Source organism: Poeciliopsis prolifica, unplaced genomic scaffold, assembly GCF_027474105.1.
Source record: "Poeciliopsis prolifica strain line A6 unplaced genomic scaffold, Auburn_PproV2 SCAFFOLD013, whole genome shotgun sequence".
Taxonomy (NCBI): Eukaryota; Metazoa; Chordata; class Actinopteri; order Cyprinodontiformes; family Poeciliidae; genus Poeciliopsis; species Poeciliopsis prolifica.
Window position 1 is genome coordinate 12127379 of NW_026562388.1, and position 114924 is coordinate 12242302.

General features: G+C 41.3%; 2 protein-coding genes across 6 annotated transcripts; both read right to left on the reverse strand.

Annotated features, from left to right (window-relative positions):
* Positions 1-13643: 13643 nt before the first annotated feature.
* tmem260 (transmembrane protein 260) lies at positions 13644-83973 on the reverse strand. 5 transcript variants are annotated; one of them, XM_055038506.1, is made up of 16 exons: positions 83879-83973; positions 76965-76996; positions 75424-75575; positions 64018-64195; positions 63802-63915; positions 63538-63717; positions 63381-63421; positions 62115-62201; positions 20810-20918; positions 20498-20670; positions 18833-19004; positions 18308-18447; positions 17583-17759; positions 15073-15126; positions 14737-14821; positions 13644-14023 (listed from the first exon to the last, which is right to left on the reverse strand). In XM_055038506.1, exons 3-16 carry the CDS (start codon positions 75477-75479, stop codon positions 13763-13765), a joined length of 1827 nt encoding a protein of 608 aa, XP_054894481.1. In that variant the 5' UTR covers positions 75480-75575; positions 76965-76996; positions 83879-83973; the 3' UTR covers positions 13644-13762. The 5 variants fall into 5 exon arrangements, with proteins under 5 accessions (XP_054894481.1, XP_054894479.1, XP_054894478.1 ...); XM_055038504.1 differs by lacking the exon at positions 83879-83973 and adding an exon at positions 81795-82164 and having other exon boundaries at positions 20810-20849; XM_055038503.1 differs by lacking the exon at positions 83879-83973 and adding an exon at positions 81795-82164.
* A 6311-nt stretch (positions 83974-90284) lies between these two features.
* peli2 (pellino E3 ubiquitin protein ligase family member 2) lies at positions 90285-109894 on the reverse strand. Its single transcript, XM_055038413.1, has 6 exons — positions 109518-109894; positions 101378-101507; positions 97563-97664; positions 94655-94852; positions 94366-94554; positions 90285-93890 (listed from the first exon to the last, which is right to left on the reverse strand). The coding sequence occupies exons 1-6, from the start codon at positions 109592-109594 to the stop codon at positions 93312-93314; spliced, it is 1275 nt and encodes a 424-aa protein (XP_054894388.1). The 5' UTR covers positions 109595-109894; the 3' UTR covers positions 90285-93311.
* Between the last annotated feature and the right edge of the window lie 5030 nt (positions 109895-114924).

Here is a 114924-nt window from a genome sequence, read left to right on the forward strand (position 1 = left end):
TTCAATAATTTCCAAAATGGATAATTTGAGTCTTCAGGATCTTCCTCATATAGAGGAGATTTGAGGTTTCTTATTCTAACACATAAACATCAGCCCTCCTCCAATTCTGATCAGCTTTTCTGTCTTTACTGAATAATTATTGTCACAGCATCATGCTTCACTGGAGATAATACTGCACATTCAGGGTGATGTGCAGTATAAGATTTCCTCAACACTTAAGAGTTTTTGCATGTAGGTAACAAGAGACCACCATAAACCACATGTTCAATTAGGCTTGAGCCAAACTTCAAATGGTAACCTCCAGTTACCACTGGTAAGGGCTTCAGAGAAAATCTGCATTTATTCTTAAATTGACTTTGGATTTATAAACAAGGTGACCTGTGAAGGCAGTTGGCTACACTGGACTTTATTTAGGGGCAACAATATCCATATTTGTAAGCTTGTTTTCTTTTCCTTTCACAGTTATGCCCTGCTTTTTGTTGGTTTGTCACCTTAAATTTCAATAAAATACATCAATATTTGTTGTCGCAAGATAACAAAATATGAAAAATTTCAACGTTTTTACCACATCAGTGATGCACTGTATCTGACCTACTTAATTTTCAGGTCAAAACTGTATCAGAGTCTTTGCTTAAAGACTTTTTCACTTTGAGAAATATCCATGTGTGTTTTTGTTTAGTCTAGACAGCGTTACGTCATGGTGGCAGGAGTGTCTGCATGTTATTGTGTGTATTGTGGCTTACTACAGCGTGACATGCTCTCCCAACAGGCACGGTTACACATGGCTTGTGGCACCCTGACCTACAACTCCCCCTCTTGTTTGTCAGCGGTTGTTTGGCCTACTTTCACAAAGACAAATATGGTCATTTTCTTTGTTTTTGTTTTTTGCATTTCCATGAAAATGGAATAAACAAGTGGCAGGGAGGGGACACCTGGCACTTCCTTGTTGGCCGTGGTGTTATTGTCTTAATGTAAATGAATAAATACATGAACACAGGCAAAAAATGAGCCACTGATTTTTTTTTCAAGTTAAAACACTCCTAATAATATATTATTACAAGTAATATGTTACTTGTTTTTAATATAAGTTAAATATTCATGTCCTCTTTAGTTTTATTTCAATAAAAAGATGATATGAATGTCATGTTTCTGTTTAACTGAACTGGCAGACACCCAAACTGAATCAGCCCTCCCGTTTTTAATCAGTCAATGGACAGTAAGGAAGCTACAGTTCATTAATGAGTATGCTCCATAGCCCTTTAAGAGTCCTTAATTAGTGGCACATGACACTAGTCCGCCCACAACTTGAAGCAGCCTGCTGGGAGACAGGGGGAGGTCGACTGGGGGAGGGGAGCAAGGTCCTACTTTTACAAAAGTCCATCTTTATAATATCAATAAGAACCTCTAACCCCTTGCGAATTATCAGTTCAACCACTTCATTCATGAAAAAAGAAATAATTGTCCTGGACACGAAGAACTCGATCAAATAAAATTGATTGGGTCTTTGAACAAGTGTGACAAGGACGGCCTGTAGCAAACACACGTGTGATTGAAACACTTTAAACGGGTGTCAAACAAGCAGGGACATCGTGTTTGACTTAAATTACCAGCAGTCCCAAAGGAGGCATGCAGAAGCGCTCCCCGGGGCCCGGCGTGCGTGCAGAATACAAACAGGGGGATTCACCACTGACCACTGGGTCACTGGGAAGAGAGACGGGTGTTGGTTGCTCCAGTGGGATTTGGCCACATTCCTACAGCAGCTTTTTTAATTTGCGGGACATGATTCCTCCCTCCCTTCCTCCAAGCAAGCGCAAACAGGACGGAAAACCCTGACAGCCACAGTTGCTTTGACTGTGTGAGTGTGTGTGTGGTGTGTGGGCGTGTGTGTGTGTGTGTGTGGTGGAGGGGGTGGGCTGTTGTTGGGTCCCAGATGGAGTAATGAGGAGTTTAGCATCAGGATTACAAAGCAATAGTGTGGCTGTGGATGGAATAGTGATTACCCCACGCTATTTCTGGTCACCTAACAACGTCGTTCCTCAAGATCACCATTGATTGAATAATGGAAATCCACATCATTATTCTGTTCTTTTCCGGTTAAAATCAAGACAATCAACAGGTGCATCTCAGTAAATTTACCAAAAAGTGCATTTATCTCAGTAACTCGTTTTTAAAAATCTATCAATTTAATTGACTGCAGATAGAAAAATTCAAAGATTCAGTCCCTCAAAATATAGACAATTACACAAGACTAATAAAAATTATTTCAATAAAGAAAACAAGGGTGTTTTTTATTGTGGAAATAACCATAATGAAGTTCCTCACTACATTCACAGTGCTAATGCAGTGATTCATTAACCAAATATTGAGTGCATGACTGTATAATACTTGGAGATATTTTTCAGAAGACACACATTTCTGTATTGAAAATACTTGTGTTTAAAATGTGGATTCTTACTGAAGACTGTTGTTTCTTATCAACCGTAGGTAATAATCATCAAAATAAGGAGAAATAAACACTTAAAATGCATCAGTTTTAGTAGTGTGTTAGTATTACTGTAACGTATAAGGTGTGTTTTTCAAGTAGGCTCCCTTCCATCTTTCCTCTACCAGGATTCTGGACTCCAGTCTTGCCTCTGAACTCTACTACCTCGGCTCCCTTCTTCCTCCCCATGCAGACAGCTTCCACAGGTCCAGCTCCAGCACCGCTAGCCAGCTGACCAGCTCGAGCTGATTGAAATGTCAGAGACGACAGCTCCTCTAATTAAATTCTCCAGGTTAATCCCCGCGGATCGCCACACCGCACTCCCCAGCCAGGGCCCTCCAAGGAGACAGGCTGCAGAAGCAACAAGCAAACATTCAAGGCTAAATATGATCACAAGAAGTAAACAAATGGGAAAAATGTTTGTGAAAAGAACCCAACAACTAAACAGATAAATTTCAGTAGGTATGTTGAGAAATTAAAACTGAAACAAACTGTTGAGTGGGCCGGGTTTCAGCAAGATGTTTGGGCAAACATGTCAGAAGAGGCGGTATGCATAATATCTGACCACGTATGTTCAATTTCAGCCCCGTTAGATATTTGACTGCAATAAAAATGTCTGAATAGGAAATGTATTGTTGATGAAGCATTAAGCTACAAGTTAAATAAACCTCAGTTGGAGTATTCATGCAACCATATGCGTTAAAGCTGTAAAAGAATATTTTACAGACAGACTGAAAAAATCATCATTAAAAGAGTGAATCTCATCGACAGCAGAGGTAAATGGATGATGAAGCTGCATGAAAAGCAAGAATGGAGCTATGTTGTTTTTTTTTTGCACATGGTGGGTGTGGTGCTGGAGATGTGAGCGTATTACACACTGTAGGCGTGCTGCGTCACAGACACCACGCGCCTGCGTTGTGGCTTCGCTCAGAGGTGTAATGCCTGATTAGGGGATTACAGGAAAGTGCTTCTTTGCAGTTCTGTGAGAAACAATTATTAACATGTTGGTGTCTCTAATCCAGGATAAACACAGCTTTTCAAGAACAACAGAGAGTCTTTCTTTCCCCCCTCCTTAAAAAAAATTCAGTCTTTAAACCCTGTAGTCACTTGAACCCCAAAGCCTAACTAATACAGCTGAGGAGACGGGCCGTTCGCGTGGAACGCCATCATTACAGAGGTTCTGCTCGTGGCAAAGACACGGCTGGCCAGCAGATCCTTCAAAAAATACGAGGGGAATTCAAATTTAGCTTGGGGAGAGTGAAGCATTGTGCTGAGCACTGCATGTTGAAAGGGCATTAGACTGAAACATGTTCACAGCCTGTAATCTTTTATTTGTCTGTACACTTGTCTCGTGTAATCTGCTTTCTAGTAACACAGAGATGATTTTCTGGGTTTTGACGGTGAACCAGTGGATGATGGAGCCAGGTGGGCTGCCATCCCACTGGGTCAGGCCGGTGCTGTGCTGAATTTTAACATCTACGTTTGTCATACATATTTATTTAAGCCTGCTAACCTGACTGCAAGGCCATAAAACAGAAATGCAGATTTCAGTCATGCATGTATTTCTTTAATCTATTAAACCAGGGTTTGAAATTTGGATCAATAATAATAAATGAGCAAAAAGATATAAATTATGTCAGTATCAAAACTACTACTTAGTGCAAATTATGTGTGATAAAAGTCAAGCAGGAAGCAATCTACCCACTGCTGATGCCTGAGCCGTTCCTGCACATATGCACTTTATCATTTCAGTGTTGCCTGTGGCTCTGAACTACAGCACATCAAAACAACCTGGAAGTTTCATTTCTGATATCCCTGCTGAAGCTGCTGACTGTCCACAACTGTCCACATCCCCACACTTTGAAGAGGCAACCGCCTTTCCGTGAGCTCCTCCAAAAACATGATGGATCCACCCATGAAATGACTGAATTAATCAAACTTTTATGCAATCTGCTCTGAACCGTGGATTAATTGACAGGTCTGAATGATTGCAATACTTTTACCCACTGAATGCTAAATCCTGATCAACATCAGCTGCACTCGTGGAAACAAAGAGCAGAGAGAGTTCACATTACTTAAGTGTCTTCATTGGACTTTTAAAATGATTTAAAAGTATATTTTCAGACATTTGTCAGATTTAATTTCATTGTACAACCATGCTTAGATCTCCTGATAAAACCAAAAGTAAGAAAAAGCAACAATGAGGCATCATTTTATTATCACAGCTCGGATCTGTGGAGTTTCCTAGAAACCTGAAAGCAGCCGAGAGCACAGAAAACAAACCTGAGATGTTCTTTTAGTTTTGATTTTAGCTGATGTTTAATTTAGTCTTAGTTTAAATCTTATTTTGACAAACTGATTTTCCCAATCTATCTAAAAAAATTTATTGCTTTTACTGCAACAATTTATTAAAATGTATGTGAAAAAGACCGGAATAGGTCATTAATTCCCTAATTAATTAAATTAATTTGTTCATTCATCCATTTTCCTTATTTTTGATCTTAGGTTTACCACAACTTGTATATATGTATTTTTTTTTCTGATTTCTTTATGATTTGTGGTCGCAAGAAAGTCAAGTTAATTTATATTTTTAAACATATTTATTTATTCATTTTTGTGATGTTGATTTTAGTACGATGAACATCAGCTGCACACATGGAGTTGTATTAATAAAAACCGATTTATCGGTTGTTTGATTATTGATTGATTGATGTGAGAAAGCTCCAGCTCATCTTTCCATGTGTTTCAAAGAAGAAAGAGGGAGACAGCGAGGTGTCCTAAAGGTGCTGATGTTGGGGATGTGTTGTGCCCATCTGGCAGGGCTGGGTTTAGTCCTAATCCCAGACTCCAAGCAGGGAAGCCCAGACTGTTGATCACCGGCCCCCCTGCTGCTTCCTCCACACGCCTGACCTCCTCATAGGGTCCCTGGTGCGAGAAAACAAAACATCTGCAGATAAATGCCACAGCACTCTTCAAGATGACTTTCTTCCTAATTGCTAAAGCGATATTAGATGAAGAGTTTCGGTTCAAAATGTGTGTCTCAATAAGAGACACAAAACCGTAGAGAAAGCCAGGAGAGGGCCGTGACCCTGAAACCAAAATGAAAATACATAACCACACACATGCAAAGCCATATGAAATAACTCATTTATCGCACACATAAACTAGAAATAGAGTCAATATATACACACATAATTACAAAAACATAGACAGATAGGCAAACACACAAAGACACCCAGAAGCAGTCACCCAGCCATACACACCACACACCTAATCACTGATAATCCCCCAGACACACACACTCACACAGAGCATCATTATGTTTATCACTGTGAACCAGCCCACCGACACCCATCACTCTAATTCCATTTGTCTGTTTAGATTTGTTTTGCTTTAATCCTCCCTTGTTTGTGCACATCTGCAAGCGCCGCAGCGGCGAAGACCCAACCACGGCGGCGACGGCGACAGGAGCTCGCAGGGAGCGCTCTCCCGCCTGACATCCTGGTCCCCTGTAGCTCCAGCCGCAGAAGGGGCAGACAGGCATATCTCCATGCCCAGGGAGGAAGCTCCCTGTCCCAGCCACGGAGTCGCCGCCAGGCCCGCAGGCCTCCATAATCGCTGCAAACAGTCAGACATCCAGTCACACAGGCTCTTACACCAACACAACATTACAGGCTTTTTACACAGTATTACACCACATCTTATTATCCCATTCAAGTCCCTCTATTAGCTCAATTGGATGGTGGGATTTTCATTTGTAAATTGAGGGGATTTTAGATTAGCTTGTCTGTCAGCGAAGGAATGCCCCCTGAGACTGAATTATGTGACCAATCATGAATCGACGCAGAAGCAAGTAGAGCATGAATGGACAGTGTCATGCAACATCTCTGCCCAGACATAGGTAGAGTAGAAAACATCTTAATCTGGTGGAACAATGTGACAGCACTGAACATAACTATCAACCATGAAAAAAATATATATATAAGTAAATACATTTCTAGTGGGGCAATTGGAGTGGCATTTAAAACCAAAGTAATCAACCCACACAAATACATTAATAAAGTTATGCGTTATAAAGTAGAAAGAAATGAGGAATAAGTATTGAAAGGAAGAAGAAAATTAGAAGGGAAAATGAAAGCCAAGAAAACTGACACTTTTCAGAAAAAACCTGCCCCCTTTTAATATCAGCTACGTTTTCATGATTTAACTATTGTACTATTGGATCTGAATTTAAGGAATCAAAAAGCTCTATGAATATCTTATTGTTGCAAAACACCTGAATGGTGTTGGTTACCGATATTTTTCTTAATGTTTCAGATGTTGCGACTATGACCCCAAAGTGGAAAGAACACCTATTTCAAAATAATGTGCTGAGTCACAGTTATCTCCACACCCACTCGCTGCGTAAGTCTCCACCAGTGAAGGAAAATCAGAGTACATTTTGTTTCACTCTAATTCAGCCGACGTGCCTCTTGATGCAAAATCCACACATATGAGAAGCACTCTGCCACCATGTCAAGGTCAGAATATGAAGGTGATACAAGCTATAATTTTAAGATTTATTTTTTCGTTTCTTTTGTATTTACAGCCATGTACAGTTTGCATTGTATAAATAAAAATATATTTTTATGTTATATTCAAGGGAACATAATCTACTTGAACTTAGCATCATGCTACTAGCTTCTCCACATGGAAGAGATCTTGTAGTTTCCTTTAAAAAGTCTGTAATAAATTTCAATAGGTATGGTCAAATATTTCTACACTATTGTGTTACATTTTACATAAATTGAATAATGCATTCGTTTGTTTGGATTCATTCATTTATACAGATCAATTTAGTTGCTAAAGTTGATGTGTTAAATATTTTACTCCCTCTGCAAAAACACAAGTAACTGCTAATTATTGATAATCGAATTAACCCTAATGGTTCAACAACACTTGGCTTCTAGTAGCTCTGCAAATGACAATACACAGTGTTGGTTTCACATAGCATATAATTTTCAGGTCTAATGGGGAGCTAATAAAGGGATAAATATTTGCTTGTGCACACACCTAGCAGCAACATTATGCAGAACTGATGCTGGTTGGTTGAAAGGAGACGAATGAATTTCCCCTTCTTGCTCCTCAGGCCCTCCATTCAGATACAGAGTGAGAAAAGGAGGGAAGAGGCACCTCGAGCTAGCCGAGACACCCGGCAAATTATGAAAATGTCTCTCTGTGTCCTAAATGGAGGCCGAGCTCTTTAATGTGGCACAAAATTAGAACCTGGGGGAGGAAGTGTGGCCCGCTTGATTGGCGAAACCCCTCTTGGCCCAGTGGAGTACATCACCCCTCCCTTCCCAAAGCACACAAGATATTATCCCATGCCTAGTGGTGCTCTCTTGTACTGGGAAAAGTGGAAGACCCTGGAGAGACCCCAAGGGTTTCCATAAAGGTGTCTAATTTGTCAGTTTACTCCTCAATTATTTAAATAGATCTAAGAAGGGAGCGGAGAATGAGTTTTTTTCCACCTCTTCTCAGTCAAAGCAGAGAGAGACCTTTCTCCACGGTAGCCATTTTCAATTACGCTCCGCACCGCTGTCTTTGATATACAAAAGTGCTGTAGCGGAGAGGGGCTGTATCAAATAAACAAATGTGTGTACACAAGATAACAGCGGGAACTTGCGGATAATATTCGGTTTGCCATGAAGAAGTCAAAGTTATTTCACATTTCAAATATGACAGATTAAACAAACTTTATGCATGCACGCTGAAAGTACACAAGTCAGTACAAATGCTGGGAGGAACTCCAGACTAAAATGTTGTGGTTGACATGCATTTGCACACATCTGGTTGAGGATAAAGAATATATTGTACTCCTCTCTTAGCTCCCTCAAATCAGCTCCTCTTTCTCAGCAGGAGAACCCACTTGGCAATGCCATCTCCCAGTGAGGAAGACCACTGGAGGTAAGCGAGGCCAGCAGCCAGAGATTACCGAGCGCTTGAAGATTGATCCTGGAAAAAAAACTGGACGTGGCATTCCCCAAACCCCTGACCTCTAATCCTTTAGACATCAGCCTCTGTTTGTTTTGATTTACTGTAGGGGAGAGGCTGTGTGGGCTGAGGAGGATGAGGAGGCTGTGAAGGAAGAAGGGGTCTTAAGGTGACCTTATCACTTACAAGCGTCTGGTGCAGGTAAGCAACAGACTGTGCTCATGTCTGAAAGGTTTTCCACAGAGCAGAACTTGGATGAGACATCTCCTCCACATAAAGACACACCAATAGTGCTGTTATTTTCCTATTTAGCATATTTTAAGTAATTTTGTATAATAAAACAACATAAAGCAGGAAACAGTTGTAAAGTTGAATGAAAGGATACAGCAGACAAGTTGTAGACTTGTCTAAGGTTGTAGAGAAAGAAAACACAAGGAAATGGATGATAGTCTCTGGAGTTTGTCTAGTGGGACGATAGTTAAGGGGACCAAGCTTTTCTTAAGATTATTTTTTTTTTTCCAGGCTAGAGCTCTGTATCGGTAACCAGATTGGAGTAGAGTGAAGAACCAGGAAGATGTGGGGATAGAGGGAGTAAAAGGCAGGATCATTCTGGGAGAAGACATGCTAAAAGCTGCAAAAGAGTCTGAACCAAAGATTCACTTGCAGCCAAATGCTGTAAAGCCCGGTATGAGTTCAGAATGATCCAAATCTAAATTCAATTGGGAATGTGTGGCAAAACAAACAAACAAAAACTGGTATTAACAGAGGTTCTCCATCCAATCTTATGGAGCAAGAGGTACTTTGGGAAAGAGGATGCACAGCATGTAGAACGGGGCTCCTCGATTCCCTTTAACTACCTCTACAAGGAGCTATGCAAACATTAGCATAGCCACTTAAATACGGAAAGAACACTTGACAGGTCCAAAGTAACCCAAACACAAGCAAGATACACAATGGAGAGATGTCCAAACACCTGTTCAAATAAACCTGAACACATACCAGGTCTGGTATACAAAGACCAGCCACAACACAAACAAGAACATGTAACTGGAGAGTGACGGCAAACTGAAACTTGAGACAAGTCAATCAGGACAACACAGGCTGATGTTAATAAGCCTAGTTCCAGCCAATACACGTTGATAAGTTGAGAAAGAAAACATTCCATTCAACCAAAGAACCAATATGACACTGAGGTTTTGGAAAATCCTGCAATTTTGTGAGAAAGAGTAGAATGCCAGCGAGCAACCTTTAGCTAAAAATATGTAAAGTTCAGCAGAAGTAATTTGCAACCTTCACAAAGATGGGTGGAACCTGGTAAACATCCTTGAAACAAGTTTCTCATGCTTAGAAAAGGGATCTTGAGGCAAAGTTTTTCAGAGTGTAAGATTCTGTGAAATCTGTTGCCAGCTTAGTATATCATGCCTCTCACACCCTCTATTCTTTTCCCAAACACTAACCAACACACCCGGCCCTCCGCCTCTCTCCACTCCGAGCTTCGATCCAGCCCAGCCAGGGAGAGGAGTGGAGATAGGCCCAGTCGCTAAAGCTGTCTTTTCAGCCCCTGCTCCCGCTCGGTCTATCTGAGATACACAGCAAGCGGAGGTGTCGCTTTTCTGCTGGCATTTCGGACAGTATCTACTTATAGACGAGAGAAAAGGAGAAAAGAAAAACAGAAGGGGTATTATCAGGGAGGGATGAGAGCAGCAAAGGCATTTTGTCTTTTTATTCCCCTTCTAAGCCCTGGGCTTTGCTCCCAATCCGATTGGTCGATATGGCCAAGGATGTAAATGAAATGCAAAGAGGAATAAGGCTGGCTTCCCATCTCCAGTGTGCCCCCTCCACCCTCCCCACTCCCCTCTTTCTTCGTTTCACTCCGTCTTGCACTCTGGTTGTTTACGGTGTTGTGTTTCTGCCTCCCCATTCACAGACATGCAGCCGTCCCTGTTTCCGTCTCACCCTCCTCACTCTGCCATGCCAACCCCCCACCACTGCCACCTCTCTCCACCCTGCCTGCTGCATCCCTGTTCACTCCTTGGCTCAGGCTCGCAGCTCTTATCTCTTCAGACGCTCCACATTCCAGCATTGCTGTGGCTCCCTGCCTGCATCCCTGGTCACGGCGATTCCACGGGTTCCCACAATCCTCGGCAGCTTGCTGATTTAGGGTGGGCAACTGACTCTCGGAAACAGGGGAGAAGGGAGGAACGGACGGGTGAGAGGAGAAGAGGGGCAGAGAAGGTGGACAGGAACACAGCAAAGCAGAAAATTATCATTTCACAATTTCATTTTCTTCTAGTGTCAAATCTGCTCCTTTTTAAAGACAAAGAGTACATAAAAAGTGAATCTTTATTCAAATATTTTCATCTTTGCAGCTTTTTGAGGAGCGAAACTGTTCATGCAACAGCACGTCAAATGTCATCACCCAATCACTGCCAGGCACTAAACTTTATTATATCTCGAACTACTGGAGAAAAAATGCAGCTCTGACCAAGGACACAAACATTAAACATAAACTGAGGAGATGGATTTGTAGATCACATAAGTAGTCATGCAGTGATACTTCTATATTCTCTCAATATGATCAAGATTTAGTGTTAGAATGCTTAAAAGTAAAAAAAAATAAAGTAAAATGTAATTATTTTCACCAAAGCATTTGTTGGGCTTGAGTGATGTCAGGCTGGTCTGAGCCTACCATCTTGGTTTACAACCATGTTTTACAGCTTGTCTTTAGTGGGGCTTTGAATTCAAGTCAACTCCCAGAATGCATGATTTAAGTAGAAGACAGTTTTTTGTAAATATTTTTTGTGATTTGTAATTCTTCCTAAGAAAGGAAATGGAAAAAATATTAAATCTGAAAATCAGATTTAGTTTGAAAACACTCAAGATTTTCTTTTGGATTATTTGTCATATTTATGGGAATAATAGTACATGCAAATACCTTTTTATTAAATGACTGACAACTAGAACCCAAGATTAGAGAGTTTCCACACCATGTTAGTGTTTTAAACAAAAATATATTAATTAAATGCAGTTGGACTGCATTGTGCTGCAGCTGCTGCCTTGCAGCAAGATGGTTGCGGGTTCTCACCAGTCCAGGAAGTTTTTTTGCGATTCTCCTATTTCCGCAGCCTCCTCTTGAGACTGCCCTAATGCAAATGAATGGGTGGCTAACTTGTTTCTGCAGCAGTTGGCATGCTTAGTATGAAATGTTATATGAATCAATGTGCTCAAGCAGAATCCTATGTACAACATGAAGGTCAGCAGACTACATTAATGAAGCCTATACAAAAGTAAGTCATCAAAACTAGCTGATTGTTCATTTTTATTTCTATTAAAAAAACAGTTTTCAACCATACTTGTACTGACATGGCAGATAAACTGATGTTTCTTTTGTGGTGTTTACTTTTATATGTGTATGTTTTAAAATGTGAAGCCTGTAATCGTTTGTCTTTATTTTCAAGTAATAGCAAAACCCCTGCTGTACAGCAACTGCTTTCACACTGTGACGTGACGTCGCCTCTGGTCCCAAGATAAACAATTAGTGACTCATGGGAGGAAAGCAAATGTTGTGCTTCTTACATTGCAGTTCTTCTTCAGATCAGTCTTGTAAATCCTGTACCAGAAGGTCAAAACTTTATAAAAACTAGGCTTTGGAAACAGACTCGTTATTCAGCATATCTCTACAAAGGGTCTTGAAAAATTGACAAATTTAGTTTCAGTCTTGTCTCTCTGTCTGTGTGTTGGCTTTAATAAAAGTGGAGAGCAGCCCATCACACTGTTGATAAATGTCCCTGGAGTTAGCATGAGTGCACCTCTCTAATGATCAAAACATACTGCTTTTCATTGTACCAATCTGTTTATCAAATTTGTTTACGTGCCTCCCTGGCAGCTAAAACAGCTTGAGTGCAGATTTAAGCGTGTGTACACGCAAATATCAACACACATGCACATGCAAACACACCTCTAAAAGGGTCTTTGGCATTGTGACATTTCATATTTCATTTAAATCCAGAAGGGATTAAACCCCCCTGTTAGGAAGGAAAAGAGGAAAAAAACACTTATTGAATCCATTAGTTTTAAACATTTAAAGGACCATCAAAGACAAACCGATGGGAGGGATAGAGAGGGTGTGTGTATGGCTTGTAATGTGTACTGAACACTGCATGGCATGGCACGGTGTAAGTCTGCCCTAGATTAAACAACCGTTTTAATCCTCCATTTCTGCCCTTTAAATTGGGTTTCCCTCAATCTCGGCCTTGGCATTTTAATGTGAGAAAAAGAAAACTAGAGCAGAAGCCGAGGCAATGTAATCTGCACGTTAAAAGCTCTGAGAGCAGAACAGCAGAGAGGGGGAAAAAAAGACAACAGAATGGGTTCAGGCATTGATTGAGGTCAGAAAGGCTCAATCAATGCCTAAAAGGCAAGTCCAGCTCCTTTTCTCTTTTGGACAGATGATATATTGTAGGAAATGTGGCTGTAAGTTGTTATGCACGAGTTATGTTTTAAAAGGCAAGAAATTATCTATCAGGATTTCTCTAGAGTACACTTTTTGACTCAAGTGGTAGCATGGAGGATAAATTTAGCCACTTGATCTGCATCACATTAACACACCTTACAAAGGTCTTGAGCTACCCTGCTCTTCTTCATAATTTGCTTTAAAAGGTTGACTAATCTTGATCCAGCTTTTTAGAATTTCTGGGGAATTTTTGGCACCTATAAATTCCTGTTTAAAATTAATCTGTTCCAATTTTTAGATACCCATCGATCTGTGTTTATGTGTATGAATGTATGTGAAATATGGTTGCAATTTCTAAAACTAACAATGCATGTGACCCTGAAGCTTCTATATTTGTGGTGAAACACGGTAGTGGCAGTGTCATGCTTCGATGATACTTTTCTTCAGCAAGGACAAGGAATTGTCAGACTACATGGAGGTAACTGAGTACAAATACACAACACATTTTCAGATAAGAGATTTTGAAAACCACGTTATTGTTTATCTTATAATTCACCATTTTGTAACACTTTGTTTATCTGCCACATCTCAATAAAATATCTAGTTTGTAGTTGCAATCTGAAAACCATATGAATGTTTTTGCAAGGCTTGCATCAACTTTGATAATGATGTGAATAACACAAAAGTTTGTTTTTTTCTTCTTTTTTTGCAAAGAACACATTTGAAAAACTCATAATAAGTCACAAAATGAAACCTTTAATGTAAAAATACATGATAATTCCCACAGCAGTGCACTTTTGTCAAGTTTGGAGCAAGCTCTTGGCGTCTCAGCTCCAGGGCTTTCCAGGACTCCATCATAGAGTTTGTTTCCGGCTCCTGCGCAGTCGGTCTCTCTCCTTGAGCAGGTGGGAAACAGCTGAGCTTATGGCCGCCGCCTGGGGATCGGTGGGCTCTTTCTCCAGATAGAGACTAAAGTGTTGAACGCTGCAGGTCAGCAGGTGGTCTGGACTGTAGCCCCGTTGGGCTGAGCGGAGCAGCCTCTCACATGCCAGAGCCAGGTTCTTGTCCCAGTTTGGAGGGTAATCTGATTGGGCCTCAACAATTTCTTTATACAGCTGCAAACAACAGAGAGGTGTGTGAAACTAATGCAAACACTATATGTGTTGGTCTTCTTTCTGATGCATGTTTAATAAACAGGGTTTGTACAGCCTTCCCACAGTAAAATTCAAGCACTTTCAAGGTAAGTTCTTAAACATTTCCAGCACTTTCAAGGTAAGTTCTCAAACATTTCCAGCACCACACATAACACAAATGAACTAAAAGAAAGACTACTATATTTCATTTACTACGGTGACAAATTATTCTACATACTGCAGCAAGAATAAGGTAAATTAAAATTGAACTAAATTTGATGTTTACATTGATACATCTGACTGGTCCAGGAACAAAACACAAGTTTCAATAATTGTCTTTAAGGTATCAAATATAAGTTGACCTTTATTTCAATTACACAGATCTATAACTCTATTAAATATTCAAAACTAAAGTTTTGTTTTTGTTGTTTGGTAAACAGAAATAATTTTGGTAACTCTAAATAAGCTAAAACAAGAAAAGTTTAGTCTGAACTAACTTCAAACAGTGAGAAAAATTTATATTTTTATTGGGTCTATGAAAGTATTTGGTTTCAATTGTAATTTTTTCTAAATTTAGGGCTTTAATCAAACATTAGGCTGCACTTCATTACAAAACTGTCCAAACCTTGAAAGCACCTAAATGAAATTCAAGCATTTTTAAGGATCTCAGGCACCCTGGATATGGTCAGACTCACAGTGTAAGACAGCTCAAAGAGACGCGCTTTCCCCTCTCCCTGTGTCCTCTCTGCCAGGTCAAACAGAAAGAAAGCTGTCTTCATCCTGAAACAAAGCACGCCGGCTCAGGGCTAAGTGCTGGATGGATGAGTCATGCAGATCCACGCTCTCAAACGTACAACTACGATGGAGTGATTTATGTAGATGCAGCCACCGAACAGAATGTACACGAAGACGCTCTACCGCACAAGACTGGTTTATGGAGATATCGTCGGGACCCAGCATGCATCGTGACGCAGCTTTTTATTTGCACTATACTGAGACGTCCATATATTGCGTGAAATGTTTAAACATACCTCGCTTGCCACATCTCCTCGTTAGCAACGCGCTCCCAGGACGCAGGGGGAAAACTGTTCAAAGTCAAGCAGATGTAGTTTATTTAAAACAGCTTCAGGCAAAAGTTTATGCACAATTCCTGCAGCGATAAATGATAACGTTGCAGGTTTTAAGAATGCATCAACATGAAATGACTGAACAACAATACCAGCTAACACATTAGACATGCGGTTAAACCACGTCTTTCTTCGCTTTCCCGAGTGCAGACGCTTGACCTCTTTTTCAAAAGAATAATTTAGCAGTAAGGTCTCTCGGCTAATATTTGGCTCGTGGGCATCTGCGGACACGCTTGTCGTGAGGGCGCGGGAAATAATGTCACAGTATTCAGCCGTGGATATGTGAGTGAAAGAAGAGCTGCTGGCAACAGCAACAGAATATGGAGCTTTGACTAATTCCAGTTTTGACACAGTTATTGACAAAATGCAATAAGGAACTCATTATTTTTCATCTTCAGTTTCATTTCAAATGGCTGAGGGCCTAATGTCTTGCACTGGTTGCATTCACAAGGAGGAGGATCGCAGCATGGAGAGCAACCAACAAAGTCAATGTGAGGAAACCCTGCATGAGTCTGAAGAAGGGAGACCACAGAGAGAAAAAGTAGCAAGCGAATTTATTTCTAAAGAATTGTCTTTTTTTGTCAGCAGCAGATCTGCAAAAAAACTACACTTCCCCAATATTTAAGCCCCTAAGAATCTCTGACTGACTTTATGGCATAAAAAGGTTTCAAAACTTAATTTTTCCGTTTTCAAACACATGCCTCGTTTCCACTGAGTAGTACGGCAGAGGTCGGTGATGTTAGGGAAGTATTTTGTCTGTTTCTATTGTAAAACTGACCTGTAATGCACCATTCCTGGGTTTGTGGGACAATGGTGCGGTGCGGTTCGGGTGAAGGTGTTTGGGTTAAACACCGCCTGCCCAGTCCACCACCAGCTGGACTCGCTCTTCTAAATAAAAATGAATCAAGCCACACCAACCCGTGCCGTACCGCTTAGTGGAAACGAGGAATTGAGTGATTCGGTGTTACCCCGCCCCCACCTGTTGCTGTGCACTGTTGATCAGATGGCTGAAGGAGGGTTTCATTATTTTTTTTACCAAATTCAACATGTTATAGATTCATCATACAGATTGGCATATTTTAAGCTGTCAATTATGTTTATTTATAATATTATGCCTTACAAATAATGGAAACCTAAAATTAAATGTCTCAGAAAATAACCAATAAAAAATATTTTAATACAGAAATGTTGGGTTATTGAAAACTATACAGCCAATATGTTTAGAATGTGGGTGGAGCTTCTTTTACATGAATTACTAAATCTGTGCTGCGTGCCATGAAGGAAGTCAGCCTGTGGCTCTGCTCAGGTGACCTATGACCTTCAGCTCCTCTCCATTGTTGGCTCTGGTGTCTCTCATCTTGGAGCAGATTCCCTGCCTGGTTGGGTCAGGTCAGTTTGCTGTCCTATTCTATGTGATGGTCACTAAAACATGTATTGGTACTTTTAGTAGCTTTAGCTGCCAGGTCCTGCTGGAAATCAACATTTACATAAAGTTTGTCAGCAAAGGGAGAAATAGTGTGTTCTGAAATTTAGTGACTTTGGACTACCAGTGTCAGATGACATCAATCATGAAAATCCACCGACTTTTGGAAACTTCATATTCGACCTCTGGCAACTTGCATTCTGTGATGTAGCTTTAGTCTCCGATACGTCTGTGTGATGGTCTTAGACTTTGTGAAACTTCCCCAACACTTATATTGGGTTTCTTTCACAATTCTCTCATGGGTGCAGATATCCTTTTATTAAAGCACACTTTTTCCTTCCACTCAACTTTCCATTAATTGCTTCCACTCACTTTGTGAACAGATTGCTTCCTTAGCAATGACTTTTAGAGGCTTACCCTCCTTCTGGAGGTGGTGGCGAATGCTTGACAATGGCCAGCAGTATTTCCAATTATGGAGTAAGACATGCTATGACATTTATGTCATAAAATAGATGTTTTTCATTGGCTTTATAATATTACAAGCTTCTGAGAAATGTTGGTTTCTGATAATTTGGGATTTACAAAAGCTGTAAGCCACCAAATTTTATAGAGATAAACACTGAAAATATATGACTCTTTGTGTAATGTTTCTATACTTGGGCTTATTTTTTTTTCAACATATTTACTGAATAAATAATAAAAAAGTAATATCATTTGTTGATGATCAGATTTATTGAGATGGAATCAGGAAGGCATTTTTGCTTTAGTCCGAGAGTAACAGACAACATTGCTGTAACTGACGTTCAACATGTTTAATTAATTTAGCAGCAGTGGAGATAGTTATTGCTTTTTGTTTCAAATAAAAGCAAATAGATCATGTCATACAAGTATGTCTGACTTTTTTTGTGTAAATACAGTGATCCAGTGAAACTGTGGTACTATTAGAACAAACTCTGTGATCATCAACACGTTTTCTATTTTTAGTGGTCACCTGTTGTGTGGCTCACTCCAGTTATAGAGGCTGCGGGTGCGCTCGGCCCAGCGCTCTGGGTGAAACTGCCTCTGAAGCGGAACCAGGTAGTCACACACACCCAAAGGCCAACGAGAGAAGCTACGTTCCCAGCTGGGATCTCCATCAGTCAGGCCGATGCAGGCAAACACATCCCTCCTAAGACGGTGAGGAGGGATTGAGGAAAAACAAATGACTTATATTGAGAAACAATATAATACATACAAGCATTTCTTCACATCCCAACACCTTGTGGCCCAACTTTATCCCTGTGCTGCTCATCAACCATGGGGGTTAATCCCAGAGGTCAGTATTACCCCACAGAGGGAGAATATTGTTGGCCTGGCAAACACTGCCCCCTGGTGGGCTTGGTATTAACCAGGCACAAAGCAGTTTTAGGGTTTTAGATCCTCCTGGGGGAGGAGACATAAGAACAGGGAGCAGCACTGAGTCCAGCAGAGATTCTGTAACCAAACCAGTTGATTAGTTGACTTTTGTAATTCATCAAACTCTTTTCCAGCCTTAACAGTTCTGTGGGCTTATCTTCTCCCTGCACTCATGGCTGAGTGGACCGTCCCCACTGATCTCTCCCTTGTTAGATAACCCATTTGTTCATTCGGACCATTATTACCCTCCCAGTTCAGTCGCTCAATTTAACATCTCACTATTTAGCTGTTCATCCCTTCCCTATTCTCTCAGAGACTCACTGTGTGTTGTGGGACAGGAAACGCTCGAGACTAAAGGTGTCCTTTTCTTCAAATTGGACTGGGTCCCACCTTCGGCCAGGAAAACGAACCCCAGGAAGATGCTGCCCCAGCTTGGTCACATACCAAGAATAGGTCATCATCTAGCAACAAGAAAAATCAACAAATCTTTGTGAAAACCTTTGAATAAGTGGCAAAAAAAAAAAAAGATTACCAATTAGAAAATTGAATTATCAGAACAATTGATTTTAATGTAATGATTTCTCAAAGTAAAAAAAAAATACAATTACATTTTTAAATTTTTGTGCTATACATTCATCATACAAGATTTCTTAAAATCCTATCTTCCATATATACTATTCTATAAGAAACAGTCCTTATTTACATACTTCAGAGAAAACTTAAAACCTATTTGGTTTGTGCATAAATAATTAAAAATGATCTGTACTGAATTTTTGATCCTGTCATCAGAACTGTAAGGAGAACAGTTGGATAGTTAATAGAGGCAGCAGACATGGAGGTCCTGACCTCCTGGTCGACCAGGCGGATATCAGGCCGGATGTCCTGGCAGTATTGCAGGTAGCGCAGAGAGTTTCCTGGCAGGTCTCCTCTGGTCAGGATGAGTGAGTCTTTTGGGAAGGAGGCCAGCAGCTCCCTGCCGAACCGCTCCACCACATTGTTCCTGCTCTGGTCACACTCCCTGAAATAATTATCATGCATTCAATTCACAAACAAGTGCAGCTTCAGAGATCTGTGTTATATATACAGATGTGTACATGTTAGCATGTATACTTTCTGGGTGCTCTAAGGGGAAGTCGTTGGTTTTTCCCCTCCACTCCTTCCCTTCAAACAGCACTCTGACTGCCTATCTAATCGTAGAGAGACAGGTGTGATCGGTCTGACAGCACAGGCCATGCTCTCCTGCTTGATCAAAGCTGCTCAGTGATGGCTGTCTGGCACGCCACGGCGTTGTGCTGGTGTAATCTGCCTTCTCGGACAGCTAACATCTCAGACTGAGCCCTGCGAGTGGAATCTGCATGCTAACCGAGTCTCTCTTTAGCCTCTACCAACAGCCACAGAGGGAAAACCTGACATGTGGAGTTCAGACCTGTGGGATGAAGTGCAGGAGAAACAAATCAGGTTGACTCAGGAAAAACATGCACCTGGATAGGGATTTTAGACAGAAGTAAAAAGAAAGTTTTTATTCTGCCCGAACTTTAAAAAGCAGGTTTAAACGTTGAAGTTTTTTACATTTTACAGATTTGTCTTCTACAAGCACTGCAGCTGTATAATTAGAGCTGCAAGTCTTTCAGGGTAAGTTTCTATCAGCTCTGCACATTGAGATTATTCTTTTTTATGATCAGCCTCAGTCCGGAATGATGGAGCATATTGATATATATCATGTTTTTTTTATTTTCTTTTTAATTTCAGCATTTACTAGATTTTACTGAGATGTACTTGATTGAAGCAGGCTGAATAAATATGTTTAACTTGCTTTTCAGGGTTTAATTCATGTGTGACTTTACCTCCACTTCTCAATGATGCTCCACTTTGTGTTGATCTAACACGTGAATTCTCAATAAAATATATTTATTTAGAAAGTTAGTTGTTGCAACTTGATTAAAACTGAAAAAATTCTGGGGAAATAAACCCTTTTTCAAGGCGATGTATTTGTTTGGTTCCAGAGTAACTTCTGCAGCAGGAGTACTGTTTAACTGACAGATAAATGCTCAAAGATTGTGCAGAATTAAAAAAGCCTGCCGCTAAAACACAATTACAGCTTGGAATTACTAATAGCCTGTGGAAGTCCAATACAATGCAGCTATAATAATTATGCCCACTGTGATCAGAATCTTTGCTGTTGTAAAATTGGTTCTGTAATTGTCTGCAAACTTGAATGTTACAAAGCTGCACTGCAGTTTGAGCCCCAACAAAATAGGAGAGTTTAACGACAAATCTACAGGACAGAAATGATGCCGAACAGCAAACTCTGAAAGGAAGCTTTGAATGCTGACTTTAGCTTTATTCTTGTCCTCTTTAACTAAAAGGCAACAAATTTAATCACTTAATGTTTTACCAGGATTGAAGTCTGTTATTTCCCATCCAATAAAATAAATTTTACCCTGCTTTAACATTAGAAGATGGCACTGGTACGTGTTTTTTTTGTCTCATAAGTCAATGGTAAATGTTCACCTGTGGTTGGTGCGTCCCATTTGTCCCAGCAGAGCTAAAGTGAAGATCCAGCCGATGATCTTCCACAGGCCCCCGTGTCCCAGCCACCTCTCCATCTTACTGTGAACGTGGCTCAATCCGAGGCCGGCCAGAACACAAACTGCAGCATCGCTCTGGAGCCAAAAACGCTCCACCTGCAGGAAGTCGAACACACACATGCAAAATATGCATCAAATGTACTCATTACATTTATTTCAAGCACTGCAGCAAAAACACTTTAGGCAGCTAATATCTTTCAAATTGGATGTTGAAGGGGGGCGTGTTGTTGCATACCACTCCAAGCAGCAGAGGTTTGTTAATATCCAGGTTAGCTCTCCATGCAAAAAATAGAGAGTAGACAATCAGCATTGCAGTCAACAGCCAGGAAACTGAGCAGCAGGTCCTAAACAAAAAACAACACCGATCATCTGTTTTTTATTTCCAATCAATCAATGTTCAGCTATAATGCAAAACTATTCCTTTTTCTGCTCATTCTGTTTTAATATGACCAGCGCATGATCGGAGCTTGACTGTATTCAGGCTCCGATTTTATCAGACAAGCCAACACAAAACATGCATCATTTTGACATGGAATAACAATGACTAATGGTTTAAAAGTATTTAAAAATTAAAATCTGGAAATATGTTTTTTTGTTACATTTCTGAATAAAATCCAATTGATTTCATAAGTAAACAGAGCTGGCCTCAGAGGTTTGCTAAAAACAATTTTGAATAAACAGCATTTTAAAAACCAAAGAACACAACAGACACATACATCAATTAAAAAACATGAAAGAAAATAAAACCTCTTAAAGGTTGCAAAAGTCTTGCAAACTGAGCCGAGGTTTGTAAAAAAAAAAACACCCAATAATAATAGGTAAAAATAATGAAAATCTTTTTACTTCCACTTCACAGTTATCCATAACTTGTTGCTCAGTGAAATCTGCTGAACTAGTGAATATACTATTTAATATTATATTGATCTATCATAATATTTCTTCATAAAAAACAAAAATATTTTTGAAAATGTGATGAATGACTATTAGTACTAACAAGCTGCTTGCATGTGTTACCAACCTGAGAGGTGGATGATTGATTTTCTAATGAGTCATAAAGAGCTGCTGCCAGCCTCTGAATCACAAACTCATTACAGCAAAGCTGTAAAATATACTTGGATTACTAAAAAAAACACACACGTTGCTCTCATGGCAAAAGCAAGTCATCGTCTGAACCTGAAAGGACTCTTCTGAGTCAGACCACGCTCCCAAACAACTAGATGTTGATGGTGTTTTATATGTACATGAAACCACTTTGAAGGGGCGGTGTTATGCAAAATTTACTTTTTTGAGCTTTACAAAAAAGCTCAAACACCATGTTACAATGCTATTCCCTCATCAAAACCATTCTTGGAAAGTTGCCTTGAATCTTTCATGCTTGTTTGAGAAATCCTTTCATTTCCTATGGCAACTATTCAGCTGTGCCAAACACCTGAGTGGACCTTGCACCGCCTTCAAGACACAACTCCTCCTCAGAGGTTCAGTTTCGAAGCTTCCTCTGCCACCACATCCCCACTCAAATCCTTCAAACTAGCCAGCAGCAATTAGCAAACACCTGCCAAGAACTGTGCATCTGCACAATATATGAGCTACTTTTCAGTGTAACGCTACTGAAAGGTGTTTTTAAGGTGTTAAATTTCAAAATCAATTTTTTTTAAGTCATATTTGATATAAATAGCATTTTATAACAACTGAAGGAAACACAGTTACTAGGCTGTGCTATAAAATGGTACTATAACCCTGGAGAATACATAATACTGCCCCTTTAATTATTAGGCCCGAGCAGCTAAGCGCTGCGAAGGCCTATTGTTTTCCTACTGTTTCTTATTAGGCCCGAGCAGCTAAGCGCTGCGAAGGCCTATTGTTTTCCTATTGTTTATTATTATTAGGCCCGAGCAGCTAAGCGCTGCGAAGGCCTATTGTTTTCCTATTTAGGCCCGAGCAGCTAAGCGCTGCGAAGGCCTATTGTATCTGTACTGTTTATTAGGCCCGAGCAGCTAAGCGCTGCGAAGGCCTATTGTTTTCCTATTGTTTATTATTATTATTATTATTATTATTATTCTTCCACCCAAATGAATTGGCTTTTTGGGGCTTTATCATATTCAAAAACTCACCAAACTTGGCGGAGGCCTTAAGCCTGTTTAAAATTTACGTATTTTAAAGTCGTAGCAAAAATTGCAACAGAAATGTCTCTACGGCGCCACCTAGAAATTGGAAAAACACCCTTTTTTACCCTCTGCTATTCACTTACTTTATCGTAGACACATGAAATTTGGTACACTTGTAGAACTCCCCAAGACGCTCAAAATTTACAATTAATGTCATAGTGCAAGTATCACAGGAAGTCAGCCATTTTTGATTGAAGTTCCCATTTTGACCCCATTTTTGCCGATTTTTGCCGTTTACAGCCTTTGTATTTGATCTATCTCCTCCTAGGGATTTTGATTGATCGACTTCAAACTCGGTCAGTCTCATAAGGCATGTCCCATCTAAAGTTATCTAAACGGTGAGTTTTTGAGTATGCTGAAGGGGGGTTAGCAGGGGTCAAAGTTCACCTACTCGCCATAAAAAAATAAACTGCTATATCTCTTACACTGAAACTCACAGAAGCATCAAAGTTTCTGTGATTGATCATCATCAGGTCTTCTACAATACCCTATGGTCGAATGATGACATCACTTAGGCCACGCCCCCTGAGAACAGGAAGTGTAATGTTTTACTGTGAACTGTCGCTATCTGACCCCTTTGACCTCATCAACATGAAACTGTGCCCAGACACAGAAAACATGTTGGTGTATTGAGGATTCTAACCCCGACCAGCTTCGATGGAGCAGGTGGGCGTGGTGGCGTGGCGAAGTCACCTGTAACGCCATCGCCATACGTTTGGCTCTCAATTCCACATTTTCGGGCCCAGCTGCTGCAAACTCATAAGGATGGACCCTCATCCACTCCCCAACAGGAATCCATCACAATATTTGGTGGGCGTAGCCTAATTTCTCTATAGCGCCCCTAGAAAACTTTAAATGATCAGCCCCAAGCCATGCTTTAACCTACAAATACGAAACTTTGTACACATGTGTACCTTGTCAGGACGTACAAAAAAGTCTCTTGGAGCCATGGTCTAAACCCCACAGGAAGTCAGCCATTTTGGATTCAAGTTCGGTTTTTGACCCCATTCTTGCCGTTTACAGCCTTCATATTTGATCTATCCTCCTAGGGATTTCGATTGATCGGCTTCAAACTCGGTCAGTCTGTTCATAAGGCATGTCTCATATAAAGTTATCTAAACGGTGAGTTTTTGAGTATGCTGAAGGGGGGTTAGCAGGGGTCAAAGTTCACCTACTCGCCATAAAAACATAAACTGCTATATCTCCTACACAGAAACTCACAGAGGCACCAAAGTTTCTGTGATTGATCATCATCGGGTCTCCTACATTACCCTATGGTCGAATGATGACATCACTTAGGCCACGCCCCCTGAGAACAGGAAGTGTAATGTTTTACTGTGAACGTTCGCTATCCGACCCCTTTGACCTCATCAACATGAAACTGTGCCCAGACACCGAAGACATGTTGGTGTATTGAGGATTCCAACCCCGACCAGCTACGATAGAGCAGGTGGGCATGGCGGCGTGGCGAAGTTACCTGTAACGCCATCGCCATACGTTTGGCTCTCAATACCACATTTTCGGGCTCAGCTGCTGCAAACTCACAAGGATGAATATTATCCACTCCCCGACTGGAATCCATCACAATATTTGTAGGGCGTGGCCTAATTTCTCTATAGCGCCCCCTAGAAAACAGCAGCCCATAGGTTATGTTGTTATTAATTATTTAAATATACATTATTATAACATTTTATATATATATAAGTTTATTTTGTGGGTTAAAGTACAAACATTCATTCATTTTTGCTAGAAATAATACAAACAAAGTCATTCAGCAAAACTTATGACACAGCGAAGTAAGAACACACTGGGGTCAGTGTTGATGGAGTACCACTGGCACCTTGTGGAGAAATACTGGTACTGCTAGTGCAATACCAGTATTGCGACAGCAGGAGGCAGTGGTACTCCATCAATGAGAAAACAGATCGACGCTACGTAATAACAGTCAGCCGGCGACAGTGGAGCTGCAAAGTTTTCCTGAACTTTTTGCTTGCTTTTTGGAGCCACAGAACTGGACTACGCTCAACATTTTGCTTGGATTTTGGAGTTGCAAATCCGAACCACGCTTTGGAGCAAGAAGGCTCTGTTGGACCGGAGTTGGAGAAGTTTAATGGGCTCTTTGCACCTCAGCTTACACGTTCGGGAAACACGGCTGAAATGTTTTTCCAAGGTAAATTAATAATGTACATCGATCCGAAACCCCAACAAGTAAGGCAAAGAAAGGTTTTAAGATGTTCGCCTCTTTATACATTCACAGATATGAAGGTGAGTTTTATTTTCTTTAAACTGCTAGCACAAGCCTGCTAGCTTTCTAGTAAAAATCTGCTATTTAATTATCTAAAGATTTCTCAGCCATTCTAACGGACACTGTTTGTGCCTTATTTTCAAGCATATTACGTGTGTTTTGTTAACGACAATAAAGCAGCGGGAGGGGGGGGGGGCAGATTACAGTTCAGAGTTTTTGCTTGAAGTATGACGAAGAAAAACGAGCACAGAGTTTACTCTGGTATCGGAGTTCTAGTTCAGCTGACTGTTCAGATTCAGGGTTATTTTTAGAAAAATATGGCCGTGTTGCTTAAGATTTCTGTGTTATTTCGTTTTATTACTTTTGCATGCTTGTTGTGAATGGCTCATTAAGACGGTGTTTAGAGCGGTGTGTACGGCGTTAGCTTCAAGTGGTAGCTTTAACTTGTAGCAACGAATATTTACAAGCTGTCTTAATTGAGGATGGCTTGGAAATCCATGAAAACTTAAACAAAGTACATAGTATTGTTTTATTTGTGTCTTAAGTAGGACTTTGTCTTTTATAGCAGTTATAGTTTCTGAAAGTGGAAAAAGAGCCGCATTCGGGTATACAGTTGTGACGTCAGCGCGGCAGGTGCAAAGAGCCCATTGCTGTTCGTTTAAACAGTCGTAACTCGCGGTGCGGTGAGTAATTTATTCCTTCCTGCTGGTTCTGGAAGCCGTCATGTTTGGAACAGTTATTCTGAGGAGGATGCTAAGCCAATGCCTGAGGCCTGCAACGTTTTTAATGCTAACGAAGCGCTTTATTAATTCAATAAACTGAATAGTGTGTGGTGATACATCCAGTTTCATACATTCAGACTTGTTTGTTATTATGTATAGAAGATGTTTAAAATGTCGTTTGAAAGAGCTCTGAGAAAATGCTAAGTATCTTTTACCGATCCATTGGGGTTGTAATATTTATTTACAGCACTTCCTGTGATTAATACCTAATTAATGGATGGGATTCAGCCTGTGCTATTGTTCTAAAGTGCTGAAAGTTAACTGTGCTCTGTTATTGTGCATTGCCCTTGGTTTATTACTGAACAGTGCGGTTTATTAAACTGATACATCTTAACCTTCACCATTTTCCTGGCTCATTTCACGATAACGTTAAAGTTGCACTGCATTTAGATCTCAGTTGTAATTAACATCAAGCATGTGGGTGTGGCTTAGTGTAAAACTTTCACTATTTACCATGAAACATCAACATTAAATGACTTCCAAATGCAAGATCACAGCTGCATCATCACACTTCCTCTGTCTTTCTAGAGAACAGCCCTGAACACATTTCCATGGTCACTTGATGACCATGGAAATGGTCATCAAGTGAGGTCACTGTAGCCCCGCCACTTTTAAGAGGCAGTCACATGTTTTTTCTGCTGTATGTTTTACTGTTATTCTATAATTTATATGGGTTTCATCATGTGAATACTGACTAAAAACGATAACATGATGAACTCTATGAATGCTGGCTGCTGACCGAACCGCATTGGGGTGTAGAAATGACGAAATGCAGTTCTTCGCCATGTGCATATGATCGGCTCTAAATGACACGTGGATCATCGGACTGGCGCCAAATTGGATACGTATGACCTTTGTTGACCTCTAAACAGCAAAACAGCATTGAAATGTATTTTGACTCCACTGCGCCTCTACATTAATCCGCCAGCTATATTTCCTCGCTAAACCAATGAATCTATACACATTTTTTGCATCTTGAAGGATAGCCGCCGAACGCATAGATGCGTACCGCCTGGTGGATGGGCGCGGAAACTGCGCAACAACTTCTGTCTTAGCACGTGCGCAGCGTTGATGAAAACTGAGCAACAGCTTCCGCGGTGCGGGGGAGGCGCTGAAAACTGCGTGAGAGCTTCTGTGGTGGCTGGCCTGAGGCGGTGGTTGCTCGTACCCAGCGGTGGCAATAGGCCGGAGCGGCGCTTGGCTGCGAGGGCCGTTCGAGGCTGCTTGCAGCTTTAATTATTATTATTAGGCCCGAGCAGCTAAGCGCTGCGAAGGCCTATTGTTTTCCTATTGTTTATTATTATTATTATTATTATTCTTCCACCCAAATGAATTGGCTTTTTGGGGGCTTTATCATATTCAAAAACTCACCAATCTTGGCGGAGGCCTTAAGCCTGTTTAAAATTTACGTATTTTAAAGTCGTCGCAAAAATTGCAACAGAAATGTCTCTACGGCGCCACCTAGAAATTGGAAAAACACCTTTTTTACCCTCTGCTATTCACTTACTTTATCGTAGAGACATGAAATTTGGTACACTTGTAGAGCTCCCCAAGACGCTCAAAATTTATAATTAATGTCATAGTGCAAGTATCACAGGAAGTCAACCATTTTTGATTGAAGTTCCCATTTTGCCCCCATTTTGCCGATTTTTGCCTTTTACAGCCTTTGTATTTGATCTATCTCCTCCTACGGATTTTGATTGATCGACGTCAAACGTGGTCAGTCTGTTCATAAGGCATGTCCCATCTAAAGTTATCTAAACGGTGAGTTTTTGAGTATGCTGAAGGGGGGTTAGCAGGGGTCAAAGTTCACCTACTCGCCGTAAAAAAAATAAACTGCTATATCTCCTACACAGAAACTCACAGAAGCATCAAAGTTGCTGTGATTGATCATCATCGGGTGTCCTACAATACCCTATGGTCGAATGATGACATCACTTAGGCCACGCCCCTGAGAACAGGAAGTGTAATGTTTTACTGTGAACTGTCGCTATCTGACCCCTTTGACCTCATCAACATGAAACTGTGCCCAGACACAGAAAACATGTTGGTGTATTGAGGATTCCAACCCCGACCAGCTACGATAGAGCAGGTGGGCATGGTGGCGTGGGGAAGTGACCTGTAACGCCATCGCCATACGTTTGGCTCTCAATTCCACATTTTCGGGCCCAGCTGCTGCAAACTCATAAGGATGTACCCTCATCCACTCCCCAACAGGAATCCATCACAATATTTGGTGGGCGTAGCCTAATTTCTCTATAGCGCCCCCTAGAAAACTTTAAATGATCAGCCCCAAGCCATGCTTTAACCTACAAATACGAAACTTTGTACACATGTGTACCTTGTCAGGACGTACAAAAAAGTCTCTTGGAGCCATGGTCTAAACCCCACAGGAAGTCGGCCATTTTGGATTCAAGTTCGGTTTTTGACCCCATTTTTGCCGTTTACAGCCTTCATATTTGATCTATCTCCTCCTAGGGATTTTGATTGATCGGCTTCAAACTCGTCAGTCTGTTCATAAGGCATGTCTCATCTAAAGTTATCTAAACGGTGAGTTTTTGAGTATGCTGAAGGGGGGTTAGCAGGGGTCAAAGTTCACCTACTCGCCGTAAAAAAATAACTGTTATATCTCCTACACAGAAACACACACAGGTACCAAAATTACTGTTGTTGATCATCATCGGGTCTACTACAATACCCTATGGTCAAATGATGACATCACTTAGGCCACGCCCCCTGAGAACAGGAAGTGTCATGTTTTACTGTCAATGGTGCTATCTGACCCCTTTGACCTCATCAACATGAAACTGTGCCCAGTCACAGAAGACATGTTGGTGTATTGAGGATTCCAACCCCGACCAGCTTCGATGGAGCAGGTGGGCGTGCGGCGTGGCGAAGTGACCTGTAACGCCATTGCCATACGTTTGGCTCTCAATTTTATTTTTAAAGTTTTATTTTTTTTAATAATTTTGTTTGTGGGTTAGATTACAAACATTCATTAATTTTGGCTAGAAATAATACAAACATCGTCATTCAGCAAACCTTTATTGTGTTACTCAGCTCTGCTGAGTAAACATTCTGGTCAGTGTTGATGGAGTACGACTGGCCCCTGGTGGCGCAATACTGGTACTGCTGGCGCAATACCATTATTGCGCCAGCAGGAGTCACTGGTACTCCATCAATGAGAAAACAAATCAAGTTCGGTTTTTTTCGACGGCCGTGAAAACGTTTCCAGCGCGTCTGCCGTGAGATTTCCAAAAGGACAGCGATTACATTTAACCTGAAATGTTATATGTAAGCCCTAAGATAATTTTTTGTTGGCTTAAAACACGGAGTAAATGTAGCGTTTTGTTAATGACTGTTATTTCCTACCGCAAGTAAATGCATCATTTCCCTCGTCTCTGCCTTAATGGCCAGTCAAGGGCAAAAACAAATTTAAGCAATTTGATTGGTTGAGAAGGACTGCACGTACTGTAGCTGTGCTAATACTTACTGTAAGTACTGGCAGTCGGCAGGAGATCGTACATGGTTTGAGGTTCGGCGCATTACGCTGTGGACTGTACATTTTTTTTGCTAAACTGTTGGAGCAGCTAAGTTTTCCTGAACATTATGCCTGGTTTATGGAGCCACAGAACCGGACCACGCTAACGTTTGCTTCGGTTTTGGAGCTGCAGACCCGAATGACGCTCATGAGCCGGAACTGTCTGTTGGAGAGGAGTTTTATTGCCGTTCGTCTTAAAAGTGGTAACTGGAGATGCGGTGAGTGAAGCTCAGTTCACACTACACGATTTTAGAAAAGTCGGCCAATTCTGAAAACGTGAGAGAACACACTCTAGCCTATTTAAAATCGTAGGTGTAACGGGTTCGTTCTAGAGTGTGAGGTTTCACTCGAACACATTCTAATACCAGCTACGAAATACCTTCAAATTAAAATTCTGCACTACCACAGCTGAATTTGGAGTAAACAAACAAACATGGACAACGACGTTGAAGTGGTAACTTTAGTTTGCGGACTTATTTTAACCCAAAAAAGACGTAACCAAAAATCAAAGCTTTGGATTAAGAACTGGAGATATCGTAAGCAAGGATTATATTTGTTGCATCGCAACATGGAGGTGAGTTTTTTTTTTTTCATAAAAATACTGTTTTCAATGTTTTTAGAAAATCAAATGGGAGTTATCCTTTCTCCCCAACTGACCGCGAAAGCTTAACGTAGCCTATTCCAGCTCCTTTAATTGAAACTTATTATATTGTTTAAAATTGTATTATGACTGCAGAATAAAATCAAATGCGCCATTTCAACCAAAGATTGGAATGTGCTTCTCAACCAGATGTACTCTGTGCAATAATTTTATAATTATCTTTCATTAAAAGATAAAAAAAAAGTCGGAGGAACACCACAGAGATTGGATGAATGAGCAAAGATGATTAAAGACAGTCAATATCCCCGATTTTAGATCAAAGCGGTCCCGATGTTCCACCGACTGGACCCAATCGGTCGTAACACACCACACACTACAGGATGATCGGTTACGATTGTTGAGAGCGACAATCTTACAACGTTCTGAGTTCTTAAGACTGATACATTGGGGTTGTAATATTTACTTGGACCACTTGCTGTGATTAATACCTAATTATTGAGAGAGATTAAACCTGTGCTTTTGTTCTAATGTACTGAAAGTTAACTGTGCTCTCTGAATGTGCATTGCCCTTGGTTTATTACTGATCAGAAGGGTTTATTAAACTGATACATCTTAACCTTTACCATTTTCCTGACTCATTTTAGGAAAATGTTAAAGTTGCACTGCATTTCAGTTGCAGTTAACATCAAAGCATGTGGGTGTGGCTTAGTGTAAAACTTTCACTATTTGCCATGAAACATAAACATTAAAAAACTTCCAAATGCAAGATCACAGCTGCATCACACTTCCTGTGTTTCTCTATAGAACAATCCTGAACACATTTCCATGGTCACTTGATGAAATCACCCTAGCCCCGCCCTTTTCAAAGGCAATCACCAGTTTTTTCTCCTGTGAGTTTTACTGTTATTCTATCATATATATGGGTTTCATCATGTGAATACTGACTTAAAACGACAAGATGATGAACTCTGTGAATGCTGGCTGCTGACCAAACCGCATTGGGGTGTAGAAATGGCGAACTGCAGTTCTTCACCATGTGCATATGATAGGCTCTAAATGATACGTTGATCATCCGACTGGCGCCAAATTGGATATGTATGACCTTTGTTGAAACAAACAACACCCAACAACATTGAAATGTATTTTGACTCCACTGCGCCAACTACATTAATACGCCAGCTATATCTCCTCGCTATATCAACGAATCTGCACCACATTTTTTGTGCGTCGTCAGGAAGTGCCGCCGAACGCATCGATGCGTACCGCCTGGTGGACGGGCGCGGAAACGCGCAACTTCTGTGTTAGAACGTGGGGAGCGTTGATGGAAACGAAGCAACAGTTTCCGCGGTGCGGGCGGAGGTGCTGAAAACTGCTGAGAGTATCTGTGGTGGCTGGCGTCGGGCGGCGGTTGCTAGTACCCTGCGGTGGCAATAGGCCGGAGCGGCGCTTGGCTGCGAGGGCCGCTCGAGGCTGCTTGCAGCTTTAATTATTATTATTATTTTTCTTCCCACCTCTTTGGGGGGCTTTTTGGGGGCCTTATCATATTGGAAAACTCACCAAACTTGGCGGAGGCCTTAAGCCTGTTTAAAAATTTTGATTTTTAAGGTCACAAAAATCCCACAAGAAATGGCTCAATAGCGCCACCTTGAAATTTTCAAAGGACCCTTTGCTATTCACTTACTTTATCCTAGAGACATGAAATTTGGTACACTTGTAGAGCTCCCCAGGACGCTCAAAATTTACAATTAATGTCATAGTGCAAGTATCACAGGAAGTCGGCCATTTTGGATTGAAGGTCCAATTTTGAGGCCATTTTTGCCGTTTACAGCCTTCGCATTTGATCGAACTCCTCCTAGGGATTTCGATTGATCGGCTTCAAATTCGGTCAGTCTGTTCATAAGGCATGTCCCATCTAAAGTTATCAAAACGGTGAGTTTTTGACTATGCTGAAGGGGGGTTAGCAGGGGTCAAAGTTCACCTACTCGCCATAAAAAAATAAACTGCTATATCTCCTACACAGAAACTCACAAAGGCACCAAAGTTTCAGTGATTGATCATCATCGGGTGTCCTACAACATACTATGGTCGAGTGATGACATCACTTAGGCCACGCCCCCTGAGAACAGGAAGTGTCATGTTTTACTGTGAACGGTCGCTATCTGACCCTTTTGACCTCATCAACATGAAACTGTGACCAGACACAGAAGACATGTTGGTGTATTGAGGATTCCAACCCCGACCAGCTTTGATGGAGCAGGTGGGCGTGGCGGCGTGGCGAAGTGACCTGTAACGCCATCGCCATACGTTTGGCTCTCAATTCCACATTTTCAGGCCCAGCTACTCCAACTCACAAGGATGGTCCCTCATCTACTCCCCTACAGGAATCAATCACAATATTTGGTGGGCGTGGCCTAATTTCTCTATAGCGCCCCCTAGAAAATTTTAAATGATCAGCCCCAAGCCATGCTTTAACCTACAATTACGAAACTTTGTACACATTTGTATCATGTCAGGACTTAAAAGAAAGTCTCTTGGAGCCATGGTCTAAACCCCACAGGAAGTCGGCCATTTTGGATTTAAGTTCAGATTTTGACCCCATTTTTGCCGTTTACAGCCTTCCTATTTGATCAAACTCCTCCTAGAGATTTCGATTGATCGGCTTCAAACTCGGTCAGTGTGCTCATAAGGCATGTCCCATCTAAAGTTATCAAAATGGTGAGTTTTTGAGTATGCTGAAGGGGGGTTAGCCGGGGTCAAACTTCACCTACTCGCCGTAAAAAAATAAACTGCTATATCTCCTACACAGAAACTCACAGAGGCACCAAAGTTTCTGGGATTGATCATCATCGGGTGTCCTACAATACCCTATGGTCGAATGATGACATCACTTAGGCCACGCCCCATGAGAAAAGGAAGTGTCATGTTTTACTCTGAATGGTCGCTATCTGACCCCTTTGACCTCATCAACATGAAACTGTGCCCAGACACAGAAGACATGTTGGTGTGTTGAGGATTCCAACCCCGACCAGCTTCGATGGAGCAGCTGGGCGTGGCGGCGTGGCGAAGTGACCTGTAACGCCATCGCCATACGTTTGGCTCTCAATTCCACATTTTTGGCCGCAGCTGCTCCAAACTCATAAGGATGGATCTTCATCCACTCCCCGACAGGAATCCATCACAATATTTGTAGGGTGTGGCCTAATTTCTCTATAGCGCCCCCTAGAAAATTTTAAATGATCAGCCCCAAGCCATGCTTTAACCTACAATTACGAAACTTTGTACACGTGTGTACCATGTCAGGACTTAAAAAAAAGTCTCTTGGAGCCATGGTCTAAACCCCAGAGGAAGTCGGCCATTTTAGATTGAAGTTCAGATTTTGATCCCATTTTTGGCGTTTATAAACCATTTCAGTAATTCGCCACTTGGGGTCAGTATTGCTCCACAAATGAAACAGCAGATAAAAAGGATGAAGAACAATATCAGTATTTCGCCAGTAGGTGTCAGTGTTCCTCCACCAATGACAAACAGATCCACGGGCGGATGGGCGTGAAAACTTTGTGAGAGCGTTGCCATGACATTTCTAAAAGGATAGAAATGTCTCAGATAATTTTTTTTAATTAAATCATGCAGTAAATGTAGCGTTTTCTTACTTCTTACAAACCATTTCAGTAATTCGCCACTCTGAGTAAGTATTACTCCAACAATGAAATAGAGTGCTTTAGAAACACAGCTGAAAAAAAATGATGAAAAATGACGAACTGCAGTACTTCGCCATGTGCATATGATCGGCTGTAAATGACACGTGGATCATCCGACTGACGCCAAATTGGATACGTATGACCTTTGTTGACCTCTAAAGAGAAAACAGCATTGAAATATATTTTGACTCCACTGCGCGTCCTACATTAATCCGCCAGCTATATTTCCTCGCTAAACCAATGAATCTGCACCACATTTTTTTAATCGTCAAGGAGCGCCTGCGAACGCATCAGTGCGTACCGCCTGGTGGACGGGCGCGGAAACTGCGCAACAACTTCTGTGTTAGCACGTGGTCAGCGTTGATGGAAACTGAGCAACAGCTTCCGCGGTGCGGGCAGAGGAGCTGAAAACTGCGTGAGAGCTTCTGTGGTGGCTGGCGTGAGGCGCTGGTTGCTCGTACCCCGCGGTGGCAATAGGCCGGAGCGGCGCTTGGCTGCGAGGGCCGTTCGAGGCTGCTTGCAGCTTTATTATTATTATTATTATTCTTCCACCCAAATGAATTGGCTTTTTGGGGGCTTTATCATATTCAAAAACTCACCAAACTTGGCGGAGGCCTTAAGCCTGTTTAAAATTTACGTATTTTAAAGTCGTAGCAAAAATTGCAACAGAAATGTCTCTACGGCGCCACCTAGAAATTGGAAAAACACCCTTTTTTACCCTCTGCTATTCACTTACTTTATCGTAGACACATGAAATTTGGTACACTTGTAGAACTCCCCAAGACGCTCAAAATTTACAATTAATGTCATAGTGCAAGTATCACAGGAAGTCAGCCATTTTTGATTGAAGTTCCCATTTTGACCCCATTTTTGCCGATTTTTGCCGTTTACAGCCTTTGTATTTGATCTATCTCCTCCTAGGGATTTTGATTGATCGACTTCAAACTCGGTCAGTCTGTTCATAAGGCATGTCCCATCTAAAGTTATCTAAACGGTGAGTTTTTGAGTATGCTGAAGGGGGGTTAGCAGGGGTCAAAGTTCACCTACTCGCCGTAAAAAAATAAACTGCTATATCTCTTACACTGAAACTCACAGAAGCATCAAAGTTTCTGTGATTGATCATCATCGGGTCTTCTACAATACCCTATGGTCGAATGATGACATCACTTAGGCCACGCCCCCTGAGAACAGGAAGTGTAATGTTTTACTGTGAACTGTCGCTATCTGACCCCTTTGACCTCATCAACATGAAACTGTGCCCAGACACAGAGAACATGTTGGTGTATTGAGGATTCCAACCCCGACCAGCTTCGATGGAGCAGGTGGGCGTGGTGGCGTGGCGAAGTCACCTGTAACGCCATCGCCATACGTTTGGCTCTCAATTCCACATTTTCGGGCCCAGCTGCTGCAAACTCATAAGGATGGACCTTCATCCAATCCCCAACAGGAATCCATCACAATATTTGGTGGGCGTAGCCTAATTTCTCTATAGCGCCCCTAGAAAACTTTAAATGATCAGCCCCAAGCCATGCTTTAACCTACAAATACGAAACTTTGTACACATGTGTACCTTGTCAGGACGTACAAAAAAGTCTCTTGGAGCCATGGTCTAAACCCCACAGGAAGTCAGCCATTTTGGATTCAAGTTCGGTTTTTGACCCCATTTTTGCAGTTTACAGCCTTCATATTTGATCTATCTCTCCTAGGGATTTCGATTGATCGGCTTCAAACTCGGTCAGTCTGTTCATAAGGCATGTCTCATCTAAAGTTATCTAAACGGTGAGTTTTTGAGTATGCTGAAGTGGGGTTAGCAGGGGTCAAAGTTCACCTACTCGCCATAAAAACATAAACTGCTATATCTCCTACACAGAAACTCACAGAGGCACCAAAGTTTCTGTGATTGATCATCATCGGGTCTCCTACATTACCCTATGGTCGAATGATGACATCACTTAGGCCACGCCCCCTGAGAACAGGAAGTGTAATGTTTTACTGTGAACGTTCGCTATCCGACCCCTTTGACCTCATCAACATGAAACTGTGCCCAGACACCGAAGACATGTTGGTGTATTGAGGATTCCAACCCCGACCAGCTACGATAGAGCAGGTGGGCATGGCGGCGTGGCGAAGTTACCTGTAACGCCATCGCCATACGTTTGGCTCTCAATACCACATTTTCGGGCTCAGCTGCTGCAAACTCACAAGGATGAATATTTATCCACTCCCCGACTGGAATCCATCACAATATTTGTAGGGCGTGGCCTAATTTCTCTATAGCGCCCCCTAGAAAACAGCAGCCCATAGGTTATGTTGTTATTAATTATTTAAATATACATTATTATAACTTTTTATATATATATAAGTTTATTTTGTGGGTTAAAGTACAAACATTCATTCATTTTTGCTAGAAATAATACAAACAAAGTCATTCAGCAAAACTTATGACACAGCGAAGTAAGAACACACTGGGGTCAGTGTTGATGGAGTACCACTGGCACCTTGTGGCGATATACTGGTACTGCTAGTGCAATACCAGTATTGGCCCAGCAGGAGGCAGTGGTACTCCATCAATGAGAAAACAGATCGACGCTACGTAATAACAGTCAGCCGGCGACAGCTGACTGAACATTTTGTTTGCTTTTTGGAGCCACAGAACTGGACTACGCTCAACATTTTGCTTGGATTTTGGAGTTGCTAATCCGAACCACGCTTTTGAGCAAGAAGGCTCTGTTGGACCGGAGTTGGAGAAGTTTAATGGGCTCTTTGCACCTCAGCTTACACGTTCGGGAATAACGGCTGAAATGTTTTTCCAAGGTAAATTAATAATGTACATCGATCCAAAGAAAGGCAAAGAAAGGTTTTAAGATGTTCGCCTCTTTATACATTCACAGATATGAAGGTGAGTTTTATTTTCTTTAAACTGCTAGCACAAGCCTGCTAGCTTTCTAGTAAAAATCTGCTATTTAATTATCTAAAGATTTCTCAGCCATTCTAACGGACACTGTTTGTGCCTTATTTTCAAGCATATTACGTGTGTTTATTGTTAACGACAATAAAGCAGCGGGGAGGGGGGGGGGGCAGATTACAGTTCAGAGTTTTTGCTTGAAGTATGACGAAGAAAAACGAGCACAGAGCTTACTCTGGTATCGGAGTTCTAGTTCAGCTGACTGTTCAGATTCAGAGTTATTACTTTTAGAAAAATATGGCCGTGTTGCTTAAGATTTCTGTGTTATTTCGTTTTATTACTTTTGCATGCTTGTTGTGAATGGCTCATTAAGACAGTGTTTAGAGCGGTGTGTACGGCGTTAGCTTCAAGTGGTAGCTTTAACTTGTAGCAACGAATATTTACAAGCTGTCTTAATTGAGGATCTCTTGGAAATCCATAAAAACTTAAACAAAGTACATAGTATTGTTTTATTTGTGTCTTAAGTAGGACTTTGTCTTTTATAGCAGTTATAGTTTCTGAAAGTGGAAAAAAGAGCCGCATTCGGGTATACAGTTGTGACGTCAGCGCGGCAGGTGCAAAGAGCCCATTGCTGTTCGTTTAAACAGTCGTAACTCGCGGTGCGGTGAGTAATTTATTCCTTCCTGCTGGTTCTGGAAGCCGTCATGTTTGGAACAGTTATTCTGAGGAGGATGCTAAGTCAATGCCTGAGGCCTCCAACGTTTTTAATGCTAACGAAGCGCTTTACTAATTCAATAAACTGAATAGTGTGTTTGATACATCCAGTTTCATACTTTGAGAGTTGTTTGTTATTATGTATAGAAGATGTTTAAAATGTCGTTTGAAAGAGCTCTGAGAAAATGCTAAGTATCTTTTTACCGATCCATTGGGGTTGTAATATTTAGTTGCAGCACTTCCTGTGATTAATACCTAATTAATGGGTGGGATTGAGCCTGTGCTATTGTTCTAAAGTGCTGAAAGTTAACTGTGCTCTCTTAATGTGCATTGCCCTTGGTTTATTACTGAACAGTGCGGTTTATTAAACTGATACATCTTAACCTTCACCATTTTCCTGACTCATTTCACGATAACGTTAAAGTTGCACTGCATTTAGATCTCAGTTGTAGTTAACATCAAGGATGTGGGTGTGGCTTAGTGTAAAACTTTCACTATTTACCATGAAACATCAACATTAAATGACTTCCAAATGCAAGATCACAGCTGCATCATCACACTTCCTCTGTCTTTCTAGAGAACAGCCCTGAACACATTTCCATGGTCACTTGATGACCTCATTGTAGCCCCGCCCACTTTGAAGAGGCAGTGACATGTTTTTTCTGCTGTATGTTTTACTGTTATTCTATAATTTATATGGGTTTCATCATGTGAATACTGACTAAAAACGATAACATGATGAACTCTATGAATGCTGGCTGCTGACCGAACCGCATTGGGGTGTAGAAATGACGAAATGCAGTTCTTCGCCATGTGCATATGATCGGCTCTAAATGACACGTGGATCATCGGACTGGCGCCAAATTGGATACGTATGACCTTTGTTGACCTCTAAACAGCAAAACAGCATTGAAATGTATTTTGACTCCACTGCGCCTCTACATTAATCCGCCAGCTATATTTCCTCGCTAAACCAATGAATCTATACCACATTTTTTTGCATCTTGAAGGATAGCCGCCGAACGCATAGATGCGTACCGCCTGGAGGACGGGCGCGGAAACTGCGCAACAACTTCTGTCTTAGCACGTGCGCAGCGTTGATGGAAACTGAGCAACAGCTTCCGCGGTGCGGGGGAGGCGCTGAAAACTGCGTGAGAGCTTCTGTGGTGGCTGGCGTGAGGCGGTGGTTGCTTGTACCCAGCGGTGGCAATAGGCCGGAGCGGCGCTTGGCTGCGAGGGCCGCTCGAGGCTGCTTGCAGCTTTAATTATTATTCTGCCCCCCTAAAGAGGGGCCTTTTTGGGGGCTTTATCATTTTCAAAAACTCACCAAACTTGGCGGACGCGTAAAGGGAGTTTCAAAATTTTGTATTTTAAGGTCATTGCAAAAATCCCATAAAAAATGGCTCAATAGCGCCACCTAGAAATTTTCAAACGACCCTTTGCTATTCACTTACTTTATCCTAGAGACATGAAATTTGGTACACTTGTAGAGCTCCCCAAGATGCTCAAAATTTACAATTAATGTCATAGTGCAAGTATCACAGGAAGTCAGCCATTTTAGATTGAAGTTCAGATTTTGACCCCATTTTTGCCGTTTACAGCCTTCGTATTTGATCGAACTCCTCCTAGGGATTTCGATTGATCGGCTTCAAACTCGGTCAGTCTGTTCATAAGGCATGTCCCATCTAAAGTTATCAAAACAGTGAGTTTTTGAGTATGCTGAAGGGGGGTTAGCAGGGGTCAAAGTTCACCTACTCGCCATAAAAAAATAAACTGCTATATCTCCTACACAGAAACTCACAGAGGCACCAAAGTTTCTGTGATTGATCATTATCGGGTCTCCTACAATACCCTATGGTCGAATGATGACATCACTTAGGCCACGCCCCCTGAGAACAGGAAGTGTTATGTTTTACTGAGAATGGTCGCTATCTGACCCCTTTGACCTCATCAACATGAAACTGTGCCAAGACACAGAGAACATGTTGGTGTGTTGAGGATTCCAACCCCGACCAGCTTTGATGGAGCAGATGGGCGTGGCGGCGTGGCGAAGTGACCTGTAACGCCATCGCCATACGTTTGGCTCTCAATTCCACATTTTCAGGCCCAGCTGCTCCAAACTCACAAGGATGGTCCCTCATCTACTCCCCTACAGGAATCCATCACAATATTTGGTGGGCGTGTCCTAATTTCTCTATAGCGCCCCCTAGAAAACTTTAAATGATCAGCCCCAAGCCATGCTTTAACCTACAATTATGAAACGTTGTACACATTTGTATCATGTCAGGACTTAAAAGAAAGTCTCTTGGAGCCATGGTCTAAACCCCACAGGAAGTCGGCCATTTTGGATTGAAGTTCAGATTTTGACCCCATTTTTGCCGTTTACAGCCTTCCTATTTGATCGAACTCCTCCTAGGGATTTCGATTGATCGGCTTCAAACTCGGTCAGTGTGCTCATAAGGCATGTCCCATCTAAAGTTATCAAAACGGTGAGTTTTTGAGTATGCTGAAGGGGGGTTAGCAGGGGTCAAAGTTCAGCTACTCGCCGTAAAAAAATAAACTGCTATATCTCCTACAGAGAAACTCACAGAGGCACCTAAGTTTCAGTGATTGATCATCATCGGGTCTCCTACAATACCCTATGGTCGAGTGATGACATAACTTAGGCCACGCCCCCTGAGAACAGGAAGTGTAATGTTTTACTGTGAACGGTCGCTATCTGACCCTTTTGACCTCATCAACATGAAACTGTGACCAGACACCGAAGACATGTTGGTGTATTGAGGATTTCAACCCCGACCAGCTACGATGGAGCAGGTGGGCATGGCAGCGTGGCGAAGTGACCTGTAACGCCATCGCCATACGTTTGGCTCTCAATTCCACATTTTTGGGCCCAGTTGCTCCAAACTCACAAGGATGGATTCCCATCAACTCCCCGACAGGAATCCATCACAATATTTGGTGGGCGTGGCCTAATTTCTCTATAGCGCCCCCTAGAAAACAGCAGCCCATAGGTTATTTTGTTATTAATTATTTAAATATACATTATTATAACTTTTTATATATATATAAGTTTATATTGTGGGTTAAAGTACAAACATTCATTCATTTTTGCTAGAAATAATACAAACAAAGTCATTCAGCAAAGCTTATGACAGCGAAGTAAGAACACACTGGGGTCAGTGTTGATGGAGTACCACTGGCACCTTGTGGCGATATACTGGTACTGCTAGTGCAATACCAGTATTGCCCCAGCAGGAGGCAGTGGTACTCCATCAATGAGAAAATAGATCGACGCTACGTAATAACAGTCAGCCGGCGACAGCTGGAGCTGCGAAGTTTTCCTGAACATTTTGCCTGCTTTTTGGAGCCACAGAACTGTACTACGCTCAACATTTTGCTTGGATTTTGGAGTTGCAAATCCGAACCACGCTTTTGAGCAAGAAGGCTCTGTTGGACCGGAGTTGGAGAAGTTTAAACTGAGCAACAGCTTCCGCGGTGCGGGCGGAGGCGGTTGCTCGTACCCCGCGGTGGCAATAGGCCGGAGCGGCGCTTGGCTGCGAGGGCCGTTCGAGGCTGCTTGCAGCTTTAATTATTATTATTCTTCCACCCAAATGAATTGGCTTTTTGGGGGCTTTATCATATTCAAAAACTCACCAAACTTGGCGGAGGCCTTAAGCCTGTTTAAAATTTACGTATTTTAAAGTCGTAGCAAAAATTGCAACAGAAATGTCTCTACGGCGCCACCTGGAAATTGGAAAAACACCCTTTTTTACCCTCTCCTATTCACTTACTTTATCGTAGACACATGAAATTTGGTACACTTGTAGAACTCCCCAAGATGCTCAAAATTTATAATTAATGTCATAGTGCAAGTATTACAGGAAGTCAGCCATTTTTGATTGAAGTTCCCATTTTGACCCCATTTTTGCCGATTTTTGCCGTTTACAGCCTTTGTATTTGATCTATCTCCTCCTAGGGATTTTGATTGATTGACTTCAAACTCGGTCAGTCTGTTCATAAGGCATGTCCCATCTAAAGTTATCTAAACGGTGAGTTTTTGAGTATGCTGAAGGGGGGTTAGCAGGGGTCAAAGTTCACCTACTCGCCATAAAAAAATAAACTGCTATATCTCTTACACAGAAACTCACAGAAGCATCAAAGTTTCTGTGATTGATCATCATCGGGTCTTCTACAATACCCTATGGTCGAATGATGACATCACTTAGGCCACGCCCCCTGAGAACAGGAAGTGTAATGTTTTACTGTGAACTGTCGCTATCTGACCCCTTTGACCTCATCAACATGAAACTGTGCCCAGACACAGAGAACATGTTGGTGTATTGAGGATTCTAACCCAGACCAGCTTCGATGGAGCAGGTGGGCGTGGTGGCGTGGCGAAGTCACCTGTAACGCCATCGCCATACGTTTGGCTCTCAATTCCACATTTTCGGGCCCAGCTGCTGCAAACTCATAAGGATGGACCCTCATCCACTCCCCAAAAGGAATCCATCACAATATTTGGTGGGCGTAGCCGAATTTCTCTATAGCGCCCCCTAGAAAACTTTAAATGATCAGCCCCAAGCCATGCTTTAACCTACAATTACGAAACTTTGTACACATGTGTACCTTGTCAGGACGTACAAAAAAGTCTCTTGGAGCCATGGTCTAAACCCACAGGAAGTCGGCCATTTTGGATTCAAGTTCGGTTTTTGACCCCATTTTTGCCGTTTACAGCCTTCGTATTTGATCTATCTCCTCCTAGGGATTTCGATTGATCGGCTTCAAACTCGGTCAGTCTGTTCATAAGGCATGTCTCATCTAAAGTTATCTAAACGGTTTGTTTTTGAGTATGCTGAAGGGGGGTTAGCCGGGGTCAAAGTTCACCTACTCGCCATAAAAACATAAACTGCTATATCTCCTACACAGAAACTCACAGAGGCACCAAAGTTTCTGTGATTTATCATCATCGGGTCTCCTACATTACCCTATGGTCGAATGATGACATCACTAAGGCCACGCCCCCTGAGAACAGGAAGTGTAATGTTTTACTGTGAACGTTCGCTATCTGACCCCTTTGACCTCATCAACATGAAACTGTGCCAAGACACAGAACACATGTTGGTGTATTGAGGATTCCAACCCCGACCAGCTACGATAGAGCAGGTGGCATGGCGGCGTGGCGAAGTTACCTGTAACGCCATCGCCATACGTTTGGCTCTCAATACCACATTTTCGGGCTCAGCTGCTGCAAACTCACAAGGATGAATATTTATCCACTCCCCGACTGGAATCCATCACAATATTTGTAGGGCGTGGCCTAATTTCTCTATAGCGCCCCCTAGAAAACAGCAGCCCATAGGTTATGTATTTATTAATTATTTAAATATACATTATTATAACTTTTTATATATATAAGTTTATTTTGTGGGTTACAGTACAAACATTCATTCATTTTTGCTAGAAATAATACAAACAAAGTCATTCAGCAAAACTTATGACACAGCGAAGTAAGAACACACTGGGGTCAGTGTTGATGGAGTACTACTGGCACCTTGTGGAGAAATACTGGTACTGCTAGTGCAATACCAGTATTGCGACAGCAGGAGGCAGTGGTACTCCATCAATGAGAAAACAGATCGACGCTACGTAATAACAGTCAGCCGGCGACAGCTGGAGCTGCAAAGTTTTCCTGAACATTTTGCTTGCTTTTTGGAGCCACAGAACTGGACTACGCTCAACATTTTGCTTGGATTTTGGAGTTGCAAATCCGAACCACGCTTTGGAGCAAGAAGGCTCTGTTGGACCGGAGTTGGAGAAGTTTAATGGGCTCTTTGCACCTCAGCTTACACGTTCGGGAAACACGGCTGAAATGTTTTTCCAAGATAACAATTAATAATGTACATCGATCCGAAACCCCAACAAGTAAGGCAAAGAAAGGTTTTAAGATGTTCGCCTCGTTATACATTCACAGATATGAAGGTGAGTTTTATTTTCTTTAAACTGCTAGCACAAGCCTGCTAGCTTTCTAGTAAAAATCTGCTATTTAATTATCTAAAGATTTCTCAGCCATTCTAACGGACACTGTGCCTTATTTTCAAGCATATTACGTGTGTTTTTGTTAACGACAATAAAGCAGCGGGGAGGGGGGGGGGCAGATTACAGTTCAGACTTTTTGCTTGAAGTATGACGAAGAAAAACGAGCACAGAGCTTACTCTGGTATCGGAGTTCTAGTTCAGCTGACTGTTCAGATTCAGAGTTATTACTTTTAGAAAAATATGGCCGTGTTGCTTAAGGTTTCTGTGTTATTTCGTTTTATTACTTTTGCATGCTTGTTGTGAATGGCTCATTAAGACAGTGTTTAGAGCGGTGTGTACGGCGTTAGCTTCAAGTGGTAGCTTTAACTTGTAGCAACGAATATTTACAAGCTGTCTTAATTGAGGATCGCTTGGAAATCCATGAAAACTTAAACAAAGTACATAGTATTGTTTTATTTGTGTCTTAAGTACGACTTTGTCTTTTATAGCAGTCATAGTTTCTGAAAGTGGAAAAAGAGCAGCATTCGGGTATACAGTTGTGACGTCAGCGCGGCAGGTGCAAAGAGCCCATTGCTGTTCGTTTAAACAGTCGTAACTCGCGGTGCGGTGAGTAATTTATTCCTTCCTGCTGGTTCTGGAAGCCGTCATGTTTGGAACAGTTATTCTGAGGAGGATGCTAACCCAATGCCTGAGGCCTGCAACGTTTTTAATGCTAACAAAGCGCTTGACTAATTCAATAAACTGAATAGTGTGTGTGATACATCCAGTTTCATAAATTCAGAGTTGTTTGTTATTATGTATAGAAGATGTTTAAAATGTCGTTTGAAAGAGCTCTGAGAAAATGCTAAGTATCTTTTTACCGATCCATTGGGGTTGTAATATTTAGTTGCAGCACTTCCTGTGATTAATACCTAATTAATGGATGGGATTCAGTCTGTGCTATTGTTCTAAAGTGCTGAAGTTAACTGTGCTCTGTTAATGTGCATTGCCATTGGTTTATTACTGAACAGTGCGGTTTATTAAACTGATACATCTTAACCTTCACCATTTTCCTGACTCATTTCACGATAACGTTAAAGTTGCACTGCATTTAGATCTCAGTTGTAGTTAACATCAAGCATGTGGGTGTGGCTTAGTGTAAAACTTTCACTATTTACCATGAAAGATCAACATTAAATGACTTCCAAATGCAAGATCACAGCTGCATCATCACACTTCCTCTGTCTTTCTAGAGAACAGCCCTGAACACATTTCCATGGTCACTTGATGACCTCACTGTAGCCCCGCCCACTTTTAAGAGGCAGTCACATGTTTTTTCTGCTGTATGTTTTACTGTTATTCTATAATTTATATGGGTTTCATCATGTGAATACTGAGTAAAAACGATAACATGATGAACTCTATGAATGCTGGCTGCTGACCGAACCGCATTGGGGTGTAGAAATGACGAAATGCATTACTTCGCCACGTGCATATGATCGGCTCTAAATGACACGTGGATCATCGGACTGGCGCCAAATTGAAAACGTATGACCTTTGTTGACCTCTAAAGAGCAAAACAGCATTGAAATGTATTTTGACTCCACTGCGCCCCTACATTGATCCGCAGCTGTATTTCCTCGCTAAACCAATGAATCTATACCACATTTTTTGCATCTTGAAGGATAGCCGCCGAACGCATAGATGCGTACCGCCTGGAGGACGGGCGCGGAAACTGCGCAACAACTTCTGTCTTAGCACGTGCGCAGCGTTGATGGAAACTGAGCAACTGCTTCGCGGTGCGGGCGGAGGCGCTGAAAACTGCGTGAGAGCTTCTGTGGTGGCTGGCGTGAGGCGGCGGTTGCTCGTACCCTGCGGTGGCAATAGGCCGGAGCGGCGCTTGGCTGCGAGGGCCGTTCGAGGCTGCTTGCAGCTTTAATTAGGCCCGAGCAGCTAAGCGCTGCGAAGGCCTATTGTTTCTGTACTGTTTCTTATTATTAGGCCCGAGCAGCTAAGCGCTGCGAAGGCCTATTGTTTCTGTACTGTTTCTTATTAGGCTCGAGCAGCTAAGCGCTGCGAAGGCCTATTGTTTTCCTACTGTTTATTATTATTATTATTATTATTATTATTATTATTATTATTATTATTATTATTATTTTTCTTCCCACCTCTTTGGGGGGATTTTTGGGGGCCTTATCATATTGGAAAACTCACCAAACTTGGCGGAGGCCTTAAGCCTGTTTAAAAATTTTGATTTTTAAGGTCATCACAAAAATCCCACAGAAATGGCTCAATAGCGCCACCTAGAAATTTTCAAAGGACCCTTTGCTATTCACTTACTTTATCCTAGAGACATGAAATTTGGTACACTTGTAGAGCTCCCCAAGATGCTCAAACTTTACAATTAATGTCATAGTGCAAGTATCACAGGAAGTCAGCCATTTTGGATTGAAGGTCCAATTTTGGGGCCAGTTTTGCCGTTTACAGCCTTCGTATTTGATCGAACTCCTCCTAGGGATTTCGATTGATCGGCTTCAAACTCGGTCAGTCTGTTCATAAGGCATGTCCCATCTAAAGTTATCAAAACGTGAGTTTTTTGAGTATGCTGAAGGGGGTTAGCAGGGGTCAAAGTTCACCTACTCGCCGTAAAAATAAACTGCTATATCTCCTACACAGAAACTCACAGAGGCACCAAAGTTACTGTGATTGATCATCATCGGGTGTCCTACAATACCCTATGGTCGAATGATGAAATCACTTAGGCCACGCCCCATGAGAACAGGAAGTGTCATGTTTTACTGTGGACAGTCGCTATCTGACCCCTTTGACCTCATCAACATGAAACTGTGCCCAGACACAGAAAACATGTTTGGTGTATTGAGGATTCCAACCCCGACCAATTCGATGGAGCAGGTGGGCGTGGCGGCGTGGCGAAGTGACCTCTAACGCCATCGCCATACGTTTGGCTCTCAATTCCACATTTCGGGCACAGCTGCTCCAAACTCACAAGGGGATCGCCATCAACTCCCCGACAGGAATCCATCACAATATTTGGTGGGCGTGGCCTAATTTCTCTATAGCGCCCCTAGAAAACTTTAAATGATCAGCCCCAAGCCATGCTTTAACCTACAATTACGAAACGTTGTACACATGTGTACCTTGTCAGGACTTACAAAAAAGTCTCTTGGAGCCATGGTCTAAACCCCACAGGAAGTCGCCATTTTAAATTGAAGTTCAGATTTTGACCCATTTTTGCCATTTACAGCCTTGGTATTTGATCGAACTCCTCCTAGGGATTTCCATTAATCGGCTTGAAACTCGGTCAGTCTGTTCATAAGGCATGTCCCATCTAAAGTTATCAAAACGGTGAGTTTTTGAGAATGCTGAAGGGGGATTAGCAGGGGTCAAAGTTCACCTACACGCCATAAAAACATAAACTGCTATATTTCCTACACACAAACTCACAGAGGCACCAAAGTTACTGTGATTGATCATCATCGGCTGCCCTACAATACCCTATGGTCAAATGATGACATCACTTAGGCCACGCCCCCTGAGAACAGGAAGTGTAATGTTTTACTGTCAATGGTCGCTATCTGACCCCTTTCACCTCATCAACATGAAACTGTGCCGAGACACAGGAGACATGTTGGTGTATTGAGGATTCCAACCCCGACCAGCTTCGAAGGAGCAGCTGGGCGTGGCGCCGTGGCGAAGTGACCTGTAACGCCATCGCCATACGTTTGGCTCTCAATTCCACATTTTTGGGCACAGCTGCTCCAAACTCACAAGGATGGATCTTCATCCACTCCCCGACAGGAATCCATCACAATATTTGTAGGGTGTGGCCTAATTTCTCTATAGCGCCCCCTAGAAAATTTTAAATGATCAGCCCCAAGCCATGCTTTAACCTACAATTACGAAACTTTGTACACATGTGTACCATGTCAGGACTTACAAAAAAGTCTCTTGGAGCCATGGTATAAACCCCACAGGAAGTCGCCCATTTTAGATTGAAGTTCAGATTTTGATCCCATTTTTGCCGTTTATAAACCATTTCAGTAATTCGCCACTTGGGGTCAGTATTGCTCCACAAATGAAACAGCAGATAAACAGGATGAAGAACAATATCAGTATTTCGCCAGTAGGTGTCAGTGTTCCTCCACCAATGACAAACAGATCCACGGGCGGATGGGCGCGAAAACTTTGTGAGAGCGTTGCCATGACATTTCTAAAAGGATAGAAATGTCTCAGATAATTTTTGTTGAATTAAATCATGCAGTAAATGTAGCGTTTTCTTACTTCTTCCAAACCATTTCAGTAATTCGCCACTCTGAGTAAGTATTACTCCAACAATGAAATAGAGTGCTTTAGAAACACAGCTGAAAATGATGAAAAATGACGAACTGTAGTACTTCGCCATGTGCATACGATCGGCTGTAAATGACACGTGGATCATCCGACTGACGCCAAAGTATGACCTTTGTTGACCTCTAAAAAGAACAACAGCATTGAAATATATTTTGACTCCACTGCGCGTCCTACATTAATCCGCCAGCTATATTTCCTCGCTAAACCAATGAATCTGCACCACATTTTTTGCATCGTCAAGGAGCGCCTCCAAACGCATCAGTGCGTACCACCTGGTGGACGGGCGCGGAAACTGCGCAACAACTTCTGTCTTAGCACGTGGCCAGCGTTTATGGAAACTGAGCAACAGCTTCTGCGGTGCGGGCGGAGGAGCTGAAAACTGCGTGAGAGCTTCTGTGGTGGCTGGCGTGAGGCGGCGGTTGCTCGTACCCCGCGGGTGGACAATAGGCCGGAGCGGCGCTTGGCTGCGAGGGCCGTTCGAGGCTGCTTGCAGCTTTAATTAGGCCCGAGCAGCTAAGCGCTGCGAAGGCCTATTGTTTCTGTACTGTTTCTTATTATTAGGCCCGAGCAGCTAAGCGCTGCGAAGGCCTATTGTTTCTGTACTGTTTCTTATTATTATTATTACGATTCTCCCTCCAAATGAATTGGCTTTTTGGGGCTTTATCATATTCAAAAACTCACCAAACTTGGCGGAGGCCTTAAGCCTGTTTCAAATTTACGTATTTCAAAGTCGTCGCAAAAATTCCACAAGAAATGGCTCAATAGCGCCACCTAGAAATTTTCAAAGGACCCTTTGCTATTCACTTACTTCATCGTAGAGACATGAAATCTGGTACACTTGTAGAGCTCCCCAAGATGCTCAAAATTTACAATTAATGTCATAGTGCAAGTATCACAGGAAGTCAGCCATTTTGGATTGAAGGTCAAATTTTCACCCCATTTTGCCGTTTACAGCCTCCGTATTTGATCGAACTCCTCCTAGGGATTTCGATTGATCGGCTTCAAACTCGGTCAGTCTGCTCATAAGGCATGTCCCATCTAAACTTATCAAAACGGTGAGTTTTTGAGAATGATGAAGGGGGGTTAGCAGGGGTCGAAGTTCACCTACTCGCCGTAAAAAATAAACTGCTATATCTCCTACACAGAAACTCACAGAGGCACCAAAGTTTCTGTGATTGATCATCATCGGGTGTCCTACAATACCCTATGGTCGAATGATGACATCACTTAGGCCACGCCCCCTGAGAAAAGGAAGTGTCATGTTTTACTTTGAATGGTCGCTATCTGACCCCTTTGACCTCATCAACATGAAACTGTGCCCAGACACAGAAGACATGTTGGTGTGTTGAGGATTCCAACCCCGACCAGCTTCGATGGAGCAGCTGGGCGTGGCGGCGTGGCGAAGTGACCTGTAACGCCATCGCCATACGTTTGGCTCTCAATTCCACATTTTTGGGCGCAGCTTCTCCAAACTCACAAGGATGGATCTTCATCCACTCCCCGACAGGAATCCATCACAATATTTGTAGGGTGTGGCCTAATTTCTCTATAGCGCCCCCTAGAAAATTTTAAATGATCAGCCCCAAGCCATGCTTTAACCTACAATTACGAAACTTTGTACACGTGTGTACCTTGTCAGGACTTACAAAAAAGTCTCTTGGAGCCATTGTCTAAACCCCACAAGAAGTCAGCCATTTTGGATTGAAGTTTGGATTTTGACCCATTTTTGCCGTTTACAGCCTTCGTATTTGATCGAACTCCTCCTAGGGATTTCGATTGATCGGCTTCAAACTCGGTCAGTCTGTTCATAAGGCATGTCCCATCTAAAGTTATCAAAACGGTGAGTTTTTGAGTATGCTGAAGGGAGGTTAGCAGGGGTCAAAGTTCACCTACTCCCCATAAAAAATAAACTGCTATATCTCCTACACAGAAACTCACAGAGGAACCAAAGTTTGAGTGATTGATCATCATCGGGTCTCCTAGAATACCCTATGGTCGAATGATGACATCACTTAGGCCACGCCCCCTGAGAACAGGAAGTGTATTGTTTTACTGTGAACGTTCGCTATCTGACCCTTTGACCTCATCAACATGAAACTGTGCCCAGACACAGAAGACATGTTGGTGTATTGAGGATTCCAACCCCGACCAGCTTCGATGGAGGAGGTGGGTGTGGCGGCGTGGCGAAGTGACCTGTAACGCCATCGCCATACGTTTGGCTCTCAATACCACATTTTCGGGCTCAGCTGCTGCAAACTCACAAGGATGAATATTTATCCACTCCCGACTAGAATCCATCACAATATTTGTAGGGCGTGGCCTAATTTCTCTATAGCGCCCCCTAGAAAACAGCAGCCCATAGGTTATGTTGTTATTAATTATTTAAATATACATTATTATAACTTTTTTTATATATATAAGTTTATTTTGTGGGTTAAAGTACAAACATTCATTCATTTTTGCTAGAAAAATAATACAAACAAAGTCATTCAGCAAAACTTATGACACAGCGAAGTAAGAACACACTGGGGTCAGTGTTGATGGAGTACCACTGGCACCTTGAGGCGATATACTGGTACTGCTAGTGCAATACCAGTATTGCCCAGCAGGAGGCAGTGGTACTCCATCAATGAGCAAACAGATCGACGCTACGTAATAACAGTCAGCCGGCGACAGCTGGAGCTGCGAAGTTTTCCTGAACATTTTGCCTGCTTTTTGGAGCCACAGAACTGGATACGCTCAACATTTTGCTTGATTTTGGAGTTGCAAATCCGAACCACGCTTTTGAGCAAGAAGGCTCTGTTGGACCGGAGTTGGAGAAGTTTAAAACTGAGCAACAGCTTCCGTGGTGCGGGCGGAGGCGCTGAAAACTGCGTGAGAGGTTCTGTGGTGGCTGGCGTGAGGCGGCGGTTGCTCGTACCCGCGGTGGCAATAGGCCGGAGCGGCGCTTGGCTGCGAGGGCCGTTCGAGGCTGCTTGCAGCTTTAATTATTATTACGATTCTCCCTCCAAATGAATTGGCTTTTTGGGGCTTTATCATATTCAAAAACTCACCAAACTTGGCGGAGGCCTTAAGCCTGTTTCAAATTTACGTATTTTAAAGTCGTCGCAAAAATTCCACAAGAAATGGCTCAATAGCGCCACCTAGAAATTTTCAAAGGACCCTTTGCTATTCACTTACTTCATCGTAGAGACATGAAATTTGGTACACTTGTAGAGCTCCCAAGATGCTCAAAATTTACAATTAATGTCATAGTGCAAGTATCACAGGAAGTCAGCCATTTTGGATTGAAGGTCAAATTTTCACCCCATTTTTGCCATTTACAGCCTTCGTTTGATCGAACTCCTCCTAGGGATTTCCATTGATCGGCTTCAAACTCGGTCAGTCTGTTCATAAGGCATGTCCCATCTAAAGTTATCAAAACTGTGAGTTTTTGAGTATGCTGAAGGGGGGTAAGCAGGGGTCAAAGTTCACCTACTCGCCATAAAAAAATAAACTGCTATATCTCCTACACAGAAACTCACAGAGGCACCAAAGTTACTGTGATTGATCATCATCGGGTCTCCTACAATATCCTATGGTCAAGTGATGACATCACTTAAGCCACGCCCCCTGAGAACAGGAAGTGTAATGTTTTACTGTGGTCGGTCGCTATCTGACCCCTTTGACCTCATCAACATGAAACTGTGCCCAGACACAGAAAACATGTTGGTGTATTGAGGATTCCAACCCCGACCACATTCGATGGAGCAGGTGGGCGTGGCGGCGTGGCGAAGTGACCTCTAACGCCATCGCCATACGTTTGGCTCTCAATTCCACATTTTCGGGCCCAGCTGCTGCAAACTCACAAGGATGGATCGACATCACCTCCCCGACAGGAATCCATCACAATATTGTGGGGCGTGGCCTAATTTCTCTATAGCGCCCCCTAGAAAAATTTAAATGATCAGCCCCAAGCCATGCTTTAACCTACAATTACGAAACGTTGTACACGTGTGTACCTTGTCAGGACTTACAAAAAAGTCTCTTGGAGCCATGGTCGAAACCCCACAGGAAGACGGCCATTTTAGATTGAAGTTCAGATTTTGACCCCATTTTTGCCGTTTACAGCCTTCCTATTTGATCGAACTCCTCCTAGGGATTTCGATTGATCGGCTTCAAACTCGGTCAGTTTGCTCATAAGGCATGTCCCATCTAAGTTATCAAAACGGTGAGTTTTTGAGAATGCTGAAGGGGGGTTAGCAGGGGTCAAAGTTCACCTACTCCCCATAAAAAATCAACTGCTATATCTCCTACACAGAAACTCACAGAGGCACCAAAGTTTCTGTGATTGATCATCATCGGGTGTCCTACAATACCCTATGGTCGAATGATGACATCACTTAGGCCACGCCCCCTGAGAAAAGGAAGTGTCATGTTTTACTCTGAACGGTCGCTATCTGACCCCTTTGACCTCATCAACATGAAACTGTGCCCAGACACAGAAGACATGTTGGTGTGTTGAGGATTCCAACCCGACCAGCTTCGATGGAGCAGCTGGGCGTGGCGGCGTGGCGAAGTGACCTGTAACGCCATCGCCATACGTTTGGCTCTCAATTCCACATTTTTGGGCACAGCTGCTCCAAACTCACAAGGATGGATCTTCATCCACTCCCCGACAGGAATCCATCACAATATTTGTAGGGTGTGGCCTAATTTATCTATAGCGCCCCCTAGAAAATTTTAAATGATCAGCCCCAAGCCATGCTTTAACCTACAATTACGAAACTTTGTACACGTGTGTACCTTGTCAGGACTTACAAAAAAGTCTCTTGGAGCCATGGTCTAAACCCTAGAGGAAGTGAGCCATTTTAGATTGAAGTTCAGATTTTGATCCCATTTTTGGCGTTTATAAACCATTTCAGTAATTCGCCACTTGGGGTCAGTATTGCTCCACAAATGAAACAGCAGATAAACAGAATGAAGAACAATATCAGTATTTCGCCAGTAGGTGTCAGTGTTCCTCCACCAATGACAAACAGATCCACGGGCCGATGGGCGTGAAAACTTTGTGAGAGCGTTGCCATGAAATTTCTAAAAGGATAGAAATGTCTCAGATAATTTTTGTTGAATTAAATCATGCAGTAAATGTAGCGTTTTTACTTCTTACAAACCATTTCAGTAATTCGCCACTCTGAGTAAGTATTACTCCAACAATGAAATAGAGTTCTTTAGAAACACAGCTGAAAATGATGAAAAATGACGAACTGTAATACTTCGTCATGTGCATATGATCGGCTGTAAATGACACGTGGATCATCCGACTGACGCCAAATTGGATACGTATGACCTTTGTTGACCTCTAAAGAGAACAACAGCATTGAAATATATTTTGACTCCACTGCGCGTCCTACATTAATCCGCCAGCTATATTTCCTCGCTAAACCAATGAATCTGCACCACATTTTTTGCATCGTCAAGGAGCGCATCCGAACGCATCAGTGCGTACCACCTGGTGGACGGGCGCGGAAACTGCGCAACAACTTCTGTGTTAGCACGTGGCCAGCGTTGATGGAATCTGAGCAACAGCTTCCGCGGTGCGGGGAGGAGCTGAAAAACTGCGTGAGAGCTTCTGTGGTGGCTGGCGTGAGGCGGCGGTTGCTCGTACCCTGCGGTGGCAATAGGCCGGAGCGGCGCTTGGCTGCGAGGCCGTTCGAGGCTGCTTGCAGCTTTAATTATTATTCTGCCCCCCTAAAGAGGGGCCTTTTTGGGGGCTTTATCATTTTCAAAAACTCACCAAACTTGGCGGACGCGTAAATGGAGTTTCAAAATTTTGTATTTTAAGGTCATTGCAAAAATCCCATAAGAAATGGCTAAATAGCGCCACCTAGAAATTTTCAAAGGACCCTTTGCTATTCACTTACTTTATCCTAGAGACATGAAATTTGGTACACTTGTAGAGCTCCCCAAGATGCTCAAAATTTACAATTAATGTCATAGTGCAAGTATCACAGGAAGTCAGCCATTTTGGATTGAAGGTCAAATTTTCACCCCATTTTTGCCGTTTACAGCCTTCGTATTTGATCGAACTCCTCCTAGGGATTTCCATTGACCGGCTTCAAACTCGGTCAGTCTGTTCATAAGGCATGTCCCATCTAAAGTTATCAAAACGGAGAGTTTTTGAGTATGCTGAAGGGGTCAGCAGGGGTCAAAGTTCACCTACTCGCCGTAAAAAAATAAACTGCTATATCTCCTACACAGAAACTCACAGAGGCACCAAAGTTACTGTGATTGATCATCATCGGGTGTCCTACAATACCCTATGGTCGAATGATGACATCACTTAGGCCACGCCCCCTGAGAACAGGAAGTGTAATGTTTTACTGTGGACGGTCGCTATCTGACCCCTTTGACCTCATCAACATGAAACTGTGCCCAGACACAGAAAACATGTTGGTGTATTGAGGATTCCAACCCCGACCAGCTTCGATGGAGCAGGTGGGCGTGGCGGCGTGGCGAAGTGACCTGTAACGCCATCGCCATACGTTTGGCTCTCAATTCCACATTTTTGGGCGCAGCTGCTCCAAACTCACAAGGATGGATCTTCATCCACTCCCCGACAGGAATCCATCACAATATTTGTAGGGTGTGGCCTAATTCTCTATAGCGCCCCCTAGAACACTTTAAATGATCAGCCCAAGCCATGCTTTAACCTACAATTACGAAACTTTGTACACGTGTGTACCTTGTCAGGACTTACAAAAAAGTCTCTTGGAGCCATGGTCTAAACCCCACAGGAAGTCAGCCATTTGGATTAAAGTTTGGATTTGACCCATTTTTGCCGTTTACAGCCTTCGTATTTGATCGAACTCCTCCTAGGGATTTCCATTGATCGGCTTCAAACTCGGTCAGTCTGTTCATAAGGCATGTCCCATCTAAAGTTATCAAAACGGTGAGTTTTGAGTATGCTGAAGGGGGTTGGCAGGGGTCAAAGTTCACCTACTCGCCATAAAAAAATAAACTGCTATATCTCCTACACAGAAACTCATAGAGGCACCAAAGTTACTGTAATTAATCATCATTAGCTGCCCTACAATACCCTATGGTCGAATGAGACATCATTAGGCCACGCCCCTGAGAACAGGAAGTGTAATGTTTTACTGTGAACTGTCGCTATCTGACCCCTTTGACCTCATCAACATGAAACTGTGCCAAGACACAGAGAACATGTTGGTGTATTGAGGATTCCAACCCCGACCAGCTTTGATGGAGCAGGTGGGCGTGGCGGCGTGGCGAAGTGACCTGTAACGCCATCGCCATACGTTTGGCTCTCAATTCCACATTTTAAGGCCCAGCTGCTCCAAACTCACAAGGATGGATCCTCATCCACTCCCCTACAGGAATCCATCACAATATTGGTGGGCGTGGCCTAATTTCTCTATAGCGCCCCCTAGAAAACTTTAAATGATCAGCCCCAAGCCATGCTTTAACCTACAATTACGAAACGTTGTACACATGTGTACCTTGTCAGGACTTACAAAAAAGTCTCTTGGAGCCATGGTCTAAACCCCACAGGAAGACGGCCATTTTAGATTGAAGTTCAGATTTTGACCCCATTTTGCCGTTTACAGCCTTCCTATTTGATCGAACTCCTCCTAGGGATTTCGATTGATCGGCTTCAAACTCGGTCAGTCTGTTCATAAGGCATGTCCCATCTAAAGTTATCAAAACGGTGAGTTTTTGAGAATGCTGAAGGGGACTTAGCAGGGGTCAAAGTTCACCTACTCGCCGTAAAAAATAAACTGCTATATCTCCTACACAGAAACTCACAGAGGCACCAAAGTCACTGTGATTGATCATCATCGGGTGTCATACAATACCCTATGGTCGAATGATGACATCACTTAGGCCACGCCCCTGAGAAAAGGAAGTGTCATGTTTTACTCTGAACTGTAGCTATCTGACCCCTTTGACCTCATCTACATGAAACTGTGCCCAGACACAGAAGACATCTTGGTGTATTGAGGATTCCAACCCCGACCAGCTACGATAGAGCAGGTGGGCATGGCGGCGTGGCGAAGTTACCTGTAACGCCATCGCCATACGTTTGGCTCTCAATACACATTTTCGGGCTCAGCTGCTGCAAACTAACAAGGATGAATATTTATCCACTCCCCGACTAGAATCCATCACAATATTTGTAGGGCGTGGCCTAATTTCTCTATAGCGCCCCCTAGAAAACAGCAGCCCATAGGTTATGTTGTTATTAATTATTTAAATATACATTATTATAACTTTTTATATATATAAGTTTATTTTGTGGGTTAAAGTACAAACATTCATTCATTTTTGCTAGAAATAATACAAACAAAGTCATTCAGCAAAACTTATGACAGCGAAGTAAGAACACACTGGGTCAGTGTTGATGGAGTACGTCTGGCACCTTGTGGCGATATACTGGTACTGCTAGTGCAATACCAGTATTGCCCAGCAGGAGGCAGTGGTACTCCATCAATGAGAAAAACAGATCGACGCTACGTAATAACAGTCAGCCGGCGACAGCTGGAGCTGCGAAGTTTTCCTGAACATTTTGTCTGCTTTTTGGAGCCACAGAACTGGACTACGCTCAACATTTTGCTTGGATTTTGGAGTTGCAAATCCGAACCACGCTTTTGAGCAAGAAGGCTCTGTTGGACCGGAGTTGGAGAAGTTTAAACTGAGGAACAGCTTCCGCGGTGCGGGCGGAGGCGCTGAAAACTGCGTGAGAGCTTCTGTGGTGGCTCGCGTGAGGCGGCGGTTGCTAGTACCCCGCGGTGGCAATAGGCCGGAGCGGCGCTTGGCTGCGAGGGCCGTTCGAGGCTGCTTGCAGCTTTAATTATTATTATTATTATTCTTCCACCCAAATGAATTGGCTTTTTGAGGGCTTTATCATATTCAAAACTCACCAAACTTGCCGGACGCGTAAGGGAGTTTCAAAATTTTGTATTTTAAGGTCATTGCAAAAATCCCATAAGAAATGGCTCAATAGCGCCACCTAGAAATTTTCAAAGGACCCTTTGCTATTCACTTACTTTATCCTAGAGACATGAAATTTGGTACACTTGTAGAGCTCCCCAAGATGCTCAAAATTTACAATTAATGTCATAGTGCAAGTATCACAGGAAGTCGGCCATTCTGGATTGAAGGTCCAATTTTGAGGCCATTTTTGCCCTTTACAGCCTCCGTATTTGATCGAACTCCTCCTAGGGATTTCGATTGATCGCCTTCAAACTCGGTCAGTCTGTTCATAAGGCATGTCCCATCTAAAGTTATCAAAACGGTGAGTTTTTGAGTATGTTGAAGGGGGGTTAGCAGGGTCAAAGTTCACCTACTCGCCATAAAAAAATAAACTGCTATATCTCCTACACAGAAACTCACAGAGGCACCAAAGTTTCTGTGATTGATCATCATCGGGTGTTCTACAATACCCTATGGTCGAATGATGACATCACTTAGGCCACGCCCCATGAGAACAGGAAGTCTAATGTTTTACTGTGGACGGTCGCTATCTGACCCTTTGACCTCATCAACATGAAACTGTGCCCAGACACAGAAGACATGTTGGTGTATTGAGGATTCCAACCCCGACCAGCTACGATGGAGTAGGTGGCGTGGCGGCGTGGCGAAGTGACCTCTAACGCCATCGCCATACGTTTGGCTCTCAATTCCACATTTTCGGGCCCAACTGCTCCAAACTCACAAGGATGGATCCTCATCTACTCCCCGACAGGAATCCATCACAATATTTGGTGGGCGTGGCCTAATTCTCTATAGCGCCCCCTAGAAAACTTTAAATGATCAGCCCCAAGCCATGCTTTAACCTACAATTACGAAACTTTGTACACATGTGTACCATGTCAGGACTTACAAAAAGTCTCTTGGAGCCATGGTCTAAACCCCACAGGAAGTCGGCCATTTTAGATGAAGTTCAAATTTTGACCCCATTTTTGCCATTACAGCCTTCGTATTTGATCGAACTCCTCCTAGGGATTTCGATTGATCGGCTTCAAACTCGGTCAGTCTGTTCATAAGGCATGTCCCATCTAAAGTTATCAAAACGGTGAGTTTTTGAGAATGCTGAAGGGGGGTTAGCAGGGGTCAAAGTTCACCTACGCCATAAAAACATAAACTGCTATATCTCCTACACAGAAGCTCACAGAGGCACCAAAGTTACTGTGGTTGATCATCATCGGCTGCCCGACAATACCCTATGGTCGAATGATGACATCACTTAGCCCACGCCCCCTGAGAACATGAAGTGTAATGTTTTACTGTCAATGGTCGCTATCTGACCCTTTGACCTCATCAACATGAAACTGTGCCCAGACACAGAAGACATGTTGGTGTGTTAGGATTCTAATCCCGACCAGCTACGATGGAGCAGGTGGGCGTGGCGGCGTGGCAAAGTGACCTGTAACGCCATCGCCATACGTTTGGCTCTGAATTCCACATTTTCGGGCCAGCTGCTCCAAACTCACAAGGATGGATCCTAATCCACTCCCTTACAGTAATCCATCACAATATTTGTAGGGCGTGGCCTAATTTCTCTATAGCGCCCCTAGAAAACAGCAGCCCATAGGTTATGTGTTATTAATTATTTAAATATACATTATTATAACTTTTTTATAATAAGTTTATTTTGTGGGTTAAAGTACAAACATTCATTCATTTTTGCTAGAAATAATACAAAAAAAGTCATTCAGCAAAACTTATGAAACAGCGAAGTAAAAACACACTGGGGTCAGTGTTGATGGAGTACTACTGGCCCCTTGTGACAAAATACTGGTATGCTGGTGCAATACCAGTATTGCACCAGCAGGAGGCAGTGGTACTCCATCAATGACAACAAACAGATTGACGCTACGTGATAACAGTCAGCCGGCGACAGCTGGAGCTGCAAAGTTTTCCTGAACATTTTGCCTGCTTTTTGGAGCCACAGAACTGGACTACGCTCAACATTTTGCTTGGATTTTGGAGTTGCAAATCCGAACCACGCTTTTGAGCAAGAAGGCTCTGTTGGACCGGAGTTGGAGAAGTTTAAACTGAGCAACAGCTTCCGCGGTGCGGGCGGAGGCGCTGAAAACTGCATGAGAGCTTCTGTGGTGGCTGGCGTGAGGCGGCGGTTGCTCGTACCCCGCGGTGGCAATAGGCCGGAGCGGCGCTTGGCTGCGAGGGCCGTTCGAGGCTGCTTGCAGCTTTAATTTCTTATTATTATTATTATTATTATTATTCTCCCTCCAAATGAATTGGCTTTTTGGGGGCTTTATCATATTCAAAAACTCACCAAACTTGGCGGAGGCCTTAAGCCTGTTTCAAATTTACGTATTTAAAGTCGACGCAACAATTGCAAAGAAATGGCTCAATAGCGCCACCTTGAAATTTTCAAAGGACCCTTTGCTATTCACTTACTTCATCGTAGAGACATGAAATTTGGTACACTTGTAGAGCTCCCCAAGATGCTCAAAATTTACAATTAATGTCATAGTGCAAGTATCACAGGAAGTCAGCCATTTTGGATTGAATGTCAAATTTTCACCCCATTTTTGCCATTTACAGCCTTCGTATTTGATCGAACTCTCCTAGGGATTTCCATTGATCGGCTTCAAACTCGGTCAGTCTGTTCATAAGGCATGTCCCATCTAAAGTTATCAAAACTGTGAGTTTTTGAGTATGCTGAAGGGGGTTAGCAGGGGTCAAAGTTCACCTACTCGCCATAAAAAAATAAAACTGCTATATCTCCTACACAGAAACTCACAGAGGCACCAAAGTTACTGTGATTGATCATCATCGGGTGTCCTACAATATCCTATGGTCGAATGATGACATCACTTAGGCCACGCCCCTGAGAACAGGAAGTGTAATGTTTTACTGTGGACGGTCGCTATCTGACCCCTTGACCTCATCAACATGAAACTGTGCCCAGACACAGAAAACATGTTGGTGTATGAGGATTCCAACCCCGACCACATTCGATGGAGCAGGTGGGCGTGGCGGCGTGGCGAAGTGACCTCTAACGCCATCGCCATAACGTTTGGCTCTCAATTCCACATTTTCGGGCCCAACTGCTCCAAACTCACAAGGATGGATCGCCATCAACTCCCCGACAGGAATCCATCACAATATTTGTGGGCGTGGCCTAATTCTCTATAGCGCCCCCTAGAAAAATTTAAATGATCAGCCCCAAGCCATGCTTTAACCTACAATTACGAAATGTTGTACACGTGTGTACCTTGTCAGGACTTACAAAAAAGTCTCTTGGAGCCATGGTCGAAACCCCACAGGAAGACGGCCATTTTAGATTGAAGTTCAGATTTGACCCCATTTTTGCCGTTTACAGCCTTCCTATTTGATCGAACCTCCTAGGGATTTCGATTGATCGGCTTCAAACTCGGTCAGTTTGCTCATAAGGCATGTCCCATCTGAAGTTATCAAAACGGTGAGTTTTTGAGTATGCTGAAGGGGGTTAGCAGGGGTCAAAGTTCACCTACTCCCCATAAAAAATCAACTGCTATATCTCCTACACAGAAACTCACAGAGGCACCAAAGTTTCTGTGATTGATCATCATCGGGTGTCCTACAATACCCTATGGTCGAATGATGACATCACTTAGGCCACGCCCCCTGAGAAAAGGAAGTGTCATGTTTACTCTGAACGGTCGCTATCTGACCCCTTTGACCTCATCAACATGAAACTGTGCCCAGACACAGAAGACATGTTGGTGTGTTGAGGATTCCAACCCTGACCAGCTTCGATGGAGCAGCTGGGCGTGGCGGCGTGGCGAAGTGACCTGTAACGCCATCGCCATACGTTTGGCTCTCAATTCCACATTTTTGGGCACAGCTGCTCCAAACTCACAATGATGGATCTTCATCCACTCCCCGACAGGAATCCATCACAATATTTGTAGGGTGTGGCCTAATTTATCTATAGCGCCCCCTAGAAAATTTTAAATCATCAGCCCCAAGCCATGCTTTAACCTACAATTACGAAACTTTGTACACGTGTGTACCTTGTCAGGCCTTACAAAAAAGTCTCTTGGAGCCATGGTATAAACCCAGAGGAAGTGAGCCATTTTAGATTGAAGTTCAGATTTTGATCCCATTTTTGGCGTTTATAAACCATTTCAGTAATTCGCCACTTGGGGTCAGTATTGCTCCACAAATGAAACAGCAGATAAACAGGATGAAGAACAATATCAGTATTTCGCCAGTAGGTGTCAGTGTTCCTCCACCAATGACAAACAGATCCACGGGCAGATGGGCATGAAAACTTTGTGAGAGCGTTGCCGTGAAATTTCTAAAAGGATAGAAATGTCTCATATAATTTTTGTTGAATTAAATCATGCAGTAAATGTAGCGTTTTCTTACTTCTTACAAACCATTTCAGTTATTCGCCACTCTGAGTAAGTATTACTCAAACAATGAATAGAGTGCTTTAGAAACACAGCTGAAGATGATGAACAATGACGAACTGTAGTACTTCGCCATGTGCATATGATCGGCTGTAAATGACACGTGGATCATCCGACTGACGCCAAATTGGATACGTATGACCTTTGTTGACCTCTAAAGAGAACAACAGCATTGAAATATATTTTGACTCCAATGCGCGTCCTACATTAATCCGCCAGCTATATTTCCTCGCAAACCAATGAATCTGCACCACATTTTTTGCATCGTCAAGGAGCGCCTCCGAACGCATCACTGCGTACCGCCTGGTGGACGGGCGCGGAAACTGCGCAACAACTTCTGTGTTAGCACGTGGCCAGCGTTGATGGAAACTGAGCAACAGCTTCCGCGGTGCGGGCGGAGGAGCTGAAAACTGCTTGAGAGCTTCTGTGGTGGCTGACGTGAGGCGACGGTTTGCTAGTACCTCGCGGTGGCAATAGGCCGGAGCGGCGCTTGGCTGCGAGGGCCGTTCGAGGCTGCTTGCAGCTTTAATAATTTTCTTATATCTATAGAGTTCAGAAAAACAATTATTTGCAAAATGACTCTTGATGCATAACACAGTACAAACTAAAATTTGCAATGCGTCCCCTTTGGCACTCTGAAAGTTGACCTTGGTCTTCTTCATTTGTTTGTGTGTGTGTGGTTTATTAAAGTGCACTTCAGGGGAAAGCTGAGAACGGCTGGTACCCTGCAGAGCTCCAGGGCAGCACCGGGCTTTTATCAGCACCACCCCACAGACCCCAGCAAAGCCACCACTGTAATAAATTACTGGATCTCAATGCCGCACACACACACACGCACAAACACATTTGAAAATCCTAAATAAATATCAACCCCTCTCAATCTGAATGAGTAGCGTTGTGACAGCCTGACAGCGAGGTGCCTCAGCCTCGTTTTGTGTTCTCCTTTTTCAGGATCAGCGTTTTGTCAGTGGTTTTGTTAGCCATCTTTCACTGCAGGGGATTATATTTTTTTCATTGAGAAGTGGCTGCTGAGCGTTGTGTGTTGTGTGCTGCCATCTTGCTCATCCTACCTGTCCCACAAGGAGAAGAGAAGGCCTATTCCTGCCAGAACCAAAACAGGAGGAGAGAGATCCGCCAGGCAGTGGTCCAGCTGGGCCCTGCACACACAGAACACACACACATATGGATATGTAGCATATGATGGACACCAAAGACAAGCTCAATTACCCTTCATGATACTAAAGTCAAGGACAGCAATTATCAAACCGTATGAAAACAAACTCCCTGGATTGTGTGCTTCCTCTTTCAATCGGATTGACAGATACGAATGACTGTGTCATCCGTCCCAAGCAACCCTGTCCTCTCCTCACAGCGCCTGTCATTCACAAAGCGCTTGCTCAGTGCAGAGAGATAGTTCCCTGCCTCTTCCTTAATACCCATCTCTATTTGACAGCTTATTGAGTCTCTATATCTCCCAATGAACGCTGTGTGTTATGTGCTGGTGAGTGTGTCTGCGTGAGTGTGTGTCAACGTCTCCGGCGGGTTTACGTCTCCGCAGCGACATGCCTGTCATGTTCGTCTCTTTCCCCCATATTGAAGGTGTGCGTGTCCATCAAGCAGCAGGGGTGATGGGACAGGGTGGGTGGCAGGCAGAGGGGGGTCTGGTGGTGGGGGGTCCTAAGATGAACATACAACCCTCCCGCACACACCCACACACACCCTCTCATGTCCCATCAGTTGGAGAAAAATAGCTGTAGCGGGAAGACTGTAGTGGTGGCGAAGAGCAAAAGGAGGATATTTATTGGTAGGGGGGAAAAAAAATACAATTTCTCCAGCTCTGCTGCAGTGTTTGTCATCACAGCTTGTCACGGTTCACCACCAGAGCTGAGTGATCAGTTCAAACTGCAAGAGAAACAGAACACAGCGTTTTTGGCCCCGTAAGCAGGTTCAGCTCTTTGATGGGAGAGTGGAACAGGAAGAACAAAAGCTGCCAGGCTGAGCGGCGAAGGAAGAAGGGACTCTTGGCACTCTCTCGGAAGATTGGCGTGTCTGCAGTTAAACCTGAGTAAACCACCATAACCATAAAGCATTGAGTGGCTGCGTCCTCCATCTTCAGAAACTAAATGTGCTCTCAGTGTGTCTGAGATCAAAGCCCACACTTTTTACAGTTTCTCCTTTGCTCCATCTTACAAACACAATTCAAATTCACACAGACTCTGCACATGAACCAGGAAAATGTTAATAAATATTTATCCATGTGTAAATAAAAAATTTAAAAAATCACATCAATTACAAACTAAGATACTTGATCATTAGGGTAACGTTGATAAACTCACTGCAGCATTGAGCGCAGACTCACAGAGGTCTCTGTCTTTGCCTATAAAACACAGAAAAGTATAGATAAAATCTATAAAGGGCAAAATAATCTTGATACCACAACAAGAACAAGAAGTTTCTTTTTTAAAACATGTAGATCCAAAAACCAGCACATACAAGGCTGAATGTCCCATACTCTGCCCTCAGCAGATGAGTCAGCAAACCGGAAAGGGTAGTTTGGTCCCCCCAGCTCCAGCGGGCGCTGTTGAGGTAGGACGAGATGGGTAGGTAGATGTACGGGAAAAAACCAGCAATGAAGCAAAATCCCAGAGATACAAGGACCAAAAAAGACAGCTCCTGTTTAAATTGGAAAATGAATACTATTTTTGAAATATTCACAAATATTGTTTGTTTATTGTACGGATGTAAGAGTAGTTTTACCTTTAGAGTAAAGAGTCGATAAAGGACCCAGGGAATGATGATCAGTACATACAGGACCAGAGTGTGTTGATTGCACAGCCCCAGGCCGCAGCAAAATGCGCCCCAATGCGCAATCTGAAAGAAACAATCGCAACATTTCACCGATGTCAGTTTAACGTCTAACACCTAAAGAAAAGGAAGATGACAGATTAGTAAGGATGAGTTTGATAGGACTACCTTCCTCCTCTGCCAGGTGTTTTCAGCACAGTGGAAGCTGGCCGTCAAGAAGAAGAGAGCGCCGACGAAAAGGTTGTTGAGGGTGAAGACTTCTGCCACCATCGACCACTGCCAGCTGAGCCTGGACACAGCGAACAGGCCTCCAGCCAGGACCGCACCGGGTCCAGGGCCTGTCAACCTAACAATGAAGAAGGGTCTTTAATTAATTTTTTAGACATGCACAGATGAGAGTTTCTTGGCTAAGTTTTGATCTTGGATTTTGTAAGGCTTTGACCAATTTTGGGCAGAACTGTGATTAACAGGATTAAAAGTTTTTGGTTTTTTTTTGTCTATGCTTTCTGAAGTAAACCATTATCTATATTAGGAGAATATCGCGTATTGTTGTTTCCCTTGACATTATTTTGAACACCTCAAACTTTCTTCCCTCAGTAACAAATACTTCACTGAAAACTGTGAACGGCAGAAATAGGTGTGGTGTGTTCAATAAGCAGAAAAAGAATACCACAAGGTTTCTCATTGCATAAATGATAGATATAAAGAACATTTTGCTCTTCTAAGAGTTGTCAGAATACTGATATATTAAAACATACTGACTCATAGAAAAACACTAAACAAGATCTTCTGTGACGATTTATAATAGAAAATGCAATAATAAGCAGGATTACAAAACAGTGTTTAGAATATTTAGGACGTTATTGAAAGTGACAACGTATAAAAAAGTGATTGATTATTTGTAGGAAATGAGTAGAACAAATTGGAGATATTTTTATGACAAAAGAATTTTATTTAAATCTATATATATTGTGTCATATATTGTGTTATCCTCACAATCTACAATATCTATTAAAGATATCATTATTAGAAAATTCTGCAAGCTACATATCTTCATAACAAAGTTGCAACCATTGGGCTTTTTTTGGCTGATTACCATTTCACTGGGTGTGATCTTTCAAATACAACAGAAAATCAAGACATTATTAGCTTATCTAGATTTATGCCTCAAAATGTTCATCTCTAATTTTAAAGTAAAAAAAGCACACGTGCTGTTGGTTGATGCTTTCATAGGTTAAAAATGAGGGAGTTTTGGGGTTTGATGTTCAACAGAAAGTCTAAAAATATCTGATTTTACACTATTTAACTAGGAAACATTGGCCATGTAGCCCTACTTTAGTTTAATTTCCTACAGATTTAAGTTATGCTGAACCACTGTGTAAAAAAGTAAAATAAAAACAACAAAGTCAGCAACTTCAAACTGCATACAAATTTTCCGGTGAAATAAGCTCCTACTTCTTTCAGAGTAATTTAGGAACGAGTGATAATCTTCCTTCTGCCCAATTTTTACTTCTCGGACCAGACCTTCAAAAAAAAAAAAAAAAGAAAAAAAAACCACACACTCGCTGTGAAATGAGGTAATTCATCAGAACTTCGTTCCCAGCAGCCGGTTGATCTCAAACAGAGAAACCACCGTGGTGGAGATAGCACTTTATCCCCCGCTTCTTAAATATAATGTACGCACAAAAGTTTTCCTCCTCTCCTGTGCCATTCCCATCTCCTCTGCGGTAATTGAAGCAAACTTGAGATAATCTGTCATATGCTAAGACCCACCACTTACTACTATGAGAGACAGAGAGAGGGGGGAGAAATTAAGGCAAAAAAATAGTGCAGAAAAGTGTGCATTAAAGGGGGGGAGACAGCATGCGGGATGTAGGATGAAATACAGGAAAAGGAAAGAAAAAAAGTTCATGACGAGAGAAGGGAAAGAAAGGAACGAAAAAAAGCAGCCCAGTCCCCAGCATGCTGGCTCTGAAATATGAACAGGCTCGACAATTAGGAAAGTCAGGCAGTATGGCCCTTTCCACTATTGTGTGGAGTGGCTTAGAGTCCTCATCAGCCTATCAGCTAACTGACAGGCAGAGAGCTGCTCTATTCAGCACCGCAGATACAAGCTGCAGGCCAAACGGCTGCCAGGTCCCTTATGACCCCACAATCCCTTGCCGGTGACAGCTTCAAGCTCCATAGCAAATTAGGCGCTCTCACATTACAATCGCAGAAGACAGATTCCATTAACGGTATCTGAAATTGAGTAGAGAGCAGGCCCGTTATCAGACCTGACTCATAAGCACCGCCATTAATCACAAGGCATGATACCATTTATACATTTCCAGCTCTCTGCCTGCCGCTGTGATAGTCAGCCACAAAAGGCCTGATGAGACTTAGGCTAGGGGAACAATGGAGCTTTCTGAGGAAAGCACGGCAAATCAGGGAAAAAAGGAAAGGGAGAGCGAGAGAAGGGTAGGGAAAAAAACTCCAGCTTGCTGACTACTTCCCATTTTCTCACCCACCCTCTACTATTTTCCCTCTGTGTTCTCTGAATGAGACTGTACAGTATATGTGAGAGTGTGTGCACTTAAAAGGGGGGGTGGGGCATCGAGTCGTGGGTCTTAATAAGAGATAGCAGCGTCGTTCTCGCTACACCGCTCCAGGAATTAGTTGTAACTTGCAGGAAGGATGAAGAAGGGTGGTAGCGTGAGGGAGGGGAGCAGACGGGGACTTTTGTTGAGGTGCAGAGACCTCCCGCACCCATAATTTTACCTCACTGCATGACAATTAACCCACAGCTCATGGACTTAGCAAGGGGGGGATTGATTTAGGGGTATAGCACAGGGTGCAGGGCAGTCATGGGGGGTCCAGCAATGTGGTTATTAAACAAAGTCTGCCCCTGCTTCTGAAGTTTGTCTGATGGCCATATTTTCCATCACACAGTCCTGTTTTCACCTTCTTTCTTCTCTCAAATGCCCAACAAATCTCTATGGTGGAGCTTGTCAGTCATTAGGAGTGCAGTGATATGAGTACAGAGCAGCTTGTAAATGACCCGTCTGTGTGAGCAGGACCACCTGGGTCCCAGTCAGCCTCCTGGGCGTTTCCACAGCTCACTCCTGCAGGCTGCGTCCTCCCGGGGCTTCTGGATATGAACAGGACTCATCCTGACACGGGCATGGCCGTGTTCCCTACTGTCAGCAGTCGGTGCAGAGCAGGCTGCTGCTCTGTGACAATGGGCTGGTTGAGACTTAGCAGGAAAGTGACAACAGTCAACAATGAGCCTATTCTATCAGCTGAGTCTCCCACCATAAAATGTCTCCATCATCATTTGGGTGATTAACACCAGATACAGTAAAACCTTAATAAAACCAAATATCACCAAAACATTATTTTATCTAAGTAATTTATTCAAAAGAGAAACTCTTACAGCAAATAAATTCAAATCCTAATGAGATGTATATTTTAAGTCTTTATTTCTGTTATTTTGATGTGAATATTAAAATAAAATGAAACCAAGACCAAAAACCAGGTTTCTGCAGGTTTCATCAACTCATATTTAAGGCTTTTTAAAGACTATTATGAATAACATTAAGACCTGTTTCACAACTGAAATGTTCCAGAGAAAATTGCATATTTTACTTTGTACTAGTACCAAGCCTATTTGGCACAGAATGCACATAACATTGAATAGGTTGGCGAGTAGTAAGCCAGCAGAGAAGACAAATGTCCAGCAAACAGTCAATAAAATTTAAGCCTACCGAAAATAGATGCAAAAATAAAAAATAAAAAAAACAGCTAACTAGCTAGCAAGGTTAAAAGCAGCCAGTTTGAGGGAGCCTCAATTTCTGTTGCAGGTGCATTTCTTTCTACTAGGGATTTCCTTCCACTAAACTTTCCATCAACATACTTGGGTTGAGAAATGTAAGAACAGCAGTTACCTCTGCAGCAGTATTTTCCATGATTGTGGAGACCAGAACATATTTTTGAATTATAGACATTTTTTATTGGTCTCATTTGATATTTTAATTTTATGAAATGTTTTTTTCTCATTAGCAATACAGTGTGATCATCAAAATTAACATAAACTCTTGAACACTCATTACTGAGTGCAATAAATCAAAAGATCCCAAAACTGGCTTCCTAAACTGAAATACATACATTTTTCAGTGATAAATTTGACTGTTGTCAACAAAAAAAGTAATTAGATAATTTCGCTAAATTTAAAAACTCTACAGAAAAGGATTCAATAAAGAAAATAAGTGTTGTAAATTACACTTGAAAATAAGGATTCCAAAATAAAATACTTTTTTCTTCCCTGCCAGGATGCAAGAAAATCTCTGAATAATCACCTTGAAGAACCAAATGAAACCTGCATGTTAACTCACTCTGTTCTACAACATCGGCCGGACAGGCGCCAGCATCAATCGTCTGCTAAATAACAGCACACAAAAAGTCTACACCAGCACTCTGTAGTGAATGAGGATTTACAATGGAGCTGGCCAAGCAAGCCGCTGTCACACACCACCCAGGGGAGCAGACAATACCACAGCTGTGCTACTGTGGATCACAGCAGCGCTGCTCTCTAACTGAGTAGTGGCAGCGCTGGAAAGGAATCACACATTCCTGAAGAGGGTAGAAAGCCCCGGAGAGGAGGTTGCCAGCTCAGGCTGAGGCCGAGGTTTCCAGCTGGCCCTCGCTTCTCTCCCCTTTGGGGCTCCCCTCTGGCCAGGACCCTAGCCAGGGTACTTAGCAGCTATTATATGAAGGGTAAGTGTGTGATGTAGTGCTTTGAAGTTTCAAAGCCAAGCAAGACAGACAAACATTAAATGATAACGTATGTCAGGAAATCAAAGGCTGGGCTAAATCAAATACTGCAAAGTGTCAGTCAGTCATTATTGAATGATGAACTGGTACATGAATGTAACACCATTATACACTCTTATTAACACTGAGGAGCTACATCTATAGTGAGTCTTCGAAAAAGAACTCACTATTCTTTTTAGGAGAACTATGGTGAGTTCTTAATTCATTTATTTTCATTTATTTCTTTTGAACAATTTGACTTATTGTCAGAAGAACTAATACTCAAAAGACATGGTTCACACATTTTTAAAATGTTGTTACATTTACTTTTTGGTTTTAGAAATGTAAAATGTAAACATTTACCATAATGTTTATCGCCACTTCAAGTGAAAGATGACACAAAACATAATATATATTTCTAGATGGGAAACGTGTTTCAGCAGCAGCAGATGAGTGTTTACAGAGTTTTTTAGAGGTTTGCCTTTGACTGCTAACTCTGGTTAATTGCTCTTCAACAGTATTTCAATTACATTATGGAATTCCTCAAGGTCCATTTTAGTCCAGCTATGGTTATCTTTGTATATGATAGATTTAAAATATTTCCTCATAGATTACAGATCACTGATACAGTACTGAAACAACAAAGGATTTTTTTCCTGCAGTACTTAAATACAATATATTGAACATGAATATATAAATATGTAAAATTCACCTAACAATATGAATGTTTTTGCCAATTCAAAATATTTTTTCCTAAACTCTTGTTTTTTTTTTCCCACATTTTTCATGAATCACAGATCCTGGAGCCAATCCCTGCATTCCTTCTCCCACCCTGTGTGCAGATGCAAGGCTGAAGGGCAAACAAGGGCCCCAGGCTCCTTCCAGGAGAGCGCTCCTGAGCTACAAGTGCGTGTAAAATTAATCACCACAATTCTCTACAACAACCACTGACATGACAATTTCTCCCAGAATGCCGTCTTAATCTCCACCACACACACAAAAATTACGAGAGTAAAAAAACAAACAAACAAAAAAAAAACAATTTAGAAAAACCCTCCTGTTTATGCAATTCCCTGAATACCATTTCTATTGCTGCTTTTTCCAACAAAGTCATTAGGCACACACCAGCAATATATAAATGTTGCTATATAGATTCCATTAACTAATTCTGGGTGAATTGTAATTGCCGAGTCTGATCTGTCTCTGTGCCTGGTGCCTTATTAAGGCAGCCTGTGGTGGGCGAGGAATGTAATACTGACGTCCGAGACAGACACAATCTCAGGCCCACGGGCGAAAGGAATATTAAACCGCTACTGTATTCTGCTGCCTATCTAACCCTCCTCTCCGCCACCCTTCAGCTCTATCCTCACGCCGTAGTCAGTAATGAGGAAATAACATCTTCATTAGACATCTGTTTAACTGTATTAGAGGATAAGTCCTGGGGGAACCATTGGTCATGCTGAGGATGGGGAGAGCAGAGGAGGTCTGTTGGACTACAATGTGACACATGAGATACAGCAGAAAGAAAACAGAAGGGAACAAGAGTCCAGAGGGCTTGGGAGACAGGGGGGTTCTGGAAATGCACAGTGACTCGAATCAGCTGGGGTTGTGCTCCGCCGACCCAGATCAGCAATCACTTGGTTGAAAGCTAAAGATCCAGGCATTTTTTCAGACAGTGAATGTGCCATATGAACAGGTTCCACAATGCTCTTTTGTGTAGAAGTTGTTACTGAGGGAACAACTTTTTTGTGTAAAAGTTGTTCCCTCTAAAACGCAAATGTACAGGAAGGAAGCACAAAAGCTGCAAGAAACTTCTAGAAAGGAAACTGTCCTGTATTTGTAGATATTAACTCCTGAGCGGTTTTTGGAAAATACGTTTTATTTTACTATCAACCAACAATTGTATTTTTGACACTTCAATTTATACACAAAGTTTAAAAAAATAATGTTTGCATAAATATATGTTATTGGGGTTTCAATGAGTGGTGTGATGTGACAAATTAATGTAATTTATATAGAATAAAAAATTTTAAAAATATTTGTCACATTTGATGGTCACTGAGGAGTTACCTAGTAACCCCAGCAAAGCTCCAGCACATTTGGTCAGATGGTTTTATCGTTGTATGTGTTGTAGAATGGCTGCTGGAAAAGACAAGTGTTTTGTTTTGAGTTACTATTCAAAAACAACTTGCTGCATTCTTGTTGGTTGTGCAGGAGGCTCTACTTCTGCTTTTCAAAGATGTATGGTTGTATTATTGCGCATCTGTTTGCAGCCATTTTCACAGTCGAGTGTAAATGTTGACTTGAGGCAGAAGCAACTTATTTGGATTTAAAGTGACAAAAGGCCCTAAAATAGCTCATTCTGAAACGAGCTCAAAATAACAGTAAAATCTCATCATCAAGAATGACTTTGTAAATAAAATGTCATTAACATGTTTAGCTCATTGACCTCTCCTAACCTGATCAAGGAAGCATCATAGGTCACCTTTAGTAGTTTTTAAAAAGGAACTTCCTAAAATCCATGTCAGACGTTCAGAACTTTACAAAATCAGTGACTGGAAATCGGCCTTCACCTATCAGTGCATCTCTAGAAAAACTAATTTTCTTATGTCTGCTCAGGATAAAGATTTCATCCGAGTGCAGCAGATGTGAGAAGGAGGGGCAGCCTGGTCACCTGCAGGGAGAGGTAAGAAAGCCATCTAACAAAACAAACCTATTCAGCTGTTCTCACCACCACGATACACCTTACTTCTGTGGAAAAACAGCCCACCTGAGTGAGGAGAAAACGTGCCATCCTGACCATATGGTGAAGGTCCTTATAAGGAGCAGGAGATGGATGAAAGCCCATTCTCCTGTCCACTGAGGCATCAGCTGTGCCACATGGGCTCTCTCTGGAGGGAAAGAAAGGTCAGACATGTTTGCTTCTGCAGGTCTGTTATGTAATCAAGTGATCAAACCAAATGTGCTGATGACTGAGTGTTTTTTTATTTTGTTTTTTTTATTTCCCGATATGATGGCTGTCAGCTCTTAACGCACCCGCTCCGGGTTTCTCAGGATAAGCTCAGGAACGGAAAGAGATTCCTCTCAGGTAGCAGAGATTCAGAGCAGCTTTGGCAGATAAACTGTGAAATGAGAGGGAGCGCGTAATATGGAGCTGTCTGGATTATCCCGCTACGAAGGGTGCATTCCTCCACAAACTCACGGCTGAGACCTGTGGCACTTCACCCAACATTTCCTCCGTGAAAACTCTGAGTGCAATCAATGGTGATTATCATTACGTCCAGCATCCTCAAAGGCTTGTCAGGCCGCGGTGTGAAAACATAAAAAGACATGCAATTTGGCAATCAAACCGCATGATCAAGCCAAGAGGGCTGTAATTGACAAATCAAAGGAAGGCTAAAATGCTGCATTTAAACTTATGCAAGAGAGAGAATTGGCTTCCGAGCCTATCAACTTACATTCCCTCCACATTAACCATGGCAATCTGGCCAACTAATTTAAACTGATACATCAAAGGCTTGCCATGTTGGGTGTATTCCAGACAAATTTCAAGGTCTTACAAATTTATCATTTGATGGAAACTGCCAACAAGTACCCACTTTAATTTCAATATTTCTTCCCATCTGAACATAATCACACGACACAATCATTTGATTGGGGTTGGGTATATTTCTGAGCTGAAGAAAAACTGCACACAAATGTAATAGAAAGAGACAAAAATAATGTTTCTGAATTTAATTACTGAGGGAAAAGACTCAGACAATTTGTCAAAGAATGATCAGCTGGTCATTTTCTAATGAAGAAAAGGTCAAAGCAGAGTTTACTGACAGGAACTGAACCAATTTTAAAATTCTGGATTCATCCAGAATACGGGGGCCAATCATGTCAAAACTACATAGTTTTCCAGACTCAAATTTCCAGGGTTCTCAGTCTCATCAGTCCATTTTGAAAGTATGTATGCAAGAATTTATTACAGCTGGTTGTCAGGTTGTAGCTCCTTCTTAATACTTACATAAAGCCTGTAGTTCTCCAGACAACAAAGAAACTCTAAAAGTAACTGGTTTTCTACAAAAGTGCATTTGACCATTCTTCTGGACCTGTTAATAACTCTCTCTCTACACAAAATGTTCCACAGAATCATAGCCCAACCTAAAGTAGGTCCTGGACAGATAATAACTAAAGGTTTTTATGCTTATTTTTCCAAATTGAAAGCATAGATTATACATTCTCAATTCAGCTTATGCGATGAGACTGTGCTCTGGCTCAAGTCTTCTCTATTCCACTGAACCGGGTTGAATGGAGAGTATGGTTTTAGCTTCTCATAATGACCATTTATTGTAGTATAATCCATATCTGGATATAAATCCTCAGAGATTACAATAAAGCTACACGCAGAAAGCTAAATGTCACCCTGGCATGTTTTCTGCCAATGGAATTAAAAAAGAAATCAGTTCTCCAACTCGCTGCAATATTGCAATAAATGCAAAAAAACCGAACAATTATTTTTTTGGAGTCAATTATTCTGTTGATTATTCTGGTGATTAATCAAATATAAAATTGCCTCATTCCACAGATTTTTTTTTAAATTACATTAAAAGATGCAAATAAACCAATTTAATTTCTTTTTGAATAAGAAAAAAAACTTTTTATTACCTAAATGCAATAACCAAGTGAAGCTAATGCTATTCCACCTGTGAAGTTTTGGATAAAGCATATTTACAGAGAAAAGTGTATATATTGTAACTTTAATTACAATATATTTATTGTGAATACATGCAAAAGGAATTTTTTCTACAATTTTGGCCCACTTACTGTTCGAAACATGTTTTTTTTTTCAGCAAATGTTCTTTTTTGAGTCTGTATACTACAGTTAAAAATTAATGAAGTACTAAATTAGCAGATAATTGTTTTAATAATCAATTAATTGTTTCAGTCCAAAATAAAATTGCAATGAAAGTGGTCAAAATGCATTGTTCTTCTCTTAAAATAAGTAGGAGATTGCTAGTGCACTCTGAACTGAAAGCCTCCCCAATTTATGTCATAGCCTTGCTTTTTGCTGACAAACACACTTATAGGCAAAGCACCACACATCTGGCACCGTCACAATTTCATCTTCGTTTGCTCTCCTGTTGCACGCTCGCAGAAGTTACATCATGCTCCCATCACGAAAGAAGCAAATTAGACGTGGAAGACTAGAAATGTTTCGCTTTGCATCAACTGGGACAAAAAAGTAAAATGGTCACACTGAGCCACCACCAACAATGCAATGTGGAAAATGACCGTGATGAGCATAAGGGTGATGTAAGGCCAACCACAAGGAGGTGAAAAAGATGCACAACAAACAAATGTACCAGATACTCCTTACGTGATGAAGTCAGCATGCAGGCAAAGCTGCATGGTGGGTAGATGACAATGCAGAGACTGTAACCTGTGTTCACGGTTGAGTGAGGGGAGAGGTGGCTGAACAGAGGCGAGAGGGAGGAGCACGGTTAGCGATCCTGCTCCCCTCAGACACTGGAGGCAAGAAGGGGGAGATTAGAAATCGTGCCATGTCAGGATTGGGAGCATGCTGGGCAGCGCTGGGGCAGGAGAACATGGGACGTCAGGGGAGGGCGGGGCTGCAGGGCACCATAATTGTGATATACATACACACACACGCACCATCACAACGGGTGGTTGATGGGTAAACAGGCAGGGAAGGGCGGTGGGAGGAAGGAGGGCGACTGGGTACTGCTGCTGAATACTGAACAGAGGATCAGGGACGCCACTGCATGTCAGTCAGGACCTAAAATACTGCTCCATGTTACAGACGGCATCAAAAGTAAGCAGAGAAATGTTGAGATGACGCTTCTATTCAGAACTTGCTAAAGTGTACTTTACAACGCTTTGAGATTCAGGAAACTTTTTTTGTATCTCCTCAAATAGAAATGTGAAAAATTTGGCATTTGTATTAAGCTTCCTTTAATATGACACCCCAAAATGAAATTATCCTCAGAAGTCACCACATTAGTCAACAAAATCGAAAACAAAATTTGTTTCTTAAAACAGACAACACACTTCACTAAATAATGATTACACATTGCAATTGAAATGCAACTGACCACACAGAAAAATAAATAATGATCAGAACAACAAGCATTAGTGATCAAATGTCATTGTTTAAAGAAAACCATAAAAAGCTAAAACATGTGGAAGAAGGTACTCTGATTCAATGAGATCTAAGTTAGACTTTTGGAAAAGCAATAATGCATGTTGCTCCGCACACACCCTTCACAACAGAAAACAGGGTGGTAGCACCATCCTGCTGCAGAAAGGCTTTTTTGCATGTGTTTGGCAAGGTCCACACCAAAATCCAATGAGGCTCTGCTGGCATACTGTTAAGGAAAGTGTTAGCAGGACTGTAGATCAAACATGATTGGATGGATGAGAAGTTTGTATTGGTATAATTGACTATATCAAACAGGAAAAGATTTTGGTTTTGGTTGTTTTACTAAAGATGAATCTAGCTCTATGGATGTCTTATAGAAATAATACTAAGTTAACAATAATAAGTTAATTGTACAGACGTAATTTAGAAAAAATAGATATTGTGATATGAAGTAAAAATTTGATTTGTAAATATAGAATGCAAGATAACTTCTCTTTAATGGAAGAACTCCAAAAATCTTCAGAAATTATAAAAAGGAATACATTTACTTTGAGGTGAAAAATAAAATAAAATAAAATAAAATCAATGCACAGTAATGACAAAAACGTAGAGCAGTTAAGTATGTATTTTCATACCTGCAGACTGTCAGAGTGAAGCACCCACAAGCTGCAGCTCCTAGAAGGCTGCACATAAGGTTGACACTGTGAGCTGGAGACAACGAGGGTAGCAGATAAATAGACAAACGGGCCAAGAGCGTGAAGACTGGATATCCTGGAGGATGAGCTACCTGAGAACGAAACGACAAAATCTTTCATCAAAACAGCTCAAGCTCAGTCAGCTGGAGTAGAAAAGAAGACAATTTTCCAGAAAGGGCAATTCCAGTTATAGCAGGCTAGATTTGGCCCACAGACCTTGAGTTTGACACATGTGGTCTATCACATCTATTGCGGTTTAACATAACAAAATGTCAAGAAGTTCAAAGGGTATGTATACATTATAAGGCACTGTATGTTGCACTGGCAATCCTTTATATATAATGTAGTTATATACAATAGAAATAAAGAAAATCTAGCTTGGTATGACGGCTGCTGACTTTGCTACTATAGCGCACATCTCCTCCTGCTTCTTCTGGCCTCTTCCCAAGGACAACACAGCTCCCCTGGGCCCGTGATGAAGCACGTGGTGCTCAACAGACTCAGCCCCCGAGCCACCTAAGAGCCGCAGTCGCTCTCGCCTGGGGGATCTCGGCAATCACAGCAATTAGCCGCTAAGTCTCCTCCACCCAGATAAAGGCTCAGTCATTAAACACAGGCTCATTCCCTGGCACTGATAACACGAGCCGTGCAGGCAGGGAGAAGGGACAGCTCCTCACAAATGAGCACAGAGCTGAAAGGTGAAAAAGTGACTGCTGCCACAGTCACCTCAAACAAGGAGAAGTCTTGGTGGGTAATTTCAGCTGTGAAAAAGGGAATGAATCTGAGTGAACATAAAAAGATGGCACAGGCTTGAAGATGCATCTAAAGAAATAAAAGAAGGCCAAATGAGGGATTGTTTGAAGGACGTAGGAAGAGCTAAACAACTGATTTAAGTGTAGAGACATGCAGCTAAAGGCCACTGATGGAGCAAATGGAAGCAGATCTCTGCAGCTCTGGGGACCATGAGAGGGGGCTCTGGCAGCTTGGGGCAAAGGGACAGCCTGCGAGGCCCTGGGGAGGCCTGAACGGCAGACAGGCAGGCCACACGGACTGCAGCACTAACCGCAGGATTACTGGCATAGTGACACCGACACAGCCTCCCTAAAAGGATCACAGCGGCGTAATAAACTTTATTAAATAATAAAACTTATTATAACTGTTAACCCGATTTAGTTCATTCTTTGCGGCTTACACACACACACAAAAAAGAGGGGTGGATATAATAAGCCTTATACCGTACATAAGGCAAAGCCTACAAAAGCCATCGCCTTACCATTGACTTTAATTGGATTTGAAAAACGGGTTGCAAATTATAGCATTCTCTACTTGCAACTTAGTAAAATAAGTGTATAGAAAAGCAGGGAGAAAAACCTGTGGACTGAAAGTAAATTAATCTGCTTTCTGCCCATGCTTAATTAAACTTCCCTAATGCTTATAAGAGTTAATGAGTGAATTGATTAAACAATACGGCTAATACTTACCCCCAGCTCACATGCGGTGGTGATCAGCTCTCCTGTGGAAGGGAGAAGGGAAGGAAATTAATGTAAACCCAATAATTATTATTAAGAGACAAGTCTGCTCCCAAAGTTTTCCCAAATCAAATACTTGCACTGGGGTTTTGCATTAATTTGCCAGGATCAAAACCTGCAAATCTTCCCAGTGTGACATTTCCTAAGCGGCACGCTCATTCTCTTCATCTTCCGCGTCTCCCCTGATGCCACCCTCCCTTCTTCTGCACACACACACACACACGCAGATATAAACACATGCGCAAACCATGAGACTCCCTCTCCAATGCCCTGTCACACAAAGACACATATGCAGATCTGAGAATAATGCTTCCACTTCCATCCTCCCTGTGCATCAGGGTCCCTTCCCTTCTTCCTTTCTTTCACCGTTCAATGTGCCTTTCTGCCGCTCCCACACTCCCAGTGTCTTAGTGTCTCCTTTAGTCCGTTGGGCACAAACAGAAAAGGCTACGTCGGTGACAGTCACAGAATGAGGTAAGCTTTAAAAAAAAAAAAAAAAAGCCGGCTGCACAGTTTTCTGACAAGCTCTGTGTGAGGCACCACACAAAGTGAAAAGAAAACCCCTAAAAGCTATTTGAGGCAGCTTTAATGTATCTGGGCGCAAACCCATTTGTGCCAGAATACACCCAGAGCGTTTCAAATTATACTGATTTCTCACCCAATGTTTGCATCTCCCACTCATGGAAATTGAAATTTGGTTCAGATTAAATGACATTGATAAATGCTGGGGGGGGATCAAGATGGCTCCCTCTACTGGTACTCCAGGGGAAGTCCTTTTCTCGTCACATTTATCCAGTCAGAGTGATGTTTTGTTTTCTTTAAGATTTAGAAAGCAGGTAGGTGATGTTTACTCAAGATTTAGGAGTCAAGCTAGTTCTCAAACTTACCAAAAAGAGAAATGTAAAACCACAAACATCAATGTGTTATTATTGGAATTTTATGTGACACAGCAGAACTAAGTAGTAGGTAACAGAGGTGGAAGGACAATTATAAATGTTATTTTTTGGAGGGGTTAGATAAAATTTGAAAAGTGTGGTGTGCATATGTCTTCAGCATGCATAAGCTGAATACATAAGACAGAAGTCACTTAGTTGGAAAATAAAGTCTGCCTGTGAGTCATTTTTAGCACAATGGCTGTTTTGGCAGTTCCTGAATCAACCACCCACTAACACAACATGGTGGTGGCAGTGTCATACTGTAGGAATGATTTTCTTTAGCAAAAAGAGAAGATGTTAAGAATTGAAGGGAACCAAAATTGCAAACTGAACTTCATAAAATAAATAATGCTCTAAGAAAGGAAAATTATGCATCACCAGGGAACACTTCCCAAGAATAAGCTGTACAACTTTACAGCTTATCAAGTAAAATATTTCCATTCGTTCATATTTTGAAATGTAAACACATAATTTATTGTTGTTTTTATTAAAGATTAGTTGAAAAAAAGTTTTAAAAAATTTTCTGTTTTTTAGATTTGAAAAAATTATCAATTTGAGTTTTTCCTTTTTAATTTCAATAAGAATTAAAAACGATAATTTCCTCACAAGGAACAGATAACAATTGTGTATCATATTTTCCATGAAGAATATGCAAAAATGTCAGTGTCTAGATGTCCAAAGTTGTTATCTACACCTGTATTTGCAGTGAAACAAGGTTTTACCTCATAAACAAAGGTCACCAATACCTTTTCTGATTTTTATTTATGAAAAATATTCCAAACCATTCAGAATATTCCTTTCACTTAGCAATTATTTAAAATCATACCAAACCTCATTGACGCTTATGGTTGTAACCTGACACAATGAGAAAAAGTTCCAGCGGTAGAAATACTTTTGCAAGGCACCATAAAACCATAAATGGTTATTTCAAATGCAAACAGCTGTAAGAGTGTTTACATTTCACAAATAAACGTGCAGAGCAACATCGTCCACAACAGACCTCCATTTTAGAGCAGAATGGCTGAATTTCAGATGGCACTGGTTGCTTCACATATTTTGAAACCCTGTCGATACAGCAAATTATGATGCCTAAAATTCTGCCACATGAGGAGCCCAAACACTTATCAGTCTAATGGGCCATGAAGTCAGAACTCCTCCACCTGCACGGCTTAAATGTTTTTACAGCTCAGTTTCACCTGGCATCAGCCGCCAGCTACCAGCCTTCATTCCACATCACACTTTCTCATCCTTCATCAGTTTCTCAATTTCACTCATTTTCCCGCAGTAGTGGCACACTTTTACCCCATTCAGCACAGAAACTAGCACTAAGCCAAACATTCATCTCAGTGCCACAGAGATGCGGTTCTGCAGCCCCAGTACTAAAAAGGGAAAATATTGACTCTACAGGGATGCAGTGCGGGTGCCAAAAGTCTTTGTGATTGTGGAGCATGGGCACCCACATCAGTCTTCTCATAATCCCCATCATTTCCACACTTCACATTCCTAGACAACAGCGTACCCACGGGGCTGCGCTCAAGCCTCTCCAGGGCACATCACACCTAAAGAGATTAGGACACAGAGACGGAGACCTGGAGAATTCGGAAGGGTGTTCAGCTGGCACTATCAGAGCGGGCATCCTGCACCGTCCCTAAACACTGTGGAGAAGGGGCTGGCCGTTTTTTCAAAGACCCTGCTAGACAGCAGCACAACCAGCAGGGCTACTCAGCGCTCCAATTGCCCGCTCCTCTCCTCAGCTCTTTTTTATGTGGTCGAGTTTTCCTTATCCTTTCATTCTGGAGAAACGCTTTCCCTTCTGCAGCTGAAGACTGCACACCTAACAAGTAGAGCCTTCATGCCTCCTAGTCCATATTTATAAGTTTGTAACCTTGCTATCACTCCTAAATAAATTAACTGTATGAGCCATTACTTCTAATAAAATGTATTTTAGGAATGGTAAACAAATAAAGCTGGATTTTAAAACATCCTGAGTGAGATGTAACATTGGAATTAAATAAATATATTTCCATTACAGAATGTGTCTCTGTTGATGTCACAGGTGTCATGTTTGAGCTGAAATATTTAGGTATAGTCACAGTAAATAGAAACTACATAATCTGTCTTTCAATTTTAGGGTTTTACACATCAGGACACAGTAAAACTGAGCAAAACACACAGCAATTTCTAAATTGTTATGTGTGAAACAAAAATTAACAATAGACAAAATGTGTATGGAAAAAACTAATTACATCTTTGCTACTTTTGTTGGATTTAAACCATAAACTAGCAGTTAGTCAGATACACTCAATTAATTCATTTTAATTTCATTGATCACCTGAAGAACAGCAGGATATTTGACACTTAGTCACTTTCTGCAGCAACACAATGCAAAGGAGGAAAATTATTAGAATGACCCAAGAGAAGCAACAGTTTCTGCACCAACCAAAGCGAAATCACAGAAAAGCCCAGTACTCTGTCAGGCTGCACAATTAGCACTGTGTAACACCAGTTAGCATGTAAAATGCTGAAGTTCATCAAAAAAAAAACTGATTTTTATTAAATATCAAGGGAGGAAGCCACTTCCTTCTAAAGACAAAATGGCAGCATGATGTCTGGTCTGCATTTGAATCAAAACAACATGTTTGCTCAAAATGCACAGCATCACATTTGAGAGACAGTATAAACCCATATTAAAAGGATAGCTGAAGTTTGATCCAGACATGGTCAAATCAGGACAATGAGTCCCATAACAGCAATACATTTGTCTTTGCACCGGTCTGGTTGCATCATACCCACAAAAAAACTATTTTATTTGCTGTTATGGGTCACAGTTTCAAGAAGTAGCGAATGTAAAGTATATATAAAAAATAATGTCACTGGTCTACTTTTTTGTTGTATTTATAATACAGCTGATGCATACGGATTCCGACTTCCATGGCCACCGTCCTGCTGTCTATATCAACCAACACCTTTTCTGGGGTCTGATTAGCGTCGCATAGATGCATACATTAGGTTCAACAATGCAATGCTTAATTTACTTAGAGATAAGTAAAAATTTCTGTATCTGTTTTTAAGTTCAAAAATATATTCTACCATAATGAACCTGATCTTTTGGATGGATAGAATTACTTTTACAAACCAAGTACTTGGCTTTTATTTTGTTTATACCACTAAATATCAACATATTGACTAAATATTTTCTGTTGAATTAACATTTCATAACTTATTAACACTGTTTTACTATCATCAATTGTTTTGTCCTTTTACTCACAATTTCCAAGTTTCAATGTAAGCAAAATGTGAGCTTTTCTAAACAGTGCAGCTGCCTTATATTTTGAAGTATACAATAAATTATTTGTTTTGATATTCAAAGAATTTATGTTAGGCAGCTACTGGTAATAGTTGATGGTCCCTGAACTTAATTAAATATATATTTGCCAATACAAAGATAGGGTTGATCATACACAACCCTTTTAATAGAACCCAGTAAATGCTGAAAGAGAATTTTATTGTATTTTAACCTAATAGCACTTTACTTTTTCAAATGTAATTATCAGATATTAATTAAACTATTTTAACACTTTATTTAGGTTCTTATCCAAAGTAACATACTTCGAAACTGATACGTTCAAAAATCTATATTGCTTTAATGTTTCTTGGCTTTTTTATATAACTGTAGATTAACAAGTTCAGTTTAGATATCTTCATGACAGACCCATTATATGAATGAATGTACCTGCAGCACCATGGACAGCACCAGCTCAACAAGGTGCAGCTCTATTGGCTGCCGCCGAAAACAACAACAAAGCCACGTAACCTCAGCAGCACGAGTTAGCCTGGTAGCACTAACCTGAGTCTCCTCCGGGAACAGTCCTCTGCACACAGGGTACATACACTGCCGTTACGAAGGCCACCGTAGTCCCGGTCAGTATCCAGCCACCCTTCTGTTCCGCAAACATTTTTATGCGCCGTAAAATTCAGGAAGATGTCAGCCGTGTGTTGCTTAGCTAGCAAGTAACACTTAACATGCCTCCATATTTAGAGCCAAGCATTTTAGACTGAACTCTGAGCTATTTCCTGTTGTTAACTACACAGCCACACACGCACAACGTGTACCTAAGTTTATATTTCGTCTACATAAGTGGCTTTTCTCTGAAACGCATGATAATTAGCTAAGTTGAGGCGTTTTTGTTGCCTCAGACATAGCATCCGGGGGCTACACACGCCGTCTAGCAAATCTCGCGATATTACCGAACGGAAAGTAATGAAAGGAAAAGTTGTCAGAAAATCTGGAGATATAGTCCAGATATAATCTCGAACTCTTTCTGAGACAGAAAAGCAGATGTTACTAAGTTTACTTCCACTCATATGGAGAAAAACGGTCAATTCATGTTCTGTGTTCATTTATGCTTAGTTATTCCACGGTCCTTATAGGAGATTTCAGAGAGAAAATAATTCTTCATGTGGGTAATGTAGTACATATATAATTGAAAGATGCCTCATTTGGAATGTTCCAATTACATTTATCGCTTTAATTGTTTTAAAAACACATCTGGCATTTTTAAATCAACACTTAAAGGCATCTTTACAAAACATTTTGCTTAGTCTGAGCCAAAAATTACATATTTATTTTTCAAAAATGGTTCATTTCCACACCTGCTTAATTTTAGGTTTATCATAGAGGCATATTGAGTTCCCATTTGCACTCTTTATCAGTATCTTAGAGTAATTGTGGATGCAACACACAACTACCAGAATTTGGCACACATTTTGTGTTCATTGTGGGAATTCTCATCCACACACAGCCTATGTTATTCGTACAGACATTAAGCTCCAAGTCCTATAGCAAGTTGATTGTTGCCGTTGCTTTTTCAGAACAAGTTTTGATACTGTTTGGGCATGTTTGTAAGACTATCCAAGTGTTCAATTTTTAACAAGCAAGCTGTTGATTCGAGGTGAAATTTTAGAAGGTAGCCCCCTATTAGCATTGTTCAATCAAGTTTGAGCAATGCACTTGTATCTCTGGCAGCAAACAAAACCTGCAACTAAATGGTTTCTTCAGCAAAGCTGTAAAGTGAGCTTAGCAACAGTATGGACTGAGAAGGTGCAGAGAGAGATGGAGATGCCTAGCTGTTCCAAAATTAACAACTTTAAGCATAACTATTTTCAGGGCAAGTCAAATATTTACTGAGGATTAGTATGATGAAGCAAAGATTTGATGTATTTGGCCACAATAGCTAAAATAATGTTTTTAGGAGTTATTGTGAGGCTTTAAAACATAAGAACATCATATTAACTGCAAAGTATAATACTGGTAGCATCTTGCCAATGCCCCAGAAGCAAAAATAAGTTTCTGTATAGCTTGCAAAGGATCATTTGCCTATTTATTAGAGTATATGTTTGTCTATTTGAGCCTGCACCGGTAATTTAGATGCTGTGTAGATTTGGAAAATTTCACTAAAAAAATCTGACATTTTCACAAAATTCTTGTATTTAAAAATGTATTAAAATTGTTTCTGAAATATTAGTCCAGCCTAAAAACCAAAACTTCAGACTTTTTATATTATTAATAAACCAAAATGAACACAATATATGCATGAATATGAGGAATCTATTCAAACATCTGAGCAACACAGTACCACTGAAACATTTTGGTTAGTTGTACATATTTAACAGCATTTCTTGACCCACAAACTGCTTAAGAAACAAACATCACATAAATTGAAATTTAACATTTATTGCAGCTTTTTAAAATCTCACTTTTTTAACTTTATTAACGCTGCATCTTATTACAGTTACTCATTTTCTTTGACATTGCACCTGAAATGAGATACTCAATCTCATAAGTGTCTCACAAACGGCCATATTTCAGAGGTCAAGAGGTGACAGTACGTAAGAAATTGCCCTACTGAACTGATAATAATCCCGGCTCACCATAAATGAGTCTGATCCCCCAGTATGTTGAGCTCTCGATGAGGTGGAGTGGTGTCAGCACCTAACTAACTCTCCGATGGCTCTCTAATCCTCCTCTTCCTCTCGCCGCCACCCTCACTGTCTAATCAGCCTCCAACACACATACACAGTCAATGCTCACATCCGTCTGACACGCAGAAACCAAAGCACTCACCCTTCCTCAGATGGGGGGTTCGGTGGTGGCTCAGCCCTCTCTTCAGTGTGATGTCACTGCTAATCCACGCTTGGTTATCCGCCGGGCTGCAGCGGCGGCAGGCAGAGGCACGTCAGGCAGAGATGGGTGGGAAGGTTAATAAAGCACGTCATAAAGACTTCTATTTTCATTTCCTACATCATGTGCATTAATGCTCAATAGAGGGCTAATATAGACACAAACGTGGAGTTCTGATAGCAGATATAAAACACATTCATCGAGGCCTGTAGCTCCAATTCAAGGCACAGAGGAATCATTAGAGTCTGCTGGATTAAATCCCTCCCCCCTTTGCATCCACAACATGCAAGGCCTTTTTTATTGACAGCTTGTCCAAAGAGAGGAATTACCCAAATAGTTGAAACTCTCAGTCCATATGGCACCACACTATTAACATTAATAGCAACTGTGCTAAATTCATTATCTTTTCAGATTGTGTGCGAGGTGTATGATAATGTATGTGTGTGTTTGCATGCATGTGTGATTAGATAGTTGTAATGTTCCAGCTCTGGGGATTTATTGCATAAGATAAGAAAGGGCATTAATAGTAAATCGTGATGGTCCAGTGGAGCAAAACTGTTGGAGAGGAAATGCCGCCTTTGTCGAGACCTTTCTACACTAACAACCAACATATCGTTTTGTGATTTTTTTTTCTTTTGCTAATGTTTCATAACAAACAGAAACAGCGAAGGAATGCATGAGCAAATGGCTTACGAGGCAACCGAGTGAAATTCCATCTATTTGGTTCTGTATTTTCCCCTACTTACCCCATATCTGTTTTAATCTTACCTTAAGCATCCTTGAAATGAGGTGTAATCCAGTTAAGCCCTTTTGAATCTGCTTCAGAGCCATTTTACACCCATTCATCACCCCGCAAACATTCTCTGCTAAACACATGCTCTTGGTCCACGAGCCAAAATGTTCGTACTGGAGACACCAAAAGATTAAAACGCTGCACTATTTGTGAGTGCAAAAAGCCAATCAAACACTTTAAACCATGCAGCTGAGATTTGTCTCATTAGAAGGTGACAGTGAATAAGCACAATTACTCATCGCCTACAGTATAGAAGGATATACTATAATGGATATGATTGGTTGGTACAAAAAATAATGTAAATCCCAAATATTTGTGTTTCCAATTGCTAAATTTCAACCATGTGAACTTTTTGAGGGCTAATTGATGCTCCTGCCTTCATTAGAAAGCAAAATAGTAAAACATTTAAGAAAAACTGAGCTTTGGAAGATGTTTAAATGCACTGCACAGTCTGGTATCTGAAAATTGAAAGTATTTGACACAACTGCAATCCTACCAAGACATGGTCGTCCGCCTAATAAATACACAGTTAACCCTGGAGCGAAATCTGGAACCGGCTGCAAAACACTTGAGATTGGAGAGAAGGTACATCTTCCAGCAAGATAATAACCCTAAACATACAGTCAGTTACAATTTAATGGCGCCGATCAAAGGATAAGCTTGTGTTACAATGGCCTAGTCACATCACAGACATAGAGGACATGTAACAAATCCTAATATCATCAACAATTTCCACCCAATCTGACTAATTTTTGACAAAGAATTGTCAAAACTGTAAATACGCAGGTGCTCAAAGCAATTATACATTCAATTGCGTTGGTCAGTTTCCTAAAAGGTATGAATGCTTTTCCAATGGAACAGGTGGTAAACATAATATGTGTGTATACTTAGTGGTTGCATTCACTATCTTGTGAAGGGCGTTACTATTTCTTTAGCACTAAAGATTCAACTTTAAAACTTTTGCTATCAGTGTGAAGGACAAAATGGCTCCATCATCTGTGGAGGACTTTTCAAATGTGTGTTTTTGAAAGAGTTAAAAAAAAAACATACATTATCATTCTATTATTGTGGATAAAAAGGTCTACATAGTGAGGCCTTGAACCAGCGAATGAGACTTCAGACAGATTAATTCTCCTTTGTGATCCTGTTCTCATTACAGGAAGCGGGGGACTCAAACACACATAATAACAGGGCTGACTGCTGTTCCTTTGTAACATGTGGCTACCTAAATGATCCTAAATAAGATAGATGACAGGGACACGGCAATTCATAATCTGTGTTTTGCACAATGGAGTATAATAGTCTGTAGAGAACAAGGGACAACACACAGAGCTCACGTTTCCATGGCCCAGGGCAGCACACCTCGTTGAGAGCAATTAAAATGAGAGGATTCAATTTTGTCAAACACCAGGAACCTCAGATAAATCGTGTATCTCATTTTCCAGCGCGGGTTACTCCCTCACATCGGTGCTATCATGTTTGTTACGGTGTTTTTAAGACACAGCTGGCTACAGAGCTGGCAAAACCACCCCCTTTTGCCGTTTCCTGCTAATCTCAATCATTTCTGGGAGACCCGGTGGTGGAAAAACGTCAGAGTCCGAGTATGCGGCGACACACCGGCGGGCTCAAACAGGAAATTTAGCCTGAGCAAAAAGGAGGAGGGGGAGAGCAAGACAGCACATCGCTGCATGGTTTCCATGTGGGAGAAATCCACTTACATTAACTGATAAAGATTTAATTAACGCCAGACTCTGCAATTACTCCATAATTAAAGTCATTTGCCCTCTTGTTTGGATGAGTCGGCAAGACGCCACATGTACCTCTGCAAGAACAGAGGACCAGAAAAAGGACATGAGGTCCTCAAAGAGGAACTGCTTTAATGTTTGAATTTAATGCTTGATTTTCCAAACCTCTGCTCCCCACCATATGTTCTGATGGTGTTTTCATTTCTGGTTATTTGTCTTTTATTCAGAAACTCATTTGTTATTCATTGAGATGTAATAAGCTGAGTGACGTGAGTACAAAGCATCATCAAGAACCACATGAAATAGTAAATAGGCGTGATATAATCATAATCCTCTTCAAACGGCACCGCATGCAGCTTCTGATTGTCTTATTCTATAGCTTGAAATATATATATATATCTGATTACTGGCATGACTCGAAAACTACTAACCATGCATGGAGGGTTCCACCCCAAATCCAGCACCCTAAGACTGTACATGAGCTGCAAGGAAGGAGGCAGAGGACTAGTGAGTGTGAGAACCACTGTCCAGGACGAAACAACTAAGATCCATAAATACATCAGGGACAAAGCCTCAACAGACAATGTGCTCAGTGAATGTCTCAGACAACAGGGAACGGAGGTTGAGGTGCCAGATATACCATCATGGGAGGACAAGCCCCTACATGGAATGTACCACCAGCAAATAACCCAAGTGGCTGATATCAGTAAATCCTACCAATGGCTGGAAAAAGCTGGACTCAAGGACAGCACAGAGGCCCTCATCCTGGCCGCCCAGGAACAGGCCCTAAACACCAGAGCAATAGAGGCCCAGATCTACCACACCAGACAAGACCAAGGTGTAGGTTGTGCAAGGAGGCCCCTGAGACAGTCCAGCACATCACAGCAGGGTGCAAGATACTGGCAGGGAAAGCGTACATGGAACGACATAACCAAGTGGCAGGCATAGTGTACAGAAACATCTGTGCAGAATATGGACTGGAAACCCCGAGATCAAAGTGGGAAACACCCCCAAAGGTGGTAGAGAACACCAGAGCTAAGATCCTGTGGGACTTCCAGATCCAGACAGACAAAATGGTAATGGCGAACCAACCAGACATTGTCGTAGTGGATAAACATCAGAGGAAAGCCGTTGTGGTAGATGTAGCAATACCAAGTGATTGCAACATCAGGAAAAAGGAGCACGAGAAACTGGAGAAATACCAGGGCCTCAGGGAAGAACTGGAGAGGGCCTGGAAGGTGAAGACCACAGTGGTGCCTGTGGTCATCGGGGCCCTCGGGGCAGTAACCCCCAAACTGGAGCAGTGGCTACAACAGATCCCAGGAACAACATCAGACATCTCAGTCCAGAAATGTGCAGTCCTTGGCACAGCCAAGATACTGCAGGACCCTCAAGCTCCCAGGCCTCTGGTAGAGGACCCGAGCTCAGAGGATAAGAACCACCCGCGGTGGGTGAGAAGGGAATTTTTTTTATTTTTATATTATATATATATATATATATATATATATATATATATATATATATATATATATATATATATATATATATATAATCTGAAACAAAACATGAACACTTTTTTTGTCCAACATTAAGACAAAACCACAAAAAACCCAGTTTGCTTACAAACAGCAAATACATTACAAGCCTGAAACAGTGAGAAATCAGTAGCAACGTGGGCTTGGGTTGTATGTGTCCTGCAGAAGATTGTGAGGGAAACTGAAACAGTCTTACACATTTTACCCTGGATATAGTGCCTAGCTACTTCACAGATCCAGAGTGTTTTATCTGAATTAATAATTAATAAGTGTTTTTAAGATTACTTGTGATGTCTTTAGTCTGTGTTTTTATAGAATCACATTATGTGTTGTATCCGTCATATGGTGTATAGTGCCTTGTAAATGTTACATTTTCTATCAGATTTAGGACTGGACTTGACTGAAGCAATTTAACATGAATATGCATGATGTTTAGAGCTGTTATCTTTCATTGCTTTCCAGTTCTGGGTGGTTGTTTTTTTTACAGCTTCTAACTGGTTTTCTGTTTAAAGATAAGACCTTGTCTCATCTGTTTGCTGAATCCACTCCATATCTTTCGTCATACTCTAAACCAGCAGTTCTCAGTCCTGGTCCTTAAGACCTGCTGTCTTTCTGGTTTTACCTGTTTCCCAGCTGCTATACGGTCAGGTTGATTGTTCAGCACTGATTGGCCTGCAGAGGAAATGTTCCTGTCATTTGAATTAAGTGTGCTGGAGCAGTAATGACAGGACACCCGAATGCCTGGATTCAGTGCAATATATAAATATCTTTTTTTTTTTTTTTTTTTTTTTTTTTGCTGTTTTCACAAACAAAGAATGCTTAGTCATGATTTATATCAGTTTTCTGTAAGAATATAACCAAACCAAGTGGAAAAAAGTAAGAAAAATAATGCTGCTAAATGACTGAATAGCTCCAGCTCTTGTGCATTTATAAAAAGCAGCATCAGTCCTGCATGCAAACTTTCTCAATGAAAAAAAAGAAAACCACCACTATTCCCCTATATTTGCATAACCCTTCCCTGCTTAAGGCAGAGAAGTCACTGAGTGATCCCAAAATTAGCATGCTGTCACCTTCGCCGTCTCTTCTGTCATTCAGCAAAACAGGCAAGTGTGCAGACATGTGAACCCATTTCCCATCTGCTGGAGAAATGTTAATCAGGACGCATGCCACCGCACAGCTCCAGTCCTCTCCCAGCGCCGAACCGACATGCAGTGTATTTAAATCGCTTTCATGTGCCCTTATTATAGGGGGAGATGGAGTCAAATAAGAATGATTGGAAATGTCATTGTCAGCATCTTGTGTTGCTTTTTCTTTTTTAAGAGAATTTAAACATAAAAGCGAAACATGGCAAACCTCTATATGTATACATCTGGCATTTCTTGGGAACATGACAGCAGTTAAACGGGGAGTGAAATCACTCCGTAATTAAATTAGCTGTAAAAGCCTTGAAAATGCAAAAGATTAATCTGTAATACCTTTAAATATACAGCTGACATGCATCTCCTTTAGTTGCGTCTGTGGATTTTTAGTCATGTGCAGATAATTCTCTTTTTCTTGTTTCTAATGTATTTATGTGATGAATTTATGTGCACATAAAAACTTTCATCTTTTTGCTGCGGCTGTTGGATGCCTCAGGGCGCAGTGCCAACAGCTCTATTGTTGAGGAAACAGTGCCCTCCTGTGGCCTCTGTAGGAAACGCGCAGCAAGGACAACGGATTCTCATAAAACGAAGAAATGTGCAGAAAACAAAACTTCAAGAACATTTTTTCTGGCTTATCTGCAGTAAAATTTTCTTAATAGAGTTAACATGTAGAGCCATCACTCGCAAGCGAGATAGTAGGTACAATGCTCACACAGACGTATGATGAAACACATGTGTAAGTATGATTAAACATTACTGCTGTGTTGGCTGAGTGAACACAGCACAGACATCTGGAGTTCAAAGGCGAGGGCTGAATAAGAAAACCAACAAATCTTCTTCAAATGCACACAGCCCTTCAAAATCAGTGGATCAAATGCCGCCCCCAGCCATTAACCACAAGTAAAACATACAAACTGACAATCAGAGAAAGAAGTCCAACTCACTCCTGTTTGTTATTTAAAAAATATTTTTATTCTTTGCAAAGGAGGCATCAGGAGTTTCGGTGTGTTCTATGGCTTGTGTACAGAATTCCTGCAGGAAAAAAAAAATAAAATAAAAAAACACGAATTTCATAGAACGATCCCTTGGGAGAAGCTGCAAGCCCCACCCATGTTTACCGAGGAGGAATGTTTGAGGCGGCTACGCTGCAGCTGTTACAGAATACGGTCTCAAGCAATGGGCACAGTGTTTGAGCTTAAAACTGTTAGAGGGGAATGCTACAGTTCCAGGCTTAGTGCATCACCCTGCGTGGCAGTTACATGAAATAAGCAGAAACCAGGAGGTTTCTTAGTGGTATGAAGTAGGAGTAATGCTTCTGGTATTTATAAAGACTTACAAGAATGTTTAGATGGTTTCTCTCTGGAAAAATCCTAAATGATAAAAAAATAAACATTGAATTTTTCCCTGCATAGTGATACCTGAATTAGTTTTATTCTTTTTGATTCAGCCTGGAAGTTTACTTGAATTCAGTCAACATCCCATCATCTTAATGCTCTACTACAAGCAGAACTGATGAGATTTTTCACATATGGGACCAGTGTTTTCAAGCCATTTCTCCCAGATTCTTGTTTTAGTTGCTCTGCTATTTTATTCTGGATGACTTGACTCATCTGATGATCACAACATCATTTACTGAATTTGGCATAAAGCAGGATGACATTGTTATTCCAGAGTCCAGACAGACAGGGTTCCTACACATTCTTCCACTTTAAAACTCGAGTCAGATTATCAAATATCTCAGTTTCCAGATCCGGTCAGACAGTTGGGTCTAAAAGTTTAATGTGATTTACTACCCGTCTTCTTTTTTCCAATTTGACGTTTAATATCGGCAATACTGAAGCATAATCACTCTAGTAGCCCAAAATATCTTTTATCTATCTATCTTATCTGACTCTGATGCAACAAACTCCAAACTTTTTTTGCAGTGAAACTATAAGTTTCGATTTTGACAGATGAGTTATCTCAAGTTGTTATCTCAAACTTGTAGTGTTACCATTAACTTCTCATTACTTTGAAGTAACAGGACCCCAAGATGGTTTTGTTCCATTAGAACAACAAAATCAAAACTGGAATACCGAGTTTGTTTTTGACAGTGATGTTTTATTATCTCAAAATATTGAGATAAATAAATATTAACTTTGTGTCAGCAAGTTTTTCATTTCTCACAAGGGTGCTAGTTTTCTAATGTTATAAAAATATTACTGAGATGATGAGGTTGGTATTTTTGTTAGTTTTTCAAGTAAACCACCTCTTTTTCTCAAGATAACATCTCCTCATTTTGTAACAATACGTTTATCTCTATCTTAATGGGTTATTCAGATCATTTTTGTGCTTCATCTGGAAACAATGAGATATTATTACAGTATCGGAAAACACTAAAACACCATGATATATTAAAAGTAGAATTTTCTGAAACAATAGATAAGTTTGTCGACTTTGAAATTAGAACAGTCATGTTAGCAGTTGGTTCTTATCACAGGAAAATTATTTAACCTAACAAAAATAGGAGATAGCTTGTAAACTCTAAAAATTAAAAATAAAATGAGTTGTGAGGGCATACGACTACTTTCATACATCTCTAATTTGTTCTACTTTCTTTGAGCAAGTCATTACAAAATCATATTCTCATTGTCTGGCAAATGAAACACAGATACTCATTTTGCTCCTCACTTTTTCACTTTAAAAGCTAATTCAATACTTTCAGTCTTTGGGAGCGTGTAGGAACCCTGCGCTAAGATACAGAACAGACTTTGCTGTAATCCCAACCTGTCAGTGGTCAGTCATTGCAGGAGTTTGGGTTCACAGAAACACTTTGGATCACCAAAACGGCGGCCGTTCCATCTTGCATTATAATCTCACGATGCTACTGAGAACGTGGCCAGGGTTTAAAAGCCTTGGATCAGACCCAGTACAGGATAAAGCTAACAGCAGTGCAAAGCTGATCAGCAACGTGGGTGTCAGTTGTAAAGCCAAAATGTCACTTTTGACTGTGAGCGGGCCTGACATGAACTGAGAAAGCAGGTCATATAATTAGAGCACCAGCAGAAAGGACTCGGTGGATTCCCACACCATCATTCTGAAACCCGGTGACCTTCTTTTAATTCCTGCGACGTCTTTGCTAGCGGTTCGGGTTGGCATGTGAGATCATAAGAAGCGGTCGGGGTGAAATGATGCAGGGCCACACAGTCCAACCTACACACACACGCCTAATCACACATGCATTCATTCTCACACACAATATATATGAAGGAGAAAAATATATTAACATTTGGGTTACAAAACATTCCAACAGCCTCAGTGTAGTAAAGCCCACGTGGGTTGTCATCTCTCTCTACCTTCCACAAAATATATATATTTTCAATTTCTAATAAAAATATTCCCACTTTCTTTATCGGGATCTCAGGCACTGGATTTCATCTCTGTACAACTCAAAAGTTTGTTCGGTGAAGCCACTTCTAGCGAGTTACGTGATTTGGATGCCATTAAGAGTTTACAGCCAAGAGAAACGATTGGAGGCATTTTTTATTTATTTATTTTTGGGCTATTTAGCAATTAAACCCAAAGTTCCTCTTGGCTTTTCTCCCAGCCAACAGTCCAGCTGTCTGGCTCTGTGAAAGCTCCGTTCCATCAGAAACTAAACAACTGCTTCCTTTCCCAACAGACCCAAAGACACCTGGTGGGAGAAATAAGTCATTTGTTTAAGAGACTCGCTGTAGCAATCTGATGATAGTGTGGCAAAACACCCTGACGATGAAGCCTTGGATAAAACTGGTTGTCTGGACAGAGCACTTTCTCACTCTGTCCAAAAAGCTAGTAAACAATCTGGAATGGCTCCCTGTTGAACGGGACCCACATAAATGGCCAAAACTCAAGCAAACTCATTCCATTTCGAGGCTGGTTTGCACAAATAAAGCACGAGTTTTATCTGATCAGTTTCCCAGAAGGTTCCGGCAGCAGGGATCTTCAGATCAGTCCACCGGGCCCTGGAAGATCAGCTTGGACCAACCCTGAGAGGGGCCAAGCTGCATGGCACAGAAGGGGCAGGCGGCGTGGAACGCGTGGGTGCCGTGGGGCAGAGGGATCTCGGACCAGTACTTGACCGACTTCTCCGAGCACACATGTCCACACGGCACAAAGGCGTGAGTGGGCGCGCCCGTGTCCACGTAGAAGGCGGGCTCGCAGCCCAGCCACAGCGGGACGTAGGGTCCCACCACCCGGCACATGGGGCATTCACGCTGGGTGTTGGGCTCCCGCTCGGAGCGATGGCCCCAGTTGTGGTAGCCGTGCACATGCCCGCACGCCAGGTAGACCCACGGCTGCTTGTCCTCCAGAGAGGAGAGGGCCCGACTGCGCTGCATGCTGGGGAAGGCGAGCGTGTTGAGACCCACGGGGCACTGGGGCCGTGCCGCGTTGATTTCCTGCCTCAGGGCCTCCAGGTGCTTCTGGGTGGGAGTGTGAAAGAGACCCTCTGCAGTACGCCACAGCAGAGTGGCCCCACACAGGTCCACCAGAGAGCCGTCCTGGAGTACGTTACTCTCATTCTCCACCTGAAAAAAGGGAGAGATATTTTTGATTTATTGCTGTCATGATAAATACAAAATGATATTTTAAGTGCCCCAAAAATGTCAGTGTTAGGTTTTTTTTTGTTTGTTTGTTTTTTTTTTTTACAATTTTTGCAATTCTTTGTTCAATTAGAGCATCACCAAATACAAATAAATCTGAAACTATGAATAAATGCAGTGAATGTGTGCAGTCTAGTGATAAATATCACACTTCTTTAGTGACGGTCTAACAAAGTGTATAACACATAGCTATTCAGATACAGAAAAAATACATAATTTTTTGTTGTACCAAATATTTTAGGTATCATCATAAAATGTATAAAGCATCATCTTATCAGCTTACAGGGTCAAATTTGTACCATTTTTAATCTGCGAGCCACAAAATTATTCCAAGAGGGCTAACACATAAAATATGAATAAAACTCATGAGATATATGTTTGTAGTTGTATGAAAACACACCAGTTTTCCTGGGGTCTGCGCTGAGCGGGTCTCTCTCAGAGTGTAGACATCTCCACAAACGGAGATCTCTCGCCAGACGCCGGGTTTGGACTCTTCCATGAAGCCTCCTTTAGGGTGCATTACAAGCACCCCATTGGTCGTCAGACCATCCATGTGGCCATCAGGGTTCTTCCACTTTGCTGCTTTTTCCTGGTGCAGAAATAGTATTTTATTATATAAAAAAATACTTTTGTCCCTTGAACTGATGAAGTTTACGAAACCCCATAAATTAACAGCAACTAGTAATTACCCCTAGGAAGATGTTTTTGGAGGAGTCAAATCCAGCTGCATAGATGCGAGCGATGTAAGGGGGGTTGCGCTCGCAGACGACTCTGCAGGCAAAGCGAGAGATGGTGCTCTGGGTGATCTGTGTCTCCTCTCCATCCTGGCCTCCCGCTACGGTGTCAGTAACCACAAAATCTATGGGATTTTCCGTGGAACGTCCAATCTGCACAAAAAAATTGTTCATTCAGCTCATTGAAACCCTTAATAAAGTTTACAATTTTAAAATATATGAATGATAAAAATAAACATTGAACATGATGAAACTGAGAAATTGATTTGTTTTTGAAAGCTCAGCGTCGGCTTGATATTTAAAACAGGTTTCAAAGTCGTTGGGCCAGAGGCATCTTTACTACTGTGTTGCATCACCTCCGTCTTCACTAGTAAACATTTGGGATATAAGCAGGGCAGTTTACACAGGAATAAAAGCAAAGTGTTTTCACCATTCTCACCTGATTCAGGATTTCAGCGGCAATCAAATAATTCTGTTCGCATCTAAAGGGACAGCAGTTCAGTGTGGAACTGAACATTTATCAAACAAACTCGCTTCTCCGCACAACGCAGCATGGCATTCCCGTGTGGAAATAAAGTTTTACAACCAGTGTTCCTGTTCAGTTTTGGCACTGACCTTCTGGTTACCCATGCTGCTCTAAAACACAACCAAATAATAACAGGAAATGGCTTTAGGAGAATAAAGCAGACAGTTTATATCAGGGCTCTCTAAACTTGTTCTCTTTTGGGCCCAGATGATCAGCTCAAAAAGTTTCATATTTAAAACCTAAAATTACCAAATATGTTGTGATTTTTTGTATCTAGACGATAGTAAACCAAGCGTAAGTTATTTTAATTAAACAAATAAAGTAGACAGAACTTTTTTTGAAGGAACAAATTAGTAGGTCCAAAACTTTAATTGGTTTCTGCACGTTTTCTTTGTGAAATCAAAGGCATCTAGTTTGCTTATTTTGGACTTGACTGACAAAAACTGGAAAATGAAAAACACGATTTTAATAGTTCCACTAAAAATAGATTTTGGTGCACCAAGGTGTACGTCAGAGCATTAATCTATGAGTAAATGTGGTCCTCTTCACCATGAAAATAGACAGAAAACTGAAAGCTTGAGAAAGATTATCAGTTTGTGTTGCATGCATTTATCGTTTTTGTAAATAGGTTTTAATTTAAAAGTTGAAGTTTTGTCCTAATTTATTTAATTCATTCAATTGTGGTCGGAGGGCCGCACGAAATCAGTCCAGGGGCTGCAAATGGCCCCCGGGCCTCGATTTGAACTCCCACGGCTTATATTCTCTTGAGCGTGGAGGAAGCTGCTGCAACTATAATTTTGAAAAATAGCATTAAACGTTAAGCTATGCAATAAGATGATGTTTTGTTTTTTTCTTACAGATACAGTACCTTTCAAAATTGTTCAGACTGCAATGTTACAAAACTTATCTGATTTTGTAACACAAACGTCAATGTGTCCTTTATAATGTGCACAGTAGCTCCTCTACGGGAGTAAAGTTTTATAACAATATTTTTGGTACTATTATGAAAATAAAAGTAACCAGAAGAACTATTTGCGACTTCTTTTTTGGGAAACTAAATGACTGACTGCATGACACAGCAATCATAACCCCACAAACACAGATACGATTTATATTGCTAATATTCCGATTGTATTCTCGTAATGATGACTTTATTATAGTACCAGTTTATTCCCATATTATGACTTTACTGTTGTAATTTTAGGACTTTATTCTTGTAATTTTATTTATTTTGTTTCTTTCGTCCTTTTTGTTTGGTCAATGGGCTCTAAATAATGTTTTTATTTAATAAATATGGTAAAATAAACGTTTTAATTGTTTTTGTTTGTTCGAAAACATAAAATTAGATATAGAATTCCTTAACCATAAAACAAATGTCTTTACTTCATGTAGATTGTGTGTGTTTTGCAGCTCTAGAAAAGGAGAAGGAGCTTTTGGATGATAAAGGCCGCCGGCCCCTCCTCCCAATAAATTCCCAGTAATAATAGACTGAAGTGTTTGGTTGTGAGGTGGTGGAAAAGTTCAAGGAGTATAAATATTTTTGCAAGGCACTCTAACTTCTATTACAGGCCACCAAACGTGAGCGGTGTAGCGACTTTAAGACAGAAAACATGGTGTTTATGTTATAGGCCCACTGGGTGAACCCCACCCGCCCGGCTCCTCAGCCTCTCAGAGGCTCTTTTTATAACATGTTACTGACCTGTAGGCGACTGACCTTTTAATGTTCCTGTCTGGACTCCGTTTTTAACGTGCTGCTGCCGTCAGTCTCAAAATTAGCATCCATTTATTGAAAACACGGTAAAACTGTCCCAGTTTCAGATTCAGATGGCTTTGTTCTGTTTCAAATGAAACACTGGGAAATCCTGAGATAGTGCTTCAAAAACACATACTAAACAGAAAGATAGTCATATTTTGTGAAGGGGGGAGTAATTTGGGGTCATATGTCTTTAAACGTAGCTTTAAGCAAGAGTGATGAAGAGGAAACCAGAGGGAGAAATAAGCATTTTTCTCTTTCATTTTGTCACTTTTCTTCTCTGAGAACTTCCAAAACCCTTCGTTTGTGAACGTCTGTTTTGTGAAACTCATATTGCCCCTCTTTCAAACTTTATAATAAAGACTGAATTATGTATATTTTTATATTGGTTTCCAAATGTAAGAAAAAAAATCTTTTGCCTTGTCACAAAGTTTTAAAACATACATTTTAAACATTAATTTGTCTTTTTCAATCATTATTTTTAAATATACAAGCTTCCAATTAAAACCTGATGATCAGCTGCAGTGGGAGATTTAGATGCAGCCTCCTTTACAACCAAGCGTGTAATTAAACAGGGCGTTCACCTGAAACATGTCTGTGTCTTTATCATGGCTGTACTCCACCACCACAGTCTGGTGCCTGGACAGCGTGTAGGAGATGCTGTGTTGGCCTTTACAGTTCACAGCCTGAAAGAAGAAAACACATTTCAGACTTAGGACACACCATGCTGTCGTAATTTGGTTAATACACATTTTAGATGTGAAGGTTCCAGATTGTTCCATATTCAGACTTTCCAGATTTTCCAAACCTTCTGGTTCATCTTGCAATGTAAAACACTGGAAAGACTTTAAATGTGAATACCAGAAACTGGAGGTAAATAATTAAGTAAGGAAAGAAGTCAGTAAGGAACCAACAACATCAGACAGAAGGAAGGACACATGAAAGGATGGAAAGATAAAATGGTAAGTATGACACGAGGACAGAAGGGAGATATAAAAAATAGGAAGAAAGGAAAGAGAATGAAAAAACAAAACTGACATAAGTGTGTTAGAAAAAGAAAAGGACACAAAGAAGGCAGGACAAAACATTTTAGGCATTTGGATAGTCTGGAAAAACAAAAAAAATATTTCCATGTTATTTTATTTTCATACTGAGCTAGAACTATAAAAGACAAAAATCTAAATTCAAATGTTCCTAAACTGCATATGAAGCCTTTATAATAAAACGAATCCCCATCGACATAGGTGTTTTACTTATGGTTAAGTTTTAACCCTTTCTTTGTTCATATTTGTTCTGTATATCTTAGAATGTTTTATTTGTCAGTTTTCAAAAATGCTGCCATATAAGTTAATTTTCTTTGTGTTGAGTTTCTTAGTTTATTCTTGTGTTAACATTCATGTTAAAAATCACAGGTGGAATATAGTCGACTTCTGAGGGCAACTGATTACACTTAATTTAATTTGTGTGTATCGGGATAAAGGGGGAACCCAAATGAAAACTAAATATTTTTTTCATTTGTAAAGTTGAAACTTCTGCAGCAGTGTTTCTTCAACTTAACAACTATGCACCACTGTGAATCGGTCCATGAACTAAAATTCCTATAGAATAATCAAGTTTGTGGTTATGATGTGGTAAAAAGTGCAAAGCTTCATGGGGTACCACATCTGAAACTTACTACCTAATTCACAAAGAAGTGAATTTATTTACCACCAGCCATACAGGAACAATGCGACAAAACATCCTTGCGCAATCCCTTATGTCAGTTTTACAACGGAGAAAACACCAAACCAACTCTGGTATTGAGACACAAACCGTTCAACAAATGAAAGCCATCTAGCGGTGGAGTTGTGCATACTTTCGTCCTTGTTTTTTCCTCTTTACAGACAAAAGTACAACAAAAATCCCTCCAATTTATTGCACAATTTCCTTATTGTATTTCCTTAAGTTGCACAGTGCAGTACAAATTCCTGGAACAGGAACAGAGAAAAGCCTGTAAAGTCACACTCCCATGACAGTGACCAGAAACTGCCCGCTGGCCCTCGGTGAGCACGAGCTCGCCAAGCGGCTGATCTGCCAGTCAGACAGCGCGCTGAGGGGAGGACGCGTTCAGGACCAAAAACCAGTTCTCACCAACACTTAAACACATGCCACCATCATCCAGCTCTTATCTGCAAATGGCATTTACAAAACAACCTTCCACCCCCATCCCTCCTCCTTTTCTATTTTGTCACGTGCGGGAGGGAGAAAGGGAGAGAGAAAGTAGGTCACCGGAGCCGCAACGCTGTGCTGTAACTTCAGACACAGACGGGGGACAAATGTCATCATCGCCGCAAACAAGCGCTGCTCCACCTGCTCGGAAGCTAAAGGAAAAAGAGCGCTTACACAAACCAGAAAGACGAGTAAAAATAACCGCGTTCCCCTCGACTTGAGTCAAAATAAACTGCAGCGAGTCGGAGGCTGGCAGCGGCATCATGGGAGCTTCTCATTATCTGTCATGAACACCAGCGTGTGCACAGACATGTGAGCGTTCCCGTTCAGCCACCGGGCATTCTCGGTTCATTCGTAGGCTGCACCGTTGGGGAGCGTGAGCGGCGCTGGCAGAACCGCTCCAAACAGGAGAAAAAGATGGCTTCTTTCATCTGACTCCTTCGGTGTTTGATATATTTAATCACTCCATTGGCTCAGCGCCTTGTTTGTCTCTCGCAGATGGTTATTTTTGACTGTACGTGCAGCTGGGAGTGGAGGAGGGCTGGCCGACTGCGACAACATCCTCCGCTCGCTCAGCACTAATAATCCCAGGCCTGGTAACAGGGAGGCAAAGAGGAACAGAGGTAAAAGAGGAAGAACGCCTCCAACAGACACCACTTTAAAGCCACAAACAATGCAGCAAACATTTCTGAGAAATGGTATTCATTACAGTTCACATTGGCTTGCAAAAGTTAAACTTCATCATATTTTCCAGTGTATTTCCCTTCGAATTTATAATCTATATAAAGTAGTGAATAATTGGGGAAGAGAAATAACAATGATACATTATTTCATGTATTTTTTAAGAGAAAATTAGTAAACAGAGTCCACCTGTGTGTAATTACATCTCAGTGTAAAACCAGATGTTATGTGAAGGCATCAGAGGTTTGTCAGCAAACATCAGTGAACAAACAGCATCATAAAGCATGGTCAGGTTTGGAAACAATTTTCCACATTTTGAACATCTCACAGAGTACGCTTTAATCCATCATCTGAAAATAAAAAAAAGAGACTGGCACAAAAACAAAGCTGGCATGGAATGGCTCTCCCCCTAAACGTTTGTCTTGTTGAAAGAAAAAAATCCAATAAGTTAATATTTTGGAGGTTGACTGTTTTCTATTTTCTTGGCCTGAAAATGTATTTCTTTGTCCATTATTAGCAGTTAAACCAGGATTCAGGTCACTCTCTTTGAAAACACTAGCAGAGTTCAATAACTTTATAAAAACATTTGGTTATAAAGTCTGTTTTCAAGTGAAAGTCCTATTTATTATCAAATTAAAAAAATAAGACCAAGGTGTAGATATTAAAAAGTAAACATGTTGTGTTGTGCTCCTCATGTTTAAGGATTTTAACTCGTCAGTAAATAAAGTCTCCACCTGCATCAGTCATCTGTGCTGGCGGGTTAAATTTGTACCACTATTAAATTGCAGTTGGGGGGGCCACAGAAAAGAAGTCCAGGGGCCGCAAATTGGCTCAAGGGCCACACTTTGGACATCCCTGGATTAAAGGGAGTTGAACTAAACGCTATCACATATGATCTCTATAAAATTGACTGAAGTCTGAGGCTGTAACCTGACAAAATGTGAAAAAGTTAAAGAAGTACAAATACTTTTTTAAACCACTCGATCCCAATACACAGCTGTAAAGCTCCATTTCTGTTGTGAAAAGGCCTTTCTCCCACAAAGAAAACCTTCTGAGCAGATACCAGGAGTCACGTTACACAAGGTGACAGAAATCTGAACCTGAGAGCCTTTAGTCGGAGAGCTGAAGAGAGAACAAACGTCTGAATAACAGCAGAGAAAAACAGCTACTTGTTTAACGGCCTGGCTCTGGAACCGAGAGGAGGAATGCGGGGAGGGAAACATGTTATCCTGGCTCTCTGGTGTGAAGAGAAGCAATGAGGCCCAGCTAGGAACTATGGTTATTGAACTGGAAATGTCAACACAATGGTCAGGGCCAACAGCAACGTACATTCAGGTTCCATGAGGGACAGAGAACAGGAAACCTAAACACTCTCCCTTCACTTTAACTCCACCAGCTTCAAGAGAAAAGCAACATTTCACACCTTCATTCATACATATTTGGTCCAAAATATACACCATTCACAGTGACAGTGTGTTCATTAAATCTTAAGTCATCTTTTGTTCCATACCTTACTATCCTGGGGTGTGTTGAGGATGTGCACGGTGCTTGGCTTAACACCGTTGGCTTTGGTCCTCTTCAAAAGCGCAAATCTGCTTTTCCGTCTACCCCGATCTCCATTGGGCAGAGAGCCATTGTACCTGTCACAGTGGGGAGGTGGGGGTTAGGACAGGGTGGAGAAAAGGACAGCATTCAGTTATTTTTTCCCCCCCTGGATAAAAAGCCATTTTTTTGCAGCTCCAAAAAGATGTGTGTAATGAGATTTACAGGCAAAAATCTTGTAATCATATAAAAAGTACACATGGAGATTTAGAAACATTTGCGTGCTTTGAATGGGAGCTTTTCCACGCATTACATCACTGGCAATCTAATACACCATATTAGTAATCTAAGCGTCACCTTGGATAATGCCTCTTATTACATAATGCACTCTGGTGATTTCAGAGTGAGGCTGAATAAACTGCAGCTACAAGCAGGAACACATTTCAAAATGCACAGGCTGTGTGGCAAACTGAGCATATTTTAACATAATTACATAGAAAGCAACTAAGGCTTAAATGATTCACTGGAACAATGGTGATTAATCGATTATTGAAATAATCGGCAACTAATTTATCAATCGATCAATTGTTTACTGGAGTACACAAACACTAAAACATGACATTTTGTGAAAGAACACCCTCAAGTAATAAGTAAGCCAAAGCTGTACAACAAATTTATACGCTCTGCACTGAAGATGAGAAGAAAACTTGTTTGTCTGTAAATATGTTCTACCAGGAACTCGTGGCAGTTTTAGCTTCAACAGATTGAAATTCTGTAAGAAGAAAAACTTATTAAACATCTTTTTCTATCCAATTATTAATTGGCTAATCAAAAAGTAGTCAACAGATGATGTTAGCAATATTTTTTTGAGCTGCAGATGAATCTTTTTGCTACACACAATCAAGCATGCACTAAAGAAATACTGTTTTTGCTTTTTAGGTAATAAAATGTTTATTTTCCTATGTAAAAAAAAAGGGGGATTAAATTATTTCTTCTTTTGCATCTTTTAATTTTAAAGAAAGCTTACATGAAAATCTGCACAAAACTTTTTATTCAATCAATCAATTAAGTTTGATTTCATAATAAGAATAATTTGAGATTTAACATGATTTGAGAGCCTTTACTGAAATCTACAAGCTCTGTGCTTCCTGATCCCTTCACACCAGATTCCAGCTTCGCCCCTTCTGTCCAGAGTGAGGCACCTCGCCCAAGCTCCTCCTCAAGAATGGAGGAGCCCTTTCCGGTGGGACTGATCCACTTTCTGTCCACCAGCTGGTTCCTACAGCTGGGTCACCCCATGCTTTACTCCCATCCAACATGCAGACCTTCTGCTCACACCCGCATACGCAACCACAGAGTGCTAAACAGGCACACTGTCTAGCAGAAATATTTACATCCAATCCCCCAACTTTGCATAGCAGTTCATCTGAGGGAAGAGGTTCAACCGGCCGCGGCATAATGGGACTCCTCTCGTCTTTGTTGCAACATAAAGGCGACAGAACCTTCTTTGCCTCCTCCCTCAACTCCCTCCTAAGCTGGTCCACCTGTCCCGTGTCTCCATACGGCTGGCCAGGCAGGGAAACACATGGTCCCAGTCAGCACAGTGCACAAAGCTGGCCTGTAAGACAAGCCACCCACAGAGAGCCAGGAAGGCTGATTCTGTGGAAAACATAACACTAAAGTAATTTTATGGCTCTTTTTGTTCATTTTTACTCACATTTTTGATAATGTTTGAGAGAGTGCACAACATTCCTACAGAACCTCTGCATTTACAAATCTAAAAATGTTTTCTGAGTTTTGAACTAACCAATGCCATAGTATTTACCGGTACATAAAAACTTCAATCTATGACATACAGCATAACTTAATTCACGTATGTCAAACTCAATCCCACAGGTCAAATTTATATATGTGGCTCTCAGGACTCCAGAGAATCACTCGAAGATATTCAAGATTTGATTACACTTGAAGTGAAATCAAATCAATTTCATTTGTTTAGTGCCAAATCATACCAATTAAAAAGCTGTGATATTTAATTTTAAGAAGTACGCAGTGACTGTACGGCTGCAATATTTCAAGGTTTTACTAATAAGTACTTTCCACCATAACAGTTCCTCTGACAGCAGTCTGATGTGCCTGAAATGAAAATAGTCTGACACTCCTGATCTAAATGTGTCCATTTAAATCACAAAAGCAACAATTATTTCTACTGCAGCTAAAATTATACAGCATAGTAATTATAAGACATATTTTTTTCCAACAATTTCTTATTGTTTTTAACATAACCTGAAACTGAAAACATCATGGAATGATTTCCATAATACACTCTTTTCACCTGTCCTTCTGTCAGGCTGAATGTCTTACATCTATTGGGCAAAGTGACTTCAACACATGAATAAAATTACCAAAAAATATTGCATATTGCAATACAAATGGTGTATTAATCTGCCGCACACATATAAATAAAGTTTATGCTGCTGCTTTTTCAATGTTTAATACAAAGACGCAGAATACACAGATGTCATCAACTGCTTCATGTCCAACAATGTATGTTTTACAGCAACATGTGGGGGAGGAGCAGCACTCTGTTACAATACACTGGAATATCATGAAAACCACAGAAATGGCAAACAGCTTTATCAGATTGAAAAGTTTACTTTGAAGGCCTACTGGAGACAAGCCAATGCTTGAGGTTAGTCCTTCTGCAATCACTGTTTTGATATATTGTTTAAATTTTGCAATAAAATTCACATTTTAAGCTAACACACACGCTGCACTGTGAAAAGAACCCCACCATGGATGAGAGCAGTTGACAAATATCCTAGATCAACCGTAGAAACTCCCAGCCTAAATAAAGGCCTACATTGTTCAGACGTACACTCAGCACTGGCTGGCTCCTGAATGTCTCACACTTAGCATGTATTCAGCTGACACGAAGCTTAGCATTTTCACCATGATGAATTATACTGAAGAACATAACCTCTAAGTCTGTAATAAAAAGCTCCACAAGCTTTAAATTAATTCATCATCACGCCGTAGAACAATATCGTGTCATCCGGGAGCTGCCACCGTCACATTAGCAAGGACAGGCTCTTTAAAGCGGCTCTACCAACTAATTGTGATCACGTTCCCTTTTGACCTGTGCCAGGCAGACGGCGGATTTACCTTCCAATATTTAGCAGCAGGGATTAGAAGACTGTGGCATATCGCGTATCCTCCAGGGCTACATTGAGGAGCCAACAGCACCTCCTACCTCTTGTGTTAATGTCAAAGTGTACCGATTACAGAACATGAAGGAGATATGGTGCTGTGTAAAGGTGTCTGCTCCTCTTATAGGTTTCTTCTGTTTTTGCCACTCTTAAATTTATCATTTAAATACATCAAAAAAAATTTGTCTTTAAATGGTTGTTTTATTTATTAATGGGAAAAAGCTAGCCAAATCAACCAGGCCCAAAGTGTGAATTAACTGTTATAAACCACATTTTTAAGCATTGATTCATTCAATCTTTTTAGGCCTGATTATGCCCTGATTTGTAGAATCAAAAACTCACTTATACAGGATCCATTTGACAACATGAATTAGACCTCAGGTAAAGAAACTGAAGAACAGATGAGAAACAAAGTGACACCAATCAGTCTGAAAGGGTTTCAGCGTTCCTGCTGGAAAAAAATAACACAACATGATCGTCTCACATTTACCAAAAAACAACTTAACAACCCCAGACTTGGAAAAATATTCTGTGGACTGGCAAGACCAAAGGGAACAAGAAAGAACATCACATAAACATTAAAACATAGTGGTGGTGTGCAGCTGGAAAATGGGGTAAAACAAAGTCCACCTCTGAATTTACTCACATTAAAACAACGCCTAGTCAAAGCTTGCCCTTACACCCAACTGAAATGGATTTAAGTGGCATGACTTCATATGTCTGCTTGAAAGCTCTCTTGTGACTAAATTTAGACAATTCTACAAAGAAAAATGGTTTAAAATTCCTTCACCATAAAAAAAAAAGCATTGCCAGCACTTGATGGCACAAACAGTCTACGGAGTGATTAGTTTTTCATAGTGCCAGGCTGGTTTGGAAATTCTTTTCAATTTTTGAGTCTGCATACTCCAGTTGATGATCAATCACTAAATTAGTTGACAGTTATTTTAACAATTGATTCATCACGATTAATTTGATTAATCATTTCAGCCCCAGAGAACATAAAAAATGTTCAAAGTACTGTACATTGTCCAACAGGATCATAGAGGATGAAACAAAACTAAACACAAACTTTTAAAAGACAGCTTTCTTTTCCGTAATAAGCTTTTGCTGAACTTGTAATTTATCGACAATCAGTGGAAGTCTGTAACAAAGCTAAGCTGGCTTCTTTTTACTGAGCACTTTTTCATGGCAAAAATGTAGAAAGTTCCCTCAATGGGCCCAGTCTCTGAGCCACAATGAACAGAGGAAGCTGAGGAAAAGCAAAGACCGAGTCCTGATCAATCCGTTCTTTCATTTCTAAGATACCCATCCAGCCCCGGCTCCCCCCTTCCTCCGTTCACTGACCAGCACCGAGCCAATCCCACCTCAGCAGAGAGCGGCGGAGATGGCGGGCAGCCATGCAAGTAATAAGAGCCGCCGCAGCCGTGACAACAAGCCGCCGAGGGAAACTGCAGCTCAAACAAGCTTTGTGCCATGCTGACAGCTATCTCGTCTACCATCGGCTTTATCAATGGGGATGTGATGTCACGGCAGTGATTATGCACCCGTCACATCTGATTCACATATGTGTCTTGATGTCAGGAGGGAGAACAAAAGTCCTGGCGTCAAACACACCACACGCTCAGCCCTGGGTGATAACCAGTCAGTGCTGCTTTTTGTCCTTTACAATAAGCAGGATGGCTGTTGAATGGACAGCTGGAGGCAAAGGACAAAGCCACCCACTCAACTCCCCAGTCTATAACTTTGCTGCTATTTGCCTCAAGTGCTGTAAAAGTGAGATTCGAACAGCATAAACTACGAGAACTGTTAATAATTCATGTCAAACTTTGAGGTGAGTAAAAATACTGACCAAAGTCTAATCACTGATGACTCAAAGCATGACAGAGTATAGGACATGTTGGAGCTTGATTGTCCAGAATGATGTTTATAACGTTCTTTTTAAAACATATGTATTACACAGAGTTGTTGCTTTGTAATACTGGTAATTTTCCACAAGTCTGGATTGATGTTTGAAGGATTCATTAGTTCTGAAACAAGATGCAGCTAATACTGAAATAATCCATTAAGATGAATGATCCTTAAGAAAGGATTCCGTTGCAAGAAGACTCGAACTTAGATTCCTTAAACTACTTCACTAGTTTAAGGTATTTCACCTTTTTTATGAATAAGTTGGAGCTTTACTTTTGTCTATGGAGAAATTCTTCTTGTTTGATACACAAAGATTTTCCAATTGCACTTTTGCACAATAGTGTTTAAAAAAAGCATAAAAGAACAACACCAAAGATAGACAACACCACAGAGATCAGACTTTCATACACTTTTTTTGGGGAACTGGTACTTCAGGGTAAAAACTAAACTTCCTCTACAGCCAAATACTCAAATGAAAATAGCAGCAGACTTTTTTCTGTCTTATTCCACATAATATTGGTTTATTTTGTGACATCCACTTTGGAACTAGTAATAAATCTGAAATACGTGTAAATTACAATGGAAAAATATGTAAAATTATCTGAATATTTTTATTGAAAAGAGGAAGACAACATTTCTAACCACTGCTGCTCTGTTGCTTAATACCAGAAAACAAATCCAGTCACTTTTGGACTTTCTACGTCCCAAAATGGTCTCATTCAAATGACCATTTTTGCTGAAGGATTGAGGAAATTTTACAGGCTTTCTTGACATTGCCTTATTGTAAACTGACTGACTTAAGTCAAATGTTTTGGAAATCCTTCTACAAACAATAGTTTGCTGTAATTTTGGCCCATTCCCCCAACCGAACTGATGCAGCTGAGTAAGGTTTGTAGAACAAAACTTTTCAGCTTGGCCCACAGATCCTCCTTACACTATGTTCTAACTAACTGAGAGGGATCCACATTTTCATTATCCATTTGGAAGACTTTTTTGTGGGGAAGTTTTAACTTCCTGTATGATGTCTTGAGATGTTACCTCAAAATATTCTTTCCACATGATGCCATCTATCTTTTCACCAGTTGCACCAGTTCTTCCTGCAGCAAAACACCCACACAACATGATGCTCCTACCTCCTGTGTCGCTCATACACACAGTTCTCAGATGAGAGATGAATACTGCACCTTCAGCCATCTGGAAATCAGACCCAAAGTTCACAGTGTTTTTCCTAATATGTTGTCTTTTGAGTTTCCCATTACATTATACAAGAGAGTGGTGTGTTTTAAGGTCTTTCTTTAAAATACATCCACAAATGTTCCCCCATTTATGACCAACTTTGGGAATGAACCTATCCAAAGATTTTAAAGTCATGTTACTTCTGTATATGACGCAAGTAATGAATTCTCCCTTATTGTTCTGGCATTTAGCAAACAGAAATGGTTTAACATGGAACAGAAAACATTTAGTCTGATTTAATGTCAAACAGCAAAAAAAAAAAAAAGTATGGTGTATGTAAATATCCAGGCTGAACAACATTCAAAAGTGCTTGACTTTTGCGATGTAATAAGAACAAACACCGGCTGTCAAAACTTTACATTTATTATCATTCAATGACACAAAATAATATGTTTGTAGCTCCAAGCCACGTAGCAGTCTTCTGAACACTTTGAGACCCTTAAGTTAACATTTCATATTACTGTAAATGGTAAGAATACAGTGACATCTATGGTCAGAGTACTATTAGGGGTGTGCCAATCAATCGGCTGGCCAATTTTCCTTAATTTTGGATGATAACCAATCAAATCGAAAATTGATCTTCAGACTTCTGCAAAGGTCCGAAAGTCACCCACTGTCCCCTTCTGTTCTGCCATGAAAGATTATTGTTTCACAGATATTGTTCAATGTTTCTTACTATAAGATTGGAACATTGAACATGTATTGTGATAATTAGTAAAACAAATCAGTATCAGCCAAAATTGAAATAGAGAAGGCCAGATTTTTTAAAGTTGATCGGCTAGAAAACTGCAAAAACGTTCCCACTTTTTAGTGGTTTTGTGGATGTTCAATCAGGCCCCTTGGGATGAGAGTCCTAGAATCCAAAAAGTGAAGTGTGTACATAGATTTTAACCACAGGAATGCAATGCAAACTCTAACATACCCCCTGGCTTTGTTTTTAAAGAATTGGGATGACTGTTAGTGATGACATATGCACAGTAACTTCCTGTCCTCTAACTTGCACAATGTGGCTTTAGAATTTCACAACAAAGATAAAGTTGTGCTGCTTACTTGCTTCATTCTCAACTTGATCCTGTCAGGAGCTAAGCTTCCAAGGCTGTTCCAATTTCAGTGTCTATTTGTGTGGTGGTATAATTCAACTAAACAATGCCATGGGGAGTAATTATTAATCCTTCCAGCAGGAACAGACAATGGTGCGTGTTTGAGCAAAAGTTGTGCAGGGTTGGGGTTGTGGCAGCCGAAAAGGAAGCAGCCCGGGGGTCTGGGGGGTGGAGACCACCACAACTTCCGAATTCTTGAAGCCCCGTGAATCCAACTTCCAAGGCAGGGAGGAGCGCTCCGGTTGGGGCTGCTGGGAACCAGGAGGTGTACCTAAAGTTGTCCTGAACATGTTGACTATCTAGTGAGGCTTGAGTTTCTATACCCCACTGGTTATCAGGGAGCGAGACATCATCATCATCATCAACATCCTCAACAACTGGACTGCATATCTGACTGCGCACGTGTCTGCTTTGAGGAGTAACGTGAGCTCGTAAATTTCTAAACTCAGCCCAACGGCCTGCCGAGTTCAACCCGACCGACACCGTCAATAAATAAAAGAGAACAACACACACATTCCTGCTCAGTCAGTCAGGTTATAGCGGCTCGGCAGAGCGCCGTGGAGGAACGTCCGGGGAAACTTTTCAGACACTAAACACTCGCTCTCTTGTTCGTCCTAAACCAGTAAATTTAAAAATAAATATGCCACAATCTTACCCCAGCACCACCAGCTCCCCGTACTTCACCGGGTCTTTGGACGGGGCGCAGTGTTCCTCCTGGCTTGACGAAAACATGAGGCTTGACCGTGTTAGCTCCACAGTGATAACGGTGTCTCTCTCGCAAGATTAACAAATTCCCTTTAAGAGAGAAGGAGGGGGGGGAAGACACTGAGTCCCCTCACTACATCTTATGACTCTGACATCATGCGTGTATCTCTATCCGAGTAACTCCAGTTGTCTGTTTGTGGGGAAAGAAAGGAAAATAAACTGCTCTGTAACTTCCTGGGCTAACCACAGCAGAGCGTAACTTACTTGGCGGTTGAATCCGCTCTACAGCGGATACAAAAACAGCGAGGAGCAGGGCCGGACCGTACCATTCACTTCTGCTTTACTTTCCGCGGGGGGGGGACGCCTCAGCGGCTCGGCTTCTTCCCACGGCGAGTCTGCGCAGACATGACTGCGATTTATGATTTAAAGACGCAAACATTCACACGACCCGATGGGATTTTCATGCATTTAATTTTGCGGGGATAAGGTGATCAAAGCGCGGGTTCAGTTTTTCATTTCAACCACCGTGCCACATCCATGGGCAGCACCATCTGTTATGTAAACAAAGACTACAATCTGGGAATTCTTAAAGGGGCCCCATGAAAAAAAACAAATGAATTTCTGTCTAATAATTCAGATCAGGTCGTCATTTTATAATATTTGTGAGAATTGATCCTTCAATACCAAACCTGCAACAACACGAGACTCCTTCCTTGTAATTCTCGAATTTAGCCCAAACCAATAATCTGATAATCCTCAATTTTTAGATTTGCTCATTGGGAGAGAACAAGACTAATTTGATTTAACAGTTGTAGCACAAATAAATTTAAAGCTGTTTTTTAAGCTATATGCTGGTAATATTTGTTTGATTGTAGCCTAGTTAAAACCTAACTGTTTAATATTTGTTCCAGTAGCAAATTATAAACAATTATCTGTTGTTATTTGACAACAGAAACAGCCCTCAAAGAGGAGGGTAGAGGACTAACAATTAGTAGTACTACTTCAACATATTTTACTCAAATAAAATAAATAGTATCCCATTAAGAAATTACTCATGTAAGGTTTAAAAAGGGTTTTTCTTTTTTTGAAAATTATGTTATCAGACAGACTAAAATATAAAAATCACCTGCTACAGACCCAGATAGATTTACATAAAATATATATTTTATTTTTATTTCCCTTCTTGTATAAAATATTAAAAATGTAATCGTTGAAAGCAAAGTGAAACTTAAGTTAAATTCCTTAATTTTGTGCAAAATTTGGCAAATAATGCTAATTCAGTTTTTTTTTTTCGCCCATTAGCATTAAGAGGCTTTTATATTCAACAAATGGGTTTCTAATATTAATTCCTAATATTATTTCAGATACACACTGTATGATTAATAAGATGGTTTCATAAAAGTATCTTAAGCAGATCTATATTCATATTTAGTATAAATATAGATAATGATGAGGAGAGAGCTGTGGTGGGAAACTCATGGTGAAAATAATCCCCCCTGGTTTGTTTTCTTGGGGGATGAAAAGATGGCGAAATCAGATTTCCTCATTTTGTTTGTGATTCCGTTGAGCTCTTTAAAACCTCTCTTTCCATAATCAGGGATTTATGGCAGTTTTACTGAAGCATGTGATCAATTGTGCAACCAAATACAATGCCTTCATACCCATTGAACCTGTTCACTCTTTCTCATGATGTAAGCACAAACTTATATGTTTTATTTAGATTTTGTGTGACAAACCAGCAATAAATTGTGCATAATTGGGAAGTAAGAAAGGTTGCTCAGTTATATTCACCTCAATCTTATTTTAATACCTCTAAATCTAAGAGGTAAGTTAGAAAACATGAGCAAACAATCACAGGAGGCCAAGCAACACAGCAGGCAGGTCGGTCACAATAAAGTTTTGAAGTTTATATCAGGTTTCTAAAGCTTCTTACATCTCACAGACCACGGCTCAATCATATGAAAATTTTAAAAAAGCTAATGAAGAACAGCAAACCCATTAAGACAGGGCAAGGTGAACTTTAATGAGATCTAAACTTTATACCCTACAATAGACAAAGTGTCCGGAAACTAGCATCGCCATGAACACACAAACCCCATGGAGTGAAGAGGCTTTTCTTCAGAAAGGACCTGGAAGCCAGAGGAAAATCTCATTGAAAATGTAAAAGACTAGAGGCTGGGGTGGAAGTTCAAATCCCAACAGGGGATTGGCCCTAATCCTGCACACAAAGCTACAACAGAATGTTTTACATCAAAACACATGTTTGTGTTTCACTGCTCCAAAGTTAAAATCAAAATTGTGATATCTTGTGCTGGAGAATTAGTAAAAACTTTCGATGTGCAAAGTTACAGGAGACAGACAACAAGAGACCTGCAGCTGTAAATGCAGTGAAAGCTGGTTTTGTAACATGACAAAATGGGTAAACCTTTAAGGAAGGGGTGTGAATATGTTTAAGAGGTGGTGTTAAATCAAGTGAAGTCAAGTTTATTTTTATTGCACATTTCAGCAACAAGGCATTTACATGATCAAAACATCACACAGTAACCAATTATGAAACAAGCCGCAGAGATTACATTTTGTCAAATGCCTTCATCAAACTCATCAAGAATAATCATCACTAAATATACATCAAATATATTAATCGACATTCCAGTGAAAGCCAGCTCCAAACAGACAGTTCTACAGCTTTGATTTAAATGAACTCAGTGGTTCAGCTGTTTTGCAGTTTTCTGTTCCTGTTCATATAGAGCATATAAATGAAGACTGCTTTTCCGGTTGGTTCTGCTTACTGGTGAAGTTGAACTAAAACAACAAGACTTCACTGTAGTTTGCTGCTAAGCCATTCAGTGATTCATAAACTAACAAAAGTATTTTAAAGGGTACGGATAGGTCCTTACTCAACAATTCTCTGAGTAAGGACTTTAGTATGGTGTGCTCTATTTTGCTAATTTTTAATGGGAACATGTTACACCACTACTGAGCTGCATGCCTGGAAATGTTATTTTCACATTATTATTGATTTACTGGCATACATGTTTTTTTGGAGACTGACTCACTGACAATTCGCTGAAACTACAACAGACGAGACAGATGTCGCATGTCCAGTTGTTCTCACGCCTTTCTGGTGAATGCTCCACTTCCCCACCTTTCTCTGGTGGTCTCGTCAACACGTTATTGCCTCAGTCTTGTTTTCACAAGAACATCCATGGCTGAAGGTGCTCACCCACTGCCTGGGGCCTCTTTGGTGCCCCCCTCTAATTATGGCCCTCTGTTTGAACTGGTGTTCAGTTTCAAAGTGCAATAACACTTCACGCAAAAACAAAAAGGCAGCAATGGGGGTCACTGGGGTGCGGAAAGGTATTTCCATTCCCACTCTCATGCACTATTGGACATTCATATATAGGAAAAAGAGTGGAAATATTTCATATTTTGCCGTTTTTCTTGCTGATTACCACCACAAATGTCTGAGATTCTCCTTCACAAACACAAAGCTGAGTTAGGCCTGTAACTAAAGGGCTCAGGGCAACCCCCCAAAGGAGTGGGTATAATGAATGTTTACTGCTCTTTTGTGCCACTGCCTTTTTCCGCTGAGCTTTTCATTCACTGGGCATTGTCTTTGTAAAAGAGCACTGCAGGTTTTGTTTCTACCTCTGTTCGACTCACGTAAACACACACAGAAGATTTGGGGGTGGGTGGGGATCAAAGGCTCTCCGGCGCATACCACACTGATGGAGAGCAGATGCAGGGAGTGGGCTGCTTTGCTGAAGCTGCGCTGGCGTAGCGTGAGTATAAATCTAAGTTAAGGAGGAGGAGTCCAATGTTACCAGGCAAGAAGCATGCAGAGCGGAGTTGCACAATAGAGAGTCTGTGAGCAATGATGACAACAGTCTGGTAAAGTCCCTGCTAACATCTGAACTGTTCTTAGTGCGGACTTACTCAACCATATATGATGTCCAACAGACTCACAATGTGACTATTCTATTTTTGAGTCAAGGGATGACAAATATGTATGTTGCAAGAATGGAATGCTTTAACTTTCCTTCTTTAACCCCCGTCTTAAAGGGGATTTGCACATTTTGCAGATAACCTCTTTTAAATGGACAGTATGCCAAGCTGAATCTACCTCAAAGTAATGTTTTGGCAACTTTAATCTCCAGCCAGTGAAAAACATTTTCCTCTGTGATGAAGATGTTGTGGGCGCATGCTGCATCGCATGGTTTCGATCAAAGCAAAAGCCAGTTCTCCACTCAGCTGACTGTAGCATGACAGTGTGGGAGAATGCAAGGAATGTGCTGATCCTGTGTTGCTTGTGCTCTTGACCCGACATCCCCCACCCACCCAAACACCCATCGTCTCTCCCAGTCAGTCAGCACAACAGTCTTGTTGTCTAAAAGGCCTTTTTAACATGCAAGACAGCAACAGCCCTCCATGCATATAAAGTCAGCATCAATTTGACTCACGTGGAACTTGTATTACAGCTTCCAGTACAGTACAAAGCAGTCCATCCCTATTGTCGTATGAATCCAATACGACAATACGACAATAAAACGTAAAATAAAACATAAGATTTGTCTCAGATTAGGTTGTTTCCCAACATTTTCCACATCTTGCATTGGATTTTATTTAGGGGTGACAGTCAAGAAAATCTAAATCATTTTGAGAAATGAAACGCATTAATGTACGAGAGATGCAAAAATAACAAACATGGTATTTTTCAACAATTCTATAGATGTTCAAGAAAAAGGTAGCAGAATTAAAATACAATGTCATCAATAAGTATCTGAAAACATTACAAAGCCATCTCTCAGGCTTTGGGAATCCAGTAAAACAGTGACAGCTGTTATTTTCAAGTGGAGGAAACCTGCAACATTGATGCATCAGGCAAGATGCAAGATTTAAAACACTTCATTCCTCACTTGACTCAGGATCAGTGTTCATAATCCCATTTCTTGAAAAATATCTTTATGATTCACAACCCATCCATTGCCTAAACCAGTTTGTCAGTGGTCATTGAGTAAGTCTAGTTGGAAGTCCAGTTCATCACCGGACTTCCAACCAAGGGTGCAGACATTTAAACTTAAAAGCAATTTAGAGAAACCAAATAACCTAAGAGTCATGGGGTCAACTGAGGGAGAAGCCTGGAGAGATTCCAACCAATCTCAAGGAAAACATTCAGGATCTCAGGACAAGTTGCCACCATGCAGTTCAGGATTCACAACACTTTTATATTGCACTTAAATATTCTGAGTGCAAATGAGACAAAAGTGGAAATTCTTTAAAGACGTGCAACCGATTAGATCTGGTGTAAAATCATAGGATATGTCATTTCTTATGAGTCATGGCACAATGAACTGTCC

Bases quoted from the DNA above. Each gene is read 5' to 3' on its own strand.
- tmem260 (XM_055038503.1), bottom strand. From the start codon at position 81,903: ATGTTTGCGGAACAGAAGGGTGGCTGGATACTGACCGGGACTACGGTG. The intron at 15,127-17,582 runs GTGACCACTAAA...GACTTTGAACAG, and splicing joins TGGAGTGAGCCACACAACAG to TTTTCCCCCTGCGTCCTGGG. The intron at 14,822-15,072 runs GTATGTTTAAAC...GCTTTGTTTCAG, and splicing joins GAGGAGATGTGGCAAGCGAG to GATGAAGACAGCTTTCTTTC.
- peli2 (XM_055038413.1), bottom strand. From the start codon at position 109,594: ATGTTTTCGTCAAGCCAGGAGGAACACTGCGCCCCGTCCAAAGACCCG. The intron at 101,508-109,517 runs GTAAGATTGTGG...CCACTGTGACAG, and splicing joins GGGGAGCTGGTGGTGCTGGG to GTACAATGGCTCTCTGCCCA. The intron at 94,555-94,654 runs GTAATTACTAGT...TTTCTGCACCAG, and splicing joins CCAAAAACATCTTCCTAGGG to GAAAAAGCAGCAAAGTGGAA.